Source organism: Stegodyphus dumicola, chromosome 6 (genome assembly GCF_044657685.1).
Source record: "Stegodyphus dumicola isolate Sdum_Otavi_A_Nest chromosome 6, ASM4465768v1".
Lineage (NCBI taxonomy): Eukaryota > Metazoa > Arthropoda > Arachnida > Araneae > Eresidae > Stegodyphus > Stegodyphus dumicola.
In genome coordinates this window covers 54,941,764-55,085,942 of record NC_140773.1, presented here as the reverse complement: position 1 = coordinate 55,085,942, position 144,179 = coordinate 54,941,764, and the positions used below count along the sequence as shown (strand labels likewise).

Below are 144,179 nucleotides of genomic sequence, written 5' to 3'. Positions count from 1 at the left end.
ACTCGGCCGCTGGTGGGCCTTATTATTAAAAGGAATTACGCTAGATAAACGTATTATATATTTTTCCTTTTTTATGGTAACTAATTTACATGGCTGGCCGTGCAAGCAGCTAGTTATGTAAAAAAGTCGAAAAGAAAGGTAATATTCAGCTTTTACAAATCTGGAGTTTAATCTTCCAACTCTGTAAGCTATTTAATACTTCTGAATCCTAAACTAGATTTCTGAAGTAAGAAATCAGCATTTAAAGGAAACCTCTGCATGGAATATTGAAATAACAAACGCCTAAGAAATGAAAGTTTTTTTGAAATATTGTTTTGAAAAGTTTGAATGCAAAATACATTCAAGTTTATCAGAATTATAATCTGAAATATACAAACATGAATGTTCTTTTGTGGTTATTAACTATTCTGAAGTTAACAAAACTGCTTCATATTCTCCAGAGATAAATCTTCTCGAACACGTTTGGAGTGACTTGGTGAAAATTATAAGGAAGCATGATTTCTTTTTGAAAGCTCTACTTAAAGCTCTTAATATGGAGAAATGGAACAGTCTTACAGGAAAAAATTACTTGATCTTTGCCAAAGCACTTGAAAACTGTTATTTTAACTAAAGGATGACAAGCAAATTGTTGGCATGTCCTGTTAATTTCGTATTTTTGTTAAATATAAGCTGTTTATTCAAAGTTTACGAATATTTATGTTAGTTCATTTTAAAAATATTTTTAATAAATTAATTTTTCACCAAAAATATTTTGAATAGCGTTTTTCAAAACAAGCAAATTTTAAAAAAAGTTATCAACATTATATGTGCAAGAAAATACACTAATACTATGTAACTGATATTTGCAAATAAAATTGAAAAGTACAAATGTCCAAAAACAAATGTGAGCCATTGCATGTAAAAATGTAATGTATATATCGAATTATATTAAATCATTCAGAACTATATCAGACAATACATTCTTTTAACTACTGTATTTAATATTAGGTACAAAAGCAACTTTAGACTAGCATATACTATAAAAGTTGTATTTCGACAACGATCCTGCCTAAAACTATTCTTCTTCAAGACTAAAAAGTGTCGTTTTTTTGGGGGGGGTAAAGAAAGGGGATTTTTGTCAACGATTTCCTGAGAAATTGATAGAGTGTTATTTAAAATCTACGACAAAAGTTTTATTCAAAGTTAAATGCTTCTCTTCAAAAACCAGTATATTTAACATTTAAAAGCTTACAAGGCTCCTAAATTATAATTTATTCTAAATTATATTAAATTCTGTTGAAATTCAACTAAGTTTTGTATTTCGCATATCAGAATAAAGTAAAATTAAGTGTACTTTATGTGAAATATGTAACAAATGCTGAAACGTAAAGCACAAAATCTACACTATTTACTGCTAATGAATAGTGACTGATTTGTGGATTGTAACTTAAAGTAAGAAAGAGTAAGTTATTGTTAAATATAAGACAGTTTCTTCCCACTTATAGTTGTGATTGAAAACAAATTCTCTCACTTCTAAGATCACAGCTGTATCCAAAGCAAATTTCGCTATTTTTAAGATATAACACACAAAGCTTTGAAAATCACATTCATATCACTAATTTCTCTTCATAAAAAACATAAATATATCATTCTATCAATTTAATTCATCATTTCTATCAACTACTTATTTTTTCTTTTATTACTATCCTTGGTGATGGGTTTCAAAAGTTGCTTCGTTTAAAAATAAAAAAATTACAAATATTAAAATATAATATTTTCAAAAAATACCAGAATGATGATGTGCCAAGTAAAACATTTTCTGAATGTATACAATTTACATTTAAACAAGCTTAACTGTTTCCAAGAGTGCAAAAATATTTCCGTTATACAAATAAAAACTTATTTATTGAAATAATACATTATCTCTAGGATTCATCTTAATCATTACAAACATGAAGATGGCGGATAATTCGTAGAAATGTCTAGTATTTACAAAATATAATACTTGTAAACTATTATTGTGGTTTATAATAATAAACAAAAATTTGACATACTTACGAATGTATAATAATTAGATATTATGACTTATATAAGACAACAAATATCATTCATGTTTTACAACTTCAGTGTTTTTAAATAACTTCCGTCCTAAATTTTGTAGACTATCCATTAAAGACATATCTCGAAAATATGTTGAGGAAGTGGTGCAATTTAGATGATCACAGTGACCATTTTGTATCGAATCTAGGAGTGGGCGAAGTCCTAGAGACGCCCACAGTCTATCATCTACCATTTTGGCCAATTTTTGGATTACTTTTCGGATGGGCCACGATTCTCCACTTCGGCTCTCAATATGAGATTTGGCAGTTTGGCATAAAAATCTCTGAAAGCATCTGGGATCCTCGAGAGCTCTGGCACCAAATTCACTGGCAGTGTCTAATATTTGTTCGATAGGTAGCGTTGAATTTTCTTCCAGGGCTCTTCCAACGGTATTAGCTATGGTAGAAGTAATAGCAGGCAACATACTCATGCTAGCAAACAATTTACCAAAGAAGGGAAGGACTGTTCCCATTAAAATAGTAAGTGGTACGAAAAGAGATCCTATTGCCACAAAAGGATCACGGAAAAAGTTCTTAATCGTAGCAAAGATTGATGGTCTTTCTTCTACCTCGAAGGAAGCAGAATCTTTGGTATCAGTGAAAATTTTCACAGCTTTAGTAACTAAGTCCTTAACCGTTGGTGGTCCGCTTACTGCTGGAGATGGTTTGTTTTTTGAGTGTTTATTCTCAAACGGTACTTCTTCCAGTACGTAATCTGGATCGTACTTTGATGGGTAAGGTAAGTAAAATCCATTTGGACCATAGGAGTATTTTGGGCCGCTGCCTTCATCGGGAACAAACTGATCGAATCCAGTCGGGATTTCATAAGGGGATTTATTTTCTGAATCATATCTGTCTGATTCTTCGTCATATTTAGAATTAATCCTAGGAGGCACATAGTACTTGTTTCCATAATAAGGATTGAAAGATGGCTGGTTTTCAATAAAATCATAGCGTCCACTTCTACCTTCAGAACTCATTGAATTATTTTTTGTTTCTTGTTCCGCCTGTAAGGTTAGGCCAATGACAGTGAAATACACAATCAAGAAATATATCTTCCAAAAAGCACAGTAAAACTTCATTTTAAATTTTACTTGTTTTTAGTTCCGTATGCAAGAAACTCCAGATGGTTGTGAAGTAAAAGTCTGAACTTCTTCGGCAAAACAAGAGCTTTTATACCTTTTAAGGCCAATATCACACAATGCTTAATGTACACTTAATCTTAAAGTATGTGGATACAATTTAGGACACTCAAATAACTAAAGACAAGTATTCCTTTTACTGGGTCAAAAGAGCGGCCATCCTTTAAAGGAAATTCGTTGCATAATTATACTTCGCTTTCTATGAAGTGAAATGGATTCTTTTGACTTTTTTATGTTGTGCGTGACTTCTTCACCTTCGTCATTTGCGCATAGCTGCACAAGCATGTGAATTTGAAATAAGTATTACATGGACAAACAGAAAGAGTCCTTGACAAATAATTTTTTGTGTCAGCTCTCAGGTATTAGTGAAAATTACGAGTTTCATTACGTCTTCAAAGCCTAAATAATATAAAATGTATATTTTATAATTAGGCAATTATAAATATTAATCATTTAACATTTTTATAGTAATTTCGAAAATTTGAAGTTACTTCAAATAATACTGATTTTTTGCTTATAAGACGAAAGATACATTTGGTTTTGAATCTGTTATTTTATTATATAACTTGAAAGTTAAGTTTATTTTCAAAAACTAAACAACTATTCATCTGAACGTAAAAGGGCGTTTTCCTTAAAATTAACTTCTGAAAATCCTATTCGTACCGTCGTCGGGGTTGAACATTTTAAAAGACAGATAATTTGTCATTTGCCTAATTTCCTTTTATTTTTCGGTTAAAAGTAAACACGCAGGCTTTTTTAAGTTTGCCTAATATATGTTACTTAAACCATCATATTTACGACTCATCATCGACGTAACGAACTTGCACATGTTAGGTAGCCTTACAAACAAGTCTATTTCTTTCTTCTTTTCTTGAAACATCTTTAAACATTTAGTTAAATCCAGAGTGTTAGAAAGTCTTATACCAGCGAATAGAATAAATACTTAAATTTGTTCTCTAAGTTTCAAAACTTCTGCTACTTAAAAGGAATGATAGCAAAGTTTCCGATTAAAAATTTATTCTGATTTATTTGATGTTCTTTACGATGAAACTCATATGATTTTAACTCACTGAGATACAATTTATTAACTCAAATTTTTACGGAAGAAAAATATAGAAGCATAAAAAATGTCAGATTTCCTAAATTTCAAAATTTCTGTTCATTTGAATTTTAGTTAATCTTAAATAACGCTAGAAAAGTTTACGATCAAAAATATAATTTCATTTACAGTTTATTTGTCATTCATTAGGGTAAATCAAAAACAATTCTAATTACTTTTGTGAACAAAATAAAGTTTTCTGTAACATTAATTTTCAAGTAAAATAGGATTTTATTTCAAATTCCTAAACAAAAGAAAAGTACAGTTACGATCTGCACGCTGAAGGCAAAGATTCAGTGGATGATAGACTTGCTGGCCAAAATGAATATTAATAATTGCCAAAATGCTTCTCTTCTACGGCTTTGATAACAATCAGAAAGGCTTTTTCCATTTCCAGATACAAAACAGCATTCTCTCATTTTCAGGAGTGAGTAAGATCAGTTTGGATTTATAAATGTCATTAGCGCCAAAGAAAGATAAAATTTAATTAATGTTTAATGTAATTTAATTTCTAATTGTAATTTATGTTATAAAGGATTAAGAATTTAAGTGCGTTGTATATTATAGATGTCCTAATTATATATTTAATAGGGGAAAGGAAGCACACAAATTTGTTTCCTAAATTTAAATATAAATTGAATATTAAAACAAGTATTTAAATTCGCCATATTTTCAAATCACGGTGAAAAGTAATTAAAAGATCTATGCTTAACTGCTGCAATAAATTTAGATTTTTTTCCTTCTACTGAAAATATCTGTTATAGTATATATTGATAATAAACAGTCTGATAATGTTTAACCTTCAATGTGCTATTTATATTTAAGATTTAAATCGATCAAAGTATCCGAATGATTTGCTAAAATTGTTACTGCTTGAAGCTTTAAAAAAGGTACTAAATTTTTGTTTAATTTTTTGCTCTTCTGGAATGTTTATTTCCGAAGTTTACATGAACTGTTAATACACAGAAATTCCAGTGTAGTATCTCAAAACACTACAAAATATCAAAATGTTTAATTTAATTATGTTTTGTTTTGAAGCTGTGGATAGCAACGATTTGTAAAGCAATTTGGAATTTAATCCTAAGTTTCGATATTTTATTTTGGGAGAGGTCAGAAGTTACTTTTCTGTTTTTAAAATTGTGAATTTTAAGATTCCAATAGTACAGTGAATAGGCTGTTATAAGCCTTAGTATGATCTTGCATTCTGTGAACTGTTTTTGATGTTAGATTTAAGGTATAGCGAAAAGAATGAGTTTTTAAGGCATGAGTAGCTTGCTTTAGTTATTATTTATTGTTACCTTAGTTATTTTTCCTAATGTTAGCAGTGACATCAGCATCTTAGTTAATATTATTCAGAAAACCGAAGGGAAAAAATGGCTATCTTGGTTAATACGATACAGAAAGCCGAAGGGAAAAAAAATTGCCAAAAAAAAAAAAAAAAAAAAAAAAAAAGAGAAGGATGAACCTAAAAAGATGTGCGTGGCGAGGTTGTGTACCTGCAGCTAACTTTATTCCAAAAATAATAATTACGTACTTTCGTTTTTAGTAAAAATAGCTCAAAGAAAGGACTTCGTTAACACACTTTTGTAATTGTATTGGTTAAATTGTGAGCATCGAGTGACTGCTTTTTTGTTCAGTTTAGTTAAAATAAAAAGGTTACTGAAACCTTCTTCTGCAGTCACCTGTTCTTTCAAAACCTAGCGAAGATTCGCTACCTCGTCTTTCAGTAGGATCTACCAGTTTATGATTCTGAAGCACACAAGAGGACACTACAGGCTCCGCTTTTTTAGATAGAAGTAGTGGAATAAGTTTTACTTAAAATGAGAATAATGATTGACCTTGCATGAATTTCGAATATTTATGCCATTCCCGTTTATTTGCTTACACTTTTACAGTAGTAAATATTTCATTTGGATATATATGCATATAAATATTCTAGGTACACTCCCACAAACAAATTTGTAAAAGAAAATTAGTATTTAGTGGATTTGCCATTTTATGTGGCAAAAGATATATATTTTTAAAATGTTTCGAATTAAGCTGGAATTCAGAGGATTATATAACAAGTTTTTCCTCTTTCTTAACCACAGCATTAAAATTAAAATTCATAACTAAAGTATTTAATCGAAACAATATATCTGTTTTCAACCTGGCTAAAATCTTGCAAAGATGTTACTGTTAGGGAAGAAGAAAATAAATGTTTTTGTCTTGATTGTTATTTCCAGCCGAGACAGCGGTTTAGAATCACTAAAAAAAAGTATAAAATTCCCGTCTATTTCATCCTTCTATTGAACGGTATTTTACGACGGGAACACTCTGTGTAACCATAGAAACAGCAGATCTCCGTTTAAGAATCATTGTTGAAGCCTTGATAGTAAAAGGATCATACTTCTGTGAATGTTTCCTTTTTTTATTCTTTTTTACAATTTATTATTTTTTTCCCTGTAAGATGGGGTAACATACTATTCCACTGTAATAACTGTGGATGAAAGTTTCGCGCTGAATTTTGAAACTTAAATCTAACGCAATCATCTATAGTGGTAAGAACTTTGAGACGTGGGAAGATGAATAAAAAAGCAAAACATGATGGAAATAAGGTTTCAGAGTTCTTTCAGTGGCTAGTTCAAAGGATTCTTGTTCATGAACGCGTTTGGAAATCGAAGTATTAAACTTGAAAATATGTGTTACATTTAAATACTGCCTTAGTCTTTGCAAAAATTTTTTAACTTGCCCATAGCGCATATTTCTGCAAATATTGCTAGATTAATTCAAATCGAATATGTTCAGTTATATGAAATATATTAATGGCAGTTTCGCCTAATGAAATCAGCTATTGAAACATGTTAAAATAAAAAAATGAAAAGCTTCTATTTTGAGCCTCCTTGACAATAATATATGAAAGCAGTCACAAAATGGTGTTCTCATAAAATGAAAATTACTGTAATTTAAAAATCAAAATCAACTTTGAGAAATATTTACTCTCATATGGCACACGACATCACTCAGTAAAAATAACTGACAACCTCAACAATGTACTGAGATATAAATGACTCAGTAAAAAATCAGTATTACAGGAAACGAATGTTATTACAAGAAAAAAGAACAGAAAAATATTTTTTTGTTGAAGCAACAACAAAAAAAAAAAAAAAAAAAAAAATCGTAAAACTATATCTTTTCCCTTTCTATGTGACCTATCAGCGGCTGAGCGGTAAAGTCACTGATAGCTCAACTTGGGTTTGATTCCAGGCGAATAGGCTGGCTGCATGGGCTTTTCGTGGTTTCCTCCATGTGTAACATGGATACGAGGCAGTTTCTGTCACAAAGTCCTCCACGAAGGCATTTCTTTCCTTAGGCAATAAGCTGTCGCGTTCTTTGCCGAAATTAAATAAACTAAGCCGATTCCTTTTGTCATAAAAATAACATCACTGCTGGCATTCAGTGAAGAAAAAAATAAATTTTTAAAAGATGAAAGAAATGAATTAACGTTTAATATCCATGCATTGCTTGAAAATTATACAAGATGATTCATAATTCTCTTTTGGGATTTGATAGTTTCTAATACAATAATGTAACAAATAGAGCAAAAAAGGTGCATATCAGTACATAAAAAATTACTCTAAGCTTACACTGATAATGATTCCATTACGTAATTATAAATTTAACAGTTACAAACCGTATTTAATTGCTAAACGTATTATTGAGTGTAAAATAATTTGCTTTTGCGAAGAAGTTACAGAGATTGGAATCCATCTACATCATGCAACTATAGATGATACCGTAGTTATACGAAAGTGAAGAACACTTTACTTTTTAACAAGATGAGCTCTCCACATTATGGTATGGTGAAGGCATTTGCGCTTAGCTTAGCCATGAATTCTTGATGGTTGGATGGGATGTACTTCTCATGACTTTTCTTTTTCCACGACCTCTACGCTGAAATGTGACAACTCCACGGGGTTATGCGTCTAACATAACCCCATGTGATTTTGTTTATTGGGGCACATGAAAGACCATCTGTTCCTGCACCCTCTGCTTCAGGGTTTATATATATATGCATATAATAGTTGTAAAATTACCAACAATTTAAAAGTCGAATAGGCCTAACGAGGTGGCTATTTGTTAACATTTAAACTCTTAGTAAAATAGTGAATTAAGTCATTTGATGCACCAATTTCAGTGTCTTTTTTCACCAGTGGGACCAAATATTAGCTTGCAGTTTTGTTCACTGAGAATTCTGCCGTCTTGACCGTTGACCGAATTGCTTGTTTTGGCACAGAGACTCTAGACTGAGTTGTAAAAATTGTTTTTTTATCTGTTTCTAACTGTATTTGGTGTTTTAGGGTTTCCTGTATTTCACAATTTTTAATGAAGGTGTTAATACATCTTCATGAAAACGCAATAAACAAGGCAAAACTATACAAAAAAAATTTGCTTTTATATATTTTTGCCTTGCCGCGAACTAAGAACTGAATTAACTGAGTGAGAAATATATCTCTAATGAAATTCGAGGAGATAAGTTTAAATGAAGAGCAGCAAAAAAGGTGTATGATGTAATAGGCCGTACAAGGCAGTCGTGTGGTGTCCATATCAGATTGTTTGCTGTATTATCATCCCAATTAAGGACATATTATAAGTTTTCTATGTCATTATCATAAGGTTTAGCTTTGAATCTGACGATAATATACAGGTGACAAAAAGGATTCCTGCATTCTGTTACACAAAGCTTTCGACAATGATAGATATATAATTGTACGTCAATGACTGGACCATTCATGTTTTGCATCTAAGAGAATCATATGTGATATTATAACATAAATAGTGTTTGGAATAATCCTAAAAGATCAGGTACTAACCACGTTTTCAACAGCATGATAGCTGGTGTCGCATCTCTCTCCTGCATCAGTACGGCCCATATCCCGCCAAACTCTGTCGCTTCGACTGCATGAATGTGGGAAGTAATTAAATAAAGTCTCCAGTCGCGGCTTAACGCTGGACGACCTGTTGTCTGTGTTCCTTTGTCCCAATCACATATCAGAGTGCGGTTGAATTGGGCCCGGAAACATCGCATTTGGACACAGCAGGGGAGCCACATACTCTTTACGGATGAGTCTCAATTTAACATCCAGAGCGATTCCCGAAAGGCAATTATATAGCGAGAATCAGGGACACGTTACCGGGCGCCAAACTTTGTCGAAAGAGACCATTACAGAGAAGGAGGATTACTTGTATGGGTTGGGATAGCAACGAACGGCCGCAATCTGATATCTCGACGAAACTCAACGCCCGCATAGAGCTCAAGTGATGCAGAGTTATCAGGAGAGTGAAACCATTCCACGTCTGTCGAGGCCTACTAGATGACCGGACCGGAATCCCATAGAACATGTATGGGACATGTTGGGAAGACGATCCACGAACTCCGACATGATTCCTGTTATTGAGTAGCAAACTAAGCGATTTAGAAGCATAAATGCAATTCTTCATCTGTATTACTATTAATTATTAGCTTTTGGACTCATTGAAGTCAATATATATGTAAATATATTTTTTATTTTGTCTTAATAACTATTTTAAGCAGCTAGACGCGGAAGCAACTAGGTTTTTTTTAAAAAGTACTTATCTTTTAATGTCTTATTTGTTATACTGGTGAGCAATCTGAAACAACGATTAAAAATTCGAATGAGGAATTAGATTGCTATCTCTTATATTTTGCCAACATTTCCACGTTTTATTATGGATGTGATTTTCTTCGCAAACTAAAGAACAATCATAAATGTAAATAAATTTAGTTTCAAAAATTTATTATAATATTATAATTGGATTAGTTATCTACCACACTTGCTTTTCAGTTACCATAAAGCACTGATTTACATTAGGAATATGTATAATAGGCATTGATATGCGCTTTTACATATTATGGTGTGTATTTAACATGCTCGATCAAATCTTTTATGTATTTAATACCAAGATATAAAATCTGACTCTCCCACATTCTGAACCCCGTATTTCCGTATGAAATTCCGATATCACATTTAAATGGAATCGTCTGATAGCATTCTCTGTTGGTTGAAATTATAAAGAGAAGATTTACGTTAGCAAAGGTCAAAGTTCGTCTAAAAATAAAAGGGATTTCTCAATGTTAGTTTCTGGAAGGGGACAAAATATTGAAAAGCATTTACATTTCCTTTTGAAGAGAGGATCAGTCAATTTAAATGAAATTCGTGTTGGCTGAAAATGCTGATGAAGTCATTAACAAGCACGTCATCATCGAATGTCAATACTTCGACAGAATAGATTGGTAATCTTATCCTTATAAGAACGCTATGATTTTCATTATTTCGCTACATCATCGTTATTTTAATTTCCATATCCTTGATATCGAAAAGAACGTATATTTAGGAAGTGTTTCGATGTGTTAGGAGTAAATGTGAAATGAATGAATTCTTTTCAGTTCTGTGATTTTTACTGGTTTGTGATACCCTATTTTTCGAAAAGTGTGGTTTGCTTCAATTAATTATTCCAAAACATTATAGGGCTATCTACCTAAGAGGGAGAATGGTTTCGTGAAGGATTTTCTAAGGGAAACTGGCTTATATAGACGTTATACATAAGGTAAACCACAAAAACGCCCAGGCAGCTAGCACATTCGCCTAGACTCGAACCCAGGTCTGAACTATCGGTTTTCAGCGACTTTACAGCTCAGCTACTGGTAGACTGGAAAAGTTATAAGGTATTCTTTTTCTCCTTTCTGCATAACTTCGTGGTATTACGATAGCACACTCGAAAGTATTTGAGAGGTCAAGGTTGGAGTTCCGGCGAGGGCATTGCAAATTGTTCTCGTCTAAGCTTCATAAAAATCTAATTACTCTACGCTGGCGCCCGAACTAAAAGGTGGTGGATGATGATTCTTCACTACCGGGATTTGGCAGCTAGGCCCACCTAATCCCCAGTCGCCCTTTTAAAAGGGTAGTATGTAAGGTATTTTCTTCCTCTTCTGCAGGCCTTCGTGGTTTAACGGTAACACGTTCGGCGCGTATTCAAGAGGTCCAGGTTCCAGTTTCGGCGAGGGCACTGCACATGTTTCACGTCTCACCTGCTTAAAAAAATAACCTAATGACTCGACAAAGTACGGCCATTGCTTGCTTTTAAATTGCCAAGTTTTAAAGCAAAACTTTATTAAATCCGTCCAAAATAGAAACTAAATCAGAAACAAATTCTAAATTCAAATTTTGGGCTTCATGATGGACATGTTGGGGTGGAGAGCTATGTGTGTTCAAAATTTCATGTCTCCAGGTACGACCATTTCTAGATATTGCTAGGAAAATACATGCAAATTCCAAAATTAATAACCTTAACAGTCATCCCCCCCCCAAAAAAAAACACCAATAAATTCAAAAGAATAAAGCCAAACATAAACTAAATTAAGTTTTTCAAACAGAAATTAAATAAATTAATTCAGTTTCACCTTTAAAGTTAAAAAGAGTAACATTACAAAAATTAAGTAAAACACTTACAGGTGAAATCTTAAACTTTTAAATAATCATTTAAAAAACTAATCATTTATCAAAATTAATATTAGATAAATTAAGTAACAATTTCCACAACCAATCCTCCTCTGTTCCGAAAGAAAAAATTTTGGTTACCAAAATTTTTCGAAAAAGGTATAGAAACAAAAAAAAGCTGAATTATTAAACACAGATTTAATACTGGAAATATAGATGAGTTTATAGAAATTATTTCCATTAAACTTGAACCTAATCTTAACTCAATTAACAACTTGAACCACTTTTGAGAAATTTGATATCGTCTGATAAGTCTGAGGAATTTGATATCGAATTTGAAATTACAAAAGAATATAGAGAAAAAGTATTGCTTTGGCAATTTCATGCGAAGAAGAAAATTTGAAGTGGTATAAGCCTCCAATTTTCCCTCTCTTAGAAAAAATTTCGAACTCTGATAGCCTTTGCATTTAAGTCTCAAAATACCATAATGCCCGATTTTATGGGGATGATGGCTCAGGACAGATTTACCAATCCCGAGATATTGATTCAAGCACACGTAAACACGATTCTAACAACGAAGCCATTAAAAAATCTCATGATTTTAAATCTTTTAGGAAATTTGTCAATAATTGGCTCAGACGTTGAAGTTTGCTTTCATTTCCCATGCTTTGACAATGCGTGAATGGACATATTACAATAATAAATCATCTTCCTAATTATGCAGCCTAAAACAAGGTTCCGGATATAATTTTCTGCGAGAAATAAATTTGTATAAAAAAAATCTGCCGATGACGGAGTCAGTCGGGAGTTAATAAAGACAAAAGAAAACAATTTGTTTTCTGATCCCATGACTCGAGCAGTATCAATGTAGTGATGAAACTTTCTTTGGACAAGAGAAAAAATACCTTATTACGTAAAGGAGCCTGCTTTAACTGTTTACAAAGAGTAAAGCGTTTATCATGGTACTGTCCATTTAAGAAAACTAAATGTGAATTATGCTCTGGAGCACATCAATTTTTTTATTGTTTTGAGCAACAGAAGGGGAAAAGAATAAATAATGTCAAATCGGAGTCTAGCAATATAGCTAATCAAAGCAAGAGAGAGGTTTTTTTTTGCAAACTTTAACTATTTACATTGCAAATAAAAATTGAAGGCAATAGATGACGGTGATTTTAGACACTAAAAGCCATAGAAGTTAAGTTTCAAAATACGTTGCAAAAGCCATGGGTTCGAAGAGTGCCGGAAAAGAAATAATAACACATGGACTTTTTGGAGATCAAAAAATCATCTCAGTTCGTAATAGATGTATGATTAAGTTATGCAATCAAGTAGGAAAATTTAAGTTAATGATCAGAATTTTCTTGGGTAGAAATGAAACTAATATTAAGCATACTTAGAATTAATGATTATAACATTTTGTAAAAATTGAAAGGAATGAATGTATTTGTAACCGATTGTTACATGAATGATAAGCTTTGTTTTCGAAAAAGATGCTAATGAAATTCATATTTTATTGGGCTCTGAAATCGTGGTAAAATTATTGACTAGTAATGTAAAACAACTTCCTGATGGACTTACCGCAGTGAAAACGCATTTAGGATGTAGCATTTTAGAAAAATCTATATACGAATCTGATTTTGAATAAATGAATTCGCTGTCTCGGCACTCTTTGCTTACGAATTTAGAAAATTGTAAGATTTATGGGAATTTGATTCGTTAAGCACGAAAGATTCCAGTGAAAAGCAAACAAAATTGCAATTGAAAGAACTTGCACGCATTTTTACGCATTTTGAAAACACGATATCTAGAAACGAAAAAGGCGCATATATTGTTTGCTTTCCATGGATAGAAGATCATGCAAAACTGGGAGATAGTTTTGATTAGTTAAAACTGGAGAATTTTACTACCTTCCCAAATGACCAGTGTTTAAAGAAAGTTTTGCAGCTAAACTTCGCTCAGGTTTTGAAGGGCCTGCTCGACAGAGAAGTTTTAGTTCAATCATTGACTGAACTAAAACTTCTATCGTAGGGTAGAAAATGTATAGAAAAGGGCCCAATTTCATTGAAATGATATATGCAGTTCTAAATTGTTTCCCATTAGGCAAAATAGGGATCATATCATATATTCGAAAATCTATTTTGCGAATTGTTCTACATGAAAATTATAAGAATTTTTACGCTTCTTGTGGTCGGTAGGAGGAAATCTTGAGAAGTTTGTTATATGTCGGCATTCCCGCGGTTCGTTTCGGCATTTAGCGCAGCACGTTTTTATCAGCAGCAGTATTAAATTTCATTTGAAGCACACACTTGACCATTTAAAAATGTCTGCTGAAAACCTGAAAGACTATAAAACCGTATGACCTAAACCGTATGCTGAAAAATTGAAAGACTATAAAATATGTGGAAAACTGAATTACGAGTGTAGACTCAGATGAGGAACTAGAGTCTTCCTAACAAAATTCTAAAGAACTATAAGCTACAGGAAAGCTTGATCTAAAAGGGTGGGTCATAGTAAAGTGTGCGGTCAAAGTTTGGAAAGCAAAATTGATTGTCAAAAGCCAGATCTATCAGAAATACAGGTACTGGGGTTTACGGAGAATTCAGAAAAAGATTCCCTGTTTATCACATACACAGAAACAGAGACGAAAGAAGAAATCATTAAAAAAAGGAATATCTCCTTATCGCATCTGAATTTCGATCGAATCGGTGTCACATGTCCTATCCCTCTTATTCTCAAATTACTATTACAGAAATTTTGGAAAATAGAAGCTTCTGTGGATTCTAAAATAATTCTGTAAAATAATAAAATTCTGTGGATCCTCCTTCAGCAATAGGAAATAGACTTGAAAGTTGGAGAAAATAGTTTTGGACTATCAAGCGTCAACATTCCTATTGCAAAAACAGCATATGGTTCCTTTTTGAGTCCTGTGAAAACATTGTTCCCATTAGAAGTGTAGGAGAAAGAAAAAACATCTATTTGTCTTATTAACTTTCCTCCTTATTCCGATTCTAATGAAATATATTCTTTACCCGTTAATTTAGACCCAGGTACAGATGGGCACCCAAAAGCGTGAACCACTTCATGACAATAACTGTTCCAGTGATTCTGACAATGAAGCAATGCTGTAGAGTAAAACTGATATTTTCAGACTCTCAATTTGTGATCCTACTCCTGCTCGAACATCGGAGTCTCATCATTCACATTATTTCAGATTTATAAAAAAACAAAGAAAATGACTATTTAACTGTTGTTTTGAAATTCAATAAGAAGTTGTTTAAAACTCAAAGTGGGGGAGTATCGAAAATGTCCTCCAAAGAAAATTATTTTAAAAAAAGAATAAGAAGACAGCTCTGTTTTTCACCAGCTGACGCACGACACGAAGTATTGCCTTTTTAATGTCATTAACCTCGGGTACAAGAGTTCAGCTTTCAAAACAGATATAAGACGTCGGATATAAATCTTTTCCGATTGTTTGTTTTTGTGTAGATATGCAAAGTTTTGTAACTATGTTTTTTGCGTCCCTCATGTAAGAATTATTTGAAATAAAAGTGTTTGGTTGAAATACAGGTTTCAAGTACAGTTCCTGGAAATTTAATCTAGGCAAGCTTGGCTCGGATTAGAACCTTTGGAAGGAAAAAGGTAAGTGTTTTTTTTTTTTTTTCTCAATTTAAAATATTTTATTGAAAACATCAAGAAATATGTAATTAACTTTCTTATATTTTCCAAAATTTACCGCTCTGCCACTGATGGACCTGGAAAATTGTCAATAAGCAGCAAAGACTCGCAATTTCTTTTCAGAGCATTTCTAATTATAAAAAGCAAAACTGTAATTCTAACATTCATCTCCCTTTTTTAAAATATGCTTGTACTGGAAAAAGGTACATTTATAATTTAAAAAAAACAGTAACAATTGAAATAGAGAAAAATTTGGCATATAAAATTCTATACTTCTTAAAATAATCACAAAAAATTTATGCATCATTTTAATATTGTGTTAGTATTCTGAAAAGGTAGGTACTTCAAAATTGAAAATTTGAAATCTTTTGTATTCCTTATTTTTATCCATACTATGAGCAAACGGCAAACTTGCGAAAGAAACACGATAAGAAAGGTTTTTTTTTCTTTCTTTTTTTTAGGCAAATGGTGTCTGAAACGTGCTGTCTGGAGAACATGTCTGTAGCATATTAGTTTGCATTCTGCAGTTTGAAAATATGATTTGACTTCTTTTAAAAGGATTTTTTTAACAAATTTCTGTTTAAGGTTTTTACATTACTTACATTTTGCTTAAACATTATTTTTTTAGTTCTGTGTTTATGAAATGACTGAATAGAATCGGTAATATTGTTTATTCAATAGCCATTATATACACTTTTTTCAGTGACTGAAATTAAGTTCCAATGCATAAAAAACGGTTTTAATGCAAAAGAAAAATAATAAATAAATAAATAAAATAAAATCTGAAAAGATTCTGATTTTAAGGTCACGCCAGAGGATTTAATGAGGTTTTTCATGTTCTCACTGAACTACGTTGGTTACCAGTCTGCTTTTGGATTGACTTTTACTAACACAATTATTTTATCCTTTTAGCTATATCATTAAGCATCGCTTTATTCTCACTTACGCCACACAAATTTCAAGAGCAAAGCATTTAAAAGCACTATATCTTCAGAATTCAGAATTCCCGATAAAGTATTAAGGATTGCCATACATTTCGTTTTTTATATTCGCTACATTATTTCTTTGGGCCCATCAGCGGCCGAGCGGTAAAGTTGTTGAACACCGGTAGTTCGGTCCGAGGTTCGAATACCGCGAACGGGCTGGCTGCATGGGTGGTTTCATGGTTTTCCCCATGTGTAACGTGTATACGAGCCAGTTTCCCTTAGAAAGTCCTCCACGAAGGCATCCCTTCCCTTAGGCAGATAGCCCTAGTATGCTTTGCCATAATTAAATACACATACACACATTTCAACGCTGACACTGGCACTTCAACCTAGATTCAGATTTCGGCAAATGGGCTAGCTGCATGAGAGTCCTCCACGAAGGCATCCCACCCCTTAGGCAGATAGCCCTTGAGGCTTTGCCGTAATTGATATAACCTAACCTAACCTAACATTATTTCTTTGAAAACTAGTCTCTGGAATGAAAAGTTTAAATAAATTATCATAAAAAATGAAACATGTATGTAACGATTTTAATGAGCCCAGCTAGTGTCGTTTCATAAAAATATTTAATAGTTCTAATTAGACATCTCATGATTTAAATGCATCAGTCAGATTAAGAAGTCAAAATTAGTCAGATTAAGAAGTAGAAAAAATATTAAGAACTGCGTTTATTGCTTTTTAATCAGTTTGTTCCTCAAGGTTAAATTTGAAAGTTAAATATCTTGCTCTTTACTAAACGGCAGCACGCTGCTGAGCAGGTAACAAGTATTCTATTTGAGGCCGTGGCAGCACATTGCTTTCAAATAGAAAAATGTGTGGATTAAAACGGAAAAATAAATATCTTATACCTTGCCGAATAGCAAAAGTCTGGCGCGTTGGATATAAAAATCTTTTACTTCAAACAGTATTGCAACTTCTTGCTTTCAAATCGTTGAGTTTGTTAAAGAGATTCGTTAAATTTGTACAAAATATGAAAAATATCAAAAACGATTTGAAATTCAAAATTCGGGCTTCGAGGTGCCCATATTCTGGTGGGTTCGGTGCTCTAGGTGGTTTTCGGTGGCTTTAGGTGCTGCCTTTTACACAGTGCGAGCAACATACGAACCTACATGCAAATTCTTCATTATTTAATTTTTTAACAATACATCGTGATTACATTTGGTGGCAACGGTCTGAAAAGGGATTCGAACACAAAAGTGATAAGGACAAAAAGTGCTGAGTTTGGAGAGCAATAGCTAAAGAGAAACGAAATCATGAAAAATTCACCTTAGGTATGCCTAGATTAGAGAGTTTATAGGCTCAAAACTCCTTTAGCACTGAAATAAAGAACCTATGATTTAACGAAAATATTAAATAAATTGAAATATTCAGTTCTATGGTGTTATGTTAACTAAGTCATGATCTTTTTATCTTCATTCTCACTAATTTTTTGTTGCCTGAGATACAGAGGAGTTAATGTGTATATAAGAACATAATTCATAGAGTTAGTGAGTGAACTTCTGGCAGCGACGCTGACCTTCATGCAATTGGGTCATCCCAAAAATTCTGCTTGTAAAACATTGCGTCGATAACTTTTTTACGGGTAAGCCTTTTTTACGACTATTTTATAAAAATTTGAAGTGGACACTACATGACTTCCTTGTACGGCCTATTAAATTAAATTCATTTTGCGCTGCATTTCATTTAAACTTATTTCCTCGAATTTCTTTAGATATAAATTTCTCATTCAATTAATACAGTTCACACTGCAGCAAAAATAAATTAAACCTCAAAATATCTTCATTAAAAATTGAAAAATATAGAAAAATATAAAATACCAAAACAATTAAACCAGTTAAAAAACCAGTTTTTAGAATTGCTTGTATAGCCAGAGAGCAAGAAATCAGATTTTTCGGTGCATAAAACTGAAGTTTACTTTGGTTCCATTCGACAAAAAGGCACTGAACGTGCAGAAACTGATTTAATTCACTATTCTGCTAAGTTTCAAATGGCTTATCCGCAGTTAAATAACTTTTAAATTATTGATAATTCTACAACTGTAACATGCAGATTAACTAAAGGCATTAAAACCTTAACCGGAACATAAGAACAACTTAATAATTTTTAAAGCAAAAAATTCAGCATTGACCAACTTATAAGAATAAAAAAAAAACTGAGCCTACCGAACCGTGTAACTTGGTGGGTACATATATATAAATACTTATATATTTTTGGTGCAACCAAAAAGGGAGGTGCTCAACTACATGTTATAGCAGTTCGACATACAAAATTTCAACGTTTTACGGCTGCTCGTTCTTGAGTTATGTGAGGTACACACATACGTGTGTAAGTACAGACGGCACGGAAAAAAATCTCTTCTGACCTAACATTTCTCGCTTGGCTTTTAGAATTACATAAATCGGCTTTAGCCTTTGCGGACCGTGTGGTTTATGTTAATGGAATCTGAAGTTAAGATTTACTTCGCGTGCTTCAGCCTTATTAGCTTAAAATTCTAACTTATATTTTAAGTTAGCTTGCAATGAGTGCGACCTATTTCCGTAAAGCATGAGTTGTGTATTTATATTAAGTGAAAAGTTGTAATAAAAACTGTTTTTTTAAACTTTCTTCTGAATTATAGTTGTTTTAGTAAGACGAGGCGATGAGTCATCTGATAGCCTGTACGAAAAATTGTGTTTTTGGTTTCTGTACTCGATGACCTAACCTACTTAACAGAAGCAAAACGCACAACTGTAAAATCTCGAATCAAATAAGCTTTCCGTATGATTGGATTAAGTAGTTATTAGAATTTGAAACTTGCGTAACGTACTACAAAAAATCTTCAAATGGTTTTTCTGTTCCATATTTTGTCCTGCAAATACTATATTGAGCAGCGAAAAATAAAATAAATGAGCGATATGGAGGTGGAACTATCTTTTATTAAGCAGCGGAAGATAACTTCTTCTTTTTATGTTGTAACAGAAAAGACAGTACACGAAAAGTATTTGGAATAATGAGTTTAAATAGAATAAAACCATAAAAGTTTTGATGGGAAATTTCTACTCTTCCATAAAGACTGAAATAAAACTGAAAGACCGAAACGAAAGAATAAAACTGAAATTTAACAAAAAAAGGTCTTGTCATCTGGAGTCTTCAGATAGTAGCCAAACTTCTCGAAGGAAAAACCACTAAACACTCAAAACGTTTCTTTAAAAAATAAACAAAGTCATATAAATATTTCGTTTGCTTTCTAAATAATAAAAAAGGGGTTTCTACTTTTGCTAAATCATGAAAGTAAATCTTTACTCTGAATAAATTTAAAATCCAGGTCAAGAAAACTTTGGCTGTAAAAGCTGAGTTTATCATTTGCTTCATTTATTATCTGTTTCGCAATTAAAGCAGTAGAAAGAGAAAGATTAAAATATTAAAAATGAATATTAATATCTTAGCAAAATTAAAAATATATTAGTATTTATATGTGGAATATTAATATTTTTGCAAAATATAGAAATTTGGAATATGTGTATTACTACAAAATGCCATCATAATTATTAGCTTTTATTCCGGATTCAAATGATTGCGTACGTAAACAGTAAAATTAGAAGTTCAGCAATCCATCAATAATAGGATGTTAGAAATTTATCTTAATTATGACAGTCGTGGTATAACATAAGATCAAGAAAAGTTAATTTTTAAATGATTAATTTATGGTACACTGAGCAACACATTTTTATAACATTTAAAACAAATAAAATGTGCACTGTCAACTGGCAAAAGTAGTTATTTTTATTGGACAGGATTTCATTAAAAAGTGCAAACCATAAATACCACAAGGAGGTTTTTCGATGCAGTTAAGAATGCTAATTATATTATGTGATCTTTTGCTGAATTCGATGCAGTGGAAATAAAATGTAATGCATTTATAAGAATTAAAATATCCAGTACTGTGATCACTAAAGCATATTGTTATAAAATAACAATGCTGGAAAGTATAGTCATTCAAAGTATTGCAGTACGAAATGCAACACTGTTTACACGGTTCGAAGATCAGAAGCAGAAAAATCTGTGATAAACATTTTGTCATTAAAATTACCTTTCTGTAAAGAATAAAATACTAAGTTATCAAAATGTGCTAAGATTTGTTAAAGAAATGTTCTGAGGAGTTCGAGAAGCATACCATGTAAATTTACTTTAAACGGAACCAAAAGCTGATCATTGGGAGAAGTTTTATCCTTCCTATATGAAGCCGTGATATAATTGGAAAGCAAGTTCGGTTAGCAATCGGAAGATCCAGAGTTCGAGTCCCAGCGAAGGCATTGCACATTTTTCACTTTCCTTTTGAAAGAATTTTAATAACTCTATTCATCTGCATCGCTAATCTTCTGCTAAGACGCAAGCATATTTTGGAGCCTGTCTACATGAATGAATCAGTTTATAGCAATAAGTCTATAGCAATGAATTTCTATAGGAATGAATCGATTTTAAATCGATGTCTGTTGGCAGCTCATTCAAATTTCGTTCATTGATGATAGTCTATCTTCGAGATCTTCGCTCAGTGGTTAGGAAAAATAGCAATCTACTAGTTTAAGAACAAGATTATACAGTAAAAAAAAATGAACTAATGGTGAGTAACATTGGCCGCATGCGCTGTTGCGTTGCCACGCACGCATGTGATAACAAAATAGTGCAGGTATGTCTCAAAACATTTGTCAGCAGTTTTCTGCACCGCTTCTGAAAAGCAACTCACCAAACCCAGATGAATTAGACAAGTCATTGCATGGAATATTCATGGAATAATTCATACTAAGATACTTGGATAACCCCTTCAATCACCATATGTTTCTGAAGACGTTCAAAATAAGTCAAGTGATTTTCAAAAAGAAGAAAGTTCTGACAGATCCTTACAGCTGCTACTCCTCTTACTTGTTCAGGCAAACTATCGAACCTCTTTATTGGTGTATTCAAATATCATTTTTATCAACAGAATATCACTATCACAAGACTATGCAATTTCATAGCTGGTCATTCCCCAAAAAGTACTCTGATACGTCATGCACTTAATCATCAGAATAACAGATCCGCTAACCATCATAGAATCGTTATATCACTAGATTTCAAAAAGTCTTTCACACATTAGGGCATTCCTCTTGAAAATTATAGTAGCTTAAATACCGATGATGAGGATAGCAACTGTTCATCTAGTAAACCGATTGACAGCTGTTAGAAAATATGTGAATTCATTTGAAGATGGAAGTGAGGCGATGGAATAATATATGAATCTGTTAAAATCGCGTAGAAGTTTCATCAAACAATTATGAAGACGTTGAAGTGTGTTTGTGTATTTAACTTTTTGATACGGAATACACTGTCTGGTCCAGCTCGCGATAACTTTTTTGTTACACATTTAGGCTACGAACTAATTTTGACGTCGCTCGAATGGCTGGAAGAGCTACATTATGTACGCAATTAAAACACAAATTTCGGAATACCTTGGGGATGTAAGGTCTTATTATGGCACTAAATATATCACAATATCATTATGTTTCTGAATTTGGAAGTTAACCTTTTAATTTGTAAATAGTTATTTGTATTTAATATTTTTAACTCATCATCTGTTGTTTGTGCCTTTGCAATTTTTTAATAATCAATAGAACCAATAACTTTAATTTCATGAAGGCGAGATAATGTGTCGGCAACAATATTATCGATTTCTTTTATGTATTGGATATAAATTGTGAATTGGGAAATAAAGTCTAATCGAGGATTTTGCGGCGGGGAGCATTTTTGTTTTGTTTCAAATCAAATACTAATGGTTTATGATCGGTAAACTCTTAAATTTTTGTCCCTCTAGCATGTATCTAAATTACCGAATAGACGAGTAAATAGATAATAATTCTCTAGCATATGCACTATATTTTATTTCAGTGGTTGTGAGCTTTCTAGAAAAAATGCTAGAGCTTTGTGCTTAGTAGCTTGGTGTATTAGATCTGCCAATAGCGTAGTCAGATCCATCGACTTGAACAATTAGGGATGCATTTTGCGAAGGATGTGCTGATATTGTAACATCTGCTAACTGTTGTTTAGCATTTTCAAACGCTTCACTTTGTTGAACAAACCAATAAATTTGCATTTGTTTTTCTTTTTCTGAAACTTTCAAATCTTCGCTGAGTAGGATTTGATTATGAGCGGTACGTGGCACATATCAACTTTAGGAATTTAATAATCCTAAGATGTTTCTCAAGTTTTTAACAGTTTTGGGTTTTCTGAAGTTCAAAATTGCGTCCACTATTGCAAGTAACGATTTACTCCCATTCTTAGTTATTAAATGGCCTAAGAATTCTATTTCAGAAGCACCGAAAACGAAAACACGTTTTGAAATATCTAAGTCCATATTCGCTTAGTTTGTGTAAAACTTTGAAAATGTGTTGCTTACATATTGGAACGCGCTGGAAATGTGTGTCTTTGGAAAACTGCGTTTTTTTTTTTTTTTTTTTTTTTTGAGAGTACTAAAATGTCATCTAAATAGGCGTAGCAAAAATTTAGTCTCCGTAACAATTCGTGCATGAAACACAAAAAAGTTCTAACAGCATTTCAGAATTTAAGTAAAGAAACTCAAAGAAACCGAAAGTAGTGATTTACCACTCTTTTAGATATGTGCTTTCCATAGACAGGCATAAAGCTTTAATATCTAATGACACTCATCCTTAGCTCGTTTTATCATAGATTTTGTAAGTTATGTAAGAAACCGAGACCTGGCAGTAGAGCAGAACAACGTCTTCATCGAGAAAAAGCAAACCAGAGGCTGTTTACAAGATTTCCTAGCAGACCCAGACCATTGGAACCTAATCTTCAATTAGATGACCTCCGTACAATGACCAGAGGACGTAAGATCAATAAATAGGTTGAAATAGATGACGCTATAAGTATAGTCGTGGACCTTATAAGAAATAGACTAACCCAAATGGATTTTTTCTCTCGTCTGACGCATTCCTGGCTGTTCCCTTGACCTCATCCGGTAGGGTAGACCTGCAGAAACTTAACGATGGCTGGCTCTTGCATCCTAGCGCCTGATTTCACAAATTAGGATTTATAGATATTTTTTAAACTGAGATTGATTTTTAAAAATTTAGTATATTTATCAAGCATAATTAACGTTCCAAATAATTATAAAGCTGTTGCATGCTTTCAGACCTGGATTTTTTTTTTTTTTAGCGTTTCCTATGCTGTAAGAAAATTTGTAACTGCTTCTTTTAGAAAATAATATTTTAAATCTGAACTAATAGAAAAATTCAAACAAACAATTTTCTCTTATAATTTTTATGCTTTTTATTGATGTAAATATGTAAAAAATACTAAAATGCCCATAAGTGAATTTTTGAAAGTTTTGTTTAAAATTTTTAATTGTTCGGCTACTTTTTTGAAATTATAGGTGAATATTACAGCATAATATTTTGCAAAGAAATTTAATTTCAATTACATTTCATAATACAGGCTACTGATAAACACTTTTAATAATTTTTACACGTTTATCCTGATGTTAAAAATTGTATTTAATTGTAATAATTAATTGTGCTAGTATTTTATAGCAATTATTGTTTTTAATTTATTTCTAGTTCTTCATAAGAGTTTTACCCAAAGGAGCAGTTTGCACAGAAGTGCTATTAATTTCGTTTTGGCATTTTGCATTGATTCCCTATAAACGGCGAATCACTTTTTAAATTGTTGAAACCAAATATTATCGCCCTGTGTTATGTTTAAAGAAATTAAATAATGAAGAATCTGCATAAATGCATGTATGTTTCTCGCATTGTGATCAAACAACGGTACGTACAGGTAGAGCAATCAAATTTGAATAACTTACGCATATGAGCATCTGGAAGCCCAAATTTGGAATTTGGAATTTGTTTTATTATCTATTTCATATCAGAAATTCTAAAGGAATTCTTCAGAAATTCTACCAGAAATTTTAAAATTATTTTGCGATATTGCTATTGAATTGAATTTTATGGTTTATGTGCAAGGAACATGTTATTTAGTAAATAAAGGTAACACGCAAAGCATTAAGAAAATTGTCCCTTTGGGCGTAATGTAAAATCTGAAAGCTTTGAGATTTTTAAATTTTTCCCCCATTACACTCAGGAAAGTTTATGATCCGAATTTTATGAATTATTAAAATAAATAATCATTTTGTAAGGTTAATAATTAATGATCATATAATCAAATAAATGATAATCTTGTTATGTTATAATAATTTTAAAAGCAACTGCCTGAAAATGCTCATAAAATTTTTAAAAAATATCAGACCTAGTTTAATTTTACTTTTGGTTTAAAAGTATCATGTACTGTCAATCTTATTTAATTTTACTTTATTTGTACACAAAAATAAGTTCATAAATTTTATGTTTAAGTTTTGACCGTTTTAACAAAGTAAAAATATGAACGAATTACAAGACAAGACGAGAATTACGCTTGAAAAAATGCGCAAAATTCGGTAAAAATTGCTTTCATGAGATATATTAAATCTTATTTGCAAAAACTGTGACTTTCATAATCTCATCACTTATACAACGTCTCACATTTAATAATTAAAAACAGTTATGTAATACGAACTCCATAGGTTTCAATGTTAAAGTAAACCACATCGTCCCTAATCTTTCTTGCGGACATGAATGACACGGGCCCCGCCTATTGGGTTAGTTTATCTCTTATAAGCTCCGTGAGTATAGTTAGATGACGCAATGACAAATGAAGGAGAAAGGAGAGGAAACTGACCTAAATTAAATATTCTATGCAAAACCATTAAGATGAAAATCTTTTTAACTAAATCATCCGCCAAATTAGTACCCAAAGCAGAGACTCAGTTAAACAAACAAGAAATAAAACTTAACATTAAAGATTTGAAACTCGTCGACCTTAATCATTCACATCAATACAATAAAATGGAAAACTAATGCAATAACACAGGACTATGTTAGTTTCAAAAATTTCAACTGAAGTTGGAACCCGTACAATTCACCATGCCGTCTTCAATGATAAGATGATCATCAAAAACACGAAAAACAACAGCTATACGTGAAATATCCAATGAAACTCCGAAAACCCAACAATTTCTTAGCTTATAATGGCTGTTTCTCATTGTGTGCATGCAAATTTTATCAAGCATCAAGTGCAGTGGCAATAGCTGTAATAATAAGTTTCCTAAGTATTACTTCATCGTCATTATCTTTTAGGATCTTGATTAAGTATCTCAAATGCATGTACTTGGTTAATTGATGTTTCCAGTTTCTGATCACGTTTTATAAAATTAGCTCCGAATGCGCATTAATATTCCTTTCAGGCCACAAATGCTTCTATTGCATCCTTATATTCAGTGATTAGTTCCCTTTAATTGCAGTAAGGCAAACATTGCAGAAATGTGCTATGTTCAGATTCAGTTAAGACTTTAAAGTAAGGCATTCGCACCACAGCTAGTTGGTTTCTTAACACTTAATTTCTGCCAGTCAGCTTAATCAATCGATTTTTGGTCTCAAAATGTCAGTTTCATACTTGTCAATCATCACTGTTAAATTGCTTCTAAATATTATGTAGTTCAAATAGCAATGCCAATTCTAGTAAACTCATTTTTTGAAAATTATAATCTTGATACTGAGTAGGACATTTCTCATGTTATTCAAATATATTAGCACGATATTCAATTGCCCGTCCTGCTGCATCGAATTGTTGCTCTGTTGAGGTTTCTGTGTGTTTAAGAATATACATTCGCCTTCTTTCAACAATACCGTAACTGTATTTAACAGAAATATCTTTTAATTTGTGATCAATGAGATCAGTAATATATGAGTTCGGCTTCACCAGAGTCTACAGGAACTGATGGTTACACCGCTTCATGCATCTGATCTCGCAGAAAGGGGGAGCCATATAATTTATATTATAAATCCTGGATTTAATTAGGACATAGGGTGACGAAATATGAATCATGCTATGTTCCTTCTCTCCAATGAATGGAAGATTCTCAATGACTCCTCATCGATACAGTTACACAGTGTGCCTCTAAAAGTCGTTGCCAAACTTAATATGCTGGTCTGTCATACCATTACAAACAAAACTTGCATGAAACTTGTGTCAGAAAATACAAATGGCGACCGCTAGAGGCAATATTCGCAAGCGTAAAGGAGAAGAAAGAATTCGAAAAGGGTTTTAGGATATACTTGAGAATTAATATGACTTAATTATGTTTATTAAGGAACATAATTAAATCATAGAAGATGTTCAAAATTCCTTACATTCACCATAACGTATGCTTCCCAACGTCGACGCATGGATTCGCGGACCCGTTCAAAATGGGCAAGCGTGTCACGAACACGTATCACCGTCTGTACGATGCTGGTGACGAGATCCGTGTCAGATGTTACGGTCGTCTCGTACACCACGGACTTCATGTATCCCCCACACGTCGAAATCCTGGAGAGTCCGGTCGGCGAATCGTGCTGGCCATGCGACTGGTCCTCCTCTTCCAATCCAGCCATCAGGATATGTCCTATCGAGGTATTCCTACACAATGCTGCTAAAATGTGCGGGCGCTTCATCATGCTGAAACCAGATGTATCGGCGTGTAGCTGCTAGAATGTCAACCATGAGATCCGGCAGCATTCTTTCCACAAAATGTCACACAAAATATCAATAACGAACTAAGTTAGTAAACCTATTCATTCTTCTCCTTCAACGTTCTCGCCTGAAATGATCACACTTTTCATTCTCCCATAAGCCTTCAAAAATTGAAATATCAGTGGTAGTCTTTCCCATTTTCGGACACACGTTCCTATATAAATCTTATTTTCATGGTATGACAGACTAGCTTGTTACGTTCGGCAACGACCTTTTGAGAAACTCCATATAATTAGCACTCCTCCTCGGCGAATCTAAGTGTTTTAGAAGTTCCAAGATTAAGATCAAGATGATATCGCTTCGCAAGCATTCGCTTTCGAAATCTCATAATCCTTTTTTAACGAAATATTATAGTACTGCATTGTATTGTCGTTCACAATGAGTGTGTATGCAGAATTTAATCGCAATAGCTTGCCAGGAAATAGTTTAAAAATCGATGGCGAAGTTTTAACTATAGTGACAAACACCATGAGCAAGCTAAATAAAAGTGTAAAATAAACAACATCTTGTCAAATGCCCTCCTGTATTACTCAGCAAAATGTATTGCACAGTATCCAATTAAACGTAATAGCAGGATAAAGAGTATTCTTCAACCTTTCATAAAATATCCTTTGCAAAGTACTGGAACCTGAGTTTTCTTTCTTCGCTGACGATTGGAAAGTTACGAGTTTGGAAAATAAGTAGCATCTCTTCAGACGCTGCTCTTCAACAAAAACTATTGATCTGATAATCAATTAGAAAGGACTTTAAACGACTACTCTCAATTAATTTCAAAACGCAAATAAACTGAAAAAGATTTTATTGTATGCTATTCTATGTCAGGAAAAGGAGACAGCAATGCATGACAACAAATCTTAAAAGATTCTGCTAAGCTTTTAATTTATTTAATTGCTAATTAATACGATTCAGTATTAATTTAAAGTTAATTAAAAAATTTTTCGTAAACATTCTGTGTAAAAATTATTTTTATGTCTTTACATAAATCTTTGGTTTGATTTCTGTCAAGAAATCTTCCTGCTGTCTCTGATTAACTTAATAAAATGAGTTCAGTAACAGATGAAACAATTCTCTTAGATGCTAAATTCATTCGTTAATTTTGACATGGGGTAGAGCAAACGTTATATACAAGCAATCATTTTTGAAAAAAAAAAAAAATAGGAATTTTGATTATTTTTAGCAGAAAACGGACTGTATAAATATAAAACCCCAGGGCACTACCACGTGTTAGATATTTCTAGGATCATTGCATAATCTTTAGATAACTGTTTCTATTTTTTTTTTCCGAAACAATAGCCATTGTTGCAAACAGAGGATGTCGAAATCATCTGTCAGACAACTAGGAAAAAAAATTGATTTTTGACAAAATTTCTGTAGCTGATTCGATCTACAAGAATATTCCTTGAACCCTAGAAATGTGTTCTAACGTAACCTTATGGAACAGCATTTGATAACTGATAGCAATGGCGCATAGGAGTTCAAGAAATAATTATTATACTTTATTTTCATAAAATTTGAACCTCTTTGCTCCAAATTTCTTTCAAAAATTGGTTTTCATTCTTACCAAGTTAGTTGTTTTCCGAAAACGTCTTTTATCTAATATGGTTAAAACATGCTGCTCGCAAGCGTCAAATTTAGGATTTTTTAAAAATAATAACAGTTTTCTTTGCAATAAAAGCGAGGCGATATTTGTATTATAAGATGAAAATTTTATTCTCTCAGAAATTTCAGTGTTCGAATTTGTAACAACAACAGATATGGACTATAATATCACATAATCATAAACATCATCATAACCATTCCATTTAAACAAAATTTCGTAATTAAACGGTGTTTTAAAGAAAGAGAGTTTAAGTATGTTACAAACACTTCTTCGCAGCAAAATCCTCTGAATGAAACATATGCTGCATAATAAGTATATAAAACGTATGCCGAAGAATTTAGATATCCTTTACCCTCAAAAATACCATCACTGCTCTTTGTATTTTGTATAACTGCTCTTTGTTGCGCAAAGCTGGAGTTGTAAAAAAAGCAACAAAATAATTGATTCACTTTTGTTTAATCTTTATTTAATATTATGTATTTATCACTTAATTTCTTTTAATCATATCATTAGATCTCAAAATGTATATATGTCTTAAAAGTTTGATTTATTCTGTATACTTTAATTCTCGCATTTTCATTCCCACGCAGTTCATACAGTAGCGATTTCACGCACCCGCTTATTCGGTCCATTAGAGAATTGAGTCCTCACTGTTTATTGTCATAATGATCAAATACCGATGCAAAAGTTAAGCTGCTATACACCTTGGTTATCTAGAGACATTTCATCGAGTCAAATTAAAATTTTTCTTTGCGGCTGTGAATGAAATTTTCAGTGAACTCTTTTATTTTTAGAGATTATGCTATAATCATATCTGAAACATATGATAGCGTTTGAGCATTAAATAAATGTGTACTTTCCGAAGATATATGACTGAAATCCTTGAGCTGATTTAAAGGCGGTGTGGCTGTGTCGTTACTGATAAAGCTGAAACTATGCTTTAAAAATGTTATAATATTCTAGCAAAGATAACCACTGTATCATAAAAAATCGTGACATGTGAAACACTGATAATGAAAATATTTTCGTTAGAGTGGCACATGGGCGCTTAGTGGAAAAAAAGCGAAAGTTTTCCTTACCTATCTTTATTTGAGATTTGTCTTAATAAATTGTTTATTCAAATAAATAAATGTAAATAAAATTAAGAAACAAAAACCGAATGTGCGTTTTGAAACAACTGCAGGAATTTAGGGAAAAATAAGAATACTGAAAATAAATGTAAAAATCAAAGTTGCTGTCTTGTGTCTTTTTTGTAACTGTAAAAAATGAAACCTACGTATGATTGGCTGGTTAGTGTCGGATTCTTAAATTTCAAATCTGGTGCTTAAGAGAGAAGTATCAATAAAAATGGTATTCTTAATCCAAGCTTATCCAAAATTTAGATATAAAAATTATTATACAAAGTCCGTCATAATCTCCAAAGATCAACTTGTATAACTAAAATATGTATAAAACTATAAAATGCATTTGTATAACTAAAATATGCGCGTTATAGAACACATTAACGTGGAGAAATTTCCGATTCATATTTTAGGGGTGAAGTAAGAAACTCAAAAGCAAATAAAAGAGAAATCAGATCTGCTGAAGAACTGCATCTGCCAGAAATACTGAATTTGTAAGGATAAATCTACAACAGTGAAATTTCATTAAATCTCAATCCTTTTACTCGCAAAAGGATTACAGAAAAGTTGGAAAAATACCTCACAGTCACCAGACCTGCAATGGAGCTTTGGAAAGCCTCTCAGATCGGAATGATTTTCATACGCACTATAAGAGGTTGTTTTATCTTTGGAACTGTACAAAAAGATTAGTATTTAAAAGTAACAAGAGAATGCAATAAAAATTAGACGAATAGTCAACTTTCAAGTTGCTTCAAAGATATACTTCCAAGCTGTGACTCGATATTTAAGTTACGTAGTGTTATGTTCTGGGAAACAACTATTTGTATAGCGATATCGAAAGAGCTCTGAAGAACGGATTTGAAGTGTATCAGATCCTTTGAAACTGGGCTATGCAGCGATAGCCCAACATCTTCGACTAGGGCTGATTCAGTTTATAATCAGTTTCCAGAAGTCATTTTCAAGGCGGAAAAGGCTAGTGAAAGTGCAGCGCTATGATTTCTGTGCTGCCTTTCCACTAATATCACTAAAAACTGCAGATGCTGAAATGTAGCATTGTAACAATACTTATGTTTCTTGAGTTACTTAAATTGTACGCATTGTAAACCGGCTGTCCAAGTTGCCACGACAACTTACAAAATTCCTGTATCCTAAACTGCGATCATTAAATTTATTGATGTTCCGGTTAATATAATAAGAAGTTCCATCTCTTAAAATAAATCAAACTTTCTTTTGTGAAGCAACGAAAGAGAATGCAAGATACAGAGAATGTTTCAAGCATTCTTTGCTCCCAGAAATCTAATGCCTCAGACCTGTTATTATCTAAGAAATATGAATGCGAAATCGAAATAAAAATATTTATTTAATGATATTATTTATGGAATTATAAAATAAGAGGTATTTCTAATAAAACTGATATTCAAAACTATATGAAGCGTTTGGTTCCTTTTTTACAGGAGACAAATCATGATGTTGAGAATCGCCAGGAGCTAAATTTGCATATTTCTCTTAAGGACGGAAGAATACAAAACAAGCTGAGTTCGTTTGTGCAAGACACAGCCAAAAGCACATGGTGATTTCCACGTGGTCTCATATTTTACATCTCTCTTATCTCAGTTCGCTGTAAATATTGTTATACAATCATTCTTTTCTATCGGAAAGCAGGGAAGCCTGCAACGAAAGAACTGGAGACGGAGGAACTGAATGCTGATTTTTTACTGTTTGATGAAAGAATGTATATGTGATAGATTTCGTCAATATTGAATGTTACATGCAGCTCCCTTTGCATATGCATACGTTTAATTTTAACTTATCGTATATGCGCAGATATAAGTACCTCTAACTATGTAAAAAAATATTCAAAACACAGATGCACAACGTGTACTTAGGCAGGTATTACTTTATCTATTAAACTCTACAAGAATGACAGCTGGCCTGTTTATACTTTCATCCAAAGTTGCTATTCTGTGGTGATCCATTATCTAGCGACCACAGACCAAGTTTTGGGTTTAGCAGACTAGACAGGCACTGGAGTTCTTTTACAAAGTAACAGTTTTGCTTATTACTTAGGAGCATTGGAGATAGTGCATCAAGAAGGACGAAAGATGCAATCGCGAAACTTTCCAAATAATCCAATATGCAAATGAGGCAATTTTGATGCCTATGCGCATGACCATATATCCTTCAGTGGCGCTGCAACCAGGAAGTGGACCCTATATAAACCGACGCATAGATGAAGGTATATAAATGTGATGGTCTCATTTCAATTCTAGGAGGACTTTAGTGAGGGAAGAATGTCAGTTAGAGGTGTGATAAGACATTTTTCACAATTTAGCGAGTTTGAGAGGAGCCTGACCAACGGCATGAAAATCGCGGGCTGGTCCACACGCCGTCTTGTCCGCCAGGTTGATCGTTCGGAGTATGCAGTCAGAATATGTGAGGACTAGTGGACACGAGATGGTACCCACGTGCGGAGAATCTGGTCTGGAGCAACCAGGAAGTCGACAAGGCGAGAGGATCGAAGGATCGTGTAGCAAGCGATCATAAATCCCACACTGACTTGTTCCAGGATGTAGTTAGATGTATGGGTGCCAGTTAGTCCACAACCATTTCCAGAAGCCTTGCGGAAACGAATCTGCAATCCAAGCGTTCCTTTGTGTACTACCTTTAATACGGAAACAATGGCGACTCCGTCTACAGTGGGGACAAGCCACAGCAGCGTGGAATGCCACAGATTGACAAAACGTGGTGTTTGGTGATGAATCCCTGTTCGTTTTGGGGGACAGATGATAGCCATGTATAGTTGTGAAGGTGTTCTGGTGAACGGTACAATTTCACCCACGCTATCATGCAACACACTGCCCGCACAGCAGGCGTAATTGCCTGAAAGACCATTACCTATCATAGCCGGTCCACTCTATTTGTTCTACGTGGAACCTTAATAGGCAAGCGTTATGTTGATGAAATTCTTCGACCCCACTTGATTCTTAAATGATTTTCCAGCAAGATAAGGTTCTTCCACATACAGCCCAAGTTACTCAAGACTTCCTACGTCACGTTTAGTCTCTTTCATGTCCGGCTCGCTCCCTGAACTTCCTCTCTATAGAGCCTGTATGGGATGGTCTGAAACGCTTGATGCCACCTTGTCACTCTGCACGTAATTTGGAGGTGGCCTTTCAAGACTTGTGAGCCCATCTGGCTCAGGACAATCTCAGACGTCTAATCAACACAATGCCGGACCATGCTGCGTCATTGTAGCAGGAGGTGATCGGACACGCTATTGAATATGCACTGTATTTGTCTAATTGTACACATTGTATTTGTTTAATTATCTTTATTTGAGGTGAAAACTAATCTCTAGTCTGTATCATTATGTGTATTAAATTTAATTCAGTCTGATGCTTCTTCTTGGGGCGCTATTTTCAATTTTCATATATATAAGAACATAAGAATGTAATTAATTTTAAGGTGTATTTAAAATAAGACAATGATCAAAGTAAATAATCAGTTCGCAGTTAATAGTAATATTAGTAGTCATTTCAATAGATAATAGCCATTTGTATGTTTCAGTAGTCATCTGAAGAATTTTAGGCTGTTCACATTCAATAAATATTATATTCGAGTAGTTTCTAACAATCTGTAGTTCTTATGAAGTTCATATACGGTCAATAATAGCGTACTATAACAATATATTCTGCATATTATCCATATTTCGTGATGCAATAGTAAATTATTCATATATAAAATCAACAGACGTACTTTCGAATACTTCAAATGCTAATAGTTCATCAAGTTTACCAGACAAAGTTTATTAGTCAAGTTGATTATCAAAAAGTCATAATCTGTACAGTAGACATATATTCGAATAGTTCATCATCAAATTTATTAATACATTGATGATCAAAATGCCATAATCTGTAGGTAACATATATATTACATACATATTATCATATAAAAACTATAATGACATATAAATATAACAATTATAACAAGAAAAGTAAATTTATACTATAATGTTAAAATGTGCCGATTACAAACTACGAGGCAGCACAGTATTACCATAATGTAACACTGCAACTTAAAAAATTATAATTAGAATAAATATCACCATATTACAATATTAAGTATATGACAAACATTACAATGTAACACAGTAGATACTTATACAATAACTACAAAATATATACAGTTTTCATTACAGTATGTACAGCATGTACGATCTTCGGTAAAGTTTAAAAAAAAACATACAGTAAAAAATTGCAACATATAAATACTGAGCTTTCTAAGTACATTTCAGTGCCGTAGCTAACAATAATACTGACATACAATAAATACTGTAATACAGTATAAACATATGTACAATATATACTTAAAATATTATATATACATATGTACGTTATATGTACAGATGTGTAATACTTAGTGTTGTTATGAAACATTCAAAACAGGTGCGAGTAATTAATACTGAAGGAAATTGTCTAATATCGTGCTATTTCAAAAGCAATTTGAAATGCTTTTTGTAGTTTAAATGAAGCTGAAATATTTGTTAAGAGATTATCGCTTCAGTAAAGAATGTGGTCTGCTGCTGGAAGTGTCAGATGAAAACGATTCTTAAGTTGACAAGTAAAGGTATAATGTTCATATGTGACCAGTGAACCACAAATGTAGTTGTTTGTATTTCTTAGCCTAAATATGTGAAAATATGACGGGAAGGGGCGGTGTCCAGTAATGAAATGTGTTGTACTTTAGGATTTGGTGTGTCTTTTAAATTTGACTTTGGGGAATTATATGTATATCAGTCCTCCACTTTCTGCAAATGTTCATTCTTGCTGCCACTGATTTAATGAAACCTACAACTGACTATTATCTATTAATATGACTGTTAACTACGAAATAATCAGTGACTTTGAGCAGTGTCATAATGCTAAATATCACCTTAAAATTTATCACACTCTTATATTCTTATCTATGTTACTAAGCAAAATAGTGACTTTGTAAAAGAATTTCAATAGTCAGGAAATGGCCGTCTGCCCTGCCAGCCTCGGCACTTGGTCTGGGGTTGGGAGGTAGTGGATTAGCAAACTTTGGCTGAAAGAGTGAACACGCCAGCTGTTGTACTTGTGATGTTAAACAAATTTTGACCGGCATGTAAATGAAATAGATTCATTTGTTTCTGTAGCTAAAGGCTGATGTCGTCAGCGGGATTTGAAATGAAATATTATTTATCAGCACGATTTAAACTAAAATTACCTAGAAGTTTATTATATCTCAACCCCATGTTTTACTGCAAATAAAAGACAATAACAAGTATAGTCAAGAATGGTGGCGCCGTGGAAAAGAAACCAAAATAGAAAGTGCTGTTTTAAAGTGATATTTTAGGGTTCTGCTGTTTAATTTAATTTTTAGATAAAAAGCAGAAAAACTGAAGTTTCAGACATTTAATTTAGCAATGACCTGCTCTACAAGTAGCAATGTAAACACCAGAGTTTTCCAAAAATTGTAACATGGAATAACGTGGAATTATAATGTACATACGGAATTATAATGTACATACGGGTACATTATAATGTACATATATACGAGGCAGTTAATGCTTGGGTTAGTGATGTATTGCCTTCTTTGGTAAAGGATTGCAACTCTTCGTGTATTTATGATTGTGACAAAAATGCTCTTTATTACAGGGTGACACTATGTAAAAATTTGTGTTTTCATAGAGGAAAAATTTAGTAATGGAAAAGTTCTAAAATTAAAGTTTCGATATTTTATTGGATTAACTCCGATAAAATCCACAAATTGTCGTTGTTTGTTACTTTAAATCAAAAAGCCTCCATTGTTTCAAAGGATTAAAACCATTACTGGTAACACTGAGCGCATAAAAGGAAACAAAATTAAATATTGTAGATTTAACTTTAACAGAAGCATTTTCAGCGATTGAATACTGTCGCCTTCTTCTTCCATTTCAAATGAATATGTTGCAAATGAATATGGTGCAACGAAAGAAGACGATAATGTTCGATCACTAAGGAAAAATCTGCTAAAATAAAATCTCTATCAGTTAACGATTTTTTTTCTTACGCTAGGTTTTACTTGTTAGGTCATTCTTTCCCATTACTGGTACATTTCAATACAAATGCTTGCGCTTATATGAAATCAAATATTTTTACGGCATGACTAATAATATTCAATTCTAATATTAAAAAAGAAAAAGTCAGCCTGCATTTTTCTGAATTATTATTTATATAAGTTAGTCTAAGATTTAAAAATATAACAATACTATTCCTGTCTGCAAATGCTGCATCGATTTCATAACCCATACAGTAAAAAATCATTTGTGTTATTATAGAAAAGAAGTGTTGAAGGAATCACAGTGTTGTGTTGGCCATTTCAAATTTTAAAAAAAGTAAGAAGGAGAAGAAGAAATATGGAAAGGATTCCAATATCGTTAGAAAAGGCTCTTTTAAAATGCAACATGGTTTATCAGCAAAGATTATCAATAATGATGATCCAGGTAGGTTAGTGAAACAATTTATAGGATACTAAATGAATATACGTTTAGACTTACTTGGGAACGTTTTATATCTTTGTACTTGGGAACGTTGTATAATTACATAAGTGAGAAAATATATGACGCCCTTTTATAAAATTATTGGATGTTTATAATTACATATAGAGTGAATTAAATATATGTTATTTAAATAAATCAAAAAAGATTTAAAAAGTAAAAAAGTAGTATTCTTAAGAACTGCATTTATTGTTTTAAATAGTTTAGTTTGATATTCAGTAACAGGTTTAATTTGAAAGATAAATATCATATATTTTGACAAATGGCAGCAAACTCGATAAAAATCCCTACCCTGCCTTTGTTTTCGCAGTCGTTCGTCGTAGTGCTATACTTCCAACTGCAAATGTATTTTAAATGACGAAAATAGTCATGTTTTAGCAATTAATTTTTTTTAAAAAAATTTATTTTCGACAAATAACGATATCTAACTCTTAACGCAGCTTCCCGGTTCCTATACTTATATTTGGGAGCGTTTTTACTGATTATGAAAAAATAAAATTAGAAATTTGACTCCAGTACGACAAAAATTGATCACGATATTTAATTTCAAAATTTTAAGTTTCTGATGGCATTTGCAACTTGCCTTGAGGAATCCATTAATTAAGTTAAATCTTATGCTAGTAAAATAAGAGCTAGAAGTAACAGGGAAGAATGTTTGAAGCTCATTACAGGATGCTTCATATGGAACGGGATAAAAAAATAACATATTACAAATTCTACAATTGATTTATTAAGCCAAAACAAATTAACTCTAAAACTACAATTATACTAGTATTATCTGGCAACAGTGAAAAATCTTTTGGTTACGAAATCGCAGTTAGAGCCACTATTGGTGCCATCCATTCAAGAGAAAGCTTACTGTGTTTTGGAATACGCCAAAACATCATCGCTTATCGGCTTCCAAAGATATTTTTCGCACGAAATTTGATATATTAGATCCACCGCATCATCGCATCATCGAACCCTGGGTGAAACGGTTTCAGGCTACGGGCTGCTTGTGTACGAAAACCAGTACCAAAATCAAGTAGTACCAGTTCTAAACTCAATGTGCCTTATATAACGGTTTGACGTATGTTATGAAAACGTCTATAATTTTGGTCATACACCTTTCAGATGGTCCGACAAACCGTTGCGTAAAGCTTTGTAGTTGCAGACTTGTGTCACTTTTCCCATTTTTGGCAAAGTTAATCGCTTTAATTTGCGATTTTGGGGGCACGGACAATCCACATGATTCTCCAGAGGTGAATGTTTTGTGTTTGGTCCTTCTTTCTTCGTTTCAAAATCGATTTACGGGTGCATTTACCAAGATAAGCTATTAAGCTATCAGAGTGGTTGTTCCGTCTGTTGGAGGAAGTGGTTCCTGGTTTCAATTCTGCAGCAAGACGGTGCTCCACCACACTGGTATAAAAACGCCAGTACCTGAACGATAGTCAACCCCATTGCTAAATTGGACGTGCTGAGTTAAACGATATGCTGTTGCTTTGTTGGCCACCGAGATCCCCAGATATAACCCCTTGTGAATTTTTCCTGTTGGGTTTTGTTATCGATAAAGTGTTCATGATCCATTTTCCCAGGATTTACAGCAACTGAAGCAGCGGATAAGTGCAGCGCTCGAATCATTAACAAAGAATATTCTATCATGAGTGTGGTTGGAACTGGAATACCGTGTAGATATTTGCTGTGACAGAGGGGCATGTATAGAAACGCATGGAACATGTATAGAAACTTGAACACATGGAACAAGATACATGGAACATGTATAGAAACTTGGATAACTATAATTTTACTGTAAATTTGATTTATCAAAATAAAATAATTACAGCGTTCACAGGTATGCTTTTATCCCATTCAATATGAAACAATTTTTGTATTAAAAAATTCATTACAGCGTTCATAGGTATATTTTTGTCTCGTTCAATATGACACACTCTGTATTAAAAAATTTCTTAGTCTGTATTAAGTATTTAGTACAATACACACGCAAATGAATTTCGAAAACAAATATGAACCATTGTATTTATTTCAGCACACCTAAGAACTCTACAAGTAAATTTTTGCAATAAAAATCTCTAGAACACTCTTGCAAATTAGAGAATTTCCAAATGCTCTAGGGATCTCAGATGTTTCTTTATTTCCTATCATAAAGAAATTTCTGTCTAAAAAAATTCTTACTTCTCTTTTTAATAACTTTCAAAAACAAATAGTTTCCTATAAATCCTATTTATTGATCCCAAGTTAGTGTCCTCAAAATATGGAGGAGAAAATAATGTTTTTCTCTTTATTCGCCCCCCCCCTCAATCCACTCAAACACGGATTCAATGTTTTCTTGTCTTCCAATCCATTTCGTTTTCCGGCAATTAATTGCTCCTCGAAACTATTTCTTAAATCACAAATATCAGCGCCGTTTCATACTTCCTTTTTTACTGTCTCTGATGGCTTTAATTTTGCCATCTTTCTTCTGCCATGATGACATTTTCTGACGGCTTGTTTGCAAGCCTAGGGAGAATTTATTTTTATTTTTATTTTTCGTGCCGAGCTATATTTGAAAATATCGGAATTCAGAATTCGCCTTCGGCCTCTTGTTTCTCGACACACACTCTAACCGCCCCCCCCCCAGATATTCTATCTACGCCGCGATTTTTTTTCTTTTCCCCTTTGCTTTTCCAAAGTGTGGGGAGGATCCGTGTTTCCATAGGAGGAAAAGATTTGTCGCGATGGGTTGCTATGGAGATAGTGACGTCAGCCGTGGAGGAAGGAGAGATATTCAGGCAACATCCGCTTGGGTTCACGGCAGACAACAATTAATTCTCCATCCGGAGATAGAAGTGACAAATAGAAAAATAGCTCATCACACGAGAACATGCGTTGGGATTGCGTCAGTTATTTTCTGCTTCTCAGTATAAATATTTTTATGCTGTTTATTCGAACAATTTCAACGGCAATGAACTGTTCTGCAGTAATCACAAAGTATCGCTTGATAGGAAGGTGACACAGGTGCATAATTAACTACAATAACCTCTTCCTGACGTGCATACGTTATGCGCTTTTTCAAAACAAATTTGATGCAGTAGGGGAAAAAGTGCAGTTTCAGACAGAAGGTTTAACATTTTTTGCTGTGTAATCAATACACCGATTTATCACCTAACTGCTCTTGAGATTCAGTTAGACTAAAGAAGATAGATTTAGAATACCTTCTGCACAGAAAGTCTTTCTTCGTAAAAAAATAATACCTGCTGATTATCATTCAGAATGTCATACTCCATTGTTACCTTGTTAAATAAATAAGGGTAAGATGAAAATCAGTGTGTCTGTTCTTGTTCCATGAAATTAAGTAATTTTTCTTAATATCAATTAACACGCAGGCTGCGCCATCTGTTGTGTACTATTGGCGACAATAAATTTCCGTCTTAAGAGTGCACCTAAGAAATGATTTAGTATTCTCAAGTACTGTGTATTTAGTTTTACATAATATGTTTTAAAAATTCAACTCTGTATATTATTTCAAGCCTCCAAATTTTCATCTATTTTAGTATTTTTATCTACGTCAGTGTTTATATTTTCCCAAAGTTACTTGTGTAAAGGTCTTTATTTCCATCATTTCAGGCTGCTCACTGCTACTTAGGCATCGAAGTGCAGTTTAACACTCATTTCTGCTTGCTTTACACTCATTTCTGCAAGTTACCATTAGCAGCTCGAGCAGTTATAAATCTTTCTATTGCTGATAAGCCCTGCGATTGTTTCATATTTAATCTAGAATGCCTAGAATATCGGCATCTACAGGTTAAAACACCAGTAGTACAATTATGATCGATCAACTCATCGTGGTCAAAAGTGTTATGTAAAGGAATTTTGTATTTAATAAATCTTGATGTAATAATTAGAAGTTAATTAAAAATATTCCGAATAACTGGTTGCTGGTATACATTAAAATAAAAATTCCTCACACTTTCAAATGCTCACATTACCTCCAAACATCATCTTAATAATAATAAGTGGACAGTACATTTTTATTACATGCATTTTGTTTGATCAATAAACAAATAAGCTGATCTCCAAATTTCAAAAAACTTTACGGTTTAAACTAATGAAGTGACTGGCTAGACCCCAAATTAATAACAAAAGTAATACATATATTCTTTAACATTTATTAAATTCTAGGTTAAATAAACATTCAATTAATCATATTAACTGATCAGTTACCTTTTCTTCCTATGATGCATTTAAACACATATATTTCAATCTGCTAATTAAAGTACCCTGATTTTAACGTAATATATTTTACTTTAACATTCCGTTATTCATGAATTTAGGCAGTTAAACAAATTTTCTAATCCTTTCATTAGCATAAACGTTAAAATAACTGATCATTACTTAGTCAATTAAAAATAATTATTAAAATAGAAGACAAAAAAAAAAAAAAAAATCCTTCACAGGCTGAAGCCGAAACATCAAAATTCTCTGACTGTAGACTCCACTGACTGCCAGAACACTAGGCCAGTCCAGTAGTTTATAGTTCAGTAGATTTCTCCTCACTTATTTCAGTTGACTGCCCATGAAATGCTCACGTAAGACCCAAAACCCTGATTTTGTTGCCAGACACCGATCAAGGATATTTAATTGCTCATTGTCATTGTTAGACTTAGCGTTCGTCCCAGTACCCTGGTCCGAACTAAGTAAGTAAGAAGTCTATGAGTAAACCCATTGTTGGTACAGGTGTGGTGATAATGCTTTGTGCTGTATCTTCTCGCACTACATTGCACTTTCAATCATGTATGGGTTCAGGCGCCAGCCACCAAATTTTTCTCCAAACACAGGCTTGAAAAACCAAAACTACAGTAAGAATTAAAAAGATACAACAGATCATTAAATAGATTATAAGGTATTTCTCCTGCCTTCTTAGCATGCCTTTGTAGTGGTCAGCACGCTCGGCGCGTATTCCAGAGGTCCGTGGTTCGAGTCCCGGAAAGTGCGTTGCTTATTTTTCATCTCTCCTGCTTCGAAATAACCTAATGTTTCTACAGTGACGCCCGAACTAAAAGGGTGGTGGATCATGATTCTCCACACCCAGGCTTTGAATTAGGTCCCCTAAAAACCCCAGTCGCCCTTTGAAAGGGAAGTATATAAGCTATTTCTCCCACCTTCTTACCATGCCTTCGTTGTGTAGTGGTCTGCACGCTGGGTGTGTATCCAGAGGTCCGTGATTCGATTCCCGGCGAAGGCATTGCTCATTTTTCACATCATTCCTGCTTTAAAAATAACCTAATGACTCTACAAGATCATCAGCTTCGGCAGTTTATACAAAGTTCTGCTTTACTCATTCATTTCAGGTTGCTTTCTTTTGTTGTAACCGCCTCATAAAATCAAACAGCCTTTAAGCGGATCCTCTTGGCACCGTCGCGAGACAACGCTGGCTTCGGCTCCTCAAGCCAACATCTAGTCAGGAAAAAAAACGCGTGCCCGGCCCGCTTGGGCAGGCAAGCCTGCATTATTAATTATTTAATTACTTCATAATTTAATTATTCCACTTCTCAGACATAAGCGGATTCTATAATTTATGATTCCAAGTTATGCTAGATTCTGTTTTATTCAAGGCAAGTCAGCAAGAGCATTGCATAGCTTTCCTTTTAATTCAAGGGTTGTAGCAAGAGTTGTAGCTCGAATACAAAATACATAGGAAATTCACTCATGATTTCTCCGTAGATAATGCATATATGATGATGGAAACATTTTGCTTACAGAAATGCCTCACTCCACATTTTTGTTATGAGATGAAGGATGAAATTCTTGCAGATTGTTAATTTCCCGTTTAACTATCAACAGACGTAAACGCACTCTAAACATAACAAACTTAATTATACAGAAATATTAACAAGATTAACAAACTTATTACCACAATAAGCAAGCTTCATTCACACATGTCATTTCGAAGTAACAAAAAATAGAAAAATGTTTTCGTGATCCTGTATAGTTGTTCCGATTGTCTCTTAGCAGTCTCTACTACAAAATAATGAAGAAACTGTATTTACTGTAAATGCACTTAATCAATCATTCCGATATTGCTACTGAATTGCCGAAGTCCCGCTCGTTTGTATACGAAAACAGGGAAAATAGTAATACATCGCTTATTGTGATCAACTCTAAACTAAACTAAACAGCCCTTAGACAGCCATGGCCGGCAGTGCCATGATATCTGCTTTCTAGACCGTAGGCTCTGGGGTGCTTGTGCATCTTAACCTCTACAAGTAGTCAGCTTGTCGCAGGACCCCGGTATTGTGATCAACAGGTCGGTTAATATTATCAAAATATTTCAGAATTAATTTTTAAAACCGAATTAAACTTTTCAATATGGTTAGTTAAGTTAATTTAAAACAACTGCAAAAGGAGTCAAAAATGTCCCCAAATAAGAGGCTGTCACACAAGGCTTCATTTTTATTGTAGACGACCATTTAAAACTTAGCAAAAAATCAACCTTTCGTTTAGTTTGGCGTATATTTTTAATAGTTCTGTTGATTTCGAGAATGATCAGACAGAAGACTTTCTTCTTCAGACAGAACAAAATGCCGGAATATTTCTGCCAGTAACTTTCAAAAACAAACATAGCTACATCACATAATAAACTTTCTGAAGAACGTAAGTAGGAACCCAGTGAATTTTCTATAAATGATGATAAAAGGAACGCTCTAAGAGTATTAAGATTAGGAGTCTAGCATCCATCAGATAATTTCTAGAAACATTGTGAACAGTTCATAAGCGAATTTTTGTTTTGCATTTTCCTAATTAAAATGCTCTGAAAGTACCTGCTTATGTGTTTCTAGTTATATTTATATTATTTATTTGAATTGCATTGCTACTTTGAAGGATATTTTTCTCATCATTGAATGCTATTATTTGATTAATGTTATCAAAATAGCGGAGACAAATGTGATCACAATTAAGCGGCTTCTGTTGTATACGCATATATGTTCCATACGCGTGGTAGAATAAAGGCAGAATCCAGGGCCACCAAATTTCGAACACATATTCCTCCACCTGAACGTAAATACATAAAAGTCCAAAATTTTTTTTTTTTTTTTTTTTTTTTAATTCGTCTTTTATTTCTTTCACAATTTGAGCGAATTTCATAAACTTTTGATTAAAAGTTAGCGATATAAAAACTTTGTTTTGCCACTCTGGAAAGCGTGAGATATTTATGTTTCAAATTTAATCAGAAAACCTCGGCGATATGAAAGAAGTGAGTTGCCACTCGGCCTTTGAAGCTATCGTTTAAACTTGAGCGAGATTTAAATTTGGTATGTTTGACATCCTGGGTTCGGATTCAACCCATTGTCTACATTTAAAGTTCATTTATTAATTCGATACACATTTTTTTGTCATATTGAATAGTTCTTCTTTTGTGCGGTTTCATCTACTCCACCCGAAAATACATATTAAGCGAATTAAAATAAGATCAAGTTTCTAGGCTATAGTTTAGACCGAGAGCTTCGGCAGCTTTTAACTCGGAATGTGGTGATTCTGATTTTATGTGCAATTATGGTAAACTGACGAGTAGCATATGAGTCAGATTCTTTTAGACTTAAAATGCTTAATTGTAAACAATGAAGCTATTATTGTATTATCAAGTTACAAGAAGCAAATATTAATTTTTGTTATTCCTTTATTTAATATTCCTTTATTATTTGTAAATTCAATCTGAATAAGTAATTTTTTTATGCATTTGTTGTTATAAATTTTCGTTTAAAACTTTAGTGATGACAAGATGAAAGATCATCCAGCATCTACTAAATTTGCTCAGTATTTAGGGTAATTAAAGCGTAACCTTATAAATCTACTCAGAAAATTTCAATCCACTCCCTTGACTGCTTTCTGAGTGAATAAACAAATTTATCGCATCCTATCCTTGAAATATATATTTATGTAAATAATATTTGTAAATTAAATAACTTACAGTGGAACGCCAGAAATAACTGAACGAAATTTCATTTGTTGGTGAAAAAAATTGTAGAACATCATGGCAATCGCAAACACATAACCTTTTAAATGAATTAAAAAAATTAAAATGTTTTTTTGTACTATATTGGCTATCTGAAGGCAGTTACTACAGATACAAATACAAATGGCCGGGGCACCAAAATTTCGCGATTGCTCGTACAGGTAGAGTCGTCCCGGCGCATTAACTGCACAGTTTCCACCCAGGTTTAATGGTCCATAGGATCCCTACCACCAAACCACACGAAAGGAGTTTCCGCTCGCGAGTTTTTAAGCGCGCTCATGCCGCACAGGCATTATACACCTTCAAACATCCATACCTTCAGTAACCACTATACCAGTTAGGGCGGCAATTACTACAGGGAAACTGCAGAGCCACTAGGATTTTCTGAAGCTTAAAACATGAAAAATCAAAGATGATCTCGTCGGGATTTGCAGTCTGGACTTTCCAACTGCTGGTTGCACGAGCTACTAATTACACCAATGAAATAAAAGGTAGGGAAGGAGAATAATGTTTTGAAAAATTACAGGCAAAAGTGATCAGATGCATCAGGATGTGCATCAGATGTATCGTTTGTGAGAAAATTAATTGATGGACTGCTTATGCATATTTACATTGTCATTTTTTAACCTAAAAGGAATTTAAATAGAAAATAAAATTTTACAAAAATTAAATAAACTATGAGCGGATTTTAATGGACATGTATCGCATGGGGACCTGTTATTGTCAAATAATGCAATCACGTAATTATTGTTTAGGAGGTAACATATGGATTTATTTTAACAACTCAATTTGCTCTAAAATTCCACTTACAAAAGAATACGGTGATATATGGCAAATGTATTAGTGCAATAGAACTGCTCTAATGTTTCTCAGAGTGATTATGTGAAGGTTATAAAACAGAATGGCCCCCTGTGTGTGGCTACCTTTATCTTCCTAAAAGTAGACTTCTTTTCTCTTATACATACACCTACGATTGTCGTTCAGGTAACAAAAGCAGCCAACACCAAAGTGGGAATATGCTGTTTTAATGATTAATCTTCATTAAGTTTCAATCAAAAATCCTTAACTTTGGAGAAACAGTTATTAAGCCGGATTGTAAATTGAAACGCCATACGGAACTCAATTTCATACTGATACAGGAATATACTCATCTCAGTAGGCGCTCACTTTGAACGATATTGATGATAAGTTTGATGGAGGTGGTATTTGTTGACACAGGACCCCGATATACTATATTACAGCGGTGTTGAAATCATGAATAAACATTTGAGTTTCAATCCTCGTTACTAAAGTATTCAGTTTCTTAGTATAGTGTTTAACAGGTTTACGTTTATGAATAAAGTGAACTTTTGACAAGCCTAAAGAGAGAATTGATTTTAGTATTAAAATTTATAGATCGAATTTTCAGAATTCAAGTATTTCAACAAAATATTTCCACAGTCTTATTTATTCTCATTTTCCGCAAGAGAAAGAAATTGTGAATTTCAGTACTATTTATATTTATATAAGTTTCACAAAATATTTGAAAGATTGTATAGGCTATCATTTAATTAATAACATTTCTGCCCATGTTTATTGTATGCCTGAACATCACTCACTTATAAATTAATACATTTATATATAGTATTAAAAAGTCATAAATAAAAACTGATTCACCAAATTAGATGTGATGACGCAAATGAGTGTGAAAAAATTTTTTTTAAGTTTATATTTGTGGATCTTATATAAAATATGTGATACTGGTGTTTCGACCACCAGAGCTCTCTGCCTGTCTGTTAGATATTATTTCGCAATGCGCAGATTGTATGCGTAGTTCGCATTTTGTTCTTGCATTCTTAAAACCGCTAATTGTAACTCTGTCGTTTTTACTTTGTGCTGTGTTGTGTTCGAAAGTTCAAACCGCCGAATAAAGATTAAATTTTACAGTCCACTCGCAGTGATGTATTCTTAGGTTTATTAATTTAAAGTTAAGATACCGCTTCGCTACATTATTTGGTCGTCATACGCCGGAGCTTCGAGAAAAACCCGCGCTTGTGAATAAGAATTCTACGTGTCCGTAATGGAGTTGATAATGCAATTTCGGTTTAGAATTCTCAAGACTTACGGAATGGATACAGTGTTCGAGGTGAGTGAAATAGTTAACGCATTTTAATTGCATTTGAGATTTTCTTATTGCTACTATTGTTGTGTTTAAAGTATTAGTAAAATCGAGAATTTAGAATATTTTCAAAATGTCACATATAGAAAAAAAAGCGAAAGAAAATTTTGAAATCACAGTTAACTAAATTCACTGAGAGAATAGATTATGATAACTTAGATAATGCTGAAGCTGAATTAATCTTAGAAAAATGTAAAATTTTAAGGAAGATTTTAAATCTCTATTTAGAGAAATTTATACAAATTGTGATGATGAAAAATAGACACTTTCGTTGAGGAAGAACAGTCGATTTTAGAGAAAATTGAGGAGGTTCACTTAAAAATTATTCGTAAGTTAAAGATTTACAAGGTAGTAAATGCAAATGGCGACAAACCTGTCGTACCTGAATCAATCTCTGAAAGTTTAAAGTTACCGAAATTATCTTTACCCACATTTAGCGGAAATTTAACTGAATGGATAACATTTAAAGATTTATTTAACGCTAGTGTTCGCAACAATCCAAATCTTTCTGGAGCTCAAAAATTACAATATTTAAAGAGTTCTTTGAAAAATGATGCTTATCGCATTATTCAGTCAATTCCCATAGCTGATCAAAATTTCAGTATTGCTTGGAATTTACTAGAAGAGAGATTTTCTAATAAGAGAGAACAGATATTTGCTTTTATTAAAAGAATTCTTAACGTTTCACAATTACAAACGGAATCTGCATCCTCGATATTAAGTTTAGTAGATAACGTAAACGAAATAACTCGCTCATTGGAAATATTAGATCAAAGGATAGATAATTTTAGTGATACTTTGTTGTTGTATATTATTTTGCAAAAACTTGATGTTTCGACAAAGTTGTGGTGGAAGCGTCAATTAAAAAAAGGCGAAATACCAAAGTTGAATGACTTGATAGAATTTTTGAAGAATTACGCTAGAACATTACAGAACAGTAAACCTTTAATTAGTAAAACGCATAAATCAGATAAACCAGTGTATAATAGGGTTACTTCTCTGATTACTAATTCTACCTGCTTATTTTGTAAAGAAGATCATTTTTTATACAGGTGTTCTAATTTTTTAAATTTACCAGTGCAAAACCGAATAGAGTTTGTTAAGACTAATAAACTTTGTTTTAATTGCTTGTCTAATGTCCATAAAGTTAAAATGTGTAAGAGTGCAAACACCTGCAAGCATTGTTTTAAGCATCATCATAGCATTTTGCATTTAGAAAATAATTTCAAACCAAAAAATGCATCTAGATTCCCTTCACTGGAAGCACAAGTGTTTGTTCCGAAATCGCAAATTAAACCAGAAAACAATTTGAGTGAGGTTTCTCCAACTGTTTGTGCAAATAACTATGAAAATAAACATTTTGTAGCTCATGCTAATGGTAAACGTAGTCATGTACTTTTGTGTACTGCTTTAATTAAGGTTCAAAACTCAAACCAGGAATTCATAAATTGTAGATGTTTACTAGATTCAGGTAGTGAAAAATCATTCATTCGTCGGAAAACAGCTATCAATTTAGGATTGAGCATAAAGGATTCGAAGATATTAGTGTCATGCTTAGGTACTTTCAATACAACTACTACTGGAGAAGTTGACTTGTTGTTTACACCTCATTTTAATACTAATTACAGAATTTCAACGTCCGCTTACATAATAGACAAAATTACAGGAAACATTCCAAGTGTAACTTTACCTTTGAATTTATATGAAAATTTCCAGGATTTAACTTTAGCAGATCCTACATTTCATGAATCGGGAGAAATTGATATTTTACTTGGAGTTAATGTATTCCTTACTTTAATAAATGGCGAGGTAATTAAAAGGGGCAAAAATCTTCCATTTGCATGTTGTTCTAAGTTAGGATGGATAATTGCTGGAACTACACATTTTAAATTCCCAAAGGCAGCTGAAATAATATTACACAATTGTTATATTGATGATGTCTTATTTGGTCCAGACACAGTAGAAGACACAGTAGAGTTAATTTCACAACTGAGTGAACTTTTACAAAAAGGTGGCTTTCAATTGCATAAATGGTGTACTAATGATCGCTCGATTTTGGAAACTGCTTTGAGTGCTCGGAACTCAAATTCTTCATGTACAGTAGTACTAAATCAATAAAATTATTGGGTTTGGAGTGGTATCCAACGCAAGACGAGTTTACTTGCCACTTTGGAAATTTCGAGAACAGAGAGTGTTCTACTAAAAGAATAATTTTATCTTCTATTTCGAAAATCTTTGATCCACTTGGTTGGTTAGCACCTTTTATAGTTGCAGCAAAAATCTTGCTTCAAGACATATGGAAATTACAAATCTCGTGGGATGATCCCTTGCCAGATGAAATCAATCAAAGATGGAAAATCTATTGTGAAGATATCGCAAATCTTGAATGCATTCATATTCCTAGGAGAGTATTATTGCCCAAATCTACAAATGTAGAACTTCATTGTTTCTGTGACGCATCAGAGAAAGCTTACGCCGCAGTGATTTATTTAAAGTCTTCAAATCATTCTTTAATTTCGGTGCGGCTACAAACATCAAAAACTCGCGTAGCTCCCCTGAAAGTAATCTCTATTCCTCGTTTAGAACTCTGCTCTGCAGTTCTATTAGTGCATTTGGTTCAAGCTGTGCAGAATTCATTGCAAATTCATGTTGACAGTATTTACGCATGGAGTGATTCAATGATAGTTTTGTCCTGGATACAATCAGAACCAACACGCTGGCAAACATTTGTAGCCAACCGCGTTACAGAAATTCAATCAGTCTTACCTTCATCGCATTGGAATCACATAAAAGGAAAGGAGAATCCAGCTGATTGCGCATCAAGAGGTCTTTTGCCTTCAGAGCTTTCTACTCATGACTTGTGGTGGACAGGTCCTCAGTGGCTTAATTCAAATAATATTCCGTTCTCTATCAACTTACCATTTTCAGAAGAGTCTTTAAGGGAACAACGAAAAAATATTTCTTGTTCAATTGAAACTGTCGCTTCGCAAATTCCAGTCCTTAATGAAGTTTCATCATTTTTGAAACTTAAAAGAATCATCGCATGGTGTTTTCGGTTTGCGAATAATTCAGCTAAATCTACCGCAACAAGAATTAAGGGTTACCTTAAAACCGAAGAATTGCAATACGCTAGAAATGCAATTGTTAGAGTAGTTCAAATGGATGAGTTTTTTAATGAATATAATCTTCTGAAAAGGAATCAGCCGTTAAACTCAAATAGTAAGATCCTTTCTTTGAACCCGTTTATCGATAAGAATGGACTTATACGCGTTGGAGGAAGATTAAGACAATCCAACATCGCGCAGGACAGAAAATATCCTATTTTGTTGCCCAAGAAACATCACATAACACAGATTATAGTGAATCATTTTCATGAATCCCATCTTCATGCAGGCCCCCTGCTATTGCTATCAGTAATTAGAAGAGAATATTGGATAATTCACGCTAGGTCAGTTGTAAGACAACAGATTTGGAAATGCGTGAAATGCCATCGTGTACGAGCTAAAACATCTACCCAGATAATGTCTGATTTACCATCGTCTAGAGTCGTTCCGTCAAAGGTTTTCTCCAAAGTTGGAATTGACTACGCCGGGCCATTTCAAGTGAAGCCCAGGCAAGGTCGAGGAGTAAAACCAATGAAATGCTACATTTGTGTATTCGTGTGTTTTACTACAAGAGCTATACATATTGAATTATTAGGTAATCTTACATCAGAATCATTTATTGCCGCTTCAAAGCGCTTTGTGTCTCGAAGAGGAAAACCAGGAAATTTTTCCTAGCTCAGATAATATTGTGCGTATCGTGAAGATCAAAACTGCTACCGGAGTTTTCAAAAGGCCAATTCACAAACTTAGTGTTTTGCCTATCAATGATTAAGTTTTTTTTCTTAAAGCATTATAACTTTGTACTTTGCTTTAACTATAATTAAGTTCCTGAATTGTATCAAGGCTTCTGTGCATCTGTTTTGAGAACAATTTAGTTTCATTGCATAATTTCATAGTACGTTTTCTTGTGAATATTTTAATGATACATTTTGCATAATTTAATATTGTTATGATAATTTCATTCTGTAAAAGCTATTTAGTTTGAAACGATGTTTCAACGCCGGGCGGAATGTTTCGGCCACCAGAGCTCTCTGTCTGTCTGTTAGATATTATTTCGCAATGCGCAGATTGTATGCGTAGTTCGCATTTTGTTCTTGCATTCTTAAAACCGCTAATTGTAACTCTGTCGTTTTTACTTTGTGCTGTGTTGTGTTCGAAAGTTCAAACCGCTGAATAAAGATTAAATTTTACAGTCCACTCGCAGTGATGTATTCTTAGGTTTATTAATTTAAAGTTAAGATACCGCTTCGCTACAACTGGCTTTCTACTTGAGGTTTGAAAAAACAATAGTCCCATCAGATGCAACAATTTACGAAAACTGATCGACAAATTCGAATGATTAAGCATACTGAATTGCAGTAAAGTCACATACTAAAGTCCTCTGGGTCCATTAACTCTTCAACAGTGCAGCTCAAGTTTCAACAATAAAACCCTTTGCTTTATACAAGAAAAGACAATGTACATAATTCCTCCATTTTTTCCTGTGGGTATTGTGGTTTAAACATAAATTCGAAAAAAAATTATAATAAATTTGCAACTTAAAATACCTTAAAATTATTAAAAGAACTGTTTTACTTTAAGTGTTTTTGCCTGATATCTTTGTAAAAGCAAGCATCTTGAATTTCAGTAACGCTTGTACTAAATAAACAGCTCTGTTTCATGAAAATGAATGCGAAATTATTTGATCGCTTACTTTCTGAAGCATCTGATATTAATTAACGACATTTCAACTCTTTGTAAATATTTAGTCATAGCTCTTCAGACATGACTGCTTGAGATTTCAAAATAAAACTTAATGCTATCAGACACCACTGATCTATGTAACGCTGTAATAAGAGTAAAATTTCATAAAACGAACGAGCAAATCTTCAAATTTAAGTAAAGATCATTATTATTTTCAGAACTGATATGTTTATATGTAGTATGTTTACATCACTATGCTAACATTATAATCAAGAAAGAAGATTCACTAAAAAAAGTTTTTTTCAATTTATTATTCGTTAAACGAGACAGAAGACATAAAAATGCCTTATACTACTTAAAAATGCATTTCAGTAATAAAAATAAAAAAACTTCAGAGTAATTTTCGTGTCTTCTGCTGGTAGTTTGCCAAAATGTTGGTACGAGGGCTCACATTAACTTCTCATCAGCCAAATATTTACCCTGAAAATATATTTCAGAATTTAAAAGATTATCATAAAGAGATGGTGCCTGAGACGAAATTTAGATTTTTCATCTGTGAAATTATTACTGGAAGGAATGCATTTATCCATGAATAATGTCAATATTAATGTTTACTTCCATTATTCAAATATTCAATGTAAAATTTTACTAAATTCTTTGGAACATCTTGATGAGGAATAAATGTGAATATGAAAACGAAAAATATTAATTTTAACACGCCATCTCTGATAAGATCACATTTCCTTTCCTTCGGAATTTTATGTTTCGTATCCCCCCAAAAAAGCATTACAAAAGACGAAATTACTTATATTTTTATGCATAAAAATGTGAGTGATCTTCATTATGCAATACTGTAAAGCTCTTATCGTATTCTTTTATATAAATCGAACGTTAATGGCAGTATCTCAAGTTGTTAAAGTCTCACTGCGTTTCAGATTATGGCAAAGCATTCATGAATATCTGAGTAGAAGAAATACCTTTGTGGAGGATATTCTGCGGGGAATTGGCTCATATCGAAACTGCATATGGAGAAAATCACGAAAATTCTCATGCAGCAATTCTGTTCACCGGATTTTGAACCCTCTTAAAATTGCCAGTGATAAGCAGTTTTATCACCTGGCCGCTGATGGGTAATATTCATTCTGAATTTAATCTTCATGATAAAATGGTTTTTAGCTTCCAATACTCTACCATAGAATAATACACGCGATGCAGTGACCCCCGGAATGAAATCTTAGCCGAATCGTAGACTTTACACTCCCGTTAAAGTAATGAAAATCCCTTCAAGGGATACAGTACATTGCTTTCATCTGCCATGTCTTTTCTTAAATCGTTTTAAGAACTATGTGAGCAACAGATGTAGACTGAATGGCACACATGATCTGAATATATTGCTAAAATGCTAATTTTCGTAGCTTTAAGTGGTCGATGTCCCAGTTCCGAGATTTGCTCTTAACTAAAAAAGGCTCGAAGCCCGTTACTTGCTCAGGTACTTTAATGCGCTTAGATTCAAATCACGCCTTAAGTTTATAATTGCATTAAAGCTAACCTGAGAATTATAGGAAAGTTAAAGTTACTGATTTGTTGTTATTCTCAAATACTCTTTCCCGTTGAGCATTGTTTTAGAAACAGATGTACCTCTTTTGTACACTTATTATTATGAACAATGTTACCCTTTCAGACTTACATCCATAATGCTAAACTCCTCATACAAAATGAAGTAAACTTTATAGAATATACGAGACATGTTTTTAAAGTAAGCATCGTTTGGAAATAAAAAAGAAATAAGTAGAATTTGCTTAGCAGTTTTATTTTTATATGAAATCTTGTACCTGAGTGCATTTTTGTGCACAATTTCCGCCGAAATGCTAAGACAATGATCGCATCGTACAAACAGGTTTTGAATTCCCTCATCACAGAGGTCTGCCGCTTGGTTTGACGGCCACTTCAGCACAATTCGTTTTGACCTCATCATCATTTTGTAGCAAAGACTGCCCAGATGATTTTTCAAATATAGGAACAGGTGGTAGTCATTGGGCGCTAGATCGGGATTGCACGAGAGTGATCAAGATGTTCCCAGCAAAATGACGCGAAAAGTTCATTTAACCGCGTGTGAACGAACATTTTCATGAAGCAGAGCGATCCTCTTACTCAGCATGCAACATCTTTTGTTTTGGATTGCACGGCTCAGTTTGTTTAAGGTCTCACAATACGTCGTACAATTTATTGCGTCATCACGAGGCAAAAAATCCACAAGCAACACCCCCTTACTATCTCAAAACAAAACACACAAGGTTTCCTGGACTGAAACTGTTTGCTTGAGCTTCACTGTCTTGGGTGATGATGAATACCGCCATTCCATGGATTGCTGCTTTTATTCGGGCGTAGTGTAAGCTACTCGAGTTTTGTCGCCTGTGATATTTTGGCTGAAAAACTCAGCACATTCCTCACGGAACCACCAAAGGAAAGTTAAAGCATTGCTTTAATGTTTAGATTTGTGCATTTCTGTCAACATTTTCGGTAGCCAGGGTGCGCACAATTTTCGATAATTTAAGCATTCGCCGCAATTTCATACAGAGGACTGCGTGAAACCCGAGGAAAGTCATCAGATAATAACAAAATTGTAAAGTGTCTGTTTTGCTTCACTCATTCGTCAACTTTCTGGACCTTATCTTCAGTAATTAGAGGAGGTCGCTCACTTGGTTCAATATCATGAATATTCGTGCGGTCATCTTTGAAAGCTCTAACCTATTTCCGTATCATTCCATCGCTCACAATGTTTTCTCCGTAGACTTCACTAATCCGACGATGAATTTCATCCGTTTTCTCATCTTTAGTACTAACAAATCGAATCACCGATCGTATTTCACAGTCCGTGGAATTCTCAAACGGCAGAGCCATTTTAAATCTTCAAAAATAAACGTTAAGACGTTCGAAAGTTCGCCTGTGACTTGCCAACAAATGTAGGTAAACAGCGCTGCCGCGCCAAAATTAAAACTGTACTTACTTTGGAAACATATCTCATATTAAAGATTACTTAGTTAGGCAAAGATTTAAAGTAAATATTTTCTGTACATTATGAGCAACGCAGTTTTCTCTGTATTTAAAATATAATAAGTTTTAGCTTTCCGGATTATAAATTTATTTTCAATGGATTTTAAAGGTTATCCAGCTATTATGTATATTTAGTTTTTCATACAACGTCTTTCTTAACGTAATTTATATTTCTATTGAAGTCATTCACCTGGCGCAGTGCAACTGTCTTTAAAGTAATTTTGCACCGATGTTTCCTCAGATAATTAATTGAGTTAAATTAAAATATAAATTTGCAGTCACTTGGAGAAAAACAACATTGAGGTTAATGCATTGTGTGCCTTGTCATTTAAATCATCAGCAACAAATTTTACTGATCTATATCATACTGAACCACTTTTAAGTCGCTTTTCTTACCTTAAAAACTCAAATGCTTTAACCAAAAGAGATAGAGAGAAGAATGAGGAATGTCTGCTGTTTACTTTTGTAGTGTTTTACAGTTAACACGAAGAAAAACTTTTTTAAATGCATATTTGTATCATTATAATCTTATTTTAAGCTAATAGTATGTTTTATATTGTAGTTTGTGGAGTCATTATATTCATTGAATAAAAAAATATGAAAAGTGTGCAATGCCGTCGCCGGGATGCAAACTCCTGATCTTCCGATTTCTTCCGATTTTCTTCCGATGATCTTCCAATTTTCATTTTACACTACGAAGGTACGCAAGAGAAGGAGGAAGCTCCTTATGAGTTAAAAACAAATTGATGGAACTTTAGGGAAAAATAATGATTTGTAACGATTTTAACGCTTTGAATTCCGTTAGAAATACTCCTCAGCATTTTCTTTAATATCAGATTATTATTTTATTTATTTATTTATTTCCACTAATGTTCTTAATCTCTTCAGCGCCAAATATCAGTAAATCTTTCTGTTCGATATTATGGAAAAATGCTGTTTTAACAATATTTAGACAGTCTGCTTGAGAAATCTTCTGTCGATTTCCTATGAGTCTTGTGCAGCATTTAAGGTAAAGCTTTAACATATTGTAAGTGAGGTAGATTATACATTCATTTCTTATTTTTACAATACAAACTTTAGAGTTTGTCCATTTGTAATAAATTTTGTAATTTATATTCAATTTATGTAATTTAGCATTTGTACATTCCTTTCCAGTAATAAGGATTATTAATTATTTCAGGCTTGGGTAATCATAAGTTCAATCTAAACAAAAACAATGAAATAATTTAATTTTTCATTTCCAGATCTTTAATGAAATGAGAAACCTTTGTTTGGAAAACACGCATACCATATTCTCATCCTTGTAATGCACTCTAGCCATCTAAAGAACTAGAGAGATGAAACTCAATAAATATTTAATAACATACATGTGTACAGAGAAACTTCAAGAAATGAAGTATCTCAACGTTAGCTTTTTCGGATCACTTTCCAAGCAATTTTCAACAGTCATTACTTTCTCGGCAAGGCGAAATGATTTTTGGAAACACATTTCGGAGCCGTCAAAAAGCATCTGCTAAAGTAACAGCATTTTGACAGATTCATTTCAACATGCAGTCTTATATGTATAATTCAGTACTACTGAGTTATTCATGATAATAACTCATGAATAACGTAGTAGATTTCCTTCTAGATTGTGATATATTTAATATCACCCAAAATGTAAAGAAGAAATCAACAGCATAAAACTACAATTACGAATTTCAAATATTCATCGCACAACTTCGTAATCGCTTTTATACTGAGTATTCAAGTGATAGCAGGATTAATTAACAAAGTTTTTTATTTGGATTTTGCCCACTTTTAATAAATGTCTGAAAGATAGATTAACTTATTACCAGGTTTGATTTTGCACTAATCCGTCATATAATATTTAAACATGTTTACTTTAAACTGTTTCCATGATATTAAAGTGACAAGAAGCATAAAGTATGAATTGGCTTTTGTGCAAAAAGTAATTATTATTGAAATGAACTACGATGATCACTTATACGAAACACCAAAATCAACTGAACGATGGCTGGTATCATAGTGAAAGTTTAGTAGAATTTCTAAAATGATTAAGCAGAGAAATTTGCATTTTCAGCACATAAAAACATATCAGTTCAGGACATATTATTAAAAGTCAAACTTTTTGAAAACAGTAATTAAGTTGCAAATCAAATACGAATTCCCATCGTAACATCTTAGGTGTATGATCTTATTGAAGCAATTCATATACCAGTTTCAATACGTAAACTTCATTTTCTGCTCTGAAAAGAATTTAAAATTATCTATTCTCATGATTATAAAAATACAGATCAATTAATGTATTTATTCGTAGATTACGGTATGTTGGAAATGATACATCATAATGAAATTATATAATAACCTGCAGAAAATACATGCCTCCTCAAAAAAAAAAAAAAAAAAAAAAAAAAAAGAAATACTTAAAATCCTTTTCTCCGTATGTGTATTTTTACAAATGCAAATAAATAGCTTTTATTTCGTTATCAGCATTGCTGACTTAAATGAAATGTGGAATGTCGGCATGAATTAATTATTTTTTCGTTTGTTTAAGTAATTACATGCATTATTTGAACATCGATCAATTAAATGTGATAAAGATACTATTTGCTTGAAGCTTAGGATGTCCATACTTGTTCAGGTGGCTAATAATTTCTATTATACATGTACTCAGAGTACATGTATAATAGAAATTATACTGAAAGCATTGAAGATGTTCACCAGTATAGCTGCATAATTTCGAAGAAGTTGTTAACAACAAAATTTCTCCTTTAACAGAAACTGAAATTTCCTTTTGAGATATTTGAATTATAAAATATATAGAGTCCCTAGTTTTATCGATGTAGGAGGTGGGAAAATTGTGCAAAGCTCTTGTATGAATTCGAACACCAGACCTCGGATGACTGAACCCAAATTCTGATGGTAACGAATTTTCATCCAACATCATTTAATTTGGACGCCGCTTGTAAGGTCTTTTAGAATTTTTGGGTGTCAGAAAACTGAAGAAATTTGCAAAGTCCTCACCGGGGTTCGAACGACTGTCTCCCGATCGCTTGCTGGATCTGCTATCTAATTGCGCCACGAAAGCACGCGGTAAGGAATGAGAAAATACTTTATAAATATTGTGCGGGAATGTAAAAAGTAAGTGGGGACGATCAAATTATTCTATGCGTACATTCTCTACATTATATGCGTGTATAAATAATTCATCTGGTAAGCCTGCATGTGAGTTTGAGCTTATAGAAGCTTACAGTTATACGCAAAATCTGAGGATTTATGCAACGAAATTTATAATTAAAATACTGGAAGTATTCCAAAATTGCATTTGTCAGCTGGATATTCATTAAAAAATAGGAGTGAGTAGAAGAGCTATGATATCTCTCTGCCCATAGAATACAAATTATTAATGAGGAAACACGTTACCTATGTCCTTGTGCCAAAAAAAGGGGGGTGGGAACTCATATTTACAATTTTTTCAAAAATGCCTGCGCATTGAGTTTGCGAAATTATTGGAGATTATTTTTTTATAAATGGCCATAGAATAATGTTACTTTTCTTTGAGATGAATGCAGTCATAAAATCAACCTGATTACTGCTTAGCAGCTAATGCGTATAATTTTATTCCCTACAGTGTTGCCACTGCTCCCTTTGAAATCTTTGAGTTTTTTAATCAAATAGTTGTTTAATCAATATTACGTTTTCCAAAATAGACACTAGAACAAATTCCAAATTCGGGCTTCCAGGTGCCCATGCGCGGTGGGGGACTACGTTATTCAAAATTTGATGGCTCTGAAAACCTTTTATTTTTTTCACAATGCAAAAACCATACGTTCATGCATGCAGATTCTTCGTTATTTAATTACTTTAATGTAATACAGGGCGATAATATTTAGGGGTAACAAATTGAAAAGTGATTCAACGCTTTTAATGTATGGACGCAAAATTCCATTTCAAGACTAATAGCCCTTTCTAGGCTAATGCCCCTTTGGGCTAAAAAATTCCTTAAGGAGGAAATCTAATTCAAAACATTATTTTCCCCTCTTGTAATATTAAAATACAGCACAAGAGATACATATATATTTCGACTTTTGATTGATAGCATCTCCGTGATAAACTACAATACGCTACTTGGATTAAAATGTTTAAATAATCGTTCTTGAAGCTATAATACAACTAAGTAAGATGAAAGATACTAACAAACTTTTAAGTTCAAAGCCTAGATCTATTTAATAGCTATTTCACCCTAGATTCAACATATGCCGCTTGCCGTACAAATTGCACAAACCTCTGGTCTGAACGCGTGACGAATTAAGGCACAGAGTTAACATATATCTAACTGTCAGTGAACCTTAAATCATAAATATCACAAACTGACAAATAATAATATATTGCTTTATACATGAGTACAATAATATGAACTGATAATACCAACATAATTCAGCATTAGCATTTGTTTCTAAATTAGTTACTTAAGCTTATTTTTACTATTCCGCTTTTTTAATTAAAAATGCTTAAGATGTGTAACTACTGTTTTGGGGAAAGAAATGTAAATGAGAGTTATAAAATTATATGCATTGGGAAACTTTGCGATGTTATGAAATCAAGTTATTTTGTTCAAATAAAGAATAGATTATATTTTTCTTGTTTAATTTTATTCCATTGGCAAAGTCGGAAATTAAAGCTCAAAAGTGTCTTAATTTAAGGCATCCTGATATCCCGTCGAGTGTTCTTGATCAAAATTGCGGCGAAAAATAAGAAATAATAACAGTCCTCTGCTTTATCTTAATTAAATAAAATAATCCAATTCGAAAATTTTGTTGTTGCATATCTAAATCCATCTGTACGTTCTTCGAAATGAGATAATAAAAAAAGAGCATAAAGCGCATTTTGTGCAGTACCTGAATTACTAAAGTATAATAACGAAAAACTTATTATGATGTTAAGATTTCATTCATTTAACAAAAGCAGTTTTATTTAGAATTTTTTCCGTTACGACTGCTTTTGAAGAAACTGTCGTTCCACCACAATTCGGAAATAATGAATTAAATCAAAATAATGTGATTGTGCAAGCTTTAATTAAAAAAGAAAATGTATAAGATTACAAAAAAAAAAAAAAAAAAAAAAGTGCGTATTGTACGTTTTCTTTTCTCTGTATAATATTTCTAATCAAACAAAACTCGAAGAACGAGTCTAAAAATTTTATTTATTATTCATTTCGACTTTATTGTGAATCATTCAGACAAAATAATTGTACCTTTTATATAAATAAAGTGGCTTGGAATTGCTTTCTTCCATTTGAATATAAGGAAATGCACAAATCTGGTTTATGGCAAAGGCCCTGACAAGTAGGATTCGTCGACGATTTTCTAAAGGAAATGTCTTACAGAGTGCAGAAACCCGCTTATATGATTATTCAACCGCCTCATTTCACGACCAGAATTAGCCCATGAGTGACAGAGTAATTAAGACTGCTTATAAGGTATTGCTCCCTTCTTCTTGGCATGCCGAACTGAAAGGGTGATGGATGATGATTCTTCGCACCCAGGATATGGCGACTGGGTCCCCTAAAAACCCCAGTCGCCCTTTAAAAGGGGGAGTATATAAAGTATTTCTCCCGCCTTCTTGGCATGCCTTCGTGGTGTGGTGGGCGCGTATTCCAGAAGTCCATGGCTCGGTTCCCGGCGAAGGCGTTGCTATTTTTCATCTCTCCTGCTTTCCTCCCCCCCCAAAAAAAATACCTAATGTCTTAAGCGATGGAACTTCAAGCTGGGTTCGATCCCAGGTTTCCTTAGAATACACAAAGGCATACCTCACTTAGGCAGATAGCTCTCGTGAGCTTTGTCATAAACAAATAACCTAATGCATCCACCCCCAGAGATCGAAAGCTAAATTAAACTATCAGTATGCAGTGACTTATGCTGCACTTATACACACAGCTATGAAATAAAAAAAAATTAAGAAAGGTCTTACAACTTTTTTTATTGTTGACTTAATAATGATTCTACATGATTTTAACAGACTTTTTATTAACGAATGCTTTACATGAGTTCTGTTTGATATTTAAGAAATCCAGTGTTATATTAATTGAAATATTGTATACAAAATTCAGGTATTTTTCCCAGGACATCATAGACGGTCTCACAGATTCTCTTCAATTTTGCATTCTGTCATGCTGTAAATAATGGTTGTGTCAAAAGTTGATAAATTCATGAACCATTTGAGCAAATCTAGTAATAGGTTTAGCAATAGTTACAAATTCAGAATAAATTTACGAATTCTATCTTCCAGATTCTCTCTTGAGGGAACCAGGATGACAAAACCTTGAAATAACACAAATTTCAATAATGTTTTATTGAAGAATTCTAAAAAACGATGCTTTAGATGCTGTTTATTATATTCCGGTGCGAAATAATGTCATTAGATGTGCACATTATATATTTATTACAGATTATTTTATCTGCGATCTGAGTAGCGTCTGAAGTATTTTGTGGCATGAGTTTCTAACTTTAGAAACAACAGGTTAATTTCTGATCAAATATTTTACTTTTAAAAAATACTAGCTGCTTGAGCATCTAGTCTCCATAAATATATATTAATAATTTTAATAGTTTAATAGTCTCTAAAAAGGGTTTGCTCAGGCTTTTCACGCTCTCGCTGATCTCGCAGTCTCACAATCTTTTTTTACATTAACTCGTGCTAACCCATTTTTTTTTTGTCCTTTTAGCTTTATTAATAAGTATCGCTTTCTTCGCACTTATTAACATACAGTTCAACAAAAAATCACAGAATTTTTTAAAACTACATGGTAACATATGTTAGAATTCTCGATGCAACGTTAAATGTTAGTATACAGAGTTCTATCTCCTATTCTACTGGACCGATTGACGAAATTCAAAATGCGTTTTTCATGTCTCGAAAGCGCTACTTAGGATATATGTTAGATATATATATAGCACTTTTCTAAAATAGGTATTTTAACACAAAATCGGACTTTTTCTGAAATAACATACCAATTCTTTTCCATATTTCGAATTTGCAAATCAAATTATGCCTAAAAAAGTAATTTAGTAAAATTCAGTGCAAAATTTACGGAGAAATTCAAAAATTTATCTTGACACATGTTTTTTTCAGTTTGACCCAAGAATGATTCACTTGGGGAATTTCTAAATTTATAGTAACCTATTTTCCTTTCCTGTTTTTCATTGTACACGAGCGGAAAAAAAGTCATCGTTCATATTTTCAAATAATTTTAAGCGCATAAACCACATTTGGCGTTATTATCGCTCATAACAAATATGCCAAAGCTTGCCAATATGTAAATTTACGTATATCTTAGAAAATTTTCAATAAAAAACTCTAATTTTTGTTGAAGTGTGCCTAGAAATACATCTACTTTATGATGATGTTAAAAATTTTATAGGTTATAAAAGAAAACTTTTTCGAAAAAGTTATGAAAAATATTTAAAAATACAAATTTTAAAAATAAACCATAAAAAATGTGGGAATTATATTTGGATTAAGCCTAAATTACGAATTCTGAAAGAAGGAATCAATTAAGTTTAATAAAAAAAGATATATTAATAAATATATATCAAATTCGATTAACATTGAGGAGCTAAATTAGGCAAACCCATGCTTTATCAAAGGTCATAATATATTTCCATTTATCTCTTGATAAATTATTTCCATACAGGGTTTCACAAATTGCTCTGCTTTGAGGCACATGCCTTGGCAAAAGCTAAAGAACATTATGTTTTTTAGCTTTTTGAAGCGGTAAATTTTATTTATTGCTGCTGAAGATGTGCTTAAGGATTCTGCAACTGATTCCTATGTCGGTGAAATTTTCTCTTGTTACGAACAATTTAACTTTAGAAGCAGTACATATCTTTTTCGGGTATTCGTTTAGAGTTTTGTTTCATGTAAAAATAAAAATTGACTATTTTTCCCTTTGCGATTAAAATTATTGCTTACTTTGCAATTAGAAATTTTAATCCCAAGCATTTCACAACGTTTGTGAATTATGGAATAGAAATATTTCTCTTCGGTGCTGTAGTGTATTATGGCAGAGCACACTAGGGCTATCTGCCTAAGGAAAGGGATGCCTTCGCGGTGGACTTTCTAAGGGAAACTGGCTCGTATACACGTTAAAAAATGGGGAAAACCACGAAAACACCCATGCAGCCAGCCCGTTTGCGGGATTCGAACCTCGGACCGAACTACCAGCATATTTCTCTTCGGAAAGCGCAGTAACATATCTTTCAATCCACAGCTTGTTTACATGCGGCATTTTGGAAGATTAACAAATTTAAAAGTTTCATACGTGATTTCTCATTTCAAATAATGAGCTGTTACCAGAGCGTTTTAGTCCAAAACTCTTGCTTTTTTTGTATTCGTAATCGAAAGCGTTCTAAAAATGTGTATTACGCAGTGGGATTAATTGCGTAGTGTGTGGAAGTATTGTATTCGTTACAATAGGAGTTGATTGTTACATTTGTAAATACGATTAACTTGAGCACTGGTTATTATGACAGCAGCATACGAAATAAATATATACTACCATCTAAGTACTGTGTCAACCTTCTTGTTATAAAACCGTCCTTCAGACAGTTAGGTGGGCAGGTTTGTGCTAAATTTGAGTACCACCATCTAAAGGAATGCCATCAATTGTAACCAGCTTGATGAATCTATTAAGAATATGATTAGTCCAGCATTTTTGTTGTTTAAATAACTATTCCGCGGTGCAAAAGTAATCTTTAGAAATGGTGTAGTATCATATTTGGTTTAGCATAGTCTTGTAAGAAGTGCCTCTTTTTTCTGTACTTGGAGCTAATTCTTTCTGCTAGAAAGAAAGCTGTACACATTTGATTGTCAAGTTTGAACTCATCCGTAATAGCTTGCACTTGAGAGACAACTCGTGTTGTACAGTACTATCGTGTTGCACAAGACTGTTGGTGTAGAGGAATATGCGCATTGAAAATTTGGTGACTCTAGGTGCCTCTGTTATCCCAGAATGAGAGAAACATACATGCACACATACACACTGTCACAAAAAATATATACACCAGTAGTATACCCCCCACTACATGCGGCAAAAGGATGCCGCCATGACGTAATAGAACAATATATTACGTAACAGAACAATAGATAACGCAACAGGGGGATATGCCTTTGATGTGCCGCCACCGCCATCTTGGATCACGTGATAATCGGAAGTGACGTAGATGGATGGGATGACGTAATCGTGTTGAGTTTCATTTTTATGGTGTGGCAACGATCTTTTCAAAGCTTTTATTTTTTGTGGCAACGTGTGAACCACGTGTTTGGAATCACATCACTTTTAATTTATTATTTTTAATTATTTACGTTTCTTAATTAACACTTTATTAATGTTAATTATTTACTCTTTTTAATAAGTATTTTATTTATTTAATTTGTCAAAAATAACTCCACGAGCGGATTTCGAACCCACCATCTCTTGCTTGGGAGGAAAGCACGTTACCTCAAGGCTATGCTTTACTTCGTGAATCTTGCCCGCTTTCTCCCTTTGACTTATTTGCACCATTGATGTCATAAAGCTGAAAGTCTGCGCATGCGCTTTGACATGAAAACTGCGACACGCATTTGTTTTTACAGGACGGCTAGGATTTCTTTTGGCTTCTTAATCATTACTTTATTCATTGCTGTTTTAAATATAAGATTTTCCAACAGTTTAATTTTTTTTTATTATTAAGATATTTTTCATTGTTTTCATTTTTCATCTTCTTCTTACTATTTTTTTAGTTAATTTATTAATTTTTGATTTCATTTTTTTTCCCTTTCCCAAACATAAATTTTATTTTTAACTTTCGCAAATTGACGTTTACTTCCACAAAAGTGAACTTAAATTTTCTTTTTACTTTTTATCTTGCAAAGTTTATTTTTTTATATTTAATTTTCTTTTTGGTTTTACAAAAGTAATATTTATTTTTACGAATTGAAATTTTCCTTTATTTTGCAAAAGTTTTTTTTTTTTTTTTTCTTTTCGTATTTTTACTTTACTTTATTTTAATTTTTTGTTTAACTTTCTTTTTGGTTCTACAAAAGTAATATTTTTATATACGAATTAAATTTTTCCTTTTCACTTTTTTATTTTGCAAAAGTTTTTTTTTCCAAAATTTATTCCTTTTTGTATTTTTACTTTACTTTATTTTAATTTTTTTTTAAACTTTTTTTGGTTTTACAAAAGTAATATTTATTTTTACAAATTTAATTTTTCCTTTCCGCTTTTGATTTAAAACAAAGGTGTTACTACATTTTTAACTTAATTTTTTTTACAAAAGTAATATTTAGTTTCATAATTTTAATTTTTTTGAGTTTTTGTTTACACAAATGCAGTTTTTTGTTTTTTCCCTTATGCATTTTACTTCCAAAAGTAAATTTTATTTTTTTTCCCTTTCCCTTAATTTTTTTGTTACATTTTTATTTTACCCTTAATTATTTTTTCCCTTGTTTTAAATACAACATCATGTTACACTTCCATTTCTCCAAACGTAAACTTACCTACATTTCTCCGTCTTTGAAATTTTAAGCTGGAATTTACATGCATATAACTTCACTAAATAATATTTTCTGTAATTTTAAACCAATATACACAATGTTCCTTCTATATAGTTTAACTGGAATACTACATTTCTTACTTTTTTACTACAAAGTTGGAGATACTCAGAACTTTTCCTTCTAATGTATTTTACTAACTATACAAAACTTTGTTGATTCCCTTTTACACGTCTTACTTTTATTCAAAGGATTCACCAAACTATATCTGACAAATGTAATTTTTACACTTTCCATTTACACATTTACCCTTATATTTAACTTATAAAACATATTCATGCTGTATTTCTGATTCCTTTTCCCCTTAATAAATACAGACTTACACATGTTTCTTTATTGTAAGACCTACTGACTTTAAATAAATCTTATAAGGAGCAATAAATTTTCATGGTATGAAGCCACTCAAACCAATACATGGAACATTTCTACCCAGTTAAGTTTAGATACGTACCAATAGTACTTCATTACTTCTTATTTTACTCTACAGACATTTATACATATATATTCAGAACACTCTCTTTTATTCAGTAAGATTCATTTATACTACTAACACAAATTTTGCTAACTCTTGAATGAAATATTTTACAAAAAATATCTTATATTTTCCTTCACACATCCTACTTAAATCCCCAAACATACACTGAACCTTGCTTTTTCCTTCATATGAAAACCTCACTCGGATTCTTAATATGATTCCACCATTTACCGCAGAACTTAATAAACACTACTCTATTTGAACTTATCACAGCCTAACTCTCTTAACAAGGTACAGAAGATTGAATTATATTTTAACTACAGAGATAAATATTCACATTGTAACGTATTATTTTAAATTTGAATTATAGTCACATTTTGTGAAGGAGAACTTAAAGTCTATAATACACATGGAATTAATATTCAGCCATGGAAATGAAACGTTATCGCCTTTTTCCCAATTTGGAATATAAAAATTTGTTAACTTGGAATATTTTTAACGTATTCATTGTAACTTAACTGAAAAATACCCATATTTCACATTGTCAATAATTTATTTAGCACTGTACTTTTACAGCCTTTTGAGAACGAAATTTAATTTATCATACCTGACAAATGACTCCTACATAGTTATGATACATTACACGAAATATTGAGTAGAGTTCCAAATAATGATCTAACATAGTAATTAACATAAAAGACCTAACACAAATAATTTTAAGATAGAAATTTCAAACTGACATTGCTCAATAATGAGCTTTTACAGCTTTTTTGACATTTAACTTCTCATAGATAATAAATAAAATTACACACAAATAATTATACAAAATAGGTAATAATGACAGAAAGTCCATATAATGATCTACTATAGTCACCAACTTTAAAAATTTTAACGCATTTTTAATATGTCATAAGAAAGACCATACTTTTTTGAAAAGCATTATTTTAATTAAACATTGGAACCACGCAGTCCTGCGCACATGTATAACATTTTTATTTATCATGAGCATGACACATAATAAGTAAATAAAATTTTCACAAAGTACGAAACACATTTCTCTTTTAACTGAACTGTACTCCTAAGAAAAATGCAGTATGGAATGCTTAGAACACTCAGGGCCACAGTTCCTCATTTCCCCACGCATTGACCAAAATATACATGTACTTTAAAATCAGTTAAACAAATTCAAATGTTAGTATTCAAAGAGGAATACTTCACAAATTAGATGAAAGAAAGGTACACAATGAACTTGAGTGATAAATACAGAAAAGCATGTAAGGACCGAGAAAAAGATGTATTCGTGGAGAACTTTTTAAGATAAACTTGCTCTATTTTTGCACATGGGTTACATTTTGCATTTCAGATTAAGGAAACATTCAAGATAATTCCTGTATAACTAGGGATTTTATTCACATTTGTTAGTAATGTAATTTATTAGAACAGTCACAGATATATAGGACAAGTATGCCATTTCCAAGGAAAACAATTTTCCCAAGCCAGACTTTAACAGTGAAATATAAAATGGAATAAGAAAATCCCATATTTCAAACAAAATTAGTATCTGAGTATGCAAAAACATGAACAAGAAACGAATATTTTTTCTGAAAATGTTCCGAATGGTGTAAGTCAGGACTAGTTTCATGAACAGAGCATGAAAAATAATGATGAATTTTTAATTTTATTTTGTCTGTAGTACATTTACTTACGCTAAAATCTTCCATTTGGTTGACTGTACTTTACGTTTAGACCTAAGTTGATAAATCCGAGTGATTTTGTGTTTTAAAGCTTCAGATTCAGAAATACTACAATTTCAGATATAATACAACTCAAAAGCAAAAAGATTAAAACGACAAGAGAATATACTGCGAGCAAGCGAACGTGATAAATGACTTTTTGGGCTGAATTTCATGAATTCATAGATGGGGTGCAAAATTTTAATGCACTGTATATGAACTATTTTTCAATTGTATTACGATCACCAACTTTACATAGACTTTAAGTAAACATTTCATGTTAATTTACCATTTTTACCATTTTTTTCCTGCAAACATTTCATGTTAATTTACCATTTTTTCCTGAGATTTATCTACGTATTTACTAAATTTTTGCATTTTGTTTATAAATATAATACCAAAAGGACATAAGAGAACATTTGTTTCTTGAAAATGTCCATAATTTTACCCAACTGTTATTTCTTTCATAGCCTTGAAGTAACCTATTAAACATATAGTTATCTTGTATTGACTAGACAGCCGTTGGTCTTGCCAATGTCTGAGTTAAGTCACAAAGCTAGAGAATTTAAGTAATATTTTATCAGTACGGAGAACTTCTTACGGCGTTTTTGATGAAAATTGACCGAATTTAGTAGTTCATTAGTAACCTAGGAGCCTTTAACTATTTTTTTTATTCGAAAAAAACACACCAGAAATTATCATCAAGATTTTCCATACAGATTTTCCATGTACTACTTTTCATGCCATTACATTTCCAATGAAATTTGATTCATTGTCAGATAGTTAAATGTTTGTTATTTTTTCGCATACGAATGCATTTCGTGTCTCACATACGCTCATTACATATTATTTAACAAAATTGCAAACAAGTTAAATGAATATTTCCTGAAATACTGAACATTTCATTTCGGAAAGTTTGCATTAGTATTTTTATTTTGAATCGTTTAATATTTCTTTTCCTGCATCCCAAGCAAATTTTGAACATAAAATTTTCAGTTTTGACGAGAAAGTTAATTGCGGATGGCTATGATGGTATCGTGTTTTCATAAACAGTTTTTTGTGAAGTACCTTATCGATAACCTTTTGAACACTTTGAATATTACGGCCACTGCAAATCATTGAATTTTCAAATATTTTCTTATTTATCTGTTACATGTCCTTGTAAAGATTTGGGAACACATTTTTATTAAATAGTTGTACTGTATGATTTAATAACTTTTTACACGTTTGGAAGATTTAACTTCAACAACACTACCACACTGAATCAGAAATTAAGAAAAGAAAATGGAATTTTTTATCTTAGTATACTACAGGAATAGATAAATTTTCTCTAATGTATACGAATGTAGTAGATAATGGAGACTTTTAACACAGATCATACAAACTTTGAATATTTTCTCTAAGTCACCAAAAATAGCATTGTCATAGATTTTTCTCATAAAGTCTATTTCTTTCTTAAAAGAAGTTTATATACTAATTTCATTAGAAACATATCTAAGAAAATATCTCACATTCATAAGAAAATCAGCGCTTGTTTCTCTACCAAATTTGTACTTTCTGACTTCATTCTACTGAAACGAAAATATTCATAACTTATTGCAAAGAAAAATGTTATACTTTTTGATTAATTTTCATACCACAGTATTATCTTTGAAAATTTTTTCCCTAGTCCATTGCTAATATATTGCTAATTTTCGTACGTGACAAAAAAACTCAGTTTAGAAACTTTTCTACTTAAAACCTTGTATTGCATTGCTGAACCGGGGCCATGCTTTCATTTTTATCACATATCATGCGAATATTTTAAAAAAAGCATATTGTTTTCTTCTGTTAGCACAATTTTAACCAACATTTTACTATTACAAAGACTTCTTTAATAAAATCTGAAGTGTTAAATTGAACGTTTCATTACTAATTTTGAAGAGTCTGGATATATCCTACTTAAAAGTTCATAACCGATTAGCAAAATAATTTATATATGGTACTTCGTTGTGCTCTTGGTTAATTTTTAAATCTTTGTTCAACTATAACACTTGATTTCTAGTAAAGTATCGAAATGATTATTTACTTTCTGCTTTTTCCAAACAATTTCGTAGACACATATGTTCAATACAGAAAATTTTCCTAACTTACCAGTATCATTACCAAAATAGAAAACATGCAAAATTTTCCTAAAAATGTATATATTTGTTTTCTACAAACATTTACACGAATACACACATTTAATTATTTAATGTGTAATTTCCTATATCAGAACTAAAATTTCGAACGAAAATTTTTAACTAATGTTATGTTCCGTAAAATTTTTTGTATTTGTGATGTCATCTTTTTTTCGCAAACGTGTTCAGAGTGTGCTCTCGGTAGTCTTTTAGACATTTTGAAACTGTTTTCTCTTTGCTATTGGAAACTATTGTCTTTGCTATTGGAAATTATTTTATCTTTGCTGTTGGTTTATGCCTATGAATTATATGCCTATGTGATAGGAAATCTATCACAAGTGTCAACATAGACGATCTACAAATATATTTTTAAGTATTTAAATATTTCATAAGTTGAAGATAAACCAAGAAAGTATCGAGAATTCATAGGCATATACCAACAGCAAAGATAAAATAATTTCCAATAGCAAAGAGAATAGTTTCCAATAGCAAAGAGAAAACAGTTTCGAAATGTCTAAAAGACTACCGAGAGCACACTCTGAAAACGTTTGCGAAAAAAAGATGACATCACAAATACAAAAAATTTTATGGAACATAACATTAGTTAAAAATTTTCGTTCGAAATTTTAGTTCTGATATAGGAAAATACACATTAAATAATTAAATGTGTGTATTCGTGTAAATGTTTGTAAAAAACAAATATATAAATTTTTAGGAAAATTTTGCATGTTTTCTATTTTGGTAATGATACTGGTAAGTTAGGAAAATTTTCTGTATTGAACATATGTGTCTACGAAATTGTTTGGAAAAAGTGGAAAGTAAATAATCATTTCGATACTTCACTAGAAATCAAGTGTTATAGTTGAACAACGATTTAAAAATTAACCAAGAGCACAACGAAGTACCATATATAAATTATTTTGCTAATCGGTTATGAACTTTTAAGTAGGATATATCCAGAATCTTCAAAATTAGTAATGAAACGTTCAATTTAACACTTCAGATTTTATTAAAGAAGTCTTTGTAATAGTAAAATGTTGGTTAAAATTGTGCTAACAGAAGAAAACAATATGCTTTTTTTAAAATATTCGCATGATATGTGATAAAAATGAAAGCATGGCCCCGGTTCAGCAATGCAATACAAGGTTTTAAGTAGAAAAGTTTCTAAACTGAGTTTTTTGTCACGTACGAAAATTAGCAATATATTAGCAGTGGACTAGGAAAAAAATTTTCAAAGATAATACTGTGGTATGAAAATTAATCAAAAAGTATAACATTTTTCTTTGCAATAAGTTATGAATATTTTCGTTTCAGTAGAATGAAGTCAGAAAGTACAAATTTGGTAGAGAAACAAGCGCTGATTTTCTTATGAATGTGAGATATTTTCTTAGATATGTTTCTAATGAAATTAGTATATAAACTTCTTTTAAGAAAGAAATAGACTTTATGAGAAAAATCTATGACAATGCAATTTTTGGTGACTTGGAGAAAATATTCAAAGTTTGTATGATCTGTGTTAAAAGTCTCCATTATCTACTACATTCGTATACATTAGAGAAAATTTATCTATTCCTGTAGTATACTAAGATAAAAAATTCCATTTTCTTTTCTTAATTTCTGATTCAGTGTGGTAGTGTTGTTGAAGTTAAATCTTCCAAACGTGTAAAAAGTTATTAAATCATACAGTACAACTATTTAATAAAAATGTGTTCCCAAATCTTTACAAGGACATGTAACAGATAAATAAGAAAATATTTGAAAATTCAATGATTTGCAGTGGCCGTAATATTCAAAGTGTTCAAAAGGTTATCGATAAGGTACTTCACAAAAAACTGTTTATGAAAACACGATACCATCATAGCCATCCGCAATTAACTTTCTCGTCAAAACTGAAAATTTTATGTTCAAAATTTGCTTGGGATGCAGGAAAAGAAATATTAAACGATTCAAAATAAAAATACTAATGCAAACTTTCCGAAATGAAATGTTCAGTATTTCAGGAAATATTCATTTAACTTGTTTGCAATTTTGTTAAATAATATGTAATGAGCGTATGTGAGACACGAAATGCATTCGTATGCGAAAAAATAACAAACATTTAACTATCTGACAATGAATCAAATTTCATTGGAAATGTAATGGCATGAAAAGTAGTACATGGAAAATCTGTATGGAAAATCTTGATGATAATTTCTGGTGTGTTTTTTTCGAATAAAAAAAATAGTTAAAGGCTCCTAGGTTACTAATGAACTACTAAATTCGGTCAATTTTCATCAAAAACGCCGTAAGAAGTTCTCCGTACTGATAAAATATTACTTAAATTCTCTAGCTTTGTGACTTAACTCAGACATTGGCAAGACCAACGGCTGTCTAGTCAATACAAGATAACTATATGTTTAATAGGTTACTTCAAGGCTATGAAAGAAATAACAGTTGGGTAAAATTATGGACATTTTCAAGAAACAAATGTTCTCTTATGTCCTTTTGGTATTATATTTATAAACAAAATGCAAAAATTTAGTAAATACGTAGATAAATCTCAGGAAAAAATGGTAAATTAACATGAAATGTTTGCAGGAAAAAAATGGTAAAAATGGTAAATTAACATGAAATGTTTACTTAAAGTCTATGTAAAGTTGGTGATCGTAATACAATTGAAAAATAGTTCATATACAGTGCATTAAAATTTTGCACCCCATCTATGAATTCATGAAATTCAGCCCAAAAAGTCATTTATCACGTTCGCTTGCTCGCAGTATATTCTCTTGTCGTTTTAATCTTTTTGCTTTTGAGTTGTATTATATCTGAAATTGTAGTATTTCTGAATCTGAAGCTTTAAAACACAAAATCACTCGGATTTATCAACTTAGGTCTAAACGTAAAGTACAGTCAACCAAATGGAAGATTTTAGCGTAAGTAAATGTACTACAGACAAAATAAAATTAAAAATTCATCATTATTTTTCATGCTCTGTTCATGAAACTAGTCCTGACTTACACCATTCGGAACATTTTCAGAAAAAATATTCGTTTCTTGTTCATGTTTTTGCATACTCAGATACTAATTTTGTTTGAAATATGGGATTTTCTTATTCCATTTTATATTTCACTGTTAAAGTCTGGCTTGGGAAAATTGTTTTCCTTGGAAATGGCATACTTGTCCTATATATCTGTGACTGTTCTAATAAATTACATTACTAACAAATGTGAATAAAATCCCTAGTTATACAGGAATTATCTTGAATGTTTCCTTAATCTGAAATGCAAAATGTAACCCATGTGCAAAAATAGAGCAAGTTTATCTTAAAAAGTTCTCCACGAATACATCTTTTTCTCGGCTCTTACATGCTTTTCTGTATTTATCACTCAAGTTCATTGTGTACCTTTCTTTCATCTAATTTGTGAAGTATTCCTCTTTGAATACTAACATTTGAATTTGTTTAACTGATTTTAAAGTACATGTATATTTTGGTCAATGCGTGGGGAAATGAGGAACTGTGGCCCTGAGTGTTCTAAGCATTCCATACTGCATTTTTCTTAGGAGTACAGTTCAGTTAAAAGAGAAATGTGTTTCGTACTTTGTGAAAATTTTATTTACTTATTATGTGTCATGCTCATGATAAATAAAAATGTTATACATGTGCGCAGGACTGCGTGGTTCCAATGTTTAATTAAAATAATGCTTTTCAAAAAAGTATGGTCTTTCTTATGACATATTAAAAATGCGTTAAAATTTTTAAAGTTGGTGACTATAGTAGATCATTATATGGACTTTCTGTCATTATTACCTATTTTGTATAATTATTTGTGTGTAATTTTATTTATTATCTATGAGAAGTTAAATGTCAAAAAAGCTGTAAAAGCTCATTATTGAGCAATGTCAGTTTGAAATTTCTATCTTAAAATTATTTGTGTTAGGTCTTTTATGTTAATTACTATGTTAGATCATTATTTGGAACTCTACTCAATATTTCGTGTAATGTATCATAACTATGTAGGAGTCATTTGTCAGGTATGATAAATTAAATTTCGTTCTCAAAAGGCTGTAAAAGTACAGTGCTAAATAAATTATTGACAATGTGAAATATGGGTATTTTTCAGTTAAGTTACAATGAATACGTTAAAAATATTCCAAGTTAACAAATTTTTATATTCCAAATTGGGAAAAAGGCGATAACGTTTCATTTCCATGGCTGAATATTAATTCCATGTGTATTATAGACTTTAAGTTCTCCTTCACAAAATGTGACTATAATTCAAATTTAAAATAATACGTTACAATGTGAATATTTATCTCTGTAGTTAAAATATAATTCAATCTTCTGTACCTTGTTAAGAGAGTTAGGCTGTGATAAGTTCAAATAGAGTAGTGTTTATTAAGTTCTGCGGTAAATGGTGGAATCATATTAAGAATCCGAGTGAGGTTTTCATATGAAGGAAAAAGCAAGGTTCAGTGTATGTTTGGGGATTTAAGTAGGATGTGTGAAGGAAAATATAAGATATTTTTTGTAAAATATTTCATTCAAGAGTTAGCAAAATTTGTGTTAGTAGTATAAATGAATCTTACTGAATAAAAGAGAGTGTTCTGAATATATATGTATAAATGTCTGTAGAGTAAAATAAGAAGTAATGAAGTACTATTGGTACGTATCTAAACTTAACTGGGTAGAAATGTTCCATGTATTGGTTTGAGTGGCTTCATACCATGAAAATTTATTGCTCCTTATAAGATTTATTTAAAGTCAGTAGGTCTTACAATAAAGAAACATGTGTAAGTCTGTATTTATTAAGGGGAAAAGGAATCAGAAATACAGCATGAATATGTTTTATAAGTTAAATATAAGGGTAAATGTGTAAATGGAAAGTGTAAAAATTACATTTGTCAGATATAGTTTGGTGAATCCTTTGAATAAAAGTAAGACGTGTAAAAGGGAATCAACAAAGTTTTGTATAGTTAGTAAAATACATTAGAAGGAAAAGTTCTGAGTATCTCCAACTTTGTAGTAAAAAAGTAAGAAATGTAGTATTCCAGTTAAACTATATAGAAGGAACATTGTGTATATTGGTTTAAAATTACAGAAAATATTATTTAGTGAAGTTATATGCATGTAAATTCCAGCTTAAAATTTCAAAGACGGAGAAATGTAGGTAAGTTTACGTTTGGAGAAATGGAAGTGTAACTAACCACTATCGCAGTCGGGCGATTGAATTTGGTGTACCAAATATTTATCAAAACATTCATAGACAATAATAATGAATAATAATGCTGATGAAAATATTTCAAACTCATATTCATTTCGATCTAAAATATTAAGTTTGGTACTCGTAAGACATTTTTGTTGGTTACTCAGTGTAATCAATCGCAGTGACAGTTAAATATTCAGACTGGCAATTATTTCAGTAAAATCTAATGGATTTAATTAAACCCACTAGAATAATGTTAAGTAGCTCACTTTAAATTAAACCGAAAATAAACAAATTATGAAAACTTTCTAAGTTTGTAACGAACAAAACTTGAAAACAAATAATAATAAATAATGACAGCCTTGCCTCTTTCTCTCATTTATTAAATTTTTCTTGGACACGTAAATAAAAACGCATATCTTTGTATGTAAATAATTATTAACTTCTAGTTCTTACTGCAGCTGAATAACTGATGGCACTTCGTTTCTGCTAAAGTTTGTAGACTTGCAAGAAAATTGGTACAAATTATCTTTTCAAGCGTCGCAGATGCTTATTGGTCTGTCGGGTTCTTTCCTTATTAATTCTCAACTGTGAACAAAAAGCTATTCACACAAAAATATATTCCTCAACAAAGTGATTCTCAATACAAAAATTCACGAGGGAGTTTTTTTTTAAATATTTTTTAACAGATACGAATAAATGCTAATTAAATCTTCATATTTTAATATAATTTATGTCATTTAGTAAATTAATTATCTACATTGTAGATTTTCTTGCGCGTTTTTTGAGTTCATTTTTTTTATTAATGATAATAATGTAAGCTCGGACTTCAGATAACTAAAATTATAAAATATTTGTAACAAATACGTAATTGGAATTTATTTGTGGGACGCATAAAATTGCTTCAATGGCCACCATTGTGAGAGTACTTAGTTTAACCAGTAAACTTGGAAGATATTAATGACAAAATTGAGCATTATTTTTAAAATACATGCTTTGAAAACTATTACTGGAATATATGGAACATTTCAAAAGCTGCAGCTGTACTGATATGTGCGTCAAGTAAGTTTACAAAATCTAGTTGCTTTCTTAGACAAACTGGGAAACGTACGACTGCTGTAAAATTTAAAACTAAATAAATTAATCAAGTAATAAAAACCTTTAAAATTCCTCTAATGTGAAGTTATTATTAATTGTTACGAAGTATATGGAAGACGAATACGACCAGAGGATGACTTAGTTAATGCAGTATGTTAATCTGTAGATATAAAATTGTGCGATTAAATTGTTAGTATAATGGTTAAAGGTACAGATGGAAAGCGTGCGGATTCTAAGAACATTTTTCAGGCACAAATGAATTTGTTTCCTTAATGTCTTAAAACTGATTCTTAATAACGAAAAATATATAGCATATTTCGATTTAACAGTTTCCAAATTTGTAAGAAACATTCCGATAAATGACAAGGGTGATGAAAGCGTTTTTGATGTAGAGCAATGTAAGTCTCTCTCTGAGAAGAGCGTGCTATGCGGAACTTTTGAAAATGTTTAAATTTTTTTGCCCCCAAGAAGGATACATTAAATGTACTTTATCATCTTGGGGTATAATTCATTAATAAAACTTTTCTAGTTTGCTATCATTTCATTAGAATAGTGAATTTGCGAAACAGTGCAACAGATGGCAGCACAAACCTCACAGAACAGTTAATTCCTAGCCCAGTTATTCCTATTATTCTAGTATAAAGTGCTGACATCTATAATAAAAAATTTTTAATATTTGGAAAATAAGCAGCACTTTTTTATTATTATTATCTGTAATATTTACAGCAGATTTTAAAATGAACTCATATTATTTTATGATGGCATTTTCTTAACCCCTTAATTTTTAAAATGGCTATGGATATCAGCAATTCCTATCTCGTTTCTGTCTTCCATCCATCTTCGAATCTCGCAGTAACAGCATTCTTCTCTGAACTTACTTAAGATTTAAAAAAAGATAGGTCTAACTGAAAGAACTGAGAACTTTTGAACCTGAATAAATTAGCTTTTCAATACAATGCGGTTCCTTGTTCCCTTTCATTCCACACTGAGATGAAATCATCTTCCGCACTTTATTGAAATAAACTAAAACCTAGGTTCTTCTCAACAAAAGTCCATCTGTGATAATATTAATAAATTTTATTTGGCCATTCGGGAGCACGAACATATAGCTACTCCATTTTAAACAAAACTACAACTACAGTTATTATATCAAATTCCTTAGAACTTTCTTTTGAAGTTGCCATTCCGGCAAAGCGAAATTATGTTTCTTTTATTTGTAGCTTACGATATTTGCTTTTTTTTTAACCCTCTTCGTCATTTTGATTTTAAATTCACAGAACTGCATAAATACCTTGTAAAGTTTTTCTCCTTCCTCACCACGCGCTTCCGTGTTATAAATGGAAAACACATTAGGCTGACATCGGAAGGACCAGAGTTCGGAGGACATTGCACATTTTTTACATTCCTGCTTCAAAGACCTTCGACTTTACAGTGGTGCATTAAATAGAAGGTGGTAGACAGTAATTCGTCACCACCAGGATTGGTGATTGGGTCCTCTCCAACCCAGTTATGCTTCATGTGGAGGAGAATATAAGTTTTTCACTCTCTGAGGAAATGGAAAAGAAAAAGTTATAGCGAAGGTCTAAATCGTAATAACTGGTTAAAAATAATACTAACCCTACATATCGCTTCGATTACAGACAATTAAAATTACTGATATAGGAGCTTCAATAGAAGGGAAAAAAGAACGTGAGCATTGGTTTAAATTTTTAGAACGTTTAATGAGTATTGGTATGAGCTAAATGCAATTCGACTTTTAAAGGAATTGATATATATTATTTTTACCATGCAATGGAAATTTTATAGGCCTTGTTGGAGCTACTTCGAAAATCTGATTTAACAATGAGTAAATATATATATCGGGCTCTGTCTAAAGAACTATTGTGGTAAAAATTACTACGTTAACTATTGTGGTAAAAATGTTCAGAGTAAAATAATTAATTTGTTCGGAAATTCTGTTCAGGCTTCTTTCAGAATGTACGCTGGAGATAAATCATGTGTAAGCAACCTTCATTTAGAAGTGGATATTTAGGTGTACAAGATATTGCAGTAAAAGAACATTTTATTAGCTATAAACTCTTCTAGAAACTACAGGTCAAGGAAAATGAGAAAGTATACTTGATATTTTGAAAGACAGCTATCTATACTTATAGCTATCGTAATCCTGGCTTCTGTAATTCTATTCTTATAGAATTGTAGAAGCCAGGATTACGATAGTGGTTCAGATATTACAGGGTAGAATAAATGGGTCATATGATAACCTAAACTGGATATCATAACCTAAACGTAGTGGTTGGTGACAGTGCAACAAGTTTCCTAAAATACAATTCTTTATTTTTATTTTATTTATTTATTTTTTTTTTTGGTTCTATACAGCACGTTTATGCTTTTTCTCGTGGTGACTGCAAATGCTGAAAAATCTGGTTAACTACCTCCTGCAAAACCTTCAGGGGAGACATGTTGGGAGTGTAGGGAAGAATGCGTCAAGACTTTTAAAATGGAACTACGGGAAGATGTTTATCAACTTTAAGAAATGCCTGCATCTGCTACTGTACTGAAACATAAAGGAGAGACTATTGTTACGTAAAAAGAAGATTTCGGGTTTCTAGTGATGTTAAATGCCAGATATGATGTCTAGCGGGGGGTAGTTGTACTCCCTTGACGTTGGAAAGGATTGGATTTCTGGAAACGACCATTTTATAAGAGGAGACTAGAGGCTCCATCTGGACCTTCTAAGAGTGGGCGCACCTGCCGGAACAGGGATGCGCACAACATAGCCTCTCCTGTTCTTGTCCGATATATTCCTCCTCATGGCATCTCGTGGTAACTAGCTTCACCTGGGCTGATTATGTTGGACACCACCCTGGGAGTCGACTGGGTTGGGATTTCCAGAACCGACCATTTTATGGGAAGAGACTTGGGGTTCTGTCAGTAAACTGGCTAGACCAATGTCTAGATAGCCTCGAATTCTGGGGTAAATAAATAGTCTTCATAGGACTAGAGCCATCGTTTATTCGGTGGTAAGTTCAGGCTTGGCAGGTATCGTATTGTTACTGTCTTGTCAGCCCCTTGGTTGTGAGGATGTTATATCGTCAGATATCGGATTGTCCGAGGGGGGTGGGGCCCCTTGGTCAACACTTGGGAAGGACGGTGTCTCACTTCATACGAGCGTTGGCTTTGCTTATAAACGTTGTTTTAGTCTCAGACTTTGAGATATATTAAGTCCCCCTAGGATGACCGAGGGGAGTGGCGCCCTCTCGGATGGCCCCTGGAGGTTGAGATATTTCCAACTGTGTAAGGCAACCGCTTTGAGTTCGCTAGGACAGGGAGCCTCTTCCTCCGGCTCACTGATGATCCGGCTGTCTTAGGAGGGGAAAATAGAAAATACTGTAAAAAAAACTAAGTAATACCACTCTGTGGGACTGGCTATTTCATTTTCACTGATGACTAATGTCAGTGATTACTTAATTAATTATCGTGCAAGTGGATATTAAAAAGCACTATATTCAGCAAAAGAATTTGCTACAGTATTAGAAGTAGAGCCCATTTTTTAAAGGATAATAAAAAGAAGGAAAGAAGTTGTTTGAATATGAGTATACTGACAAAGCTCCAAATGCAAATGATACAGAAAAAAAGATTTTAAAGCCATATGTTCAGTGGGATACTGAACAGAGCTATTAATTCCTTTTCAGAGAAATTTGAACAGTTAAAAATAACGTATGAGGATCTTTAAATGACTTCAAAGATCAGCCAAATACTCGTAAAAATAAACTCAAAGTAGCACGTCAAAGTTTGTAGAGAAAATTAAAATTACAAGAAAATTGTGATAGTAATGGAACTCATCCCTTAACTAAACTGGATATAGCTAAAGAATAATTTCCTGGGGATGTAAAGCTTCCAGTAGAAAATGTTAGTTCCTTAAACACTAAGTGGTAAAATGCCATGCCAAATTTGTGAGTCGCATGAAGAATAATGCTTACAATAAATATCATTGTTGCTTCTGGCTAAAGAAGCTTTAGTAAACTAAAGCTTAAAAAAACATATGGTCATCCCTATCTCAAGGCAGGTTGAATTCTTCAGCAATTTTGGCTTTAGAAAATGACATATCTAATAAAATAAATCTAGAACAGATCTGCTGATATAGAGTTAGAAAATGCGTGTTTTTAGGTAGGCTAATTTTTCATACTGTGTAAATACTGGTTGAGAAAAACAATATTGTTCATTATATGCTAAAAAACAACAAATATAATAAACTCCTTACTATATTTTGAGTTTTTACCTGTGACAATTGTTTTAATTAAACTTAAAAAGAGATGGCAAAGTTCAACTTCCTCGGGGCACCAGCAACCATAGAGACGGCCCTAGCCATAATGTATTGTTGCAGTTGGCTACCGTTATTTACTGATACCTAAATATCGTTGAGATATATCTGCAGATCAAAATAAATTTAGATTTGTAGATAATATAGAAATAACCTAGAAGCAAACTAAATTATAGTATTCGTTTCAAAGTATTTCTTTTAAAGCTCTGAGAGTTACAGATTTGTCCTTGAAACCACAATGTTCCCCAAAATCCCGCTAATAACTAATATTTTTTATTTATAGTTCCAAAACTCACTTTGTTCATTAATTCCTTTCCTTCCAGTATATATCCAGCCCGAAATCGGATCCATGAGTATCAAAGAGAAATTTTTATCTTTAACGAATTGGAAAGTCATGCTTCTATGCAGAATTTTACGTCCATAACACTTGGAGGTCTAAATACATTATAAAAACTTAATTTCCCTTAATTAAAAAACAATCAAATTATGTCACCCAACTGAAAAATTTTAAGTAAAATATAAAGGGGCAAACATTTTATTATGATGGTATAAATTTAGAAAAATAACTTTTTACACAAGACCAGTTCTACCTTGCATAGGCATTACTTTACTTCGAAGCAAGAGGGATATATGGTCACTTTACTTAACCTGTTCCGCCAAACTGAGTTAATGGCACTACAGGGTTAGGAAGTTATCCTATTCATTGCTAGCAATCTGACGGTTAGGCCGCCTTTCTACATTTTACTTTAATCTGTAGTTTCTTGGATATAATTATTTTCATTCACTTGCTTCATTATCTCTAAGATGCCCTTGTTGCAGTAATAGTCCGTGAACAGTCTATTCACAGGATATGTGATGTAGTCGGAAGGAAAGAACTGCTGTCGAAGGTGCTCTGTCAGAGGGCAGGAGAGCAGGTAATGAAGTGCGTCCGCGTCTTCCCCGCGAAAACCGCAAGAACAGTTGACGTCCCGTCTGAGGAAACGTCTGTAATACGCTGGGAATTTCCCGTGGTTGGTACAGGCTTGGAGGAAGAGTCGGTTGCATTTCAGCCTCTTGAGAGAAGGTATTGGGAAGATGTTGTAAGTAAATCTTCCTGTCTCTTCTTCCTGCCATCGTGATGCCCATGTCTCTTGAAATGCTGTCTTGAGGAGCCTTTTTGCAACTTCTGCGGAAAGCGGAACTTCCTTGTCAATTTCTGGTTTGAGAGCTGCAGTCTTAGCTAGTTCATCCGCTCGTTCGTTGCCTTTCTGCCCGGTATGTCCTTTTATCCAGTTGATCTTTAAAGGTATGGAAGAGCCTAACGTCAAGAAGATCTCTCTAAGTGCTGCCGTGTGCGGATGTTTTGGAGGAAAGGAATTCAGCGCATTCAGAACGCTCATGCTATCTGTGAAGAATGAAGTGTGAGCTGCTGGTTGTGTACCTAACCATAGTGCTGCTTCTTTGAGTGCTAGGGACTCGGCTTGGAAGACTGAAGCATGATCGCTTAGACGGAATTGTGCTTGATAAATTTCTTCGTTGTTCGAAAAGACCGTGAACGCTGCCCCTACTCGTCCTGAAATTTTTGAACCGTCAGAAAAAATCTCTCTTTGTTGTCCTGAGGGTGGCGATTTGCATCAGGAAAGGATGGGTAGATCTCCTGGGTGTAAGTTAGGGTAATCTTGGAAGCTTTCTATGCTGGCATATGATAGATGTAAATCTTTTTTAGTGTGAAGGTCCTCTTTGTAATGTAGAAGTCGATAGATTGATCTTTCTAATTCTGCTTTTAGGTCGAGTGGGAGCGTGCCAGCTAAGACCTGAAGTGCTGCGGTTGATGTGGTGCTATACGCACTGGTGATTTTTAACAGGATTACTCGCTGTATTTGATGTAGTTTTTGACATATTCTTGCTGTGCCATTCATCCAGACTGGGCAGCCGTAGAGGATCATGCGTTCAATTGCATTAAGGTATAGATGTTTTAACAGGCGCCCCTTTTGGCTCCACTTGTCTGTGATTATCCTGTTTAGTTTATTGATGATTCGATGCGTCTTATCTCGGACTTCCGTAAGATGTGATACCCACGTGAGCTTCTTATCAAGCGTGAATCCGAGGTATTTAATGGTATTCTGGCGTCGCAATGGATGCCCTTCCCACTTTATGCGTGGTGGATTCGCGTCTATTTTTGAACTTTTTGGAAAGACTATCATCTGTGTCTTTTCAATACTGAAACACAGTTTGTTGTCTTGACTTCATTTTGCAAGCAATTTGAGTGCTGCGTCTGCTTTACGCTCTATTGTTGTCCTATTGCCTCCGTCTATTATGAGTATAATATCGTCGGCGTAAGCTTGTATCTTGGCATTGTCTCCAAAGTTGATGTTCAGCGCTGAGTCTGCAATTATGTTCCACAAGATGGGTCCGATATTAGACCCCTGTGGGGCTCCTTTGTGGTAATTCATCGTGATATTTAAGCCGTCTCTTTTGTAGGTCACTTGACGTTCTGTGAGGTAGCTTGCGATCAGTTGGTAAAGATTCTTTGGACATCGCAGGTCTTTTAGTTTTGTTTTGAGCGCTGGCCACCATAGTTTATTGAATGCGGAAGCTACGTCAAGCGATATTATACACGTATGGAGGTTATTTTGTCTGTTATTTAAGATGATGTCTTGAACACGGTTGAGGGCGTCGGTGGTGCTCCGCCCTTTAGTAAACCCGAATTTGGCGGGGTTTAGTAGTTTGTTTTTAACCAGGTAATACGTTAATCTCTGTGTAAGCATCTTGTCAAGGACCTTGCCCCACGCTGAGAGTAAGCAGATAGGTCTGTAAGAACTGGGCATGGACTTTGGTTTTCCCTCTTTCTGGAACAATACTAGCTCTGCGTTTTTCCATTCCTTTGGAAAATAACCTAATTCAAGGCACTTGTTAAAGAGTGCTAGAATTTGTTTGTCGTCCGCGAGCCTAAGCTCTTCAATGGTTTCAATCGTGAGGCCATCCAGCCCAGGAGCTTTACCTCGGCGTGTTGAGTTTATCGTACGTTGCATTTCTTCGAGTGTGAACGGCTGATCGTCTTCCGAGTTTGGAGTCTCGGTTGATTGGGAACGAATATCTGCATGGTATGTAGAGTCCTCGTTGGGGTCGTCTTCTGGAAAATGGAACCTCATGATTTCTCTAATTGTATCCTCAATTGTGCTCGTCATTGTGCCATCTTCTTTTTGAACTGAACCTATCTGTAATGGATCCATGCTCTTCCCTTTAGCTAGATCGAAGTATGTTCCGAACGGAGAGCTAACAGTGATTTTGTTCCATGTCATGTTCCATGCTTTTTTCTTTTCTTTATACATCTTTTGCCGGTACTGTGCACGTACCCTCTGGTAAAGCAGCCTGTTATGGGTCCTTTCATCTCCAGTTGTTTTTGGAATCTTTTCCTTGTTGCTCTGACCCTTTTCCTGAGAATAGTGAGATCTTTTGTCCACCATGGACAGGTGCGCGATCTTGGTTTCGAGTTATGTGAGAGAACTGTTCTTTGATAGATCTCGTGAAGACTAGTGGTAACTTCTCTTACATATTTATCGATTTCTTCGATAGTTGTCAGATTTCTAGGGTCTGCTAAAGATTTTGAGATATACCTTTTGAAACTTAGCCAGTCGGTATGTCGTACATTGATTTTCGATCTTCTCCATGTTGGGTAATGAATGTTGGAGACGTCAAAATAGATATTATTATGATCGCTATTGTTTGCTTCGTCCGTTACCTTCCAATTATCGATCCGGATTCTGTCTCTACTTATGATAAGTGTGAGGTCAATCCAGCTGTTACCACTTACTCCTGCGAAGGTTGGCGTATCCCCTATTTCATTGACTATCGATAGTCCAGTGCTGGCAATGAATTCGCATACTTTGAGGCCTCGTGTGTCCGTATTATGTGAGCCCCATAGGGGACTTTTGGCATTGAAATCTCCGGTAATTATTGTAGTCATGTTGTTATTGTCCTGCATAAACCTTTCTAGGATTGTCAGGATTGGTGCAATATCTCGCGATGGAGGACAGTATACCGTGATTAGTATAAATCTTGAGTCACTGCCTATTGCAAGCGCTATAATCTCCGGAGAGCTTAAAAGTTCCAGAACTGGGAGATTTGAGTCCGCTATAATCACTGCAGTTATTGCGTCTGTTCGAGAGTAGAACTTCCTATATTTTGTGGGGAATCCGTACAGTTTGTTCTGTACTGTGTACGGTTCCTGGATACATGCTACTTTGAGTTTGTCGTTTTGTTCAAAATTTATCTTTAAGTTTTCTGTTGCACTCCTGGAGTGCTTAAGATTAATCTGGATTATTTGGATACTATCCATAATTTGTTCGTTGTTTTAATCTTTCGAGCTCTTTTAGGTAGCATGGGCATTTCTTATCTCGGCTATCATGTTGGGCATCGAGGCCTGTATTATATCGTTTATTCACCTTTGTGCAGTTGACACAGCTGACTGCTTTTTGGTCACAGTTGGTCTTCTCGTGGTGTGTGGAGCCGCATCCGGCACAGACTTTATCTTCCTTGCAATATTTTGCTGGGTGGTTATACCCAAGGCATTTGACACATTGCGAAACCTTTATAAACTCCCTTACGTTATATCTTGACCATTGTATGTTCAACTTCTTCGTTTTCATAAGGATCTTGAAAGCTACTGGGTCTATAGATAGAACCCAGTGCTGTCCAAAGCGGGCCTTCATGGCGAACAGAATCTCTATTTCACTTTCTGGCTTCAACATGAGCTTTTGGGAGTCAGAGGTGGAGAAAGAATATAGGAAGTTTAACTATAAAGGCTAAGATAAAAATTATTGCAAGATTAAATTTGAAGTTTAATGTGATTGAGAAGAGGATTTCAGAATATTTTTTATAATAAAGGATTCCAAGTATTAAAGGTAATGAAGCAGTAATAGTATATATAATTAAATAAATTCCTGCTTGAAGGCGTTCTGGTTGTTTTCCATTTATAGTAATAAGAAAGAAAGTTGGAATTAATACAGTTTCAAATATAATATAAAATGAAAATATATTTGATGAGGAGAAAGTGAAAATTAAAATTAAAAGGATTGATGAAATTATAGGAGAAATTAATCAGAAAATGAAAAACGAGCAATGCTCTCGCCGAGACTCGAACCACGGACCTCTCGATACGCTACGAGTTTGCTGACTACTACACTACGACGGCATGTTAAGAAGGCTGGACAAATACCTTATATATTCCCCCTTTTAAAGAGCAACTGGGGATTAGGGCACCCAATTGCAAAATCCTGGTGGTGGAGAATCATAATCCACTACCTTTTTTAGTTCGCCGCCACTGTAGAGACCCTAGGTATTTTTGAAAGCAGGAGAGATGAAAAATGAGAACTGCCCTCGCTGGGACTCGAACCACGGATCTCTCGAATACGCGACGAGCGTGCTAGCGTTACACTCCAAAGGCATGCTAAGAAGGCGGGAGAAATACCTTATAATCTAATAAAATATAATTCAGAATTTCGTATTACAGACTTTTCTGTTTATTGGAATAATAAATTAGACTTTGTTTACAGACAATTAACTGGAAGCTCGTTGCTATTTAGAACATAGAATTAAGGGGAAGTCATGAGCTGGCCACATTACATTTTTTTTTCTTTCCTACTTTCTATTTGCTTGTGTTATTTGCTTAATACTTCAGTTTGATATTAAGCAATATATTTGCTCAGATATTTTATTAATTTTTTAACTTGCCGGAAACTATTTAGCTGATCCAGAAAAATCTTCTAAAAGAATTTTTAATTTAAAGTGCGCTTTCATAATTTTAATTTCTTATTTACTTTTTGTATTCTTATACAGGGTATTTCCGAATTTCACCGACAAATTCAGGGGAATGACAACAGGTAACAAGAGGATGAAAAATTACCATAGAACATGGGGTCGCAAACCATAGGGTGGTGAAAATCACAAAAATAGACGTCGAGAGGACAGTGAGCCTGAAGAAGTGAGTGGCCAAACAAATGCGACGATTAGGAGCACGGCGGTTGAGAAGAAACGTTTTCGTATGAAGATTTCTTATGCGTATGGGAAAAAAAACAGCAATCAAGTTCTCATTAGTGGGCACTGAAGAATTCGCGGGTGTTAAAATTCATTCGGAAACAACATGTCAAATTACACGAACGGGAAATATGTGAATATGCATCTGATTTACGGCGTGTAGGTGGCATTGGACACCTAGCACAGAGATTACACACAGCGTAACATCCGAGAAGGCATTGCCTGCACCGTATCCCCTCCATGAACATCGATCGACGGCTGCTGGAGACGAGATCCATCTAAGTAAGCATAGGTCAAGGACGTAGTGTGCTCACACCTAAAACAGAAAAATGAATATTGCAACAGTGTGTCCTTTCCCCGTCGACCAGTACACGATCAGCTGCAGATGAACTATGTGTTCGTCATAAAATGGTGTGGAAGGTTCTGCCTGCAGAAAACATGCATCCCTTGCACGTGTAGAAGATCCAACGCTTAGGCAATGCTAACTACTCCTTTCGGGTAGAATTCATATGCTGGATGCTTGATACTACACAGAAGATTCAAAGGTTTGAGCCACTGTTTTATTCTCAGATGAAGCCTGCTTTACGAAAGAAGGCGTAGTCAGTATGCGCAATGCTCATATGTGGTCGTCTGAAAATTCTCACAACACTGTCTCGCCTAAAGTGCAACACAAGTTCGCTATTAACATTTTGGGCAGGGATTCTCGGAAATCATCTGTTGGAATCGTACATCCTGTCCGAACGCGTCAATGAAGCAAATTAACTTGATTTCCTACAGCACGTCCTCCCGGATTTGATGCAAGGAGTACCGGCCATTGTGCATCAAAACATGGGGTTCATGCATTATGGTGCACCAGCACATTTTGAGATTGCGGTCTGTAACCAGCTCAGTGCTACAGCGCAAACAGCGGGTGCGTTTGAACCTGTCCGGCGATGCTTCGTCCATCGGAATCGGCTGTGTAATGACTTCCTCGACCCCCACTTCAAGCAATCACATAAAACTGTCACATCGTCTCTTTTATGACGTTGAACTGTGATGCAATGCAATCCTACCTTTGGTCAAATAAATGTTTTTCTACTTATTATTGGCCTCTTTTGTTCCATTCGACGTCACACCCTCTATAACCATTTTTGCGATTTTTCTCTCACTAAACGTTGTTTGCGACCTATGTTCTATGGCAATTTTTTATCCTCTGGATATATCATACCACTGAATTTGTCGGTCGAATCCGGAGCACCCTGTATACAAATAATGAAATAATATTTCTTTTGAATTCAGATGTACAAGTTTCATTGTTGTAGTTGTTCTTCAGAACTTATTTTTGAATATTCGACATCTTACACAGTTTGTAATCAGGCGACTTAAGCAAAAGATCAGTAAAAAGCAGCAAAAGATTGAAATTTGATATCGAAATATTGTTTCGAAAAGAGTATTTCTGAGCTAAAGTAAATTCTAGCGATTATCGTATTAGCATCTTTATGAAAAAAAGTGGCGATATATCTGGAGAATGCTTATTCAATAAGACGATCTGACATCAGGAAAATTCTTCGCTAGAAAAACAATAAGTTCACTTTAAATTTGAGATTCACTGTATAAGAACAACAATGTTAACAACAATGTTAATTAATGTAACAACAATGTTAACAACAATGTTAATAATGTAACAACAATGTTAATTTAGTCAACATTTCACAAAAATTTTAAAAATATCGGATGATCTATCGAAAATATCGGATTACTGTAAGATTCAATTTGACCTGATTTTAACATTCCCCTGATTTTAACCATTCCACAGTGTATTTCTTTTCCACTCAGTTTAAGTTGTTAGAGAAAATTAATTTACTGTTTGCAGGACGAAATAAATTACACTCGAACAAACTGTATTTGAAAAAAGTGTAACTTTCCACCTTTTGTACCATTTTCTTTTAAGTACTTATTTAATTTATTTTTATAACGTTCTTCATTCCTAATCAGTACATAACAATTTGGTTTTCAGGCTTTGCTTCTTTATTAGAGAAAAATGTATATATGATCTTATTATATTTCTGCATTATTATTATGAGTTTTCCTAAGGTGAATATATCATAAAACTGATTATGACTGAAAATATCACGAAAAACTTTTCCGATTACCCTTTAATCATATTTTCTCAGAAACACAATAGCTCTTCCCCCCCTTTTGTAAATTTTTCTATGTCAACATTACTTCTTCACATTGAATCTGCTGTTGGACAGTGTTGATGTCGTTCTGAAAATTATATTAAAAAAAAAAAAGACCAGACAAAGAATATAGGAAACGCAGTTTTACACATTATTTTAACAAAAGAAAATGCCAGAATAAGCTCTGCAGTTCCCCAGCTTTCTTGGCAACCGTTGTTCATCTTCTTACAAGAGACATTATCCTCTCGTCTTATTCTTCCTAAAAGAAAGCAGATAACAACATTTATCGTCAGAAACATTTATAATTAATCGCAGAATTTTCCTTTTAAAGCATTAAAATTAACTAAAATATAATGCTGTTTGTTACAGGACTAGTACACACGATGGTTTATAAATGGTATGAAAGAAATGGTGGCGATTACTTTAATGTGAAATTATCAAGTTTACGTGCTTATATAAAAATTAAGAATTAAGTTCTAGCAAAAAAAGGGTATATAATTTTCCCAATTCTTGAATTTATTTATCGAGTCAAAAACATTCTATAATAACATGATTGAATAAATGAGTTCAAAAATTTCGGAGGAAAACATATATACTCCTGTTAAAACATTCTGCAGCACCGAGGAAGAATTACTAGCAAGTTCCGAAATTTGGCGCACAGATTAATTTTGATACGAGACGCAATGGCTAAAATTTCAGCTGCATAAGCAAATAATATGTGCGTGTAGTCGAAGTTGTAATCTTACTGAATGGTTATGAAAGAGGATCGTAGAAAGTAAATCTCTGTCATAGCTGGGATCATAGCATAATCTCATAATCTCAGTCATATCTGGAACATATCTTAAAATTACTTGCTATTTTACTGATACAGCGTACGTGTGGATCGATGCAGAGCGAGACAACATCATAAACTGAGGAACTTCGAATGAGGAAAATTTGTAGGGTTAGAAGGGAGTTTCTCCATCCGGGGTAATCGCACCACGTTAGCGGGACGCTAGTTAAGTTACGCACACGTTAAGACAGTGGTCAAAAGAAGGTTCAGTGCATCGAAGGAAAGGTTGGAATAATTAGAGACACGCCATGAAAAAATGTCGGATAGGGACATAGAAGGATATCGAGCGAAGAAGATAAGAATCTGTGGTGAAGCATCGTGATGTAACTTCAGCAGCAATAACACAATAATGGAGGACAGTGGGCGAATGTCTGATGGCATTTTTCGTGACTATTACTGCACCGAGGGCTTCTAAGATGAGCAGCAACCACTTCCATGATTTCTGCTAACCTTCTAGCATCGATATCAGAAACTAGTAATGAAAAGATACAGGGACTGTGGATGAGAGCAAATCATCTTCTCAAATTTATGCGCAATTTTGGGCCCCAACAGCTAGTCCTGCATTCGCTGATATTATGGATTACACTATCTGGAAGTATGCAGAATGTCAAAATGGTTTTACCTTTCTGACAAAGTTAACGCAGGATGAGCATGAAGTATTTCCTTGATTATAAAATTTTACTTATCTTATGAACAATAATAAATTTAAACATATGCTCCCTGTGTTTGTATCTTGGGGAATATCAGATCAGCATTCCGGCTTTCGGCACACGTTCTTAATATTTTTTCGTATTTTTCCTCCTCTTTCCAGAAATAGAGATTGTTGGTTTTGAAACAAAAACCAAACTTTAAAAAAAAAAAAAAAAAAAAAAAAAAAAAACTACCAGGAAGTCTAGTATCAAAAATGAAGCCGAGCAATTAACGGAGATAAACACGTACTGATTTTGTCAAAACTCAGCTGCTGGCATCAAGAGAAAATGCATACCTTTTATCTATATGGCAACCCCTCTGGTGCACTTCCAATCTGTCTGGTAGAAATGTTCGGCCACAATTGTCACAAGGGACGAGTTGCTTCAGATGCATCTGCCAAGCAGCTTCTGACATGGCAGCTGTGTCGAAAGAGCCGTCACCTTTAAAAGAAAAAGCACGAAACATAGTAAAAGATAAAATAAAGCTTATTTTAACTCAAAAGAAATGTCTATCAGGCAAACAGTAGAAAAAGTAAACGAATTTAAGAAAGCCAGCATACTATTCGCGTAACACTGAAAAATAGCTTATAGATAGTAAAAATGAATGCTATGAAATTTTACTAAATTTGATTCGATGAATAGCAGTATGTCAGATTAATTATTTATTGGCTCAAAAATAAATCACAAACGGCGTATTTCTGTCAAAAATATTAGTTTCTGAGTAAGCTAATTGAGTAACACAAATTTAATCTTGTGAATATGATAAATTTATCGTTTATTCTCATATATATTCTCTTATTTATAATTTTTGCAGCATGTAAAATTATAAATCAGATGCTGAGTTATTTGCTGTATCAATCAAAAAATGATAAAAATCTTGGCTAATAAATTGATGCCAAATTACTTTTTTTAAACTGAACTCGGTTAATTTAATTTGTTTGAGAACTCAAGTTTTATTTAACTTAAAAATTATAGCTAATCTTCCAGTTTCATTGTCGTTTTTGTCCGTATTTTCAACACGTTCGGCAAAGAAATGTGTTTAACGTTAAGAATAAAAGAAATAATAGTATCTATTCTTATCTAGTAGTAATCTCTTGTTCAATGTTAGTGAGTACCAAAATTGAGGGAGAAATCAATAATTCTCCCATTATGGGAATTTTTTTTTAAAGTGAGACTGGTGACATCATAAATTTCCAGGCAAATGTAGTGATCCTCGATGACTATTATCTTGAGCCTCACGCCATACACCTAATTGAAGCCTCTCTCTGTATGTTAACTCCGAGTACAGGTTTCTCTCTCTCCTTTAAAACTTCGGTTGTTAACTCTTCGCAAAACTGATTAAAACATTTACAGAACTGTTAAATTTGCACCTTTCATTTTTAAAAATATAAATAATTTTTCGCATTTGACTGCTTTATCATTCTTTAATAAAATTATTTATCGCTACACTACATTACCTGTAGTTATGTGAAATATAAAAGTGTGCACTTGTGCAATATACCTTCATATATCAGATCAAAGGCGGCACCCCGAAAAGCATGCATATGTAATTCTGACTATATTTCCTAACTGATTACAGATCTAGATACAGTAGAACCCTATAAATAGTACTGTACTTCTTTACTGCAAAACGATTTACTCAAACGATTAATAAATCCCTAATAATCTAAACATTTACCTCTTAATATAACTTCGGGCTTTTGGGGTAGTGGCCTCCTTAGATTTTTGGGCAATTTGTCATTTTCTAGCTGCCATTTCTTCAGGCAGTGAGGCTCGTGTAAGCCGATGGACTTAGTCCCGAATTGCCGACCGCAGATGTAGCAGATGATTGTAGGCGGCCTTCTGGAAGCAGCTTTTGATGATCCTAGTCCACCAATCTGAGTATGGAAACAAATGTTGAAATAATTGACTTGAAGAAGATCAACGTTCAGAATATACGGAAGAAAGATTGACCAATTATATAGATTGTAAATTTTAAAATATGGAAGAATGCCTGAAGATATTTGCATTTTGAAATATGTGAAATCAGTTGTTCTTTTTTTTTACTAAACTGTTAATCGTTATAATCTGACATCTGTAGTAAATTTTGAAAGCGAGGAGTTCACAAGGTTTGAGCTGATTTCAAAATACCAAATACGTAAAATAATAGAGTAATTCACAGTATGAAAGAAAAACTTATTCGGCCCCAAGGTGCTAAGGAAAGCAGAAATAATTCTATTGAAAAACAATTCTAAGCATTGTTCAATTTGTTCAAGCTTTACAGAAATTATTGTTTTCCGTCATTGTTACTCTTACGTAATTGCTTTTAAACCAAGTCGTTAAGATACAGTCCAATTTATTAATTCTTCACTATTGAAATATTTTCCGTTGCTGCTTCAATTTCACACCAAGGTCAATAGTTTTGCAAGAATTTTCCTTAAAATGAAACTTCATCTGATAATTTTCCCTATTAAAAAGGAAAAAAGAGAGAGCTACAAAATTTAGAGAGCCGACCAGTAAAATAGCCAGTTTTTCGTTTATTTCGTCTATTTAAGCTCACTGATAAAACTGGTGCTTATGCAGTCGTGATGGATTTAGACTCTACTGAAGCCTAGATGTCATTATTTCGAGCTGAAAAAATATTATTTTTTGGGGGAAAGGTAAATTAGGCTTATCATGTAAGGTATAAAAAGCCAGATAATCCAAAGGAAGCAAAAATGCAACTCATTTACATTCATCAATATCTACAAATTTTGTGTGTGTGAAAAAGGAATTATGTCATTTACAGCGAAATCAAATATACTATACAAATGGAAAACAATAATTTTCAAGGGCACTGCGTTCGGATTTTTTGCGTCGCATGTGATTAGTCCTTGAGACGTTACACTTAAATACACGTAAACTACAAAGGTCGGTCCTCGTGGCTTCGTTACCTATGCAATACCTGATAACAACTGTAACGCTTTTCAAGTCTCTTAACGAAATTAAAAGCGAATACACTAGAAGGGATATTTAATTTTTAATGTCCTAAGTTTTATAGCTTGTTTTATAATAGAAATATTCATTAAAGCTTAATCGAAATAGCTAAAAAATTTCAACATTAATTAAATAAATTAGAATCAAAGACAAACCAGAACTAGCTTCTTTATTGAAGCTGTGTGTTTGGAGGAGCAGTCCACATTTTTAATTTTCCAGGTTAACATAAATGGATGTTAGCTATTTTGTTGTGAGGTGTATTAAATGTATTCCACGAAAATGTTGCATGGGAACTGCGTTAAAATTCGTAATGGGACTATTCGCCGTTTCGGCCCTCATGTCATTTCGCCGCCCAGCTATTTTGCCGTCACACCGACTCTCCTTTAAGACATATTTTTCTTTATATGTTTATATTATATCTTATCATATCATATTAAGTTTAGTTTAATAATTTTGTTTACCTATTTCATAGTCGAGACACAATTTTCTTTGCATGCCTGTATTATATTTTGCCGTGTTATATTATTAATCTTATTTAGTTTAATAATTTTTCAACTATTTTATACATCTGAACGTCTTAAATTTTAAAAAGAAGCACAGGCTCTAGAATAACTAAAATATTACCTAGAACTAATGATTTTTTTCTCAGGCAATTTATTTTAAGAGGCTTTATCGGCGCCTTATTATTTATTAGGTGTATTGTATACATATGATAGGATTCAGTAGAAATATTAGATCACTTTTTTCATTGGGTCTTTTTTCATTGGGTCAACTTATATATTTCATTCCTTCTTGAGAGCGAAGTGGCCCATGGCGAATCAGCTGCCGGCGAACTGTCCTGTTGGCGAAACAGTGACGACGAAAAGTTCTAGACCCTTAAAATGGCTCTGAGGTACTAACAAAAAGAATGGCAAACTAAGCCTCGAAGTTTTCACATTTTTTTTAAAATAGGATAAATTAATAGATCTTGCCCATAATACGGACTGACGATCACTTTGTATATTTTACAATTCGGATAATTTTAGATTCCAGTCCTGATCTCAGCCAGGCCTTCCATTTTTGGGACCATGCTTCCTATTTATGAAACCAACATAGATAATTTCAAGTTCAATATTCAAAAAAACAAGACTACATTCGAGACGTCGAAACAATATCATGCCACATTGAAGGAGACTATTGCTAAATTGAATATTTCATATTCGTATTCAAGGTGAATATTTTTTGAAATAAACGTCCGATATGAAATTATCAAGCTTGGAGCTTCCGCGAAAATGAAGTACTGGAGATTGAGATATCTAGAACAAGAACATGACTGCATTTTGCCGTCACACGGTTATCTACAGGAGTACGTTTTAATGGGAAAATGGACTAAACAATTCGGGGTTTTCACCGAAAATGGTCCATTCCTATCCATAAAGATGAACCCCCTCAGATAATAACTCAGCCAACGGAAATGATAAATTCTAACGATGACAGTGTCAGTTTTTCAGAAGAATCTGACACCGAAAACTCAAGCTTAAGAGACGCAAAAAATCCCCCACTGAACCAGATTCAGAAAGCAAAGAATGAAGAGTTCCAATTCTGGCAAGTCTGCTGTAGACAAGGATCTACCCTTAATTTATGATGCGAGTGAAACTGCATCGTGCAGCATCTCAACGGAAAGCTTCAGTTGTTAAGTAATAAATATGGTCTCGGTAGTTTTTCTACCCGTGGATTCCTTGACAGGAAATTCGCCAGCAAAATAGGAGCTTAGATACGAGTTAAGAGGTAAAGAATAGGACTCATTTCGCTTTTCGTGTGTGTTCTAACGACAATGAAATTGCTTCTCTTTCTCTAATGAGATCTTGGTCACTAGCTGGTCTGCAGCAATGGCAGCACTTCGATGGACTCTTATGGCGGTGATGTGTATGTTTTGTAAGTTTAGATTGTTATTGTGCAGGCGGCTATCTGTGTAAAATAAGACTTGATTGAAAAATTGGCGCCAGTCTTTGTCTGCATTGCTTGATCTGTGACGCAATCAGAATATGTAGACAAAAGTATTGTTCATTGTAGGAGACATTTCGTCGGAGGTGTTGTGCTTTTTCCCAGAAGAGGAAAGTACCTTGAGATTTTCGCACGCAGATAATAAAGAAGGATGTGCAGCGCCTGCTCAAATTTTTACGGAGTTATCATTGACTAGACTAGGGTCGTATTAAACTCGGATTCATCAATTAATTTGAAATGAGATGTGGTTGCGTCAGTAGTGGCGATATAATTATTAATTAGACGAGAAGTTAAAAGAGAGAGTTTCGGGCTGAAAGAGCTTTCTTTTTCCGATTCTCCTGGAACTAGAAGAATTAGTAGTAAAAAATGAAGAAAAGAGAAAAAAATAAGAATGATTTCGTCAAAGAGAGGCGTTTTTTTCTTTAGGCATCCCTTTTTACTTTGATGAGGAAACGATGGTAAGGAGTAGTGTAAAGCGAACGAGAAGCAGGAAGGACAAATTCTAACAGATATTCTCCTCAGAGTTTCGAAACATGGAGAAGAAAAGGGAAAAAAGTGAAGAAAAATTACGGGTGATAACTGTGTTGGAGGCAAGGACCGAAACCTGAGTTTTGCTGTGATAATTCTAAGATGTTCGAGATAGATGGAAAAAATACAGAAGATGTATTGGTTTCGTGTGATTAAATTATACAGGGAGATTCTAAATTACTTTTACAAATTAAGAGGGGTGATAGTATTCATCCAGATGAGCAATAATTACAACTTACAACAGTGTTGGGAGAGCGAATGAACGATACGAAGTGTTGCACAATCAGTTTAGTGACAAACTCACAGAGAGTGCACAAAACGGATAAAACCAGGAATTTGGCGTTCGAGTGTTAATTTGAGCTCAGACTTTGATGGCAAACACTCAAATGCACATCTTTGGCTGGCAAGGTCTCAACCTCGCAAACAATTGCAACAAGTTAATTATGTAACCAAGGGCTGAATATTATCAACTAACTCCAACGTCCTCTGCATGCCGTTATTAGCGTGTAAAGCTAATGCTGCGTTTCGGATGTCAGAACTTCGTGTCCCATAGAAGGGTGCTTCAAGTAGAATGAGCGCAGTAGAATAAGTCCAGCAAGACAGGATAGAAGATGGCTAAGAGAAAAACAACGTCTACCTTGATACTTGATATCAAGGTAGTTTTTCCCCTTAATAGATAATTTCCTCCTAATAATTTATACATAATTAACTTGTTGCAATCGTTTTCGAGGTTGAGACCTTGCCAATCAAAGATGTGCATTTGAGTGTTAGCCATCAGTCTCAGCTCTAATTAACACTCGAACGCCAAGGCAAAGTGGCGGTTTATCGGTTTTATCCGTTTTGTGCACTCTCTGTGAGTTTGTCACTAAACTGATTGTGCAACATTTGGTCTCGTTCATTCGCTCTCTCAACACTGTTGTAAGTTCAGATTGGAATTCTAATATTCTTCTTTTATGCCTCCCAGAGTGGAATGCGATTTATGTTCTATGGTAATTATTGCTCATCTGGATAAGTACTATCATCACTCTTAATTCGTAAAAGTAATTTAGAATCACCCTGTATAGAGTAGGACGGAGGAAAACTCGAACTTGTAAATCTCTTGTGACGAAAATGCGACGTTCTTGTAACGACGGCATTTTTGTAACGACGAGGTTAGAGGAAGCATATACCGAATTTATGACTCCTGAAGTGATTATGTACATAACACTGTCTTCAGGACTATTCTTTAATGAGTAAAGGAAGTAAAACGTGCGTGTGTCTTCGGATTCCTGATTTAGCCATTCATAAAAATAGCTTTTGGCAGCATTTGAAGATGTGGTGGTTGTGATCCTGTTTTCCGAAATATTATAAGGAGATTGTTCGGAACGAATATTTAGTCCGATGAAGTAACGACTGAACTTTACGAACAATGTCGAACGATAAGATAAATACTGTAAATGATTATATGTTAAGGATAGGTATCCACGAATCCTTTAGCAGTCTGACTCTCAGAAGATAACCTTCAGCATGGCGTATTCTGCAGGCTGCTAAATGTAAATACTTTTCACCTCTTCCTTGCGTGTAGTGTTGGTTATGTAAAGCTAAGTGATTTTTTGTGTGAATTTAATATTTAATGTGGTATTAAGGATCTTATATTTTAAATGTTAATATTTATTGGGGAATTTATTTCCGAGATTAGTATAATTTAGATATGTATGTCTATTTTGATGTTAATATGTTTGTAATACTTAGAAAAATGAAATAATTTAGTAGCTAATATTGGGTTATTTTAGAACATGTTTTGTCCAGATTAGATTCAGTTAATGAATTAATGAATTGCAAGTATCACTTTGTAAATCGAACCTTAGCTATGTGTAGTTTTCGGGTGTATTGGTACTTTATATGTATTATTTGGCACAAAACTTGTCAGAGGGAATTATCTGACTCTGCGAAAGAAACACCTGAGGAAAGAAAAGGACCCAACACTTATAAGAAGTAAAGGAGCCTACTACTCATCATAAACCACAACCCCAGTGAAAAAAAATAAAAGCCATTTTTGAGGAAAATAACTTCCAAGACTACATCGGTACCTTAAACAATGAAGAAATTCGGCTTCATTCTGAAGAATTTGAAACCTGATTAGGGGCTCTCTATGCTGACCTCAAAACAGAGACCGACTTACTGTAGAGAAAACTATAGTTAGTGGTCATCAGTAGATTATCTATGGATAAAAACCCCCGACTCGATAAGGAAAGAGCTTCATTACAAAGTTACTCGGTCGTTAAGCTAAGAAGAAGAAGGAAAACCACCAACTTCAAAGTCAATCTAGTGATTTTTTCTCTGGAACCGAAACTTAGTGATTAAAACAGTACGCTATATCACGAAAAAGGCCTTCTGCACCTCTCAGTCAATATCAAGAAATACAGATGAAGGAAAACTCTCGAAATCTGTTATATATGTTAGCGCTTCGGCCACGTACAGACAGGATGTAATAATCAACCAAGATGTCTATATTGTTGTCAAAACCATTTATCCTACACTTGCAAGGTCCCGAAAGACACTAAGTCTTCCTGCATCAAATGTAGATAAATTTAGAATAAATTTCATGTTAACTATAAGTCCGATAATTTGGTAAATTCCACCAATGCCTCAGCAAAAGCATCCCAACAATTCTAAATTCAGTTGCACTGCTATAAATAATAAGAAGGTACTTAAAAATCGAAACACTTCAGCTCACAAAATTTCAGATCTTAAGGACTTCTTTCTTGTGCACATGCCCAAAATTTCAATCAAAATTTTACCAAGATCGTCCAAGAATTAAGACATTTAAAATTTCTGTGTGAAATTTTAGAGACCGTCACATTATGTTCTGAAACTATAAAATACAAAAACTTCAGTGAAAACTCTTAGAAAGTTCAGTTAAATCTAGTGAAAACTCTCAGAAAACGAAATGTAATTTACTGAATTTCAGCTTCTAAGAGGATGACTGGCGAAGACTCTCTCTCGAAATTCTTCTACGATCGCGCATTTGCAGCTCTTTTCTCCAGTCCTCAACAGATGGAGCCAATTGCATAGTTCAGATGACACTGAAGAATGCTTTCACTTTCATCAATAGCTTCTCTTCATCAATAGCTTATGACACCTTCCTCGTAGTATTCCTTTAGGATGTCCTGCTCGACACTATGTCGATACCACCTTCTAGTACAGACAAAGCCTACAGAGGCAAAATGTCTCAATTCTTTGCTCCCTTGAGATCTCTATCACATGGAGAACTTCACTATCAGAAATCTTCAAACATCAGGCCTTTTATGAGATTTATTGAAGATTTGATAAGAGCGAAATAAATTATCCTGCTGAAAAACAGTATAAACAACAAATATCTGGTTCTCAGAGCAAATAACGTGATTCCGCCTGTTATTCCGCGCCAGCAAATTAGATTACGATATTTAAAAATGCGACTTCATGTTATGAGCCATTACTGTGGTCATGATTTCGAGTTTAATAAGTTTATGTAATTGATGGCTACTTTGGATGGTTGCAGTCCTAAAATAGCTGAGCTTTCTTTGTTGGATTCTTATTGAATAATAAGGAACGCTGTGGGAGCGCCAAGTTGCTGTGATCTACTTCGTTGTTTTTCCAAACAGGCAGAGATGGGTATTCTGGTTCATGTCTGTTTGTCATCGAATGCCGTGGCCAATGGTGCGTATGTATTGACGTTGCCTGTGCAAGAGAAGGGATTCGCTTGTTCACTTGCTTCAAAGTATCACGTCTAGATGCCGCAGTAACCTCAAAGTTGTGTTACCTCCGTTGGTTGTGGCTTCTGTAGCATAAACAACTGCACTGCTAGGGACTATTATATTTAATAAAAATCGACGAAAATGGTTAATTAGGAAGAATAATGTTAAGATGAATACAACATAAATTAACATTTACGCGTTATTTGAATCTCAATAATTATGCATTTAGCGCCTTCAGTAGCAAGTTCTTAATTATGTATGTGGTGAAATTCCTTAATCATGTCTGTAGACAAATTTAATGTTTAGTGAAAGTTTATTAAAGTTCTGATCAGTTGGGAATTCTGGAGTATTCTGCAGATTTACCCTGTCTAAAACATTTTAGGACATCAGAACGATCATTTACGTTTTCCCAAATTTTAAGTCATCACATTCAACAAGACTTCGAAACTTTCAGCTGTAGATCCTCCGGAAGTCAAATTCAGAAGTTAATACATGACATGGCTCATGAAATTCGGATTTTTGTTGTTTCGAGCTTATTATTTATACAGTACCAGAATAGTAGTTCAAACCTCATAATGTCTCAACTATATATTACCAGATTTTAGTTTGTAATTTTGAAGCGAACCTGATAACAGTATCTTATCGTTGTATGAGAGGCCAAAAGTAGTAGAGACATTCGGAAACTCATTATGACCATTTCTACTATCACTTTTATAACATACCTTTTCAATATCCGGGTCTGTGGAATTTTTCTTTTCTTTTGAAACGTACTTCTGAAGTTTTAGTACTGAAGTTTTAGGAACTTTTGCATTATTTTTATTTTTATTAGTTATAGAGAGATTCTGCAGAGCATTGTTCAGTTTATTCCTGCTGTAAATACATACCGTCGACGGCTGAGCACTTGTAGGAGCAGATTCTGCAGTCTTGGATAGTATCTGCATTGAAGGAGTATAAGATAGTTAAATTTTATTAGCCAAAGGCAGTGAAGATTGAAATATTTGTTAGAAATTGCGACACTTTATTTTTGACCACTTTATACACTCATGTGAAAAATTAAGAGAATTTGCAAACTATGTCTATTTTTACGAAACGTATTGAACCAAAGATACTAATTATGTCACCATAGAGTTATGCAAATATTCAGAGTCGAATACTTAAGCGTACACGTACGTGTGTGCGGAGTTGTGATTATGGAGGGAATATAAGCGCACGAGAGGTTTTTGGCGATTTATGTGCTCGTATTCCTTCATGACATTCGCCGTGTTTCTCACAAGAGTTGGGTAAATTTTAGAAGGTATCAGGTAAAATGAATAGCCAAGAACATATGTATGACACAATGAAACGGAGAATTGTCAGTAGACTGGAGGCAGGCCAGTCACAAGCTTAAAAATACAAGTGTAATTACTGAATACGCTTTCTGAAATTTGTGGAAACAGTTTCAAGACACTAAATCCGTATCAAGATGACCTGGACAAGGTCGGCCAAGATCCACAACGACGAATGAAGATCTTAATTTGGCACTTTCAGTGCCTTGACACAGGACTGCTACAGTTTCACAACTCTCACCTGAGCTATATCCTAAAACTGGAACCCGAGTTTCACGGTCTACAGCTTTCCAAATGCTTCATGAGATAGGGCTGTATGCTAGAAGAACCGCTCTTTGCGTCCTGCTCACTGCAGCACACAAGAGAGAGCGTTTAGCGCGATACAGACAACACGATACCATCCTTCCCTCATCAAGGCAAAAGATAGTTACCCTGATGAAGGTGCAATGGTCTGTTATGAGGTATAGAGAGGAGAACTTAGAGCCCTATATCAGAGGCACAGTTGGTCTGGGTTCCTGTTAATGGGCAACAAAGCTCGTCTACATAGGGCTCGGCTGGCGGACGATTACATGGACAGTGAGCATATTCGTCACATGGATTGGCCAGCAAAATCTTTTCACCTTAATCCTACAGAGCATGTCTGGTACGTTCTTAAGAGGGGAGTTTCATCTTACTTTCTTCCACTGAAAACTTCCGTAGTTAAAAACTGTCTTGTTGTAGAAATGGGATCGACTGCTACAAAGACTCCTCGGCTGCTTCCTATTCAGTATACCGCCACGTGGTGCGACCTATCTAGCTGTGAGAGGGGACCGCACCCTATATTAGATTCACTTCCAGTTTGATATCACAACGTGATTTTGGACATCCGTATACTCCACATTACCAAAGGTTAAACAATGAGTGTCCGCTGCATTACAACCTAAAACTGACATTCCTATACTATGAGCTTTACTGATTAGCTTTACTGATTATCAGTAAAGCTCATAGTATAGGGATCATGCGTACATAAAATGACTTTTGAATGGTACATCTATCTGTTATAAATGTATATTCGTACCAAATGTCATTAAAATCTGTCCATTAGTTTTTCAGATATTCGATATAGTGGGCAAATTCTCTTAATTTTCCACACAATTGTATATTATAAAGTAATATATTATGAAGTTTACCTTCAGAAAGTTATTTATATTATAAATTAAATTTATATTATACATTATAAAGTTTATACCACATTATGTATTGTAAAGTTTACCTTCAAAAAGTTATTTTTTGATAAATTTTGAATGACAAAATATAGAGTGTATCATAAATTGCGCAGTTTTAGAAAATTCAATAAATCAGTCAAAGTGGCACAAAAAGTCAAAATTTTTGTTTTATTTCCTCCTAATAGACATGCAGATATAGTACTGAAAAACGGTATCTGAAATGCGTCCACCTCCATTTTTTCGTCAGGAAATTTCTCCGTTGACGAAGTTCACGACGATCCTTTCACAAACCTCTTTGTTAATTTCACCAATGGTCCGTTAAATTTATCTCTTGAGTTCGCGAATTGTTTGCGATTTGGTGACGTAAGCATTCGACTTGACATAATCCCATAAAAAGAAGATGCAAATTGTGAAGTCACAAATCCTCGCGCTCTATTTCTGGCTGTGGCCATGGCATTAGAAGGAAATTCGCTCAAAAAACTTTCTTAAAACAATGATTTCTTGACTCGTGGGATGTTTGGCAAATAGCAACTCACACATAAGGATGGCGCGAAATTTGCGAACGGTACATCCTGTTTTTGTAATAAGTTTTCTCAATTACGACACGTTTCTCCCTAGTAAACAACTTCTTTGCATCTAAACTTAAAAGTAGCAAATGATCAATTAGTGGCAGGGATAGTATGTAACAAAACTGATAAGACCAGTACTGGCAACGCTTCAAACAAAAACATAGTGCGCCATTAGAAACCTGCATTTTTACGAGACATCATATATTTTGAAATCAAAGAGCTATAACTTCAGAATGGGTACAAAAAGAATAGTGAATCGTATAAGTAACGTGATACCTTTAAATTTATTGAACTTGAACGTTATAGAACTGTAGTTGCATTTTCATCATTAATATGATTTATTTCAAAACTAAATAAGAAATCATTACTGGAAAAATAACTGATATTTTACTTTATCTTTTCATGTAAGTTTGATCATATAAGTAGCAAAAACGCCATTTCATACGAGAGTCAGAAAGATTAATTGTGAATAATTTACAGCATTTAGGGCAGGAATAGCAGGAGTAAAACGTTTAGGGAGTACCTCGAATTGTTGCTGAAATTTTATCTTACGTATATTTAAGATGCTATCTTACATATTCTAATGTCGAATTCTAATGTTTCGTCATGTAACGCACGAATGTAATGTAATGTCGAATGCACGAATGCACGAACGTCGAATGAAAGAATGTCGTAATGCACGAATGTAATGTAGTGTCGAATGAGTAATTCTAATGTTTCTAGCATAAAAGAAACTATATTTATTTTTTAATTTCGAAAAAGCGTTCGTCATTTTCTTAGTACTTTTGAAACAATATGCACCTATCCTTTGCTTGTTCTGATGTCAAAATGTACAAGTCCCTTTGCAAAGATTCTAGAGATCTTTTTTAAAAAATACTATGATTTAAAAATACTACTCTAAGAATCTTCCAGCCGTTTTCCCTTACCACTAAGCCCCTCAAGTGGACTTTCCGTTCGTCGTGTATTTTGAGTGCATACACTCTTGCACAGACGCTAGATATTTACAAACATCCATGCCTTCTCCTGGATTCGAAACCGAGCCGAACCAAAGATACAGCAGATCATTAACAATTATATCATTCAAGGCGGTATTTGACGACTTATAAATTATTTCTGTTTATGGTTGGAACACTATACGTACACATTATGCTGCACTTCATCTTACATGGAAGCCGCACTTTCTGGAACAATAATGGAAGATTCCAATAATGGCAAATATTTCTATGATCATTTTGGCAATACCAGATCAATGAAGCAGTTTTCAAATCCTCAGAAGCTTAAACGAATAAATCATTTCTGAAATACTGTGGAATGTTACAGGCATCACCTGCTGTAAAGAATATTTCATAATATGGAAAACAGTTATCTATTCTCGAATTTGAAAGACACTAATTATAATCCTTAAATACTAAAACGCTTAAAATAACCAATTTTCAGGTTCTCAGCAAACAACTAAAACTCAATTCATGTTTAGTCATCATCATCAGGAAAATCTCAATTCAGTTAATAGTTAGACGTGATTACGTAGTATGACTTCTTGAAGTTCCAGAAAAACGTCCCTCTCTTGGACTTAACTCATTCGAATGTGGTTGCATGCACATTTAGGTAAAATATTGGTGTAGGACTCCAAATCATACCACCACGTGTTGGTAAAAATATAATAAAAAAGTGCGATAAAAAACTAAAGGTAAATTTGAAGTAATATGGCTGGACAGAATGCATTTCTTTAAGGCAAAGGACTGCATTATCATGAGACACTGATGGGAGCTGCAGACAACTCTGAGAGAGTGGTTTAATATACCAATAATGGGTCGGCTTACTAATAAAGATTACGTAACATTCGGCTGAGAAGTATGTTTTCCATTCTTGTCTCTGCCTATCAAATTAATCATTAAGCTTGAGTTAATGATATAAGTATTTAATTAAACACTTGATTGCTTATACGTGGTGAAAGGAATTAGTGGTGTTACAAGATAATCGTAATCACTGAAGGTCTGTCTTTTCAACAGAGTTCTTATATCCTGGATATAAGTTCCACCTTAAAAATCAAATATGTCTGTAATAAAATGAAATCGCATTTTTTTACCTTTTTAAACTTATCTTTCATTTGGTGTCTAAACTTGGATAAACTGTTATGGCCTGCCGAAGACTTAAAATGAAAGTTTGGTTCCTCAATTGGAATTTTCCTTTGAAATCTCGTGACACATACGTTTTTTTCAGAGGCGTCTGAAGAATTTTTTCTAGCTTGGGAAGTGGGCTTTGTATATTTCAGTCTCAATGAATTCTCAATGCTTTTTGTTGAGCTATTTTCGATTTTCTTAGTCGTGTAGCATTTCCTTTCAGAGAAATTCTTTAAATTGTTAGCGATAAAAGAAATCTCAGGCAACTGAATCTTTGTTGCAAGTACTTCCATTCTCATTTTCTGCATCTACGGAGTGTAAATGGAAGATAACTTATTATTAATATTATTAATGGTAAACGTGAAAAGAAATTGAGCCATATGAAATTATCAGTTAAAGAAATTGCGGTAGTCTTTAAGACGATATAAGTAAATTTCATCTAGCTTGTTTAAGAATTTCATTATAATTCTCAAAACATTTTGATTCTGCTAATTAAAATTTATTGTTCTCAAATAATTAAAATACAAGTCCTTATTGATTACTTTATTTCTACTCAGTATAATTCTTTGATAGTTTTGGGTTCTTATCATTTCCTTATGGCGTACAGAAATACACTCATGTCCATAAATTAAGGATAATTCGGAGTCACGCGGAAATCGAATTCTAAAATAAATATATCACTTGTAAAATCACTACACACATCTTCAAGAATCATATGCAAATTTCAGGAAGTAACCAGATGACACCGATAGTACGTCACAATGACGAGAGTGATATATAAGGAATAATACAGGCAAAGAAATAAAATTGTTCGCAGGCGCTTTATAAGCATTTCAGTGCAATAACCGAATAGTTATGACACAAAGGATGCATTTGGATGATTTTTTACGTGGTAGAATTATCGGCCGTCTGGAATGTGGACGTACCTAACTGGAAGTATCAGACGAACTTGGAATTACCGAGAGTGTCATCTCCAGGCTTTGGCAACAATTCCGAGATGATGGTAATGTGAGTAGACGTTACATCACAGGTCGCTCCAGAGTTACAACGCCGAATGAGGGCCGGTATTTGGAAGTTACTGCCAAAAGAAACAAGCGGAGCACAGCCTCAGACCTGTCTCGTCAGCTCTCTTCAGCCACTGGTACGACAATTTCAAGGCAGACCGTGTAAAGACGCTTAGGGCAGATTGGTCTATATGCTCGTAGACCTGTCAGATGCGTTCCATTTACTGCAACTCACTGTCGCCTGCGGTTAGCCTGGAGTATAGAGCATGCATTGTGGACACCGCAACAGTGGGCCTATGTGATGTTTTCCGACGAGTCCAGGTTTAGCTTAAAGTCTTATTCTCGTCGGACTTTCATATGGAGAGCTCCAGGTACCCGTTACTACCAAGAAAACATCATTGAACGACACCGTTACGGTGGTGCAGGAGTGCTCGTTTGGGGTGGAATTATTCTGGGTTCCAGAACTGACCTGCATGTTCAAATTGAAACCATGACAAGCCAAATCTATCGGGACATCATTCTGGAACAACATGTACTTTTGTTTCGGGGCGCCATGGGCGCCCAATTTGTGTTTATGGACGACAACGCCCGTCCTCACCGTGCAAACATCGTAAGCGAATGCCTTCAATCGAAGGATATCCCCCGTATGGACTGGCCAGCATTCTCACCGGACTTGAATCCACTACAGGACGTGTGGGACATGCTTGGCAGACGAGTTGCAGCCCGTCAACCTCCTCCTACATGTCTAGCGGAACTTCGGAGAGCATTGCTTTTTGAGTGGTGTAATAGCCCCCCAAGATCAGATCGATAATTTGAAACTCAGCATGCCTAGACGTTGTACGGACTGTATTGCATCGGCTGGGAGACATACAATGTATTAACACTCATACCAACCATGTAATATTGTGTTTTTGTAAATAGGTGTTTTTTGTAATTTGCTCCAGGGAGAAAAAATCGCTAATTTTTTTAATAATATCAAACATATAGCATCTTTTTTTGCTCTTTATCTTTTGTTTAATAAATAAGCTTTACAAATATGTCAAATTTGGTTTGCTTCTAACTATTCCTTTGCCTGATTTTGCATTATCCTTAATTTATGGACATGAGTGTGATTACATTATTTCGCCCAAAATAAGATAGTTTATAAACGCCGATTTCTTTGGATAAGAAATTATATACTATTCCGAGTTTCCATTCTAGAGGGTCTTTTTTACGCAAGCTGAACTTTAACAAATACTATAGACCTACTAACTACTTAAATTACAAGAACATGAAAAGTTAAATGCTGTAATAATTTACATTCTCTCTCTACTTGAAGAGTGACTGCGATGAAGCACGAGAACCAGTTACCAAATCGAGGTGGATGAAAAATCATCTACCACTAAGTTTTAATTCCGCCGAGTTTGTTATGTTTTGCAAAGCAGAAAACATGAAAACTGAATTATTCTGCCGTCCGGACTCGTAAACGCGAATTTTTCAATGTTCCGTATTACTCCTTTACACCACTGCATCGGGGAATGTGGTAATTGCTAACGAAATGTGAGATCACATTAGCACTTAAAACGTATAGAAAATATTATGTTTGTAAACTTAGATCTATTATATATTTTTTTTTCAAAAGCTAAAAGGTTTGACCTTTAAAAATAATCCACGCTAAAAGTTTCGTGTTCAAATATGTAAAATGAATATTTTTTTCCATGCTGGAAAGCTTTCTTTCATTCATCGCTGTAATACGATCAATCAGTTGACTGTTAACACGACAAGGTCAGTAGTGTAACTTGGAAAGAATTTAAACAATGTTTTATACCAGATACCATTAACGCTGATCGATTATCAATGTCAGAAGTTACCGATTCGTGTTCAACTTTAAATTTTTCATAAATTTGTTATATATAAAATGACATCTTAGCTTGGCTTACTGCTGTTCAGATAAGTAGGTATCTCTGTAGTGATTAAGCTTCGATTTAAAATGGTTTATATAGCAAAAAGAAAAATGAATAAGACATTAACATGTTTTTTTCAAAAATTAATGTTTGCAATTTTTTTTGGGGGGGGTGCAAATTGTTATGTTTATCAAATGTCTAAATGGATTATTTGACGATCCTTAATTCTACTCATACATTTCCGTTACGTAACATACAATAGTATAAGCCAGGCCAACATAATTGTAGGTAAACTTTACGTAGCATTTAATAAGAAAACAATAGCAGTTTTCTAAATGAAGGCCTTTAATTTTTTCCTCCGTTGTTAGATCACCATAATATCGTTACAGTTAATAAATTGATGTACTGCTTTTCATTATACTAGAATGAAGCATTAAAATTACTTGCAAATTATTCCTTTCCTTCCTTATTTTGCAAACTGTATTCCAAAATATTTGTCACCAGAATGTTAAACATATATTTTCTTAGTTTGATACGCCGGATTTAAGCTATTTGCACTCGTTTGACTTTATTCACACATTTTTAGTCCAAAGGGGTAATTTGCGTAGAAAGACTATTAATTTCGTTTTGTCATTTTGCGTCGATTCACAATAAGCGTTGTTTCACATTTCAAATTGTTGCCACGAAATATTAGAGCCCTGTGTTATATTTAAAGAAATTAAATAAATGGAGAATGTACATGAATGTATGTATGTATCACGCATTGTGATAAAACAACGGTACCTAGAGTCCTCAAAATGTGAATAACGTAGTCTCCCATAGAATATGGGCATGTGGAAGCACTAATTTGAAATTTGTTTTAATATCGATTTCATATTCTGTAATACTTTAACTAATTTTTGATTAACAAACTAAACGATTTCAAAGCGAGCAATGGCAACACTGCCCCCCGAAAAAAAAAAAAACATTTGTATCTCCTGAGTGCAAGACTTTGTATCGGAAATTCTAAAGATATGCTCATTTTAAAAATTATTTTGCGATATTGCTGTTGAACTGAATTTTATGGTTTAAGCGAGAATAACATGATATTTAATAAATAAAGGTTAACACACAAAATGTTAAAAAAACGCCTCTTTGGACGTAATTTAAAATTTGAAACATTTCAGACTTTTTTTGGTTATTTTTTAACGTTTTGTGAGTTACCTTTATTTATTTATTTTTTGAAGTTTATGACCCGAATGTAAGTGATTACCGTTATGACGACCAGTCGTTGCAGCGATAGATTTATAAAGCTGATTTAAAAAAAAGTCTAAAACTATGAGAATCTATAAAGTTCATTTTGAATTTAGCGACCACACGTTATAACATCAATTTCAGAAAGGGGTCTTTAAAACCAGCTTTAGCTGCAATATCTGAAAATGCGATGTGAGGGTCTTTATTACTCAAACATGCTAATACAATTTGAAAAATCAATTCGAAGTTTTGAACGTTGATAGGTAATGAATTTTATTAAAATAAAGACGGATTAGTCAATTTTAGGCCTTTTCTAAGGGATGTCTGAAAACGTGTACAGACAGTAACGCTAGAGAAATATCTGTGAATTTTTAAGAATAAAAGAAAACTCCGCCGTACTCTTCCCATTTTGCAAATATGGCGCCTGTTTCAATTTATGGTAACTTCTGCATATTATAACCCTAGGCCAGTGGTTCTCAACCTTTTGGCTAACGCGTACCACCTAAACAAAAACTGAAAACCTTTAATACCAACACTACATCTTACAATGATTATTTTTCAATTTCTAAATAGAAATATTTAAAAAACAACAAACAACATCAAAACAAACAAACGAAAAAAAAAATCTGAAAGCTTTCAGATTTTAAATTACACCCAAAGGGCCTTTTTCTTAATAATAATAAAAATTTTCTTAATAATAATTTTATAATAATAATAAAAATTAAAAAAATAAATAAATAAAATTGAAAGCTTTCAGATTTTACATCACGCCCAACGGGGTCTTTTTTTTTAACGTTTTGTGTGTTACCTTTATTTATTAAATATCATGTTCTTCGCACGTAAACCATAAAATTCAGTTCAAGAGCAATATCGCAAAATAATTTTAAAATGAACATACCTTTAGAATTTTCGATACAGAGTCTTGCGGCATTGGAGATTTTTTTTTTTTTTTTTCCCCGTACAGTGTTGCCATTGCTCGCTTTGAAATCGTTTAGTTTGTTAGTCAAAAATTCGTTGAAGTGTTACAAAATATGATATCGAAAATAAAACAAATTTCAAATTCAAATTAGAGCTTCTGCATGCCCATATTCTATGGAAGATAACGTTATTCAAATTTTGATGGCTCTAGGTATCGTTGTTTTATCACAATGCGAGAAACATACATACATTCATGCAGATTCTTCAATATTTAATTTCTTTGAGTATAATACAGAGCGATAATATTTGGTGGCAGAAATTTGAAAAGTGATTCGTCGTTTATAGTTCTCAACGCAAAATGCCAAAACGAAATTAATAGTCCTTCAGGGCAAATTGGTCCTTTGGACCAAAAATCAAAACAAGACGACATTTTGTCTTAATCTTTAATTCAAAGAGGTTGAACGAGTTTCCGTGGTGTAGTGGTTATCACGTGCGCTTCACACGCGCAAGGTCCCCGGTTCGATCCCGGGCGGAAACATAATTTTTTATTTTATTGACAATCAACCAGTTATAGATACTAAACACGAAGTGTCTTTCCGCAGCAAAAGACCTAACTATCAACGTAGAACAACTTTTTTAATTATACTATATCAAAATTTTAAAGTAAATATATTTCAGGATTTTTTTTAAAGGCAGAAAAAAATTTAAAAAAAGAAAAGAAGAAAAATGTAAAAGAATTCAGATTTTAAATTACGCCCAAAGGGGCGTTTTTTTAACATTTTGTGTGCTACCTCTCTTTATTAATTATCATGTTCTTCGCACTTAAACTATACAATTTAGTTGAAGAGCATTATTGCAAAATAATTTTAAATTGAGCATATCTTTAGAAATTTCTATACACACTCTCACGAGATAAAAAGGTTTTTTTTTTTTTTTGTACAACGTTCCCATTACTTCCTTTGAAATCCTTGAGTTTGTTAAAAATAAAAAAAAAAAAAAATTCGTTAAAGTTTTACAAAATATGAAATCGATAATAAAACAAATTCCAAATTTAAAATTTGGGCTTCCAGATGCCCATATTTGAAGTAGGATTACGTCATTCAAAATTGGATGGCTCTAGGTACCGTTGTTTTATTATAATGCGAGAAACAACATTTATGCAAATTCTTCATTATTTAATTTCTTCAAATATAATACAGAGCGATAATATTTGGTGGCAACAGTTTAAAAAATGAAACGGACATTCAGAGTGATTCGATGCAAAATCGAAAAACGAAAACAATAATTCCCCAGGAACAAAGCTTCTTTGGACTTTCTGCTTTCAGATTTTATACTACGCGGCGTTGTTTTTAACGTTTTGGGTGTTACCTTTATTTAGTAAATATCATGTTCTTCGCACTTAAACCCTAAAATTCAATTCAACAACAATATTGCAAAATATTTAAAAGAGCATATCTTTAGAATTTCCGATACAGAGTCTCGCATACTGGAGATTAAAATGTTTTTTTTTTTTTTTTTCTTTTTTCTTTTTTTCACCCGTACAGTGTTGCCATTTATCGCTTTGAAATCGTTGAGTTTGTTAATCAAAAATTCGTTAAAGTGTTACAAAATATGAAATCGATAATAAAACAAATTCCAAATTCCAGATGCCCATATTCGGTGGAGGATTACATTAATCAAAATTTATGGCTCTATGTACCGTTGTTTTATCACAATGCAGGAAACTTGCAGATATTTATGAAGATTCTTCATTATTTAATTTCTTAAACTATAACACAGAGCGATAATACTTGGCGCCAATAATTTGAAAAGTGATTACGGTCATTTACATTTTCAATACAAAATGCCAAAACGAAGTTAATAGCCCTTCTGAGCTAAAAAAGAAACTAAGAAAATCTGTTTGGTTTCAGATTTAAAAATGCCCAAAAGGGCGTTTTTTTAACGTTTAGTGTGTTACCTTTATTTATTAAATATCATGTTCTTCGCACTTAAAACACAATTCAACAGCAATATTAGGAAATATTTAAAAATAGCATACCTTTAGAATTTCCGATACACAATCTCGCACGCTGGAGATTATTATTATTATTATTATTATTATTGGTACAGTGTTGCTATTGCTTGCTTTGAAATCTTTAAGTTTTTAAATCAAAAATTCGTTAAAGTTTTGTAAAATTTTAAATAGATAATAAAACATATTGTTTCCAAATGGCCATGTTCGTTTGGAAGACTACGTTATTCAAAATTTGATGGCTCTAGGTACCGTTGTTTTTTCACTATGTGAAAAATATTCATGCAGATTCTTCATTACTTAGTTTCTTTAAATATAACAATAGCGATAATATTTAGTGGCAACCGTTTGAAAAGTGAATCAACGCAAAATGCCGTTTTGAAATTAATAGCCCAGCTGAGCTAACGGTCTTTGGCCTAAAAAAAATTTGCCATTTGCACAAACTATTGCCTATTTGAATTAAATAAATAGACATGAAAATATTAGATAAAAAATTGTTACAATTTTAATAATCAAAATTTAAGTTATAATACTTTAATTCTAAAATTTAGTGCGAAATTTGGACATGTTTCAGGGAAATCAATTTCTTTATAATAACCATAATTCACTAAAAACTTGAATTTACGATTGAAGTTTAAAAAGACGATTTAAAACTGCGTTTAGATAATCACCTTACTTCGAAATATTACAAAAGAGGTTCATATATATCCTGGTCTTATTTCACTTAGTTTGAAGCATAAATTAGAATCTACATATTATTTTCTTCTGTATTTATGTTTTAAATATAACATGGAAGAAAATCCTTGTTCGCACATATATAATATAGGTTGTGCAAAAGGGAAATTATAATTTAATAGCTTTATTTGAAATGATTCTAATTTTTTTTTTTTTTTTTTTTTTTTTTTTTTTCGGTTAAGCCAAAATGTAACAAGTGTATTATTTTTGAAATCTTCAGTTAGAGTTCGATTACAGGAAATTTCTGTCAATTGTTCTTTTTCTTCACTAGATAAAATTTCAGTATATTTGAAAAAACAAATGGATTTTTAATCGAATTTTCTTTTCGATAATCCTCGGGAAAATACATATTTAAATTACTTATCAATGAAAGAGAATGATTTTTAATGTCGGCTGCTAATTCTTCTTCTATTTACAAATTATTTTCGGTTAGAAAACTTTCTAAAAGTGGTAAAAAGCTTAAAATATTATTATCCAATCCTTTGATTAATCGCTCGAGTTTTTCTATCATTGTCTTTATTTTATCTCTAACGGTAAACGAATTAACACTTTGTCGCTGTAATCTTAAATTTAAGTCATTTAACTTTTCAAAAATATCAGCTATATATGCTAAACGCGCTAACCATAATTCATTAAAAACTTGAATTTATGACTGAAGTTTAAAACGACGATTTAAAACTTTGACTTTGGATAACCACATTACTTCGGAATATAACAAAAGAGGTTCATATTAACTGCTTATCGCTTGGCATAAAATCGTAAATATTCTTGAACTTAAAGCCTTAAAGCTAGGCTTTTAATAGAATTAGCAATTTTCACACCTTGATTTAAAACGAGTTTCAGGCTTTTAGGAATTGTTTCGGCTACTAAAGCTTCACGATGTTATGGAGCAGTGAGTAAATTTAGTTTCAGGTGTGACTTTCGTTATTTAAGAAATCACTCCCAAATGTTTCCTTGTTAAAGCCCCGCGCTCCGTCACTGCATACGGCAATGCACTTATTCCAAGGAATATCATTCTCAGACATAAAATTGTCAATTACTTTGAAATTTTCGCTTGCAGTTGCTCTATCATGAAGGAATTCACAAAATAAATACTTTTAAGCAATTCGTTTTTTCGAAACGTATGTAAACTAATGATTGAACAAAGTTCGTTATATCAGTACTTTCATCCAACTGCAATGCGAAATACTCACTGTGTTTTATGTTTTGAATAAATGTCTCTTTTATGGAATTTTCCATTTCACGAATTCGTAGACTTACTGTATCATTTGTTAACGGAAAATTATTAAGTTCATTAGCCTCTTTTTCGTCGAATAATGTTAACACGATATCTTTAGCTGCTGGTAATGTAAGGTTTTTTTCCAATACTGTGAGCTTGCTCAGTCTTAGCAATTCTTAGGCTTACAAGGTAACTAGCTTCCAAAGTTTTTTCACTCGAAGTAACAAAAACTTTCTTTACTTGTCTACTGTTTCTGAACTCCGATAATTTCTTCTTAAAATATTCTTTAGATTTATCCTTTAAATTGGCATGCTTAGATTCAAAATGTCTTTTATGAAACGATCGTTTCATACTTTGATTGGATAACAGTGCATCGCAAACAACAAATTGAGATTGATGATCCATTTCATCTCCATTCCAAGTAAATCCAAATGATAAATAACTTTCATTATATTTTCTAGAAACAGTTTTTCTTTTCTTTTCAATATTCTTATTGCTAGTAGATTGCCCTGTGAATCGTCATTTTTCGCTTAGCCAATCCTAGCTATTCTTCCATTTTGAAAATCTAGGTTTGTTTTATTTTTTCACAAATATTTAAATGCACAATATATTACGAGTTCTTCAAAAACAAACGACGATATTCTCAAATCGTGTAGAAAAGTAAGGCAACAAGCAACAAGAACACAAAATACCTGCTGTTAGAGACAGCAAGCCGACGTAAAAAATGTTTCTCATTGAAAATGGAGCAACATCAGCCCGGAAATGGTGACATAAAGTCCTGATATGGTAATAAATCGACAAACTCTAAGACAGGGGTTCTCAACTGGTGGTACGCATACCACTGGTGGTACGCAAGAGAAAAAAAAGGTGATACGCAAAGAAGCGAAATATTTTTAACTATTAAATTAAAAAATTAAAGCCCCAACATCCTGACTGAGTTTTTTCTGTAATACTCGTATATTTATGCGATCTGAAGCTTTGTTCAAGAGTGGTGGTACTAGTAGTACTTTGTAGTGGTGGTACTAAAGGTTTTCAATTTTTGTTTAGTTTGTACGCGTTTATCAAAAGGTTGAGAACCGCTGCTCTATGAGAACTAATGAGATACTATTATCTTTTTTATAGGAACTTATTTTTATTTCCGATTAAATACAGCATCTATTTCTATCACACTTCAAAAACATCATTTATGGCAAATTTTGTTATGTCTACTTCTAAAAGAATATTTGTGAAACGTATAGCATGAAACAACCAGGAAAACTGCTATGCAGATAGATTGTTTGCCTCTTGTTTAGCGGCTATTGACTTTGAACAAAGCTCAAATCGCATAAATTTACGAGTGTTAGAGACAAAAATTTAATCATAATACTGGGGGTTTTAATTTTTGAATTTAATAGTAAAATATATATTGCTTCTTTGCGTACTATCTATTTTTCTCTTGCGTACCACCGGTTGAGAGCCCCTGCCCTAGGCGGAATGCCTCACAGATACTGCGGATACTCATCTATAGACAAGCGTTTTGTCCTTTACTTCGATAGGCAGAAACTTACAACATACAAAGAAAACGACGGTGTTTATTAAAAGACTGCGATTTTTCACTTCATACATTTTGTTTTGTGCTTTTCACTTTATTCAAGCGTTTCTCAAATGCATCCCAGTTATAATATAAAAGAATAGGATTAATGAACGAAATGGTTAAAGAGCAAAGAGTTAACAACAGAAATTGTTGTAACATAAGTAAAATACTATGTATTGACTGTTTACTTAAGTTAGTCCATGCTCATCTGCATTCATGCCTCGCTATAATTTACTAATTAGCTCGAAATTTTAGTACCTTAAAATTTCGAAAATGAGAGTGCACTTCAGATTAGCAACTAATTTTAGGGAAAGGTTTAAAAGGATTCACAGATAAATTTTATCAGTATTACTATTTTCATATTCGAGATGAAAGGAATGATTGCGAATTTTGATAAGCCAAAGATCAGCAATCAATCTAACACGTGAAGGTGCAGCTATAATAAAACTCTAGATCTAGCCTCTTAAAACTAGATTAATATTTTGGATGGGAATTAGATCGAAACAAGTCTAATTTTTAACACTACAAAAAAGGTCTCATCCGACATTTAGCTTGAGATAAAATTAATTCCTGCCATACCTTATGATATTAATCACTTTAACTTAAAACTGCTAATCAATGAAACTGTCAAGGTACAGAAGACCGAATTCCAAAATGAAGGGAGCCTAAGTTTAGAAATGGTGGATATTACCATTGTGACCTGATTAACAAAAGAAAGCATTTTTGATGGTGATATTATCTAGCTTGATCTGCAGTTATGCGTTCTGAATTCTGCATAAGAAATATAACTCATTTATATATATATATATATATATATATATACATGTGTAGATTAACATCATATATAGTATATATTTCTTTCTCTTAGGCAGGTAAACCTAGCATAATTTATCTTTATCGATTAAATAAACCGGCAAGAAGAGTCTCCAATAAGATTGCTTTCGGGGCTAAAAATTTACTTAAATGTCATAAAAACTCACGAAAAGAAGAATTTCTGATGAGAAACTTTTGTGTTGCCAACTAACAGTTAACTGTTTGACTATTTACAGTTCCGAAATAAATACGTTAATAAGCTAGTTCAGAGAAAAGATCCTCTCATTTTATGGGAATTCCTACATAACAGACCATATCCAAAAACCTTGACGTTGAGCCAGATATATTTAGTATATTAGAAAGTGCTTGAGATAGTTTTCCGTACACATTAAAAAATGAGCAGTAGGATTTAGCTTTATTTCCACAAAACATGAAGTTCTATACTTTCGAAGATTAAGCAGAATCTTCCTTCTTCAGCTACTAATGCAAAATGAAGAGATAAATGTTCTTGTGCCAACTCCTGTCGCTAATTTCGGGGGTTTTCTTTTCCTCTTCTTTTTTTTTCATTTAATTCACTTGGAGTATCCTCTTATAGTACTTATTTACTTACCTCTTTAAATATCAATTCGTTCCTAAAATTATCAGTAGCAGATTCACAGTGGGATCACATTTACAATTTGCCATGCTATATTTTCAGACATTAAATACACTTGCCTTTTATTATATTGAATTTTCCGAGATGGACAACTGGATATTTCAAATATCACTAGCCAAAAAGTATTATTAAAGAGTAAATGAAGTGTATAACACAATCGATTACGTATGAAACGTGCACTTAATGCTAAGAAAATGTTCTGTAACTAATCAATTGGGCGATAAAAAGAGACGCAGTGGCTGCAGAATGTACCTGCAAGATGCACACTTGTTAGATACTAGAAAGTATATGTCTATATGGTATCGCAGTGCATAGCAAACGTCACCTCAAAATTTTAGTTTCTCAAGAGCAATCATAGTTCGAAGATCGACAAGGATCATCAATATTTAATATACCCCACATACAAATGTGGGGTATGTTAAATATTGATGATCCTTGTTTTTATTTTATAAATTTAATATTTGTCCCAAATTGGTGAAGTGACTTGTCTTTGAATTGCAAAATCCATAAATTGAATTAAGTAAAACAGTACGGTTGGGCAATTTTAATTAAGACTCTTTTCAGTTCCTTGTACGAAATACAGAGGAAGTACGATAACCGCGAAGAACTTCGCGAATCATTTATTTCCACAGAAATATCCATTTTAACCATTTCCGAATCTATTCAGACGATTATTTGTTTCAAAACTTGCATTTTCCCCCTCGAGGGGTCGGTCAATTAAATTAGAATAATTCGAGGAAAGAAGTTTAAATGAAGTGCAGGAAAAATACAGAAGTATTTTAAATGACGAAAATATTGATGTTTTGGCAATGTCAAATTTTAAATAAAAAAAAAAAGCTTAAAATTCCTTACTCGGCCTAAAAGTCCTTAGTCGGCCTTTATTTTCGCAATTATTGGTCGTAGTCGCACACTTCCAGTTGTAGCAGTGTTTTAAATGATGAAAATATTAATGTTCCGATATGCCAAATTTTAACAAAAAATATGAATAATTTACTAGACGTACAAGGAAGTCGTGTGGCGCCTACATCAAATTTTTCAAAAATGTTAGAGCAAGCAAAGTAATATTCGAAAGTGACACAGCGTCTAGACAGAAAGAGAGAGAGGGTGAGAAGGAGACAGACAAACATATACAGATAGCTTTATATCTAGAAAATCTTCATTTATTCAATTTCTCATATAAATTTCGAAATAATACTAGGTCCCTAATAATTTTTACACGATTTCCAGTAGGAGAATTTTTGATATGGTTAAAAAGGCTCTTAAACATAATGCTTATCACTGGAGCTATTGTTGCGTTTTGCAGTACATTATAGGCTGCACAGTCAAATAATATTGTACCATAGCCAGCGGTTAGGAAGCAGAAAATTCTCTCATCTTTTATCTATCTATATATCCATCTAGCCACACTTTTGGGTCTAGTTTCGAATCCCAGGAAATGCATGAATGTTTCTAAATGTATAGTGTTTTAAGGATCATGGGCGTTTTTATAATCACAGGGGTACTGCCATGGGGGCACTTAAAATGCAGTCTAGTCGAAAGTCTTCTCAAGAGGTTGGTGAAAGGAGGAAAAAGAGTGAGGGACCCTCGGATCCGTTCTTTGGAGATATTGCCTTCAAAATCAGGGCTAGATTAGAAAATTCGGTAGGTCACCCATAAAGCTTCGAAGGCTTCCAGAAATTAATGACAGATGCAATCCTTGTTACACATAAAATTCGTGGACTTAATGTGATTTTATTATAAGACAAGTGCGATAAGTCGCAACACGTATCATCTATCTATCTACTTACCTATCTATAACCCTATCTGCCACTCTCTAGCTCCATATAAATAATTAATTCACAAGGTTCATCGCTGAATTAATTTTAAATGAAAATATTGCTGTTCTGTATTCCTTAAATTATTTAACACTCTCAGTCTATATCAGCCATGAATGAAGCGTTATTTAATTATGAGAAGATATTAAAACCAAAATTACACTAAACCAAGTGCCCTGCTTTTGCGGCTTCTAAAATATCAATTACCTATACAAGGACCAGCTTTCGATAAGCGAAAATCGGTGCAGGGCCATCAATACAAAATGGTATCCATAGCAATAGGTAAGCACGTGCCGAAGTTTTACCCGCTTTTATATCTATTTGTTACTATGCAACAGAGCGGCACCGACTCTTCTTCGCTTATAATAAGAGCTATTCGTGATTTCTTTTCCATTCTCGTTCTCTTACTGACCCAGATAAATACAATTTGAGTAACAGCAAGAGCAAAATCTGAAAAGAAAAATATGAGTATTTCGACTAAGGCAACGAAATAAAATTTGCTCGAAATAATCTCAATATATTATTAGCTTCTAGTTTTTATGGCTTTATTTAAGCTACCAGCTTTACAAAATTCTGAAATATTACTGATTGCATGGAAGCTAAATTATTAATAATTATTTTGTATGCAATTGAAAATTATTTCTTCCCTCTAATTCAGCACTTTACGATTTGATATTGAGCTATGTTATAACAAATCCTAAGCTTATATTTTTTTCCTTTTTACATGGATTATTGATTTATCATTAGTTGATAAATTATCATTTGCAAACTCATAGTTCATAAAAAGACAGAAAAATGAAATCTATGATTGAATCGGGTGCTTTGTAGTTTAATATTAAATACACACACTCACATTTTCATTGCAAATTAGATGGCAGTTGCTCTAGAAAATAGGTTTTAGCACCAGAAAAATGAGTTATAATTACTAGATGAAACAATTTTAAGAAAATACTTTTCATGAAACAGTTATTTCCTAAAATATTTTTTTTGGAATTCTGTAAACTACTCTTTCCAGGAGTTCAATATTTTATGCACCGAAGGTTTACAGTTCTTATCTGAAATTTCTTAGTAGTCTGTTCTACAGGGTGTTTCTTTTAGAACTGATCTATTTCATGGGGCTGTAGTTTTGTTAAATGTATACGATTTTAATGCGGTTTGCGGCAAAAGATTTAGGAAGGATGAAAATTTAGTGGTCCGTCCGTTTTTTGATGCGCAACGCCGAAGAAACGTTTTCAAAGTATCGAATTCCTAGAATTATCGATAAACTGTTAGTATATACTTTCCTGGGTTTTTTCCCAGTCTTTTTTCAGCTGGTTATTTTCTCAACAAAATGACCTATGCAAATTTTTGAAGCTTTATTATTAGGCAATACAACATTCTACGTTGGAAACACAAAAAATTCTCGTAAATGATTTCTAAAAAAAAAGTATTCATCAGAATTTTGATCTATATTCAGGTTTTTGATAAATCCTTTGCTTAATAATTTTTTTAATTTTTAAAATATAAATTTCCTGTTTTAATATGTATAACGTTAGAACAATGCACAAAAAATCAAACTTTGAGAATAATCCAAAGCATCGTTCATGACAAATGAACAGAAATTGCGTTCTAACTTTTCCTAAAAGCTTGAACTTTATTTAAGATCACAAGTAAGATGTGGTTTCTATTGTTGCTTATATTTTCTGATCTGAAATGATTTTCATTTCAGGTCTACGAATTCTTCATGGCCAACAGGAAAACAGCATTTACCGTTTGCCAAGGTTTGGGGCGCTTTGTATGCGACTTTTGCCGAGCTCTAGCTCAACATTGATCCAGAAAAGTCTATGATATAGAACTCAAGGCTGTAAGCCTTTCCCGACCACTAACTTCTCGAGAGGAATTTCGCCTAGACGGATTTACCTTCCTTTTCTGGAATTCGAAAACAGTTTGTTTTCGGATGATTATGGCAAAGCACTCGTAGACTGTATATCTAAGGAGAAGGATGTCTTCTTAGAGGACTTTTTAAAGGAAACTGGCTCGTATACACATTACACACGAGGAAAACCACAAAAACGTTCGTTCGCAGCAATTTGAACTCCTCACCGAACTGCCAGTGTTCAAAGATTTTCCCTCTTGGTCACTAGCTGACCGAATTGCAACCGGATTCAAAGATATACTAATCAGCTCCGCTAATCGCTGATCAGAATATATCATTATACCGATCACATGTATCGATTAGGACAGGGTAATAACAAATGTTTCACTGAGAAATAAGAAACGGTACTGAAAACTTTATAAACATATAAAAGTAATGCATTAATTAAGGAAATATCGTTTAAAGAATTAACGCGACTTCTGCTGTAGAGTCAAAGCAAATTGTTGTATGCTTAAAATAACTCATTATATGTCATAAAATTGATAAACTATCTACAAATTGAAAGAAAATATAAATCGCAAATGAACATTATAAGCAAAATAATTTCAGAGATCAGATTAGGTTAAATTATTTGGATTATGACATAATATATGTGAGGGCTATCTTCCTAAGGATAGGAATGACACGGTGGAATTTTTTTTTTGGGGGGGGGGTAGGACTGGCTCGTAGTCACATTTACACGTGAGAAAACCGCAAAATCTCTTTCGCAGCCAACCCGTTCGGCGGATCGAACTACCTGTGTTCAATTATCTTACTGCTCGGCTGTTGAAGGGTAATTTCTTCCCCATATTTGATACAATATACAGTGAAGGGTTGACAGAATGTTATCTATAATACAATGAAACAATATTCATACATGTAACTTTCGTATGATTATTTCTAATGATTGATTTCGTATTTCGTCTTGTTATTGCAGATTTTCATTAGCTCTTGCTCTGGGGTTGTATTTAAGATTTTACGTTTGATGTACTAGAAATCAAATACACACCTAGTTATAAAGCTGCTGTATAAATCAAAGTTTCAGATATTATGCGACTGTTGCTTAAAAGCAATGTAAATGAGCGAATTCCTGAATAATGAACATAACAATGAAACAGTAATTCTTCTGCTATCAGTACCTCGGCCTACGTTGATGGTAACTCGAAATAATATGCGTAGCCAATCGAAAGTTCAAAAAGCAGAGTTATGATCAATCATTATAACAAGGAAATATAGAGTTAGGTTGAGCAATTCATACCACTACTTTTAAATATTAGGCGTAATATTAAGCCAACTGCACCTTCTGGCTAAATGAGTTACCTTGTAGTCAACCATGTTTGTTTCGTGTCGTGTTCGATTCTCTGCAATATTCGACAGAAGATCGCGAATAGACTATCATTCAGCGCCTAAAATGCAAAGGATGGATGCACGACTTATGTGCTAGAGTTGACAAGAAAACGAAAAAAAAAAATCTTTTTCTTAGTTGTTGTAATTAATTGTATAAATAATTAATTGTATAAATAAATTAATTTAAAAGAGGAAGTTTTATTATAATTTCTCAATTCTAAATATAGTACAAGCTATAGGTTGTACGACTTAGAATACTGTTTGTCTAAGTCGTATTAAGTTTGTGTTCGTAAATTTCACTAACTTTATCCAAGAGAATAGATTTTATGGAATTTTACAACAGTAAATATCAGCAACGACAGCATGAGATATTAATACAAATGCATAATTTTTATTTTTGCCTTTGATCCTAAAACTTATACCAAGCGCGCTAAACATGAAAAATCAGTAAAGTAATTGTATGTGCAAGTCTGAAAAGATAATGACAGGATTGGGATTTTTATATGCGTATGTATATGTTGTATATCAAATGTTGTATGAACTTAAATCCATTTAGTGCGAATACAAGTTATTATTACTTGCGCAATTGCTGCAAAGTTAGTTAATAATAATTTATTTCCTAAACAGTATTGATTAATTGATTATATTATCTTTTAAGTTTAATTAAAGTAGAATTATTTTAAAAGTGTGCATCCATAGTGGTAAGTTATATTTTGAAAGATGTTTTGAAGTAATTTGAAAGCAAAATGTTAATAATGTTTTAACGGGGACTGGAGTTAAATCATCACGAAGAATAATACGAGTATATCAATTGTAAAAGGAAAAATTAAAACATGTAATTATTGTCATTGATCGGAAATTAGTTGACTTTTCAAGGGGAACAAACCAACTCCCGTTCAATGAACAATAATTGATAAAAATACGTAAATATGAAAGTGTTTCGTCTTTACTCGAGTTATAAGTTAAAGCCAAACCGGCAATTCTAGTCAGGCCAAATATTTCCGCGAATAGTTGCTACTCAAAGAACTTATTCTCATGAAGCATTTTAGTCAATTCAATTTGGAGTAAAAATCAATTACTGTAGAGATATCCTGTAAAACTCGAGTAACCGTCCCCGACACTATCATCTTTATGTATTTGAGTACTATATTATTTGTAGAAATTAAACATTGGAAATTGTCATTATGAAATCGAATTCAAAGTAAAGTTGAAATAAACATAGAAGATTATAAAAAAGATAAATAATGCAAACTTTGTAAAAACAAATCAAAGAAAACATAAAAATAATATAGAAAATAATATAAATAAGATCAGTGAATGTACATGAAGATATAAAGGCCAGAAAGGTATTAAGTAACTTACATTCTTTCTAGTGGGGGAGTTGGCAAAGTGTTCTCTTCGTGTCTGACTCAGAAGTGTAGGGTGTCCGAAAATTCTTAGCGGCAGTAGGGGCTTTGAATAATATCAGTCGGTAAGACTTGGGTGAAGTAATTTATGGTAGTGGGTGGGACTTGGAATTCTTGAGGGATGTATTTTGTGGAGTTCTTATCTGAGAGAGACCGTCTGTTAAGATTTTTTTGAAAATACTAGTGAATGGAAATTAATTAATTTCTGGCTAATTGTCGTGTCGCAATGATTAAGAATTTAAGAAAGGGAAAAGGCATTTTCGCTGTCCAAGAGCTAATAGACAGTCTGAAGGCAGGAAATAGGCCCATTTTTTTAGTAACAGTATATGTCTGAAGACAATTAGCTTTTTACAATATATACAATTGAGTAATTACACTATATACAAATCTTTCAACTGACAGTCATCCAACTTATACCGCCTTCTCAGGTTTAGGAATAAATTATCATATCCCTATCAGTTAAATGATTTAGAGTGAGTATTTAACGCCTGCTCTTTTAAGGCAATGGTTGATAAATTGAAAGGGAATTAGATTATTTTTGAGAATTTTGATAAGGATCAAAATTTCTCGTTGTAAATCTATTGTATCTGTGCATATAGTTTTAATTCGTTGTATTTGATTAATTATAGTATTGTTAATTACTTTTTTGGATATGTTGGAGTTCCAATTTATTAATTTGTTAGTATTGAAATTGAAGTATCTTGTTTTGTCAAAAAGTAAAATTTTTTTGTAGTTAATGATTTGAAGATCTAGAAAGTCTATGCTATTTTGTGAATTATTAGTTTTATTAAGTTTAAGACAATTCGGATAAATGTCGGAGTTTTCAATTTTACCAAAATTATTAATTGTAATAAGGTCATCAATATATCTGTAGGTGTGTTTGTAGTAATTTAACTCTTGTGGTTGTAGATTTTTTTGGAAGTTAAATTCTTTGATAAATAAAAAGATATTACAGATCGAGGTGCTGGAATGTAAGCCCATTGGTAATCCGCTGACTTGTTTAAAAAGTTAGTTTTGAAACTTGATGTAGTTATGAAAAAGTGTGCATTTTAGGTAGGTTTTCCATTTGTCAAGAGTCATGATATTGAGTATATTAGGGAAAAGTTTTGGTAGATCAAGTAGACTGGTATAGATTTCTTCTAGAGGAAGTGAGGTATATAAGTTTTCAAAATCATAGCAGTTAATGTTTTGGATGTTAATGGTATGAATGGTATATGAGATATATATGAGATAATATAATCTATATTATTTAGTAAATAAATTATATATATAAAATAATAGTAGTAGGTAGAAACATTGCAGCGACCTTGCTAAAAAGTAACTTTTTAGCTGTATTACAAAAATATAAACTAAAAAGAAATTTGTCTGGAAAAACTGGAAAAAACTGTAAACGCGCAAAAATATTTCGTGGAGCTACAGCTCCTGGTAACTTTTTAGCAAGGTCGCTGCAATGTTTCTACCTACTACTATTATTTCATTTCTTTTTGCAGCATTATGGGCAAAAATTTTTAAGACCAAATAGGTCTTACGTCTAATTACTTGTTAGCTTTACATTTTCTTTTTCAATATATATATATATATATATATATATATATATATATATATATATATATATATCAGGTTGTTATATATTTACTGTTTACCTTTTTTAACCCCAAAAGGGGCTATTAGTATCGAAATAGGACTTTTGCGTTGTTCAATATAAACAGCTGTACCACATTTCAAATTATTGTTATTATATGTTATCACCCAGTGTTATTTTTAGCGAAATTAAATAATGAAGAATCTATGTGTATGTAGTAATATATATGTTCCTCCCAATATGAAAAAGAGACAGTTCCTATACAGCCATCAAGATTTGAATAATGTAGTCCTCCATCCGAACATGTGCACCTGAAATCTTGAATTTTGAATTATTTTGAATTTGTTTTATTATTTATTTCGTATTTTGTAAAACTTTAATGAATTCTTGATTAACAAACTCAACGATCTGAAAGCGAGTAGTTGCAGCACTGTTCAAAATAAAACATTTTTATCTCCAGGTTGCGAAAAAAATATTGAAAAAGTTTCAGATTTTAACCGGTTACACAGAAAGTTTTGTTAAGATTTTTTCTACACTCTCTCTTAGCTCACAGTCTGCCAATTTGCTGTTTCACTCAGTCCCACTAAGTTATCTCTTTTCGTCTTTTTATCATTGTTATCACGCATTATTTTCTTCGCACTTACGTCACGTACAATTCAACAACAAAATTGCAAAAATTTTAAAAGGAGTATGTGCTTAGAATTCACCTTGAGGTGTTCAAACCCGGCATATATTTGTCTATATCTTCAGTCTTTTCTCAGTTAATCATACGAATGTACAGTTTTCTTAGTAAGATAGCTTGTAAAACTGTTTCTGTCTTTTTATTATTAGCGTTCTCTGTGTTAAATTTATTAATTAAATATCATGATCTTCAAACTTATGATACATAAAATTCAGTTGAATAGCAAATTCAGAAAATATTTAAAAACAGCATGTATTTAGAATTTCTGATATATAGCCTTGTACGTTGGAGATAACAAAATTTTAATTCCTACTGTGTTGCTGCTGTTCACTTTTAAATCGTTGAATTTGTAAAAAAAAATATTAAAGCTTTACAAAGTATGAAATATAATATCCGAAATTCAAAATTCGGGTTTTCGGGAGCAGATATTCGGGTGAAGGACAATTTTTGTTCAAAATTTGACGACCCTAGTCACAGTTTTTCACAGTGCGAGAAACATACCTACATTCATGCTGATTCTTCATTATTTAATTTATTTGAAAGTAATACAGGGCGATAATATTTTGTGGCTATAATTTAAAATGATTCAGGCATTTAAAGCGATACGCCGCCAAATCCCGTTTCGAGACTATTAGCCCATTCGGACAAACGCACTTTAGGGATATAAAAAGGGGTTAGCAGGAGTGAGTGCAAAAGCAGCACTGGTAAATCGCGAGCTCGGCGAGAGCGGGGGGGGGGGGGAACTTAACAAACCCTTTGGATGAAGTTAAAATCTGAAAACTTTCATATTTTAAAAATTTTTTATTAATTATTTTTTAACATTTTTTTAGCACCAGTAGTCTCAAATCTCATTTTATTGTCAGTATCACTTTTCAAATGTTGCCACCCAATGTTTATCGCCATACATTACTTTTAAAGAAATAGTATATCAAATATTGAAAACATTTAGGGGTTTTACAGGTAAACAGTGATATTTTTTGCCTTAAACTTAATTTTAAAATACGTAATTGTGGTATTTGCCAGCAATGGAAGAAACTGGCGTAGCAATTTTGAAGGATTATAGTGATTTGCCGCAAATTCGCTAAAGGAAATAATGATGAGGTGCGTTGATAGATGGCCGGCGTGCGATGCCGATTTAATGCAATTCTCTGGTGTTTAAACGAAAACAGATCTACGTGTTCATGGGAAAATCAACGCAAAAAATTACAGACGGTTTTCGCAAAAAAACATAAGAGTTTTATTCTTTAATATATCGTATAATCCTTATTTAATAATTAATATTTGTGTTAATAATTGCTAAAGTGTATTATTTTAAGATAAATACCGATGGCTGAACTATCTTTTTTTTAAAAAAAGGCGCGAAAATCGCCAACTTGAATCTGAAACTTAACTTTTACCTCCTCAACTATAAAAAATCTCCATATTGTGAAAAGTTAATTGCGTAAATACATTAAAACATTTTTTCGTATTTTATAGTAACTATAATAAGCAGCTGACCACTCTAGAGGCCAGTTTATAGCGATGCAAAGCAAAATGAGTTTGGAGAATAATAGCTTTTCTGGACTAAAAAATGTATGGCAACATTTAACACTGTATCAGCAATTATAAAGTTATACTACTTTTAAAAAATTTCTGATTTTGCTGTTGAATTTTATGTCGTGTAAATGCAAAGAAAGTTATATTCAATAACATATTTAGAAAAACGAAAAATGTTATGTCATCAGGAATAAGTCCAAGAGTTGATAGATAAGCTGCGAGCTCAACGAGAGTATAAGAATTCTTAAGATACCTTCTGGTGTAGCGTTGAAATCTGAACACTTTCAGATTTTTTTAACTACATATTGATAATTTATTTTTGGAATTTGTACTTTACTTACTGAGTTTGATAAAAGAAATTAATTAAAATAGTTTTCTGTGGTGTATCAAATACACATGAGGATTAGTATTTTCAGATCATGTGTATGTAATCGAATTTTTTCATCAATGATTCATTTTCAGTACAAAACGGGCGGAATCCTAACTCATGTTTAACTCTAATTTCAGCCCCCTTCCTTTATAATGAAGGAGCATTGTACAATCAGCCCTCTGCTTATCGGACCTCAGCAGCGGATAAGCGGCAAAATTCTAGCTGTTCGATTCCGAATTACGCCGAACGTGTTGCTACACGGGTTTTTTTCTGATTCCCTCAAGCGTAAAGGGGATACGAGCGAATTTTACTTAAAAAAATCCTCCACGCAGGCATTGCTCTGCTTGAACATATAGTCCTCGTGTGATTCGCAGTAATCATACCAATTAACATATCAAACGAAGAAATACTGGAGATGACGTCTACGGTTAACTCAAAATCGAAAATAATCCGAAGACATTTGGAGTTAACTCCGAGTTTAAAAAAAAGGGGGGAATAAATGAAACATACACATGCTTATTAGCAATGTACCTGTATTTTCAAACAATTTCATCTGGAAAAAACTTCATTTGGCTTCATAAACTAAATCATTATTCAGAACAAAGAGCACACACTATAAATAACACGAATAAACATCATTTGAAATGAAGCAACTAAACTGCAAACTGATTCTGACATCATCTATTTTTGTTTAAGTTACGAATTTTTCTTTGACTTTTCGTATTTTCTGTGGATAGTTTTTGCTTTATTCTGATAATAATTTTACCATCGTTCTGCAATAAATAAATTTAACTTTTCCTTTCAGACACGGTCCGGTTAGTGAGGTTAGTGTTTCAGATCCGGTTAATGAGGAACTGATTGTAATTTCAATCTAATTTTAAGTTACTGTCCATTTTCTCGTTAAATTTTACGATAAGAGGAAGGTAACTCACCTTCAAGCAATTCGTCTCGTGAGCTTTAAATCTAGTCAGCTCTACCTGCTTTCCGCACATCTTACAAGTTTGATATTCTGTGCCTCTTTGCGTCCCTCCTTTATCCGATACTTCACGGGATGTCTCTCCTATAGTCATCTTTCGGTCAAATGCTCGGTTGTTATTATTGCGATCGGTCAGTCGAGGCGCAGGTTTATACACTCGGATGGGCAGGCGACCCGATCGCTGCTGTGTCAGTAGATCATCAGTCATTGGAAACGAATCTCTGGCAGGCTTCCTTTCTATTCTAGTAGGTCTCGAGCGCGGCAGTTCCCTCCGTGAACTGCGTATCTTGTTCCGCGGAGAGAGCTTACTGGACAGTCCGTTTGGGATGGTCAGCCCACAGCACGACGAAGAAACTTTGGTCCGGTTGCCGAGGCGTTTATTGATCGTTTCGTTCTCTGAAAGGATACTTGTTGATAATAGATCAATAATGGGTAAATCCATATTAGGACAAGTCATTAAAATATTAAATCAATTAAACTTTTCTGAAGCTGAGCTCTGGTATAAAGGGAAAACAATTTTAAAAAGAGCTTTCTTTCCAGGTAAATTAAGTTTAAAAAAAATGTTCCGCTTTCATTTTAATTTAATTCCTTAAAACAGACACCTCTAGGTTTAATTAACTGAAATGGAAAATAAAATTACGAAAGACGCCTGTTGAGTTAATTGTATTTTCCGTGCAACATTTCATGACGAACTGTTTCAATGAAACTACAAATGACTTAAGCATCGTAAAATATAGTATACATTTAGAAAATGTTTTCATATATTGTTACAAATGATGAATCTAAATTTTTCATGAATTCCTTAGTTCTGACAAAATACAATTACAACTTGATAAAGTTTTTGCTTCTTTTCTTGCTCACCGTGAGCAAGACAGCATCAATATTTTTACTATGTGTATTTGGCACCATTAATACAGATCTGCTTGTATAAGCTATTGTGAAAACACGTTCCTATTAAACATAATCTTAGAATGTTTGATATTTTTTCTCTTTAATAATCATGTAGGTTTTCCAAGAATATTCTTAACGAGAAAAATTACGCCCGTTTACCGTAGTCTAAGGACCTAAGCTCAACTTTCGTGGTCTTTTCGCTTTTCTTTCGTGGCCCTCTAAGTCTTTCTTTCTTTATCTTTATGAGAAAAATAAAGATTATAAGAAATTCTGAGATGAATTATTTAGTTCTTAAAAGTTATGACTTAGAACTGGTATTCTAAATCTAAGTGAATGATTAAACATTATTAATGTATGCTTTGCTTTAACATCCTAAAATTCCGATTTAAAAGATACCATATCATGCAAATTCTAATTACCGAGTTAAAATTAAGCGTTACTCAGCATTTTGCGTTATGCGTTACACAGAAAGCAATTCCTTGACTATTAAGGCGACAGTAAAATTTTAGAATTTTTGTCATAGCATCGTAGGCAAAGGAACAATATTATAACGAAGGATTCGCATGTTTTCTTTACCTATGCTATACAGCTATTTTTAAAGCAGAATGGTACAGCATGTATAAAAAAAGATTGGACAACAAAATACAAGTCGAATTGTTTATCCCAGACATTTTGTCGAAGTGAATTATGTAAGTGGGTTTTCAAACTGCAATTCGTTTGGTTACGTGAAATTTCTATAAAAGTATATGAAACATAAATATTTATAAATGTCTCGCAGAACAAAGAGTTCAAGCGAAAAACATTTTTCATATCCAGGCTTAATAAATTGAAAAATACTCCATCAGATATGTTTAGAAGATAGCGTATAGAAATATTATTAAAATGAGGCGTGGAAGTTACATTTACTAACGCAAATATCTAACAGGTAAATTTAGCATAAGTAAAAAATCATTCAGTAACATTTGTTGCAGTTTACTACTTGTAGAAATGCTGGAATTCCAAATTTTGGGCTTAATGAAATTCAATATTATATGTCTGTCCTTAAGTCGAAGCTTCATCTAAGTGAAAGAGACCACTACTCCTCCCATATCCTAGAAAATTCTTTAAAAATAAAGACTAAATTATTGATTAAAACATCTGTCGTATAAAAATTTTGCTTACTTTTATGAAAACATTATTATTGCCCAAACTATCATGTCCCAAAACTTATATTGATTAATTTATTTTTTAATAAGGAGCTGGGGTACTGAACGGGATTTGTTAAATATGACAAAGCTCACAAGGGCTATCTTAGGGCTGTCTGCCTAAGGAAAGGATGCATTCATGGAGGACTTTCTATAGAAAACTGGCTCATATTCACATCATACACAAGGTAAACAATGAAAACACTTATGCAATATTTTGACATAGAAAGTCGAACTGAGCTCAACGTTTTAGCTACTCGAACCGTGGATTTACTTTTTAGCTACTCGAACCGTGGATTGGTTGAACACAGGATATCAATTTCATAATGTTCAGAAGTCTTAACCACTTGAACAGTGAACCTACATTGGTTGATTGACTAACACAAAATATGCAGTATCCATCAATTTAACAGGTGGGATGTCTTCGTGGAAGTTTTTAAGAGAAACTGGGGCTTATTTTTGCTCCATGAGAAAAAAACACGAAAATTCACATGCAGCCCTATAGCCGCTTTTACTTTGGCCTGATTAGGCTATGGGAAAATATAAAAATATACAAGGGCTATTTGTATCTGCCTAAATGGAAGGATGCTTTTTTTATAGATATTTAAAGATAAACTGGCTCGTATTCACTTTACACATTAGGTAAACTACGAAACTATCATGTAGCCAGTCGTTCTCCTAGATTTGAGCACGAATTGCATTACTAGTGTACAGAGGTTTTTGACCACTCAGCAGCTGGATAGTATTGTACTTGAACTTTGTACGTTGGTGGGAGAATTTGGGTCTACGATTAAGAAATATTTAGTCTTTGAACTCTTGTAAAATTCCCTTCATGTGATTCTGAACTTAAATTTTTATTTTATTCTTTTTCTGGGAATCTTTGAAACTCAAGAAATAAATATTACTGAAACAAATGTGAAATGTAAATCGTATGTAAAATAATTTAATAATTTAATGTCATAAGTAAATTTAACATTCTTTACAATGTCACTATTACAATTTCAAGAATGTCCATCCTTAGATAACAAAACTGTGTAATTATTTGGATATTTACATATTATTTATTTAGTCCAAATGTTAGCCGTATTCTTTCTGATCAGGTTTAACGCCTCTAGAATGGTCAGAAATACGTAGGATTTGTCCAAGAGTTCTAGGAATTTAGATGTATTTTTTTTATTTCTTCAGTTTTTATCAATTAATAATCTCCATTTAACTGAATACACCGATCCTAACGAAAAACTAATCTTTTAAGCCGTCCTTAAGAAATTTTTCGGTGTCTTTTGTCTCTCCACAAAAGGAAAAAAAAAATTTTTTTTTCGTCGCATTTTCCATGGTTTTGCAAAAAAGGTGCTGCAAAAATGCGTCTGCATCAGTCAAACAACAAAATCGGACTAAACAATATTACAAAGGGAAGATTTTTAATTATATTAAGACTTCTCTCTGGCCCATATGATTACCATTACGTTTTAGGAACTGAACTAGTGTTTTAATTCCTAGAACTTCGATAACATCCCACGTTCATAATAATGGCTATGATAGATTTGTATCCCTAAAGAATTTTTCTTAAAAAATAAAAACACGAAATGTAATAGCAAATAATTTAAGTTAGACAACTGTAGAAGAAACGTTTTTAAAAATCATTGCTGATTTATTATACATTTATATTATATAAATTAATAGCAATTAAATAGTTTTCAAAATTTATAACAATCTAGTTGATTTAAATTCAATAAATATTTTGTTTTTTATGTACACATGATGCAATTGGGAGCATAACAAACTTATTATATTCTCATAGCATTTAATTCGTTGATAAAGAAGAAATCTTGCGCGTATAGCAATATATTTCACGTTCATTAATGAAAAACATTTATATCTGTGCTTATGAAATCTATGTTTGGACTTATTTTAGACACCTTTTTTAAAATCAGCTGAAGTGAAGAAATGAAATAATGAAGCTTGATTTTTAAGAATTAAATTGTGAACAGATTCACCGTCAGCTGTTTTTAAGTGAACGGTCTTCTTCTGGATTATCAAATGAACGAAAATCAACTATACGAACGCAGAACTTTAGACATCTATTCATAGAAATTTTTATATGATCGTATTATCAAAATATTATTAAAATAAAACATACCTTCTGCGTTATTTCTTGCTCGTAAAAGAAGCTGATTATTTAACTTTGATTTGGGTTGCTCTTGTATTGTTGCAGGTTGTTTTTTTTCTTTCTTAAGAGGAGATATCACAGGATGTACGATGTTGGGTGTTGGATTCAAGAGAGTTCTAGTTCCTGGTCGTAGTTCAGGTGGTCTGAAAAGAAAGAGTAACAAACTTGAAAAATATTTCTCAAGATTTTGATTTTAATATAAACTATGTTATTAATTGAAAGCTCGATATAAAGCTATATTTGACTAAAATTTCAAATTTGGGTCTAAGCCCTGTGTTTTGGGGATCCGTGAATAACGCGTTTTTTCCCCACATCAATTTATGATTTATTTTCCAATTTATGATTTTATGTAAATTAAATTATCCTTTTCCATAAATCTCATATCCTGAATCAGTGGATTAAGTAACATTTTTCTTTTACATTGCAAAAAATACAGAGTAAAAATTTAAACATCATTCTCCTATAATTTCTGAAAATATTATTCCTTTCATAACCAATATTTTGTATATTTTCAAGCTGTAATTTATGTTCAAGATAGTAGTTATGCTTTTCGTAAAAGTCTGCTACTGTGGAGGAGGTTAACTGCTTTATGGTGTTTATATTATTTTGAAATCATTTCTGTATCAAAAGCACGGTTTAAACCTGATAGTACACAATCAAATTATCCATTTACAAAAGACATCTTCCTACTGTCAGAAAGAATCTTATAAAATTATGTTTTCTTCTCCGACCATTTAATCCTAATCAAAAGTTTTGGAAATAATGAATTATTCCGGCTATTTATAGGAATGACTAATCTCGAGGATCACTCTGAAATAAAGTACGTTTATTAATTTAAAGTAATTGGCTGTGAAGTGGAAAAAATAATTTTGTAAGCAAGATAAAACTACCCTCACTTCCTGTGCTCCTTTAAGTTTTGTTCATTTTTATTTTATTTTTTTAACCTCAACTGACCATGATAACCTTCAGATGGCTCCGAGTTGAAGGAATAGTTTTTATTTTCGGAGTTTTCCCAGAAACAAAAACTTAAAATTATCAACTATAAGATTTCACTGCGAATCATCCAGCTTCTAATTTTTTAAGCTAACCACCACATCACAGGTGCCAATATGGAAAGAATACTTTAATTCCTTATGTTTTCCAACCCTCCTATTTATTGGGCTACTGAGAATGGCTCAGCCAAATCTAAATTGCGACATATCACCACCCACTACATTTTATATCAAGCACCACTATAGAATCATCACAACTTACTTTGGAATAAGAACATGCAAAATCTCTTTCCTTAACTAGCAGTTGAACTACCGGTTCTCCATATTGTAACTGAATATACGAACTACTACCCTACCAGCCAAACACAGTAACTTCTCATGTACTTCGTAAGTATTCTAAATGGTACTCTAAGTTTAAAAAGAATTAAGTAATCGCTTCAAAGATATTTCGCGATGATACTAAATCAGTGAAGAGTAGTATAAAATCAACAAATAGCTTTTCTATTACAGTACTATTTCTATTTAATATTCAACTGCACGTAATATGTGTATGTATTTGGTGCAATATTACTTCAGATGTACCTCATAACTAAATATTATTCCTGTTATGAGGGCAAATAAAGTAGCAAATCAGATGCCGAATCGATAAAGCACGACTTATTTAAATTTATTATATATTAAGCTGCAAATATACTATTTTACAGTGCTTGGAAAATATTTACGTAGTTTTGATCATACTTCAGTGTGACAAATGATATAATTTTATATTACTCGAATCATATTCGTACCAGGTATTGTGAGAAATAAAACAGTTTTCCTTCTTGCCTGTTTTCTTAGATGCAACGGAACTTCAGTAATGAGAGAGTAATATTTTAATAACGTATTATACGTGTTACTTTATAGAGACATCAGGTATTTTTTGCAAGCAGGCAAGATGAAAAGTTAGTAACTCCCTCGCTGGGAATCGAACCGCGGACCTCTAAATTACGGGCTGAGCGTACAGACCACTACACCACGAAGGCTTGCCAAGAAGGCGAGAGAAATACCTTATAACTTGAGATATATATATTTTATAAACCATTCTGAATATGATGATTCTCCAACAAATGTTTATCTTCTATTGGCTTCATTTGTTACTGCTATGAAAAGGAGCTTGGTTATTAAGATATGTCAGATTATGATAAAACTAGAAAGCCCGGCGGTCATACGAAATGACCGCTGTTCTCGATATTATAAATTGTAATTGAAATGATTTGGGCAAAGGTGTCTGCTAATTGAAACTGAATTACCCAGGGCAGGCGGCGAGGACGCCCCTTTGCTTACTGCCCCACGGGGTTTCCCCCTTCTACTTACTTAATTGCTTAAAGTAGAGTGCAATGAAGGAAACCACTGGCGGTACATTTCTTAAGAGCCACCGCTAGCTCAATAAATAAAGGTGATTTAAATAATAAAATGTTAATTCACATGTCAAAGATCTCTCTGTACACAACATTTCTTGTGACGATCTTTCCATCATTTTTAAGCTCGCCTTCCTGAGGGCCATCTATTATTTTTAATTTTACGTCCGTTCTTTCACGAACTCTTAAACAGACAAAATAAAGTTGACAGTGTCCAAATGCAGGCTCAGGTAAAAAAATTCCAACACGCTTAAGCGTTTGGCCCTGAAACTGCCGGTTGCACATTTCCGAATTCTATTATAATATAGATGTTAAATTTTTATATTAAATGTTATATATAGATGTTAAATTTATATATTAAATGTTAAATGCACGTGCTCTTGTATATTTATTTTTTCCGGTTTAGCTTTTTCGTAATATTCGTCACGCGCTGCACTGCACGGGGAATAAAACAGTTCATAGTTACGCAAGCAACCAATAAATTATTGGCGACAAACAGATGTTAATTTTATTTATTAAATGTTAAATGCACGTTCTCTTGTATTTTTAATTTTTCCGGCTTAACTTTCTCAGAATATTCGTCACGCGCTCAACTGCACGGGGAATAAAACAATTTACAGTTACGCAAGCAACCACACTTAAGCCGCTTTTATATATAAAGAAGAGTATCAAGATATATTTCTGCATATTTTGTCATCTTTCCTCTGATAGTTTTCTCTCTTAATATTTTTCTTATTTGTTTCTTAATAAAGTATTGAGGGTGCTTACACAATTTTAGAACGATTTCGAGTCCGTTTAATTAATGTTTAAATGTAAAGAGTTATTTATTATTTTTAAATGGTCATTCTGATAGCACTTCTCCTGGACTTTTAAGTTTGTATCGTGATTTCGACGGTAGTAAAGAAATTTTCCGGGACATTGATTTCCATTCCTCTTCCACTACTTTCCAGACTCTTTCAATCGTGATGGGCTTGCGCTGAGAAAGAGTTCTTTTCAAGATACCAAATCTGCAATAGTCCATAGGTGAAACCTCAGAAGATTTCCCAGGAAAAGGTTGAAAAGATATATATGCAATACCTGTATCAGTCTTCATTTTTGTTCAAGGAGTACAGTGGCACTTTTTGAAGATTTCTACGACTTGTTTCTTTGTCTTGATTCACAATTTGAAAGCAGTGGGATAAAGAAATGGGACTTCCTCTTTGAATAACGGATATAAAACTTTCTCTTGATAGTACATTTAGTTGACTTTAATATTTTTCTTCCATGCGTCTTATTTGTAATTCCCCGTTGTAAGAGGATCCTGCGACCCTTTCCAAAACTTTCTTTGAATTAACAAAGCCAGGTTTGTACATTTTTTCCCTTCGTTTTCGATAATAGACCCTCTTTTTTATTGTTGTTGCAGTTAATTAGGCATTTAAGCTTCACCAAGGGCCACAATATGCATTTCCACTTTGCCTTAAATAATTTTCATACAGGGTTTACAAATTGTTTTGCCTCGACAAAAGCTGGTGAGCATTATGCTTTTTAGCAATTTAAGCATTTGCTCTTGGTTAATTAATTTATGTTTTTAATACACATATGTATGTGATGTATCAGCTTTTGTCAGGAATAAATAGATTGTTGAAGAATCATCAATGTAGTCGTAGCTTAAATAATCAGACGATAAGTTTAAAAAAAAAAATCCATTATTTATTATTCAGAAGAAAATAGCAGTTACAAAAATCAGATATCCGGAGTAAATAAAATTACTAATAACTTTCTGTATGAAGTTTACTGCATCGTGACATTTTAGAAAAAGCCCCGATATTCCTTTTGCGAGTTTTTTTATAGCCTCTGGAAAGGCGGAGCTTCCGAGAAATGACGTCAGCCTCGTCAGCCAATCCAGTTCGCTTGAAAATCTCCAGAACATTCTAAAACTGTACGTGTAGAAAAGGCAGGAAAAACAACTTGACTACGGGGCTGTGAATTTAATTCCACGTACTTTCAAATAAGAGAACGTCGCAATTAAAAATGAAAAGAACATACAGTTAGAATTTTAAGTGTATTCTTGACTATGGAATTTTATTATTACATGTATTTAAAGACTTAGTAATTGATTTCTACGGCGGCGAATTTTCTCTTGTTACCAAAGGTTTAACTTTAGTAACATTTGAAACAGTACGTACCTTTTTCGGGTATTCGTTTGCAGCCTTCGTAGAATGTAAAAGTAATGACTGACAGTTTTTCCCTTTCCATTTAATAATATTGCTTATTTTGCTCTTAGAAATTTTAACACTATGCTTTTCTCAACATTTTCGAATTATGAAATAGGAATATTTCTCATGGGAAAGCGCAAAAACATATCCTTCAATCAACAGCTTGCTTACATGCGATATTTTGAGGTTGATTAATTTACTCTAAAATTACCAGTGCTTAATTAATCGAAGGCAGTTAAAGATCATTGTTGACATCATGGCTTAAAAACTATACGAATGGAAATACATGAAGGACTATGTTGAAAACCAAATATGAGAAAGATTAAATTAAATATCAATTTAAACTGAATTTTGAGTGAAATTATAGTACTATTCTTTTTGGCAAATGAAGCTTCAATTCAAAATCAAATTATTTACTTTAATTTCCTTTAAATACAATCTGCAATATTTAACTGCATTTCTTGTCATCTATTTTTAAAACTGCATAATTTTGTTAACAGAATGAAATTCTTTTCTAGCTTTTTAAATGGTAAGCAAAGTGGGAAATAAGTTTTTTAAACTGCAATTCAGGCATTTGAGAGATATTTCAGTTGATTTTTGTCATATTAAAATGTGATAGAAATTTAGAGTATGTAATGGAAATTGTTTTGCTTGAAAGTGGTTCGGATGTTTTCATTTCGAATATAAATGGTGTTTAAAACTCTTAGGATTCGGTAAAAAATAGAAAGAAATGAAGAGCATAAAATTTCCAAATGCTTTCGAAATCCAAGAACATTAAAACTGCTATTTTGCAGCTGAGACAGCTTTTGCAGCTGAACCACCACCCTCAGCTGCAAAAGCACAAATGATGGTTCGGTAAAACCATCGAAACTAGTCCTGTGAAAATTTAAAAATATAACGCTGATTTTTGTTTTTTGACTTCTGAATTAGTATTTATTCGGCGTGTTATTTCTGCCTGAATTCTTTAAACGCTTAAAATATTTTTCTCGTGTCTTACATTACAAGCGACAAAAACCTACTACTGAGCGACCAAGTTTAGAAACGCAGTTTGTTTAAAGATAATAAAAAGTACCTTGGAAATCCATGAATAATTCAGCAACTTATTCAGAAACCAGATCATTATGAAATATTTTAAAGAGAATTCGATATCGATCTCTTCACATCTGCTGTTTGTCAATGACAGTTTACTATTTATGTCCATTATATTCGTAACTTAATTGATGGTTACTAACTGTACGCTGTCTCAGCATTTACAATTATTTCTTCAATAAATGGAAATTTTATCTATCTATCCATACTATATATATTCGAATTATGAAACATATATACTTTACATTTCCATTGCATACCACATACAAAGTACAACAATGACCTCATTTCTTAATAAATTCACATAAATAAAGTAAGTTTCCCAGAAGGTTTTTAAGCAGTAGTAATGGTGCAGATCAGTTTTTGTATTCTTATATGTATATTTTGTATTTTGTATTCTTATATATATACCGTTCGAAAGGATAGAAAACCTCATTGGCATACAAAAATTGCTCGTTCATTTTGTAATAAAAAATACGGTCTGTCGAACAAATACTGATTTATAAAACTTAGAAAGCAATACATTTTTTTTTCTCTTATCTTCAAATAATCAATTCTTCTTTTTAATCCTTCTCTTCTATTCTTCATATCTGTGAACAAAGGTGATCTTTTTTTAGGAATGAAAGCATATAAAAATATTGACCTTCAGTACTATTGGATTATTTGTATTACGACAAGACAGCAAGGGCTATCTGCCTAAAACTAAGGAGATCTTTCTGGTGAAATTCTTGAGAAAAATTTGCCCGTACTTACGTTATTGTATGCATAAAACCCGAAAACTTCCATTGAGTGAACCGTTGACTGGATTTGAGCCCGGATCGAAGGACCTATCCCTTTTTAGCTGCATAATATCTTAAAGATACCATGAAGGTATTATGAATAATGTCCAACACTTAACTTCTTAAGTTAAAAATACCAAAGCCCTATGATAAGCCATCCGGAAAGGTAAACAAAAATTAATACATAAAATAATAAATAATCAGCAATTAAAATAAAATAAATTATTAACAGATAAACAAAAATTGATAAATCTAATTAAAAGTAAAATTAAATACAGGATCCATCTTATTTGAAGTTCCTGCTGGAATTACAATTTCCAGTGAAAGTTTTCGAAATATCGAAGACAAATTCCGAAGACACACGCAGAATTTAAGCGTTGAATGTGAAGTGTATTTTCTGCTTAACATGCAGTACTATTTCAAAGAATGGTACAAACATAAATCATTCTTTTTACAGCACAGCAATAAAAAAAGTAAAATGGTTAAAACATCAGAATGAGAATAGGGAATGCTAGAGACAATATGGAGTAAAAAAAGAAATTTATCACGTGAAAACCTGGGTCCGAAAACAAAGACAGACGAATCCAACATTCAATTGATCACGATTTCCTGCCGCTGTAATTACAGCTCTCAAGCCTAATGTGTGACGGAGGAAGGAAACTGCCCCTGAATCCGAGAGGTGTTGACTCATTTATTTTAGTAGTTCACTACGTTAGATCCGCGCTGCCATTTGGTGTGTATTTTTGAGCATAAACGAAAGTTTCCTTCCCTACCCTCTTCGCCGCGAAACCTAGAATCACTAATACCAGATTATAAGATAGGGTGGTATAAATACCAGTTCCTTCGGAAGCAGGAAATTTGCCGTTCAGAAACGAGTTGTCGTAAATACTCGTATTTTGCACTCCCTGAAGAGTAAGGTTTCGACATAATGATTAGAGCTTTCCTTGCCCTTAGTTTCTCACTTTGTAATCAAAGGTTTGGTTTCCATCAGGAGATAAACCTACTTCAATGTTTATACAGACTTTCAAGTCTTAGTTATTGCTAAAATAAAATGCTACGAGATTAAACGAATTTTCTGTTGAAACTCTGGTTCAGTTTCACAGAAAAACAAAGAAGAAGAAAAAAAAGTACCTAAGCTCATCTTGTAAAGAGTTCTGATGTTGTTACATCCAAAATTATGACTTATCTTCAAAACTTAGAAGTGCCGGAACCGATCCCCGGAACAACTTAAGCACTGTATTATTTGCTCTCACAGCCAACATTCTGAAATTGGCACAAACAGTAAATTTTTAGACTGAAATCTTTTTCAGCACACATTAACTATTACTACTACTACTATGGGTTAGACTCCCATTGTAACTATACGTTCATTTGTGTTTATCTAAGTGTATTTACAGTATTTGTGTGTATTTACAGAGTTGCACAATTTGGTAGTCAGGACAATCAAATCTCATTCTTGAAGCGATACCATAGGATTTATAGGATTCTTGCTATCATTTTATCATTTCTGATTATGCCGTGCATTTTGAAAACTATATAATGTGTACCGTATAGAATTTAGCTTCATTAAATGCTCAATACTGTCCTAGCAATAATTTTAACAACAGCTGTGATTCTTATGAAAACATATTCTTTCAGAAGCATTTACGTTTTCATATAAATGTACCTTTTTATAAGGAAATCAGATGAGGTCACTAAGGTTTACCTGTCGTCCTCTTCAGATTCATATTGATTTTGCCACGATGTAAATTCTTGTTGCCCCTCCTCCGTTGTTGGCCACTCTGTATAGTCGACGGGAGTTGTTTCTCTTTCATACAGAGGTTTCTTTTCGTTTTCAGCTCGCCAGCGAGCCAGACATCGAGGTGTGTGAAATTTCAGAGAATGCAGAGTGTAGAGTCGTTCACAAACGTAACAAGGAAAGAAACTGCGGGGATATTTTACATTCGACATTCTTCATCTTGAATTTGGAAGTTTTCCTGTCAAAAGAGAATTATTTCTACATGTAAAAGCACAGTAATCTTTCATATGTACTCCTGTCTATCATTTATACTTTAATTTTCAATGATCTTGTAACAATTTGATTTCCATTTCCATTATGTGTCTGGATTTGGAAGGTAATTATTTCTTTGTTATGTGTCTCAGATTAATTTTTCACTTTACAATTTTCGAGTATGACTTCTTCAATAAATATGACATGTTAAAGTCAATTCAGTAGTGTTGATATGTTTTCGTTACTCCCCCGTTTTCCTCTTCCTTCTTTAATTATCAATATTCCAGTGTAAGAATAGAGTTCTTTTCGCCTATGATTCATCTCTACATCTATCTCTCTCATTTCAACAGATTTACATCTGCTCTTAGCATCTAGTGAAGTGTTACAAACAAGTCAGGTTACAAAATCTTTTAAAACTCTTTTAAATATGTTATTCTTTTAATGTTAAGGGCACTTTTAAGATGTCTCCAAATACAGTATTAGAACGGATTCAAGTCTTAATTCCAATGATCCAGAAGGCCACTTGACAATAATAAAATAAGTCAGCCAATAGGTCCTGTTGTCAATAGAATGGGTTTCAGATGAACTCTTAACACTTATTCGAATGCAATGAATCATCATGCATAAATAACGTGTAGTCTGTAATTCGATGTTTCTAGAGTTTACTTATCGTTCAGAATTTTAATAATGACTGATAGTTTAAAATAATTAAGCATGTGATAAGATTTCTTAAAAACTGCATTTCAAAGCAGAAAGAACCAAGAATAAACGTGGCAATAAGTCCACATCAAAAGGTAACTTTGAATATTAGGGGGATTTCATTAACACTGCTTGCTTTCCATGTTGCTTAAATGCTGCAACTATATGCATTTAAGACACCTTGAGAAGAAAATGAGCCATATATGAATATAGCACGATTGCTTGCAAGTCAAACATTCTAGCAAAAGACTATCTCTCACCAAAATGCCTCATTATTTTGCAGTTGCTTTTCACGCCTAACTCCATTGAAGTTGCAATGAATCATTTTTTGAGTAGTACTGAATTGATACCCATTACTAACTACACAATGAACAGTATGCATTTGGTATGGAATCCTCTTTAACCATTAATGCAACAGATTCTGCAGCTTCTAAAAGGATGCTTTATCTCCTGCTTTACCAAGCAAGAGACAAAGCTTTTGCTTTACCAGTAATATAGCTTCGTCGTTAAACGCTTTCATCACAAGCTTAAGACAATTATGATTGATCCATTCTACCGTATCGCAGGTAGACAATGTAATGTAGCTACAGTGTTAACTACCTATTACTGAAGCAATGAATTAGCAGTTAAAGCCCCATTTTGAGTAAGAAAGCAGCCACAGATTCATGGCACTACTTAGAAGGTTCAAAGATAAACAAAGCTCTGTAACAGTAGGAATCAATACGTTCAGGTTCAAACAATAATGAATTTCACTTTGGGTATGCCAGAGATCTTAAAGTATCTTTTCAGCTGGAATTTTTCTTTTCACCGCGCATAACTTCACATAATTTCCATACCACTGACCAAAACGATTCGCAGATTGTGAATGGAACTGAAAAAGAGAACGGCCGAACTAAACTTTGTGCAATGCTTTTTTCAGCTGATAATGATAATAAAAATAGTTCGTTTTATTTCATAATAAGATTGTTTAATTACATTACAAGCTTGAAGACTTTATGACTAATGTTGTTCTTACTTTTTAGATGGGTTTAAAATTTTGAAAACCCTGTATTTTAATTTTGATAATCGTGTATTTCGCCTTGCCAATATTTCTATGTTAATCACCAAAACTGAAATTGCTACTAAAGTTTTAGTTCTGATCTCAATAGAAGATAAACCCAAGCACTTTTATTCTGAATATAAACCTACATTTCTTGTTTGATGGTAATAAACAAAAGTTATGTAATATGTTTATTATGTATTATGTGTGTATTTCAGCATTTCCTACATTAAAGGTTTTATCGAATTGAATGCAGTCCAAGTAGCTGATTAATTAACTAAAATTCATTATAATAGCATAAACTTGTAGAAAACACAAGCAGCGAGAAAACTATTTAAAAAATTTTTGTGCTTCTTTTTCATCTTGAAAATTTTAATCCTGCGTAGCGTCTCTAGTCAAATTATATACTGCTAATGTACTAATAATATATTTGAGCATTTAGCTGCAAGAATATATGTTGCAAATAGTGATATTTATAATTACCGACTCAATATCTTAGTGTTATTTAATATACTAATACACTCTTGAACATGATAAATAAAATCATACACACAAAATAAAACTCACTAGTATTCAAAATCCCTTTCAAAACTACTCGCCCATCAGATTTTTAGTGATCTTTAAACTGTTTTCTCTAAAAACATTGTCTAAAATTTAGACTTCATCTTTTGATTCTACTCTAATATCTCAAATCACTTACCGGATCTGAAATCCATGATCCACTTGAAGAATTCGTTACCGTCTAATTCTAAACAAACTCTGTTCAGGTCAAAATAATTCAAAAGGATGTAAATTTCTGTGTAACAGAAGTTTGTCTCTAAAAGCAGGTCCATTTAAAACTGATCATTGATGACACGCTCGCATGAACGAGCGTTGCATGCGGTTAATTCGCTTGTCTCGTGGAGGGCAAAAATACAGCCAAAAAAAAAAAAATTATCCTTACTGAATCCCGTATGCGATGTTGTTGCTATGCATCACTCGTTGGCACAACAAAACTACTTGACCCACAGATATATATATATATCATTGGAGAGAAGTAAACAAACTATAATTTTCAGAAGCGGAAATCAAAACACTTAATCTTATTGCAAGGGCATCGATTGGGTTTCTTCATATGCTATTCAGTTAGATATAGCTTCTGGAAACAGTTTTGGATCATTACTTGAAAAGACGCAAAAGTTATCTATTAACTGCGTAAATATTTTTTTTATTATTTTACTAATAACAGATAGTTTCATTTACATGATCGTACCTCGAACATACTTGCTACGAAAAGATTAAATTTAAATGGTAACACTAAAAACAATTACTTTAAACATAATCGAAAACAACGTGTTACGTTTTATGAAATTTGAAACCGAAGTCGTGTTTTGATAAAGGTTATATACTCTATTCATAGTGGCACGAAAAAGAGGACCAACTTGTTTGCAGTTCAATATAGCATTTTCATAAATTAAATTTTCGGTCTCTATACCAGTTTTTCAAAATATGTTTTCCAGTCTTTGGTTATTCTATTAATGTCTGGGCTTTGAGAAATAGTTCCGAGTTATTTCCTCGAATTTCATTAGAGGTATAGTTCTCATTCAATTAATTCAGTTCTCACTTCGCGGCAAAGCAAAAATACATAAACCCTCAAAATACTTTTATCAAAAATTGAAAAATATAGAAAAATATAAAACACCACATACAATTTAAAAAAAAAATTTACAATTAAAATTTACACAAAAACAAGCAATTCGGGCAGGGCGCAAGAAGGCAGATTTATCGGTGCACAAAATTGAAAGTTTACTTTTGGTCCCACTCGGCGAAAAGACAATAAAGGTGCAAAACCTGACTTAATTTACTATTCTGCTATGTTTAAAATGTAAAATTTTTGTAATTTTGCTATTGAACTGTACTCGGCGTGAAACGCATAGAAAATGATGATTTTTAATAAAGCTAAAAAAACGAAAAGAAAAGGGGAAGTAGGAGTGAGTGCAATAGCAGACTTGTACACAATGTGAGCTCAGAAAGAGAGTATAGAAAAAAAAAAAAAAACTTTTAGGCGATCGTTAAA

At 33.0% G+C, this 144,179-nt stretch overlaps 1 protein-coding gene and 1 non-coding gene across 4 annotated transcripts; one reads left to right on the top strand and one right to left on the bottom strand.

The window, feature by feature from the left end:
* Window positions 1-87,991: 87,991 nt before the first annotated feature.
* Window positions 87,992-143,028, bottom strand: LOC118203227 (uncharacterized). Of its 3 annotated transcripts, XM_085817893.1 has the most exons (9): window positions 142,824-143,028; window positions 140,101-140,371; window positions 131,914-132,086; window positions 127,658-128,097; window positions 104,017-104,358; window positions 99,716-99,766; window positions 91,328-91,526; window positions 89,946-90,090; window positions 87,992-88,387 (listed from the first exon to the last, which is right to left on the bottom strand). In XM_085817893.1, exons 2-9 carry the CDS (start codon window positions 140,343-140,345, stop codon window positions 88,366-88,368), a joined length of 1,617 nt encoding a protein of 538 aa, XP_085674019.1. In that variant the 5' UTR covers window positions 140,346-140,371; window positions 142,824-143,028; the 3' UTR covers window positions 87,992-88,365. The 3 variants fall into 3 exon arrangements, with proteins under 3 accessions (XP_085674019.1, XP_085674020.1, XP_085674021.1); XM_085817894.1 differs by lacking the exon at window positions 104,017-104,358 and having other exon boundaries at window positions 88,019-88,387; window positions 142,824-143,025; XM_085817895.1 differs by lacking the exons at window positions 99,716-99,766; window positions 104,017-104,358 and having other exon boundaries at window positions 88,048-88,387; window positions 142,824-143,022.
* Window positions 109,554-109,626, top strand: TRNAV-CAC (transfer RNA valine (anticodon CAC)). The gene has a single exon. It is a non-coding gene; the product is annotated as a tRNA-Val (tRNA).
* Window positions 143,029-144,179: the final 1,151 nt, after the last annotated feature.

What these genes read in the sequence shown, in the direction of transcription:
- LOC118203227 (XM_085817893.1), bottom strand. Translation starts at nt 140,345, where the DNA reads ATGTCGAATGTAAAATATCCCCGCAGTTTCTTTCCTTGTTACGTTTGT. An exon ending in TGAAAGATAAGTTTAAAAAG is followed by an intron (nt 99,767 to 104,016) that starts GTAAAAAAATGC and finishes CCTTCAATGCAG; the next exon opens with ATACTATCCAAGACTGCAGA. An exon ending in GGTTGCCATATAGATAAAAG is followed by an intron (nt 88,388 to 89,945) that starts GTATGCATTTTC and finishes GCTTTCTTTTAG; the next exon opens with GAAGAATAAGACGAGAGGAT.